This window comes from Populus nigra, chromosome 6 (genome assembly GCF_951802175.1).
Source record: "Populus nigra chromosome 6, ddPopNigr1.1, whole genome shotgun sequence".
NCBI classification, from domain to species: Eukaryota; Viridiplantae; Streptophyta; class Magnoliopsida; order Malpighiales; family Salicaceae; genus Populus; species Populus nigra.
The window spans coordinates 2,531,200-2,650,087 of record NC_084857.1 but is presented as its reverse complement, the minus strand read 5'-3'; the positions used below and the strand labels follow the sequence as shown (position 1 = coordinate 2,650,087).

The 118,888-nt window shown below is 35.4% G+C and overlaps 13 protein-coding genes and 1 non-coding gene across 20 annotated transcripts in view; 9 read left to right on the top strand and 5 right to left on the bottom strand.

Annotated features, from left to right (window-relative positions):
• Window positions 1-781: 781 nt before the first annotated feature.
• On the top strand, window positions 782-3,229 carry LOC133697773 (large ribosomal subunit protein uL29). The gene is made up of 4 exons (XM_062120536.1): window positions 782-912; window positions 1,015-1,150; window positions 1,893-2,049; window positions 2,893-3,229. Exons 1-4 carry the CDS (start codon window positions 909-911, stop codon window positions 2,965-2,967), a joined length of 372 nt encoding a protein of 123 aa, XP_061976520.1. The 5' UTR covers window positions 782-908; the 3' UTR covers window positions 2,968-3,229.
• A 9,504-nt stretch (window positions 3,230-12,733) lies between these two features.
• LOC133695778 (exocyst complex component EXO70H1-like) lies at window positions 12,734-14,940 on the top strand. Its single transcript, XM_062117721.1, has one exon. It carries the CDS (start codon window positions 12,789-12,791, stop codon window positions 14,664-14,666), a length of 1,878 nt encoding a protein of 625 aa, XP_061973705.1. The 5' UTR covers window positions 12,734-12,788; the 3' UTR covers window positions 14,667-14,940.
• Window positions 14,941-25,113: 10,173 nt separating this feature from the next.
• LOC133696985 (3-ketoacyl-CoA synthase 19-like) lies at window positions 25,114-27,487 on the top strand. The gene has a single exon (XM_062119297.1). It carries the CDS (start codon window positions 25,873-25,875, stop codon window positions 27,229-27,231), a length of 1,359 nt encoding a protein of 452 aa, XP_061975281.1. The 5' UTR covers window positions 25,114-25,872; the 3' UTR covers window positions 27,232-27,487.
• Window positions 27,488-33,627: 6,140 nt separating this feature from the next.
• LOC133695757 (ankyrin repeat-containing protein ITN1-like) lies at window positions 33,628-37,921 on the top strand. Of its 2 annotated transcripts, XR_009842528.1 has the most exons (5): window positions 33,628-33,875; window positions 34,444-34,941; window positions 35,783-36,192; window positions 36,486-37,738; window positions 37,838-37,921. XR_009842528.1 is itself a non-coding variant. In XM_062117699.1 (4 exons), exons 1-4 carry the CDS (start codon window positions 33,854-33,856, stop codon window positions 37,317-37,319), a joined length of 1,764 nt encoding a protein of 587 aa, XP_061973683.1. In that variant the 5' UTR covers window positions 33,628-33,853; the 3' UTR covers window positions 37,320-37,921. The 2 variants fall into 2 exon arrangements, 1 of the variants encoding a protein (XP_061973683.1); XM_062117699.1 differs by having other exon boundaries at window positions 36,486-37,921.
• A 4,821-nt stretch (window positions 37,922-42,742) lies between these two features.
• Window positions 42,743-44,229, bottom strand: LOC133695627 (probable membrane-associated kinase regulator 4). Its single transcript, XM_062117539.1, has one exon. It carries the CDS (start codon window positions 44,215-44,217, stop codon window positions 43,006-43,008), a length of 1,212 nt encoding a protein of 403 aa, XP_061973523.1. The 5' UTR covers window positions 44,218-44,229; the 3' UTR covers window positions 42,743-43,005.
• Window positions 44,230-47,986: 3,757 nt separating this feature from the next.
• LOC133697169 (uncharacterized) lies at window positions 47,987-56,566 on the bottom strand. The gene is made up of 18 exons (XM_062119572.1): window positions 56,194-56,566; window positions 55,826-56,053; window positions 55,634-55,729; window positions 55,175-55,227; window positions 54,765-54,861; window positions 54,366-54,439; window positions 53,575-53,692; window positions 52,910-53,020; window positions 51,921-51,997; window positions 51,407-51,473; window positions 50,548-50,613; window positions 50,219-50,326; window positions 49,967-50,097; window positions 49,746-49,812; window positions 49,532-49,599; window positions 49,356-49,449; window positions 48,696-48,766; window positions 47,987-48,585 (listed from the first exon to the last, which is right to left on the bottom strand). The coding sequence occupies exons 1-18, from the start codon at window positions 56,341-56,343 to the stop codon at window positions 48,210-48,212; spliced, it is 2,052 nt and encodes a 683-aa protein (XP_061975556.1). The 5' UTR covers window positions 56,344-56,566; the 3' UTR covers window positions 47,987-48,209.
• Window positions 56,567-65,435: 8,869 nt separating this feature from the next.
• On the top strand, window positions 65,436-67,855 carry LOC133697368 (chalcone--flavanone isomerase-like). The gene is made up of 4 exons (XM_062119851.1): window positions 65,436-65,593; window positions 65,724-65,882; window positions 67,101-67,324; window positions 67,464-67,855. The coding sequence occupies exons 1-4, from the start codon at window positions 65,488-65,490 to the stop codon at window positions 67,644-67,646; spliced, it is 672 nt and encodes a 223-aa protein (XP_061975835.1). The 5' UTR covers window positions 65,436-65,487; the 3' UTR covers window positions 67,647-67,855.
• Window positions 67,856-75,516: 7,661 nt separating this feature from the next.
• LOC133697367 (probable receptor-like protein kinase At5g59700) lies at window positions 75,517-79,025 on the top strand. The gene is made up of 2 exons (XM_062119850.1): window positions 75,517-75,850; window positions 75,944-79,025. The coding sequence occupies exon 2, from the start codon at window positions 76,236-76,238 to the stop codon at window positions 78,696-78,698; it is 2,463 nt and encodes an 820-aa protein (XP_061975834.1). The 5' UTR covers window positions 75,517-75,850; window positions 75,944-76,235; the 3' UTR covers window positions 78,699-79,025.
• A 1,163-nt stretch (window positions 79,026-80,188) lies between these two features.
• Window positions 80,189-85,906, top strand: LOC133697085 (protein RDM16-like). 2 transcript variants are annotated; one of them, XM_062119432.1, is made up of 7 exons: window positions 80,894-80,951; window positions 82,583-82,666; window positions 82,749-82,867; window positions 83,014-83,430; window positions 83,540-83,734; window positions 83,822-83,982; window positions 84,728-85,906. In XM_062119432.1, the coding sequence occupies exons 3-7, from the start codon at window positions 82,826-82,828 to the stop codon at window positions 85,599-85,601; spliced, it is 1,689 nt and encodes a 562-aa protein (XP_061975416.1). In that variant the 5' UTR covers window positions 80,894-80,951; window positions 82,583-82,666; window positions 82,749-82,825; the 3' UTR covers window positions 85,602-85,906. The 2 variants fall into 2 exon arrangements, with proteins under 2 accessions (XP_061975415.1, XP_061975416.1); XM_062119431.1 differs by having other exon boundaries at window positions 80,189-80,951; window positions 82,583-82,867.
• A 5,049-nt stretch (window positions 85,907-90,955) lies between these two features.
• LOC133697012 (ABC transporter G family member 6-like) lies at window positions 90,956-93,660 on the top strand. The gene has a single exon (XM_062119330.1). The coding sequence runs from the start codon at window positions 91,166-91,168 to the stop codon at window positions 93,449-93,451; it is 2,286 nt and encodes a 761-aa protein (XP_061975314.1). The 5' UTR covers window positions 90,956-91,165; the 3' UTR covers window positions 93,452-93,660.
• A 3,090-nt stretch (window positions 93,661-96,750) lies between these two features.
• LOC133698078 (U2 spliceosomal RNA) lies at window positions 96,751-96,946 on the bottom strand. Its single transcript, XR_009843002.1, has one exon. It is a non-coding gene; the product is annotated as a U2 spliceosomal RNA (small nuclear RNA).
• A 1,260-nt stretch (window positions 96,947-98,206) lies between these two features.
• On the top strand, window positions 98,207-98,983 carry LOC133696404 (uncharacterized). Its single transcript, XM_062118591.1, has one exon. The coding sequence runs from the start codon at window positions 98,305-98,307 to the stop codon at window positions 98,899-98,901; it is 597 nt and encodes a 198-aa protein (XP_061974575.1). The 5' UTR covers window positions 98,207-98,304; the 3' UTR covers window positions 98,902-98,983.
• Window positions 98,984-99,769: 786 nt separating this feature from the next.
• Window positions 99,770-110,418, bottom strand: LOC133696395 (SAC3 family protein A-like). Of its 3 annotated transcripts, XM_062118577.1 has the most exons (15): window positions 110,112-110,418; window positions 109,934-110,011; window positions 108,502-109,473; window positions 106,525-106,593; window positions 106,162-106,401; window positions 105,269-105,370; window positions 104,303-104,400; window positions 103,988-104,150; window positions 103,353-103,844; window positions 102,617-102,757; window positions 102,467-102,526; window positions 101,593-101,723; window positions 101,205-101,338; window positions 100,893-101,125; window positions 99,770-100,248 (listed from the first exon to the last, which is right to left on the bottom strand). In XM_062118577.1, exons 2-15 carry the CDS (start codon window positions 109,997-109,999, stop codon window positions 100,147-100,149), a joined length of 3,003 nt encoding a protein of 1,000 aa, XP_061974561.1. In that variant the 5' UTR covers window positions 110,000-110,011; window positions 110,112-110,418; the 3' UTR covers window positions 99,770-100,146. The 3 variants fall into 3 exon arrangements, with proteins under 3 accessions (XP_061974561.1, XP_061974559.1, XP_061974560.1); XM_062118575.1 differs by having other exon boundaries at window positions 106,162-106,593; XM_062118576.1 differs by having other exon boundaries at window positions 106,162-106,593; window positions 109,934-109,999.
• A 4,792-nt stretch (window positions 110,419-115,210) lies between these two features.
• LOC133697919 (uncharacterized) overlaps window positions 115,211-118,888 on the bottom strand; it is a 5,770-nt gene continuing 2,092 nt past the window's right edge. For 2 of the 3 annotated variants that reach the window (XM_062120746.1, XM_062120747.1), the window contains 2 exons: window positions 117,137-118,888; window positions 115,211-117,032 (listed from right to left, as the gene is read on the bottom strand). The exon at window positions 117,137-118,888 is cut by the window's right edge and continues 893 nt beyond it. In XM_062120746.1, the coding sequence (XP_061976730.1) occupies window positions 115,694-117,032; window positions 117,137-118,888 (3,091 nt within the window). In that variant the 3' untranslated portion in view covers window positions 115,211-115,693. The remainder of the gene's footprint in view (window positions 117,033-117,136) is intronic. The other variant, XM_062120748.1, reaches the window with a different exon arrangement.

Here is a 118,888-nt window from a genome sequence, read left to right as displayed (position 1 = left end):
TTCCGAATTGTTTTGATATACTAATATTAAAATTAATTTTTTAAAAATAAAAAAAATATTATTTTAATATATTTTTTTAAAAAATCATTTAAAAAAAATAGTATTCTAAGCACCCCTGAAATAATTCACATTATTGTATTGTATTGAAGCACTTAAATATATTTTTTTTCTCAGCAAGCTGGGCATTGGCTCGATTTCCTCTGTCGCTTCAAAGTTCCACGCGTTTTGCTTAGTGCTTGCACAACTTTGACAGTCCTCGTAAATTTTGTTTAGGTGGTGTGATTATTTTTTTTCCTAGATGATTTTTTATAGTGAATTAATCCGGCTGCCAGAAATAATTGTCTAGGCCCGAACATAAATGAAACTGGATCCTTCAATCATTACTGGGCTGGCCCGTAAAAGAGCATCCCAACTGAGATAAAAAAACAAGGCCCAATTGTACCGTGATCTTACATGAAGGCCCGCTGAGAAATTATTACCTGAACTATATAGCAAACTTTTTGTTAGAAAAATCTCTATTAAAAATGTCGTGGAAGAACTGAAGCGAGCATTGGTTATTGGATCGCAACCAGATCATTATTTATCTGGGCCTGCAAATACCTAGCTCAACTGAAAGTAAACTAAATCTCAGCCCAACATCAACATTATTTTAATTTAGGCCCATACTAATGGAATCACCGGTGGCCCACATCTAAAGAGATACTTTCCCAAGCTAGTGGGCAAACCCAGGCCCAAATACTATCGAGCCTAGCCCATTTCTAGCTCCCGCTATAAAATACTCCAAAACCCTTCATCTATTTAGGGTTTCCAGTTTGCACAACACAGGAGAGCCGCGCAGCCGTTGCAAGAGTGTGTGTGTGTGTGTGAGAGAGAGAGAGAGAGAGAGAGAGAGAGACAGAAGCGAAGCAATGGGTAACGATTTGAAAAAACATAGAATCAGTTGATTTTGCTTAGAGTTTTATTATTGCGTATTTCTATTTCTGATTTGTGGTTTTTGTGAATGATTTCAAACAGCAAGAATCAAGGTCCATGAGTTGAGACAGAAATCAAAGACAGATCTTTTGGCTCAGTTGAAGGATCTCAAAGCTGAGCTTGCTCTCCTTCGCGTTGCTAAGGTCACCGGTGGTGCTCCTAACAAGCTCTCCAAGATGTAAACGCTTACCATCCCTCCTATTTTGCCATTTTGTGTTTTCTTATTCACAAAAACTGATTGATTGACGGATTTAGTTACTTATTAAGTTTGATGGGCTCTTTCTTAGGTATTTATTTATGGTTTTACAAAGCGTTTCGTTTGCCCCTTTTATGCTATACTAGTGTGCTTTTTTAAAATTTATCTAGGCAGTATTTGCTGTCATTAGGGCTGCTTTCTGTTAAAAGAATTAAGTAGATAAATAAAATCGTTTGTTTTGTAAACCATTGAAGTGATTTCATCTACCCTGCATGTTTTGGGGATATGGATTTGCCATTGAAATTAATATATATAGCCTTGATTTTAAAATATCATTTTTGTTTACGAGGCAGTGTTTGGTTTATTGTGCACTTCCTTTTGGTTTATATAGCATCTTGATATTAAGGGCTATTAAGCTAAAAGACAACATGTTAATTAGTTTATATTCTTTTTTGAATTTGTTAAGAAATTTATACAGTATTTAATCATCTTTTTGGAACAGGTAACTCGTAAGTTTCATTCTCTTTGGAGTGATAAATGTTCGTTCAACTTTGGAACTGAACAATGCCTAGGTCTTATATAGTGAATGCACAATATCTTGTTGTTTTTTATCTACTCTTTGTTGGTTTTACTCATTGAATTTGTTTTTTTAATTGTTTTTTGTGGTTATGTTTTTATTTATATATTTTTTTGTGTTTGTGTTGTGTCTTGATGTTGGATGCAGCAAGGTTGTGAGGTTGTCGATTGCACAGGTCTTGACTGTGATTTCGCAGAAGCAGAAGGCTGTATTGAGGGAGGCTTACAAGAACAAGAAGTTTTTGCCTCTTGACCTGCGTCCCAAGAAGACCAGAGCTATCCGCCGGAGGCTTACCAAGCATCAAGTAATACTTTTTTTCTGATCTCTTCTCTATTATCTTGTGTTGGGTGCTGGGCTGGTTTTTTTTTTTTGCATGCTAGCTTTTGCTGTTGAACTATTTGTTTATGCCTGAAACATCAAAGCCTTGACAAGGTGTTGTGTTATAGATGTGTTTTTACAAGGCTATCCAGCCAAGTAGGTGACCTCTGTGTGTTGATTAGGAACTCGAGTTTAAAATGTTGATTTATTTACATACTATTATGTCTCTTTAAAGCATACCAGTTCTTGTACAAATCTTGTTTTTTAAGGGTGAAAAAAGCAGAATAGGGAATGATCTTGTTCCTCTAGGAGGGACCTTTTTGCAATTACTGGTATTTTATCTTGGTCTGGAATTGTAGGCAGTTTAGCTGTGTGTGGCATCGGTGCTTCATGTTAGCATGTGGTGATCATTTTTCCTTGTGATTGATAGAAAATGGATCTGTAATATACTGTCCACACTGGGAAGTTTGCAAATGATGCAATTTCTCTCCGGTTAATTTACAGTGTAGTAATGATGCTATAATTTTCAGTGCAATGTGATTTTTGTCAGGACTCCATTGCTGGTGCATATTTTTTCTTTTTATTCATATTTTTGTCAGTGGGATTGATTGTGTGTGATCAGGCAAAGCATTATGTTTTGTCAAATATGTTCTGATGTGAAAATGTTTTCATCTCTAAAAGTTCTGGACTTCAATAATTTCGGCAGAACATAATCATTGTTTATAATTAGAATGAAGTTTATGGAATCTGTTATTGGTCATCGTCTCTTACTTTTATGTCATGTATTTCTGCTGTCTTTCTTAACATTTTGATATGCTCGTTTATGCAGCAATCACTGAAGACTGAGCGCGAAAAGAAGAGAGAAATATACTTCCCAATGAGAAAGTATGCTATTAAGGTCTAGAGTGGCACCAATCACGTAGGCTATTTTGATATCTTTCCTGAACCTGTTTTGTTGACAAGTTTTGACTTTGATCGTCTTTGTGTCTTGTTTGTGAACTATTAATTTATGTTTAAAAACTTTGGGAAAGGGTGTATCTCACTCTAACCAAGATGCTAGATTTATATTGGAATAGTAGCTGAAGAGTATTTTTGTTCGTGTGTCTTGGAAGCCTCGCTGTGCAGTCGTGCAGTTCGAGATTTTTAATCGTTGCTGTTTGTATTTAGGATGTGGTCTCGCACTTTTTTTCTCCTCTACCATCTATGCTTGCGAAATTGCGAGAGCACTTATTTTAGTTCCTTGGTCGGAAGTCGGGATGGTGGGATTGTTGGTCTGGTTACTGACTTACTGTGCCCAGTTGGGGTTTGCTGTCACCGGGCCCAAGTTTTCATCAATAGTGAATTGGCAGTCTTTTTTTTAATAAAAAAAATAGTTCTCGATTGAATGTGCTTTGAAATATTTTTAAGTGAAAAGAAGTTGAATATCAGGTAAAATCCATTCTCTGGTTTTTTGATGCTTGAAGGTAACTAAAATCTGGATCATCTAATTAGATGACGTGTGTTGTTTGCTCCAATTGAACAATGTGAGAAGGGTTATGTGTCATCCACGTGTGGGTTTAGCCTTCCAGGTTCTACTTGTATAAAAAAAGATTGTTAAAACAAAAAAGAAAAACATGAACAGGGATAGGTTAGGGAGTTTTTAATTATAAAGATACAATATCTTTTCTTAATTAAGTGTTTTACGAATATTGTTTTAAATTTGTTAATTTGTTCGAGCGGTAAGTAATATTCCGACAGAGAGGAACGGAAGACGGGATGCGTTCAGTTCACATGCCATGGATAGTAAAATGACAAAACTATCCTTTACTGCTATTTTTATTAGAGTCAAGAGATGGCGGGGCGTGAAGGTTATTTATTCACCATAAGCTCGTCAAGCCCAAAATCAGCTATTTTGTAATTTCGCAGTAGCATCCTCTGTTATTTCCAGCCCATTTCCTTATCCACCTTCAATTAGAATCATGGAATATTCAAATAATTTTGTAATCTCTCCTCGCCCATTTACACTTCTATTTAATCCTTATCCACATTGTGAGATCGAAAGCTTCGTGGAAGGTTAAATTGTCATTTTCTACACACACACACACACTATTCCAATCACCCGTGTAATTTCTCGTCCCATTCCGTGAAACTAAGTGCAAAAAATCTACTTAGTGGCTCGAAGAATACATTCTAGTAGATAAGTGTAGTCTAATCTCCTCTAAATTCCATGCAGTCGTCTTCCTCTCGACGATTTCCATCTAACCCCGGTGCTATGGTTCATGCACCTGGTCTGCTGCAAAGACCACTCCATTTATTTTTTCTTCGTATGCCGACTAATCAATTCTAGTAGAAAGTGGAAGGCAACGGTAGTGGTGTAAAACTCGGTGGCAAGGTCGTCGCCTGGAATAAAAAAGAAACGTGGTATAGTATCAATCCTAGAAGCATCTGCTACCAGACTTCACTGCAGGGATTCCAGACCCGTCACAGACGAAACTACTAGAGCCGTCGCTCGCACTGAGTAAACAAGTCGCCCGTGATGCATTAATTAGAAGTAGACCACCATACTATTACTCTATTAGCTCTCTTAATAAATCATCTAGCAATTCATAAATCTCGTCTTTTCTGCACGAAATGGGCCAATCTTATAAATTAATATAATACATATAATATAAATAATTATTATTATAACTTTAAAATTAAAATTAGAGTTAATTCAAGGTAAGATCCGGATTGTAGGGTGGAAGGGTTGACTTGAGATGAACCAAATCAATATAATAATAAAAGTAGTTATTATTATAGTTTAAAACCTGATTTGAGGGTTGATCTGAGAAAAACTTTGGGTCACAGGTTGAGAGGGTTGACCCAAGTTTACTCGAGTCAATATAAAAATAAAAGTAATTGTTATTATAGTTTAAAAATTCAACTTGGAGGTCGATCAAAAACAAGACTCATGTCATGGGTTAGGAAGGTAAACATGACTTGAAAGTTAATGTATAGAAAAAAAAAAAAAAGGTTGTTATTGTAGTTTTAAAATCTAACTTGAGAGTTAAAGGGGATCAAGGCTCAAGTCAGGGTTCAGAGGGTCAACTCAAGTCAATGTATGGATAAAAATGGTTATAAATATATTTTTAAAACTCGACTTGAAAGTCAATCCAAGATAAGGTCTGAGATACAGATTAAGAGGGTTAACCCAAGTTGATCTATTTAAAAAAAAAAAAGTCAAAGCAACCTCATTTTGACCCTTGTTTTAACCCTGGTTTTTTATCGAGTTAGGTTGAGCAATCATTCCTCTATTTGTTTAAAATTGGATTGGTCCATGTTCTAGGTCAACTCACCAGTTTAGTTCAAGTTTTGTAACCAAGGTTATTATAATATTATTAATTTCAACACTCAATATAAACTAAAGTAGAAAAAATAAAATCTAATTATTTTTTAAAATATATGCTAATAATATATATTAAAAGTAAAATAAACCTTTTTATATTTTATTATGTTTTATTTATAATAATCGAACATGATATAAAAATAGTCATCACGTCTTGTATACTACTACCAAACATGATTTTCGTACTTTTTTTCTTATTTTTTTTTGTTTTAATTATCATTATCTCTTATATCCCGAGATTATAACTAAACACTACCGCCAACAAAAATTAAGCACCTAATATTCTAGTTCCTGGTATATAGTTTCGTAACTATAAATTTCTGAAATTCATAAACCGTGCTGGAAATTGAGGGTGTCAAATTGAATCACATTCAAAGTTATGATTATGAGATTGGCTACATAAAAATTTATAAGATGGATATATTAATTGAGACAAACGCTAGAACCAAAACATAGGATTTTGCTTTATCAGAAATCAGTTTCTTTGGCGTTTTACATTTTTTAAAACCATTTGCAAAAGATTCCATGAAATATCACATTTTCACATTATCAATCTTCTTCCGAATAGCGACATTTAAACATGTCACGTTTCAAAAGCACGATAACTTAACACGTAGCTTCACTGACAATCCTTTGACTAAATTAGTCGGTCGGTTGATTCAATTATATGAGTCGATCGACTGTTTCATATAAAAACCATAATTTTATGAATTTTTTCTTCCAAATATATTTTATAAGTGTCGATGATATAGTTAAACTTGTGATAACAAGTAATTTTAAGCAGTCATGTGGAAGTCTGCCACAATTAGATGAGGATCTGCTCCAGACAGATTACATAGATAGCCTAGCATATACATTTATAGACCAGTGAGACAGATCTAGACTCAAGAGAAGGTATGGTCAAAACAAACTAAAATGATGGCTCAAAAGAGCTATAACTTTTTATCTTATTATTGGACAATATTCAAATTTTTACAGGAATTTTCATAAATTTTTTTTAGTCAGATCTTTAGATTTAAAAAATATCACCCCAAGACTTGGTTTTAATAATTTTATAATTTTTCTTTTTATTTTCAATTCAGTCGACCGATTTAAATAACTATTATAAAATAGTCAATTAGTTATTCCTGAATTTAATTGATATCACAATTATAAATAAAGATATCAATGAAAATTTTATTGTGGTTTCAAACCATGATATTTAATTGTTGTCATATTTTAAAAAAAATATTTAATTAAATATTATTGTTAAGAATCGTGATATCCAAAAACTTTTTGCTGCTATTTTAATTTCTTATTTTTTTATGCTAATAGTCTAATTTATCATTTTAATCCAATCACCCGTGTAATTTCTCGTCCCATTCCGTGAAACCAAGTGCAAAAAATCTACTTAGTGGCTCGAAGAATATATTCTAGTAGATAAGTGTAGTCTAATCTCCTCTAAATTCCATGCAGTCGTCTTCCTCTTGACGATTTCCATCTAACCCTGGTGCTATGGTTCATGCACCTGGTCTGCTGTAAAGACCACTCCATTTATTCTTTCTTCGTATGCCGACTAATCAATTGCTAATTGTCTAATTTATCATTTTAATCTAAGCACTTACTTTATGGTAGTGCGCTTGAAATTCCCGTCGACGCAAAATATCACACAAGAAAATCACAAGATTAAGTAACAAATCAATTGAAAATCCCCTCGCTGCTTGTCCTTAATTAGTACCTTGACTTCTTCAACTCAAGCCAAAAACAAGATTTCCTTACTTAAACCCATAGTTATTAAACTCGGATAAGCCTGATAGGTCGATCCGGGAGCTGGACCGGTCCGAATTTGTTAAAAGACAGGTTGGCGCAACGACCCGGCCAGACCCGGGAGAAACCTAGACGAGACCAGATGTTTTTTTTTAAAAAATATGGGATTTGAAACCTATTAGTATATATACTTTATATTTTCAAGAAAAAAGTTTTGTTTTTTCAATGTGGGATAAAAAACTTTTTTGGTTTAAATACTTCAACTTAAAAGCTTAACATAATATCTTTTTAACATGGGATAAAAAACTTTTTAAAATATTCTTTTAAACTTCATTATTTACAATATATATAGCCTATATTTATATGGAATTTTTTTTAATTTTTTCATATAAAATATTAAAACTTTATTTTTTTTAATTTTTCCAGATTAATCCGGGTTGACTGGGTTGACTCATAAAACCCGGGACCCAGCCCCTTGACCGGGTCAGCCCCAGACCAGGTTTAACAAGTATGTTTAAAACAGGCGTAGATCCTTGAGCCATACGACGTTCAATGCCCAGGTAATATCATTTGAACAGTTCTTAACTTCAACAAAAGAAATCTTTTTTTTGTTTCCCTGACCGACCATTTCTAAGTTGATGAGTGATGACTAAGAGGTTTGATCAAGCCCAAAAAAGGGTTCTTGAGGATATGCTTAGCTCAGTCTCAATACTTTTATATAAAATTCGTGGAGTTAATAAATAAGCATAGAAGACATATGATCTAATTCAATGTCCTTTTGCATGCATAAACATTTCCTTGTTTCTTCAATAGATGACAGAAACCATAATTTCGTGTAAGAAAGTTGCTGTTGAATGCTTCGTATTTTACATGCTTGATACTGATTTTTATAGCACATCTTAATTTTTCTTTTAAAAAGAAAAGACAGAAAAGAAATTATATGCTTCTACCTCGAAAATATACAGTTCCCATCCCCCTACGATTATCTAACCTGCCGAGACAGGAAACCCTAGTAACGTAGTTTGCCACAATTTGTTTTTTAATTACAGTTTGGCGTGAGCTATCGTCTATTGCTTATCATATTCGATATGCTTATCCGAGGAGGGTTTATTCTCTTATCGAGGTCCAAGATAATGGCTTGTATTTGCTTGCTATGCAGAGACTCTGCTAGACTTTTTCACAAGCACCCAGCTTCTCACCGACCAATATTTAAATGTAGTTGCATTCCTCGCGTCAACTTCAAATGTGAGCACCTCAAGTTGCTGTTTTAGAGCGTGTTTTGCAGTGTAGTTGCGGGTGTTTTTTAAATAACTTTTTGTGTTGAAATACATGCCAATGATATTTTTTTATTTTTTAAAAATCATTTTTGACATCAACATATCAAAACGATCCAAAAAATACAAACCGCACTCAATTTTAATAAAAAAAAATTCAATTTTTTTGAAAACACAACCGCAACCGCGTTCCCAAACGCTGTCTTAGTCAACATCACTAGCTATCATTCATTATTGATCAGGGATATCCCTGGCTAAGCTAAAACCTGAAAATGAGTGAGGATTTAGTCCGTAAATATGAAAATAAATGAAATAGTTTTTCAGGAAAGAAATAAAAGAAAGAATAGTGTTACTAACTTATATGAAATTTCCGATGGGTGGGTACAATTCAATAATAGTATGATTAGATGCTCAGATCCATAATAATTCAATTGCTTTGTAGCACACCTCTTCAAATTAATATGTATAGTTTAGAAAGTATTTTTTTCATTCAAATTATTTAAATAATTTGATAAGAGGTGTCATATATAATTATTATTAGATCAATTAATTCTGAAAATTTCATTAATTAACTTAACTTAATTAATTCTGAAAATAATAATAAAAATCATTTATGTTATATAATGCCTCAATTTTGATTTTTTTTTCAAATCTTGCCTCCAACATTCAAATCGATTGATTTGGTGTCTCTTATACTAAAAATTACAACAAAACCTGTTACATATTTTAAGTATATAATTAAATTGCATTTTTCTTATATTTTTCTTGGTAATTTTTTTAAAACATCAAGTTGCACGTATTTTTACATCACTAAAAATGTATCGTAAATTTTCAATCATTTATATATCATTGTCCCCGTCATTCTCCGTTAATCTTCTTGTCTATTGGATAAATCTCTTCTTTTCGATAATTTTTCAATTCCTTTTCTTTGTTTTGAATTAAAAAAGAATTAGCCAATAAATTATATATAATTTTTATAATGAAACTCACATGTTTAAATATTTGGAGAAATTAAACGGTGAATTAGATAATTAGATAGTTATTATACTATGTAGTTGGCTTTGTAGAGACGAGGAAATGCTGCTGCTGCTGCACATTTTAATGGTATTAATCCTAATAATTGTAACCATTTAATTAATGGGCAAACAAAATCACAAGAATGAATAAGGATATAATACCTGAGAACAAAGTATAAATGACGATGCATTCATGCCAAGTTAGAAGTCTAAATGGCATGCTTTTGCACGAATTGGGCTCAGTACATATATATGTTTTAGCACATTTTAAACAAAATAAATAAATACCAATTTAATAAAAAATTATAATTATCAATCCACATCAGTTAATAAAATAAAATAAATTTCGGTATTTCCCTCGTTATTCAAATTTCTGTTTGAAAAAATCCCACCTATCAAGACAGGCAATAGATAATATGACGACCATGCATCTCCTTATCCACACTTATTTCAATTTACACAGAAATATGATTATTATATTTTTTTTTTGTTAGAAAGGATGAGTGTTTTATCAATATTTTTCATGAACCACATAAAATCTAGGAAGTCCCAAACCACAACATTAGGAGGAGTGTATGATTAATATTCATCGAATTAGAATACAAATTTCGTCAAACAATATTTCTGCGGCCACTAAGAGAGCCTCCCAACTTCCTTTCATTTTCATTCTAGATTCGACTCTCCATTCTCAAGCTCTGGTGTTGCTTGCGACAAGTGCATGTCTCCTTTTCAGCATATATATATATATATATATATATATATATATATATATATATATATATATATATATATATATATATATATATATATATTCTTTTCCATGTGCATAAATATGACTCGGTAAAAGCCCAAGAAATAGATCTTTCTGCACCTTATCCGGGGTCGTTAACCACCAAAACGCTCTACCATATGCCTCCAATAAATGGGTCTATATGGATGCCTGACTTGATATTTGGGATTCCAGAAAATCATTTTTATTTCCACGTGGATTACGAGTTAAAATTAAACTCTATAAAACAGATGAAAGCTTTCACCAGATAAAACAAAATTAGAAAATCTTATGGTTGCTGTAGATTAAGGTTGTTCATTATGGTTGAAACGAAATGATAACAGCCTTCCTGGTCCCTGCGCAGTTGACAAGGGGGAAAAAAACCAATATAGAAGCATCTGCCAAGACGCTGAAAAGACTAACATTGTACCAAACTCAACTAAATGCCATTAATTACTAATTGAATGTATGATTTTCGAATTAATTACAGGAGACGTGCAATATGTCTTGGAAATTCGAGATCCACTACTTAAAAAGTTTGGATTTTTCTATGCATTTAAATTAATGACATCTTACTCGAAGAAATTTCATGGTGCCGAGAGTAATTACTCATATTTATTTTTGTAAAAAAATAAATATAAAAACAAAAACAAAAAAAGAAAGGAAGACATTCCTATTTTTTTATGGATCCTTAGATTTGATTTTTAAAAAAATTTTCTATATTTTTTTAAAAGTAAATTAAAGAAATAACTACTCGTAGATACCCTGAATAAAGTTTTTCATTTCTCCCTTGAGATCTCAAAGAAGGTTTTGCGATGGAGCCTCCGTTGTTTACCTCGTAGAAATCTCTCCGTTTTTTTTTTTTTTTTGATAAGCAGAAAATTCTTAATTTCTAATTGACCCAAGAACCTCGAGCGATTTATCGAGCCCCAAGGGAATTTGGGAATTTGGGGCTTAAATTTATAGCTACTAGCTAAGTGGCTTTACTTAGATTGATAAACAAAATGTTAGCAAGAGTTTAAGGATTGGGAGTTGGGTTATGCAAGTCATGAACAATTCAGATGGGACAATATTCACAACAAGCACCATTGCCTTCATCACCGGGCACATTCCCGATGCCACGCTGGACACTTCCATAAAAGTGTCTTGGTCCACGACTTCTCTGTAGTGGCATAGTGGGGTTCCCATTCTTCTCCTTTTTTTTTTTTTATCTTTTTTTCCATTCTTATACAACACACGAGGTAGAAAGGGAATATAGAGCGTTCACAATGTGTGATCTCACCATTGAATTTTCAGAATAAAAATTATAGGACTTAAATTCATCTATTTATTTAGCAACTATAATTGAAAGTTAAGAGTCAGGAACAAGTATTTTACAGCTTATTCAGTCGAGTCAGGTCAAGTCTAGGTTTTGAAAACTAGCTAAATGAAATTAATGGGCTTTAGATTATAGGCAAGAATCAAGATCATGACATGCACGTCGTGGTTTTAAAGAATCAGTCTAAACCACTGAAATTAAAAGATTTTTAGAGTTTTCCTGGATGTTTCCACCTTCCGCCCTTTCTTCTCAACAAGCAATTAAAAAAAAAAATTAGTTTAGATTATTAGCTTAATGCTCTATCCGGAGAGTTAAAAGCGCTCGAAATCCTTTCGATAAATATCAAGTTCGAAAAACAAAATGGTTAGGTTGCTAGTGCAGCCTGGCTCCAATGCAAAAAAAAAAAAAAAAACAAAACAAAATCAAGTAATATTGAAGCTAGCATAGCCTGAATTACAATATCTTTTAAACATATTTTCCTCTAGAGAGATCAATAACAGAGTTCTTGGGTGGAGACTGGCCGGAGCCATAGAGTCTTCATCAGTCATTTGATACAAAGAAATCTTGATTGAAATGTAAAACCTTACGGGTGTGTGTGTTGCTCAAGCAATTAATGCTGGATTTTTCTTGTAACGATAGTCAATCCTCGGGTTCCAAGATTGGGTGGGCATGTCATGACTTTGCTTGGTAAATCCCTTGCTAGTATTTAATTTTCATAATTTTGCTTCCTACCTCCCATTTATGACGTTTTTTAATTTCATCATCCTCACGTAACTAACCATTCTACAAAATAAATAAATAACAAATAAAATCATCGCATAATTATCTAAAATTAAAAAAAAAAATACAGTGTAATTAAATGTATAAGGTCTTATTTAGTATTGAAATACAATTATTTAGTAATGTATTATTGTTTTAATATATTGATGTTAAAAATAAATTTTAAAAATTAAAAAAAACATTAATTTTATATATTTTCAAACAAAAACATTTTAAAAAATAATATTTATCACGTTATTTATTCTTAAATACTCCATTTCATCTAGACATCTTGCTGGGTCGGTCAATGATTTTTTGGTCAAACAATGCTAGAAAGCAACCTTCCTTGATTAGCAACTTTGCAGCTCCTTTCCTCTATATAACCCCGCTCCATATTAAACACTCAACTAAAATAACCAACAACTGCAAGCCTCCTGTTTCGTATATAATTAGTTTTGAGCGCACATTCACAGGGCTCAATGGCTCGGTCAGAAACTCCAAGGAGTATTGCAGCAAAAAGAGGGATGCTAGCCCGCCTTTTCTCATCCTCTACAACACTCTCCTTCTCCTCTTCACTTTCAACCCCTTCTACTCCTTCCACCCCTTCCTCCTCTACCCCCAACATGTTCTCCGAATCCGTGATGGAGGAAACTATAAAAAATGTTGAATCAATCATCACCAAATGGGATCCAAACTCTTCATCAATTACCAGAGTCACCTCTCTCTTCCATAGTAACAGAGAAGAAGCAGAAGATTTTCTCGAAAGTGTCAAAGACTTGCGTCGAGCAATGCATGCATTGGTCTCTGAACATTCGACCTCTGATAAGCTTTTGCTTGCCCAGAACCTCATGCAAATCGCCATGGCAAGACTTGAGAAGGAATTCTATCAGATACTGTCTGCAGCACGTGATCAAATAGACCCAGAGTCTATTTCAGCTCGATCGTCGGAGGGGTCGAGTAATCTTGAAGATGAGAATGAGCTTGGATCTGAAGAAGAGTTGAAAACAGCAGGTGAGTCAAACACTAACGTGGAGAGAGTCACAGCGCTAGCCATGTCATCAGACCTCAAATCTATAGCTGACTGTATGATAAGTTCTGGCTACAGCATTGAGTGTATCAAAATATACAAACTTATCAGAAAATCAATAGTGGATGAAGGATTGTATCTGCTCGGAATCGAAGAATTCAAGCCTTCTCAAATTCTCAAAATGAATTGGGAAGCTCTCGAGCATCAGATCAAGAACTGGCTGAATGCAGTAAAGATTGCCGCGAAAACACTCTTTAGTGGAGAAAAAGCTCTCTGTGATCATGTGTTTTCAGCATCTCAGACGATCAGGGAATCATGCTTCTCTGAGATAACAATAGGAGGACTAAATCTTTTCAGATTTCCTGAGCTTGTAGCTAAGTGCAAGAAATTGCCAGAGAGGATTTTCCCACTATTGGAGCTCTACGAAGCACTCTCTGATATCCGGCCAGATGTAGAATTGATATTTGACTCTGAATCAACCTCGAAGATTAAACAGCAGGCCGTTTCATCACTACATGGACTTGGCGAGTCAATCCGTGCCATTCTTTCCGACTTTGAATCAACAATTCAAAAGGACTCGTCAAAAACTCTAATCGTTGGTGGCGGGATTCACCCACTGACCCAAAAGGTTACGAGTTACATATCTTCACTTGCAGATTACAGCAGGATTCTCTCAGACATTGTTGCTGATTCTTCACCACCAAGGAATACAGCTTTCCCTGAAGCTTGCTTTGAGAGTCCAAACTATGATGCCAGTTCAACACCAGCAGTCTCAGTTCACCTAGCTTGGCTCATTTTAGTCCTTTTATGCAAGCTTGATAGAAAAGCAGAAGGGTACAAAGATATGTCATTGTCATACCTATTCCTAGCAAACAATCTTCAGTTTGTCCTTGATAAAGTTTGTACAACTCGCCTTTATGTGCTTCTCGGTGAGGATTGGGTGTTCAAGCTTGCCGAGAAGGTTATACAATATGCTTCCACCTATGAAACAATGGCATGGGGTAACGTCTTCTCATCTTTACCAGAGAAAAATTCTCCACTGCTGTCTCCTGAAGCAGCAAAGGAATGTTTTCAGAGGTTCAACGCAGCTTTTGAAGAAGCATATAAGAAACAAGCATCATGGGTTGTGCCGGATAGGAGGTTGAGGGATGAATTGAAGGTGTCAATTGCAAAAGAACTTATACCAGCATACAGAGAATTTTATGACACGCATAAGGTGATGTTGAGGAGGGTGAAGGATTTTGAGGTGTTTGTAAGGTTCGGCCCTGACGATCTTGGGAATTACCTCTCGGATTTGTTTCATGGAACTGCCATTTCAGGCAGCACCTGACCTCCTACACCGCGATAAGTCAATCTCCGTGAAACGATAGAACAATAAGGATGGTGATTTTCCATTTGCAGTTTCAAACAGTGGTTATACCAGTACAAGAGTTTTTTAGCTGAGAAAATATGGCTAAAAATTCAAAATTGGTGAAGCATATAAAAATATTTCGGCTTCAAATTTTTAAATATGTATTAAGGATTTAGATTAAGTTGAGAGTCAAAGAGCTCGTGAAAATATCATCAGCTTCAATATCAAAGCCAACTTGGTTTAAGTTTTAAAACGAGATTTTATACATTACATATTTGGTTTATATCTAAGATCAAGGACTTTGTAATTCAACATTACCTTTTTATGCTTTTGGGAACCAGGAAGTAACGCAATATGTAAAGAATTCTATTTGACATGGCACATCAGTTTCAGAAACGACCCTTGTCTGGAATAGATTTCATTCGGCATATAACAAGCCTGATGCATTCAACCATTGATGGTTTTTTCTCAGCTAAAAATAAAGGCTTGGGATATTGATTAAAAAATAAAGGAATATAAAGGACAATAGCATCGCATTACCTTTTTCTGTATAAAACTCCAGAGTCCTTTTCTTCTGTCCTGCTTCATAGTTCATGTATATTGCATTGAGAATAAACCTGATAAAACCACAGTAGAATGATACTACAATTTAGAAGCTGTGTATCTTGCTGCAAATCGATGTCCTAAATTCTAAATGCAAAACAACGCATATGCTTAATCACAACAAAGCACCATCATTTTCCCCCCCTACCTGGGCTTCTATGCCTGCGCAAACAGCATAAACTCTCCAATTCCTTGTATAATTGTTGTACCAGATGTAAGGACTATGGACACCACCTATCTCCATATTGGTGTGATATTGTCCACTTTGAGCCTAAGCTCTCATGGATTTGCTCTTGGATTATACCCAAAAGGCCTCACACCAATGGAGATATTTATCCATCCTTATATACCCATAATCCTTCCCATTTCTAGCCAATGTGGGACTTTGGTAGTATACCCAACAATCCTCCCCTCGAACAAAGGACCACCGAGCCTCCCCTCAAACCGATCATTCATCCATCCACTCTCTACCAACCAAGATTCTTCATTCTCTACTTCACCGTGTTTGGGTCAGGACACGTCCATGAAGCATCCGGAGAGCACTACCTGACTTGAGAGTTTTTTGCTCTTTCTAGGTCAACTCCTCTTCACCGTGTTGGGATCAGGACACGTCCATGAAGCATCTGGAGCACACCGCCTATCCAATACAGCTGATCCATGGATTACATCGTGATTGGGGGCCCACCACCTTTTGTTCGGCATTCCAAGGATTCATCCATCATGGCTAACTCCGGGGCCTAGCTCTGATACCACTTGTAAGGACTATGGACACCACCTATCTCCACATTGGTGTGATATTGTCCACTTTGGGCCTAAGCCCTCATGGATTTGCTCTTGGGTTATACCCAAAAGGCCTCACACCAATGGAGATATTTATCCATCCTTATATACTCATGATCCTTCCCATTTCTAGCCAATGTGGGACTTTGGTCGTATACCCAACAATCCTCCCCTAGAACAAAGGACCACCGAGCCTCCCCTCAAACCGATCATTCATCCATCCACTCTCTACCAACCAGGATTCTTCATTCTCTATTTCACCGTGTTGGGGTCAGGACACGTCCATGAAGCATCCGGAGAGCACTACCTGACTTGAGAGTTTTTTGCTCTTTCTAGGTCAACTCCTCTTCACCGTGTTGGGATCAGGACACGTCCATGAAGCATCTGGAGCACACCGCCTATCCAATACAGCTGATCCATGGATTACATCGTGATTGGGGGCCCACCACCTTTTGTTCGGCATTCCAAGGATTTATCCATCATGACTAACTCCGGGGCCTGGCTCTGATACCACTTGTAAGGACTATGGACACCACCTATCTCCACATTGGTGTGATATTGTCCACTTTGAGCCTAAGCCCTCATGGATTTGCTCTTGGGTTATACTCAAAAGGCCTCACACCAATGGAGATATTTATCCATCCTTATATACCCATGATCCTCCCCATTTCTAGTCAATGTGGGACTTTGATCGTATACCCAACACCAGAAACCTCAAACACAGCCCCGTATTGGTTCTTGTCTCCTGCAACCCTCACGTAAAATCCTGGACCATCATCTGAAAAAACAACAGAAACATAATAACATATATAGTTTGATCATTAAGGCTGTTAAGGAAGGATTAATTAATTGTTGATTGAAAAGGCAATTTTGAGAGGAGAAAGGACCAGCCAAGGTGGTGACAGAGTAGAGAGGACCGTGGAGGCCACCGATGGAGAACCGGCCAAACCCTTCTGCTCGACCGGCCAGGGCTCTCAAGCTGAAATCCATGTCAGCGTAAGGCAGCGAGGCCATTTGCCTTTTCTGTTAAACATCCATCTACAAACAATTTAGAATATACTTAGGTTTACAGTTGAAAGTTAGTTTCATAGCATGGAAAGCATTAAATATATAAATGTTTTTCATAATATAATTAAAACGTGGTTCTGACCGCTTAATCAAATCAAATCTTAATTCAGTTTTAAAAACAAAAACTATAAAGATTATTAAAGTGGTTAAGTAATAAAGCTAGGGAATAATATCATGAGTTGTCTCAAATAAAAATATTTTCCTCTTTCTCATGAAATTAAAATGTTTTTCTATAAAATATCATTATTCATAAGTTGGGTAATTTTTTTTAGCAATTTTCTACTTCAATATATATTTACACGGAAAAGGAGAAAATCTTTCTAAAAATTAATTTTCGCAAAGCAATCACATCTTTATTCAGAATTCTTATCAACAACCTTTAAAGTTTAAATAGACATCTCTGATAATTAATCTTCGTTTTATGAGCATATCCTGGCTGAAGGAACTGGGAAATTACTTTGGAAGCTCTACTGTAGATATGGGATTCAATTTCCATGCCGACCACACACATTAAAGAGCAACGCAATAAGCAATGGTTTCCATGCACGTGTGAAGTCATTCTCGTTCGTTTTCTACTTCCAAAAAATCTGCGGGCATGTGAAATTGTGAATGGTTTCCGTTCGCGGTGGGAAACGCCAGCCAACTTCTCCGGCCCGCATATATAAATATTTGGTCCTGTTCTAATGATCTTGCCCCGAATCAATGGATTCGGCCTAGACATTTATTGCTTACTCCGATTTTTTAAAAAGAAACATTGTGATTTTTATTTTTTGGGGAGAGATTGAATCCTTTTAATTTTATGTCTCAAAATACAAGTCTAGTAAAAAATAACAAATAACTATTTTGTTTGTACCATTTTCTCTTAATTAATTCAATAAATTTTCATTCGATCATATTTAATGGGAAATACAATAAAACTTGATGAAACTTCAAAACTTGTCTTAGTTTACGTGATAATAAAAAAATAAGCACGCATCTCTCTCCGTAGGACGCGCGGGTGCAGCAGTTGTTCAAGTCATGCAAGAATTCATTCGCTGTTGTTGCGAGTACAGAATATATCAAAAGGTCCAAATTGGTACCGAGGCAGAAAATTTAGTAAAATTGTTTTATGTAAAATAATAACTTCTGTTTGGAAAATAATTTTCTTTTTCAACGCTTGATTAAGTATAAAAACAACTTAAACATAATTACTTGACTAAATTTTCCTTAATAAAATCGAATATGAGGAAATGAAAAAAATAAATATATTACAGAAGCATATTTTACATAAACAAGCAGAAGCTCATTGTCTTAATGCCCAAGGTCAAATGATTTCTGCATGATGTTTTAAGTTGCAGATGCAGCTCTATGAACTTCTATCTCCGGCCCGCCATAACCTTTCACCATTCACCCAGTGGAGGCCAGGAAGTTGTGAGTGAGACTTATGTGACCTGATTTGGTCAGGAAAGACAAAAAGTGAACCGGGAAACCTAGCTACACTGGCTCGCGTTTATTATCTGTTGATACGTGGTGTTGCAATTTTTGGACTCCAGATCCTGCAGACTGGGGACACAAGCATTGCGGAGTTTAAGTGCTTTTTGGAAGACATTTCCTGAAACGTTTTGGGCCAGGTTCTAGGCCTTTCTTATTTTGCTTGAGTTGGAGTGGTGCTGGGCTGTTCTACTTGAGCCTTTTTCTATTGACAAGTAAGCCCACTTCATGGCTTTGCCTTTTTTCTTCTCTTTTTTTTAATGTTTCCCACTCCCCCCCGAGTAGGGGTGTTCAAAAAAACCGAAAAACCGATTAAACCGAGAAAACCGGAAAAAAAATAACCGAAAAAACCGAACCGTGAAAAAAAACCGATTAAACCGATTAAAATTTTGAAAAAACCGACCGGTTCGGTTCGGTTTCGGTTTTTTAAGTTTGGAACCGGAAAAACCGAACCGAACCGAACCGAAACCGAAAAAAAACCGGAAAAAACCGAGCCAAAACCGAGCCAAACCGAAAAAACCGAGCCAAAACCGAAAAAACCGAGCCAAAACCGAGCCAAACCGAGCCAAAACCAAGCCAAACCGAAAAAACCGAGCCAAACCGGTTTGAACCGGTTTTTGCTATAAAAAACCGAACCGAAACCGGTCGGTTTGAACCGATTTCGGTTCGGTTTCGGTTTTTTTTTAAAAAAAAAAAAATTTTGATTTGGTTACTTTTTTTGATAAAAACCGAACCGAACCGAACCGTGAACACCCCTACCCCCGAGGGACATAATTCTCCAACGAGTCGATGGTAAAGTAAGGTTTTAAGTTAATTTTCAATTTAGAAAAAAAAAAGTGTTAATATTTTAAATATTTTTTTAGTATTATATTTTTTTATTATTTGTGTTTAATAAAATAAATTAAAAAATATATAAACTAATAAATCAAAAAAATTATTAATATTGATTAAATATTAAATCAAAAATCTTATTTTCCTTATAAAAATAAATGATAGATCCAAGTATAAATATTTAACCCCAATTATTATTTTTATTGTCTTTATTTTATTTTAGAGGTTTAATTATAGTTGTTAAGAAGACACGATTTTTGTTTTTATAGATGTGTCATGCAATTATAATTTATGTATATAAAATATAAAAGGAAAAAATTAAAAATAAGTCATAATAATATCTTTAAGAAATTATAAAATTATAAAATAATTAAACATATTAATTTATATTCTAAAAATAGATGAACTATAAAAATTAAAGAGAAAATATTAATTTTAAATTTTAAATTAAACTGGCTGTAAGGTCCGTGAATTTAGGCAAACATAGAAAGTCATGTGGTGTGGCAAACAACCTATAATTTGTTGCATAATTTTTAAAGTGATTGAAAAATTAAAAATCATGTTTTAATACCTTAAAATTCATTTTCAACTTGTTTACAATTTAAAACACCTAAAAACATCATATCCATCTTAATAAACTTAACTACAACATAATTATTCTAAAAACTAAAATTAAATAAGTAAAATCTTTATAAATTCTAATTTATTTATTTTTTAACATATATAAAAAATACTAATACAACTAAAAAGAATAGAATTACAAATAAAAAAAATTTGATGACTAAGATATGCATCAGACACTATTCCTTGTTCCATATCTTCATATCTAATAATTGTAATTGCAATGTAATTTGTAATAGGATCTCTTGTCCCTTTCATTATTATTTTTTTTATTAATATTAATATCTGGACGAGTTTATATATACTTTAATTAATTTCATGAATAAAAAATTTTTTAATTATAAATTTTTTTAATAATCTTAAGAAAGTTCAAGCATGTAACTATTTAAATCTTGTATGTTTGTTGGAAAATATTTTTTTTAAAAAAATAAATTTTGATAAAATAAATTATTTTTTGATATTTGATAGTATAATAAAAAATAAATTGAAAAATATTTTTTAATGTTTGATTATGTTATAAAAAATAAATTAAAAAATAATTTTTTAATATTTTATTTTTTTCAAGTTTATTAATATAACGAGAAACAAATTTTACAAATTAAAAAGTTAAATATAAAAATAAAATTGAAAAAAATATAATTTTATAAATTATATCAAATAAAATAAATAATAATTAAAATAATAAAAATCAAATCTAAAAAATAAATTAAATTTAAAATAAAAAAATTAAAATAACAATAATTAATATTTTATAAATTATTTTAAATAATATAAATAACAATAATAAAATAAAAATCAAATAACTATTAAGACAAATACGTGGTTCATTTGCGCCCCTATGGGTCCCTCTCATTAATTTACCTCACACAAAATTACAAGGTTTTTTTTTTGTTACACGGTAAAAAAAATAAAATAACGCATTTGAAAATTTTCGTTAGGAATCTAGAATAGTTTCAAGAGTTGTAAATGGTATATGTGACTCACACGTATCTGGAACTCGCGTTTCTCATAAAGCATCTCCAACATCTCCATGAATGACCTTTCGGCCCTCTCCCCAAACCCAAAAACTTTGATTTTTCATATGGTGTAGGCGGATGAAACTGGTCGACGGCGGCGTGAGTTTGAGCTCTGCCTCCTCATCTCCTGCCGATGTGCTACAGTGTTCGGTTCGTGCCACATAGGTGTTTGTTGGTCGGTCTTCGTCGGTCGCTTTCCTCTTACGATTGAACGAGATTGGTGTTTGTTGCTAGATCGCTTTTCCTAGCCTATATCGACCTTCCTCCACACGTGAGATGCCTTTTTTTTTTGTTTTTAGTTGAAGAGAGGCTGCAACAGCTTACGGGTTTGATTTGGTCAGTACTGCTTGGTGGTGAAGAGAGAGGTTTGATGGGGACAAGGGAAGTTGATTCTGGCGGTGGGAAAAACTTTGGCTGAGAGGAGGAACATACGACAATGTGGTGGAGCATGGCCTAATTTGTGAAAGAAAAGAAAAAAATGGGGGTGGGTTTCGGGTGTCTATTAATGGTGGTGAGAAAAAATATATATAATCTGTGATATTTTTTTTCCTAAGAGGGGTGGCGGCTTGGTTGCAACGAGTGGTTGCTAATTATTTGGCAAATCAAAGTTTTTGAATCATGGGAGAGAGCTAAAAGGTCATCCATGGCGATGCTGGAGTGTTTTATGAGAAATATGAACCGCAGATTGATGATATCTGTGAATTACGACTCTTTACGTTACATTTTTTAATTATTTTTTCACCTGTAATATTTTACAAGATTTTTTTTTTCAATGTGCTAATCTATCGAAAGTCAGAACACTCCAAAATTGCAACTTGATCAACTGACAACCTCATTTATGGTTGATGTCCTTTCTGTCTAATATTAGGTAGCTGTCAATGTGATACTTAGAGACTTGTTTTATTACCAGCTCCTTGAGCTTACCATTCTTATCAACGTTTGACAGCTTTGCCCTCGGCATCTCTGATTCTAGAATGCAGTGCGACAGCCGACAAGTAAATACATACCAGTTTTCTGTAATTATTAATTATAATAATCTGGAAAATACTGCAATGCTTTCGAAGCTCTGATCAGTCGTTCAGAAATTTCAGTATTTTGATTTCATTTACTTTGAATATACTGTTGAGATCTTTCATGACTTTCATTTAAAAACTTAATTAGCCTTTATACCTTTAATTTTAGTTTTTACCTCCTTATACTAAAATATATTTAAAATTAAATATTTTTGTTACCTTTTTTAAAGCTTCTTTCCATAGTTTGCACACAGAGCAATAAAATGACATGAATGTCGTTAACATCGATATTTCTCAACGTAATTGATTTTTTTTTCTTGAAAAATTTGGTTTTAAATTTTGAAAATTAAAAAAATAAATTTAAGATTTAATAATATAATTATTTTAAATCTCCAGTAAAGAAATTTGATTTTAATTTGTTTAAGAAACTAGCAAGTAGCCTCAATATTATTGATTCTGTCTTAAAAAAAATATCAGAAGCCTTAAAATCTCTTCTTTGTTTTTTTTTCCCCTCTTAAAATCAAACTTTCTAGATGAAGAATTAAAACATGATATTAAATTTTATTCTTAAGATTCTTGTAGAAAAAAAAATTAAATTGATTAGCTGGGTAATTCAAGGTTACTGAAGTTGAGCGAATTTAATTCATCTAGTTGATTTTATATGCAAAATATATATGAAAATCTAAAAACATAAAAATCATTAAATTTAATTTAATTCAAACTAAAACATGATTTTAGTTGAATTTAATTCATTTTGTTCATGGCAAAACATAAAAATCTAGGGACATTTCCAAGTCTATACGTACGATTGTGATTAATGAAAGCTCGTGCTTCTCGTCAAGTTAATATAGGGTAGGTTATATATATCTGCTTGCATAATCTATCCCGTGGTGCTCCATATAGAACGTCGACATTCAAATCGAGTCTTAAATCCTTAACTAAAAGTCTGTCGAGACTCGAGAGCATTAAGTTTTTCCTCAACTCTCAACGGCCGGTGGAGGTGTTGATTGCCGATCTGTGCAGATTATTCTGTTTTTAAAAGAATTTTTTATTTTTTATTTTTTCTAAAAAATTAATAATTCTTTTAGTATTTTTAGATTATTTTGATTTCCTGTTATTAAAATTAATTTTTTTTTAAATAAAAAAAAATATTATTTTAATATATTTATAAATAAAAAATTTTTAAAAAATAACCGCATCATCGCATTTTAAAAGAATAAGGAATATCCGGAGCCTATATTGGATAGTATTAACTCGGATGGAAAAAAACACATTCTTACGCAGCAATAAGCATGGCTGAGCTCCATGATCTGCAACACATCTCCTTCAGAGCTTATTAAACCAGAATTATCCTTTTCATTGTCCGCTACCTGCGAAGCACGATAACAGCAACATCAGAAATGAAAAATTAGTTACTTTAATCTCAGGTTGAAAAATTACAAATGACTCATAATGATGTGTTGGAAAATAAAAACTGCATCCAAAGGGAAGAAGTCCTAAATAACGTGCTTGGGTATTAATGTTGTTTATGTGCCTATAAAATTCAATTAACATAAGCTCATATAATTATCATTATCTTGTTCATATTCAATAGCACCAAACAATTTAATTTTTACTTGCCAACAAACCTAGACTGTCCAGAGTCTAGTCAGGCTCGCGTTTATTCGTCGTTCTGTGGTGGTGAGCCGTGAGCTTTTTCCACTCTAGACCCTAGAGAGCCAAGCAATATTGTACAGGTCAAGTGATATTGTAAAGTTTGTACGAGACGTCTGTCCTGCTCATTTATTTCACACGAAATTGCAACTCGATCAAACTCATTTATTGTGCGAGTTGTTTCTAGCTAGAGAAAGGCTGGTGTCAATGGATGCGTAGAGATTCGTTTTAGTACAAGCGTCGAGCTTCCCATTCTAGCTTGTCAGAGACTGACAGCTTTGCACTGGCCAATCTATGAAGCTTGTGCAGCAAGTTGACATATAGCACCACGCCAGTTTTCTGTACCTCAAAAATTTTGGAAACTTCTGCAATGCTTTTGATGCTCTGAGCCAATGGAAATCTCGATGTTTTGGTTTCATTTATCAATTTAGTCTTCGGATTCAAGTGTCTCAAGTTCATGGCAGAACATAGAAAGTTTAAGATGTTTGCAAATCTGTACGGTTGTAGATATCTTGAGTAGGTCCTATTCCTGGTGTTTTGGTGTTTTATTGCCCGCGTCACAGCCAAGGTTCAAGCAGCAGCAGCAACAAACAAGCCGGACCTGTTGCTCCATATAGAACGTTGAGATTCAAACGTGTTAAATACTCAATACCAGCAGACTAGTTTAAGGAACTATAACATTACTATGAAATTTCTGCTGTAGCTATGGGATTATTTAATTTCCATGTTGATCCAGATAAATAAAGAACGATTTTAAAATATAAAAAAGTCTGCTCAGCCTTTTACTATGTAGTAAGACTTAATACGCGGATTGCTACAGTACAGATTTAATGCATTGTAGATTGTTATAGTGCACGGGGGCATAGTGGTTTTTTAACATGGCGATGGCATTACCAATTTGTTTGGAGATTGATCAGTCTCTTTAAATTTTTATTATGCGATGTAATTATTAATTTACCCTTTAAAAACAAAAATTATAACCTAGGGCAAAGGAGGGTTTTGGTTTTTTAATTTCTTTTAACAGTGTAGTTATTTAACTACTTTGACAATTTTATTTTTCTTGAAATTGAGTGTTTTTTAATCTCACTTTGCATTGTAAATCAAACTTGAAAGCAATTGAATATATATATATATATATATATATATATATATATAAAAAAACAGGAAAACAAAGTTGTTGACATATGTAATGGGAGGAGCTCGTGCATTTTAGGGGCTGCGTGTTAGCTCTTACAGCTCTCAAACACCACTTTTCACGATAATATTTAAAACAGTGTATCAAGTGTATCAAGAGCTTTTTATTTTCATGTGCTCGTGACGACGAAGGATATATGGTATGATGGTGGTGGACTTATTTCTCCTTTTTTTTTTTTCTCTTTCTTCTCTATCTGGCAAAGCACACAAGCTTCTTTTCATTTGTTTTATTATACAATGTGGTCCTCATAATTTTTATTTTTATTTATTTAGTTTTTTTTTGTAGTTTTTTTTTTTTGCCTATCATTTGATCTCATTTATTTTTTATATTAAAGTTAGTCCTCATTTGATTTTTATTTATTTTGTTTTTTATTTTTTGTAGGTTAGTTTTTTTTCTTTAATTTCATCCCTCATAATTTAATTTAATTTAGTTTTTATTTTAAATTTAATCATTATTTTTTAATTTATATTTATCTTATTTTTTCCATTCTTTTAATGCGCACACACCCCTCACATATATATGCTATAAGCGATTGCTTACATGCGCGTGTAAAATCCTTCTTATTCATTTTGCACTTTCAAAAGAAATCTGTGGGCATGTGAGATGGTGAATGGTTTCGGGTTGTCATCTTCAAGCCCATATACGTAGCAAGTCCTGTTCTATTGGCCTTGCCTCCATCAATGGCTCTGGCCTAGATATCTACACCTTCAATTTACAGCAAACAACAATCCATGGAGGTAGTTGAGAAAATTAAACTTCCAAGAATCCAAAATTTTGACTTCATCCCTATTGGATGAAAACTGCATCACCTAAAGCAAATGGACATGCATAGAACTTACATCACCTTCAAATTGTACTATAAAAGGACAGAGGTTCAACACTTCTGATACACACACACAACTTCTACTACTCTCTTCCTTCCAATAGGGCCAATCATGATACTCTGTACTCTCTTCTTCATTATTTTCTGCCTTTGTAAGTTGGTTTTCCTGAAAAGAGAATCCTGTTGCTACATGCTGGCTTACGAGTGCTATAAAGCTCCAGAGGATAGGAAGCTTGACACAGAAACTAGTGCAAAAATCGTCTTCAGAAATAAGAACCTGGGAATAGAAGAATACAAGTTTCTATTACAAACTATTGTTAATTCTGGCATTGGTGAAGGAACGTATGTCCCTAGAAACATTATCTCAGGCCAGGAAGATTCCTCAACTCTCAAAGTTTCCATTACGGAAATGGATGATCTCATCTTTGACACACTCGACAAGCTCTTTGCCAAAACAGGAATTTCTCCATCAGAAATTGACATACTTGTTGTCAATGTTTCTTTGTTCTCTCCTGCACCTTCTCTAGCAGCTCGCGTTGTTAATCGTTACAAGATGAGATCAGACGTTAAGACTTTCAACCTCTCTGGAATGGGATGCAGTGCAAGCGTTGTATCCATTGATCTTGTGCAGCACTTGTTCAAGTCATACAAAAATGCATTCGCTGTTGTTGTGAGTACAGAATCGATAGGTCCAAATTGGTACCAAGGCAAAGAAAAATCCATGATGCTCTCAAACTGTCTGTTCCGTTCAGGAGGTTGCTCGATGCTCTTCACAAACAACAGCGCTTTAAAACGTCAAGCCATCTTCAGATTGAAACATCTTGTACGAACGCATCTTGGCTCAAAAGACGAATCCTATGGATGCTGCACACAAACAGTAGATGACCTTGGCTATAAAGGTTTTCTCCTTACTAAAAGCCTTAAAAAATCTGCTGCTCAGGCTCTTGCTTTGAATCTCCGTGTCTTAGCACCTAAACTGTTACCAGTAAGTGAACTAATTCGCTATGTTTATGTATCTCTTCGAGAAAAGAAAACCAAAAGCACCAGTATTCAAGAAATGGGAGCAGGTTTGAATCTGAAGACTGGAGTAGACCATCTCTGTATACACCCGGGTGGAAGGGCAATTATTGATGAGGTTGGGAAAAGTTTAGGCCTTAGTAATTATGATCTTGAGCCAACTAGAATGGCACTTCATCGATTTGGCAATACATCAGCTGGTGGCCTTTGGTATGTTTTAGCCTACATGGAGGCCAAGCAGAGGCTTAAGAAAGGTAATAAAATACTAATGATCAGTCTCGGTGCAGGTTTCAAGTGCAACAACTGTGTGTGGGAGGTAATGAGGGACCTGGAGGATGTCAACGTTTGGAAAGACAGTATAGACCAATATCCTCCAGAAACCACAGTCAATCCATTCATCGAAAAGTATAGTTGGATCAATGAAGAATATCTCAGCTTTGTTAGATTTCACTAGATGCTAGTCCTGCCCAGATCTTTCCTTCTTTTGAACCATCCTGGCATGATTTCTATGTTTCTTTTCTTTATGATTTTGAGCAACAGTCGGTATCAGAATATCCTTTGTTTCTTTTAATACTGAACTGTAGCAGTTGGTGTGAAAGATTAATGTATCTTAGTATCTCAATGCCCACATTCGGTGCGGCATCAAATTTCTAGTTATTTCTGCATGGACTTGGTGTTTTTTATTGCAAACTCTCTCTGAATTTCTATTATGCCATCTTTTCTTATTTTGTTTTTCCTTTCCCTTTTGGTTAGAACTTTCAACTTCCTGTCATGCTAGATGGATCATTCTGGCCTTGTTGATGAGACAGGGCAAGTTTTTAACAAAAGCAAAATTAATTATGTTCACATCCTAGCTCGATAAGAGCATGGTTATATCCACCTAAACAATAGAGATTCATATCGATGTTGCTTAAATCATGGGATTAAGACACTGTTTTTTTTGCTAACTTATTAATCTCACCAGCTTGTTTGTGAAATTTATAGAGGCAGAGTGGTTCATATTTCTACATGGACCTTGTTTTTTTTTTTCACATGTGTAAGCTAGGCTTATAATTACTGCAATGTGACAGAATAGGGTGATGGAAATATGTTTTTTACCTTGCATGCTCACAACCTTAGAAGACTGAAGACATCGGCCTTGCTATCAATTCATCTCAGCATGCAGAAGCACCTGGTCATTAGAGAGAAGAATATTTACGAATAAATAATTGATCATAAATGGAAGCCAGTTTATTTTACAGGCCTACCGTAGCCATTGCAATATTTGAGAACTGTCGCCATTGCTTGCATTGCACATGTCTATCGTCAGCTATTACATACTGAGAAACAGAATTTCTATGTTTTCTTAGTTATCACTTGGCAACCATCAGTCCTGCTGTAAACTCACCACAGTTTATAGAAGGTTTTCAGGAATGGCATCTGGACCGTGCACGTTGCCATATTTACTGTGACCATCCAAAAAGTAAGTTGGAGTTTTTGTTTTTTTGTTTCTGGGCAATGATCATTGTTATCCTTAACCCTATTACTATATTTTTGGTACAAGAAAGATAACTAAAAATCTTGCTTCAATATTAACTAGCATCTCTAGGGCTGGAATACTGGCTTTGGCTAGCTGTTGTATGTTTATTATTTTGGTTTAAGGTAGAGTGATTTTTAAAAGAGTTTTTGTTTAAGAATATATTAAAATATATTTTTAAAATTTTAATATTAATATATTAAAATTTTTACAAAACACTAAAAAAATATTAATTTAATATTTTTTTAAAGTTAAGCATGACAAGTTGTATTAATTACAAAATAATAATAAATTAACCCATCAGTTGACAGATTAATTCAGTCGACATGTAATTCAAGTTTGAGCAGGATGATATAATTATTATTATTTTTTTATTTTAGTAATTTGAGGTGTTTGGACCAACTTATATGTACCATAACTAATTTTCAAATTCACTAAACATTTTATAAGTCTAATAAATAGGTAAAATATTAGAGGGATAATAGATATATATGCTGAAACTCAAATCCAAATAAAAAAGATAAAGAGAAAAGAAAACTTTGCCTCTGCTCTGCTGCTGTGCTAGAAGCCTCGGTGCGATATAACTATTATCTTAATTCGCATGGTAGCGACCATCGTTAAGCTCTCGATGTTTGTCCTTGCCATTAAGTCACCTTTAATTTCTGTCGTGGAAAGTGAAAATACTTGCTACCTGCTCAAAGGAAAAGGCATTGATTACGAGAGTACTACCTCTGATACACATTGAATTCACATTATAGAGCCACCTACCCGCGCAAAAACTTGACTTAATGCAAAATAAATTTGTCAGATGCGATGGATAGAAGGAAAGACGGGAAGGATAAAGTAGAGCGACAGAGTGAAGAAAGGACGCATGTTGGATGCCACTCGTCTATCCAGTTCTTACGCTCCTAGGCTAGAGAGAGTAAGAAAGTCTACGCCCACTGCATGCAGCACAGTATGGCTTCCAAATACTAGCTGCAATTTCATTTTGAGAAAATGTCTTCAATATATATATAACACCAGCTTGCATACCCATAATATACTGAGCAGTGATAATTGATCTCTGATAGGCAACAATCTTTTGGGAAAGTTTTAAGTTACATCTCTTTTCCTTCGTCAGTTGTTGCTTTCATCACTTTCTTCTAATATTTGCTGGCGCCTTTGCCTGTCAATAACACAATCATCACATTCAATTTCTTCTTTCTTCAGAAACACTAGCCATTACTGTCTTGTTAACCTGTCAATAGTTAATGCCAGCACATGCCGAACCGAAACTTAAGCTTACCATCATCTTAAAATTTCAAGCAACCCGTACCAGTATCAAAACAAAACACCATGGGGCAAAATCAGCGACATTCATTGATTTCACATAAGCAGCAGTATTCAAAAGCAACCAACCAGACAGGCAGGCCCATTGGAAACTCGCTTTGCCATATATATACACTACTGTACGTTGCATAAACAAACAAGATGGAGGAATATTTGCTAATTTGATATAGAGAAGAAGCATGAGGCTGGCATCTCTGTTTCAATAAAAGAGAGGACAGAAGCCATGATTGCACTCATGGAGCCATGTGTTAAGCATAGAGCAAACTTTTCTTTCACCTTTTACAAAAGATACAGTGGCAATATCTTCCAATATTTAAAGGTGGGGGTCATCTTGTGAAGGCCCCCATTAATTAAGTTGAATTTCGAGTTCCTCCATTATGGAGCCGGTTGCTGGACCAAAGTCGTGTCTGAGGTGAGACTTTACAGTTTAAGGTGTTCGGTAATGAAATAGTGATTTGTGCTTGGCCGATGCTATCAACTAGAAAATTTGTTTCAAGAATCAAAACCTGTCTTCGGCCAACAGAAACTCAAAAACAAACCCGTGGTTTCCAGAATCAAAACGTGATACCCTTTACTATTCACCCAGAGCTTGCATATTTAACGTATTTGTTGTCAGGAAAAAATTATCCACACTTGATGCATATGACTTATAAGTTCTCGGCTTCTTTTTTTTTTAATTTTGAGAATTGTTTTAACTCGATTTTTATAGTTTTGAGGATGTATTTTAATCTGGTAAACATAGAATTTCATTTACTTTTTAATATATCCGCTCTCTTTACCATCCTCACATTTTAGTCCCTGTGACAAAAAGTTTGAGGAATAAAGTCCCTTCATGTCAATTTCTTTTTAGAAAATTAATGGGAAGGCTACCCATATCCAAAAGCTATATTAGCAGTAAAGCGTTACCCTTTTCATACTCAGCCCATTACCATCTCTAATCTTCTTCTCGATCTAAGAAAATACCAAATTATATTTAAGAATATAAAGAGAAACCTGAAGAATAAGATTGAGAAATGTATATCATAAACTACCATATAAAAGGGATCATCAACCCACAACTCATTTAAATTATCATTTTCTTAGTAATTTTATCCGACTTAAACGTCATTAGAGGGATTCGATCACTCTTTCACCTCTAATCCTTGCTTGGGATTGCAAGTCTGAAAAAAATCAATCAACTTGATAATATCTCTGCCGTGAAGTAACTTGTACAGAAGGGTTAGTTTTTTGTGCTGTAAATCTTTAAGGTTATGAACTAAACACATTAAATAATAAATATAGCTGATTGCTTTAATAATGCTGATCAGTGCAGAGTCTCGCTTTTGAAAAAGGAGTAGGAGACAGGCAGACAGCGAATATGGCGTGAGCTGGACTGTACGGACAATAAAGAGGGTTCTTCTTTTGCATATCCTGATGAAGGTTATTTCCAGAAAAACAGATTTTTTTAGATAATTTAATTTTTTATATTCTTTAATTATTATAATGTTTTTTAGTTTTTTATTTAAAATGAATATTTTCCCTTGATTTATTTCTTATTATTAGCGTTCTTTAGTTTTTTCTATGTAAATAATTATAATAGCTTTTTGGTAAAAGAAAACAAAAAAAATTAAATTAAATATTTTAAGATTTTTCCTATATTTATAATGTTCTTGTTCTTTAGGGTTTTCAACGTCTGTAACAAACCTTTTATCCTTCCTCCACCTTCGTCACTTCCCCAACGTAACCGAGTAGTAGCAACTTTTGCATCACAAACCCGGAGAGGTTTCCTTGTTTGTCTTTCAAAAGTGGTGAAGGCCATTTAGCAACTGCAAAAGGCTATTGATTCTGGGTAGAAGCCAGGCATGCAGCTAGTTCTGTTTGGACCCTTTTACTTCAAGCTACGAACCCTCCCAGAACCTTAGAATAATGATTTAATGTAGCATTTCGTGGAGTAATTCCTTGATGAAAGGAGGAAGATTGCAAATTGCAGATAAACATGACCGGATCCTCTTCCATGGAGCAAGGAAGATTGAGAAGAAATGAGTGTAAGCGGAAACTTGAGAAAAGTAAAAGAGCATATCGTGTTTCTCCGTCTCGCGTCGAGAGGAGGCAATCTAAAGCCAGGTGGCCCCAGTCAACTGTTATTTCGAGCCCAACATACAGAAGGTCAAAGTTCACATCAGCTGCAGTAGTGAGCCCAGCTAAGTTAAAAGGCCGACATTGTATCTGTCATGAGCCTGTGGTGTGGAGGATTTAGAACTGGTAATGGATCCACTACTGCGGCTCCAAAGCTAAGGTTTTCGTATTAGGAAAGCAGTTGTAAGGGTCCAACCAGCCCACTTTCTAGCTATTTCACCGTGCTCTCTTAGATAATTTTGTTTTTCAACCAAAAAAAAATAATTTATATACACACACACACACAAGTTTTTTAAACATGTTTTTTACATCAAAATTTAAAAAAAATAAAAAATTTATGCATACATCTAATTAAATAAATTAAAAACTATTTACGCTAATAAATATAAAGAAAAAATCATTAATAACAAGTAAAAATTAAACTGAAAAAACCAAGAGATACATATGAATCAAGATATTTAAGGCATGTATCCAATTATGTTTATTAACTTTGTTTATTTAAATAAATTTTTTATATAATCAAACGATTACTCGTGCCAATAAAACAATATCTACCCAATAATAATGTTTTTTTTACTTTTTTTCGAAATATAACAAAATGAACATCTCATACCCATGTGTATTCAATTAATTTAATTAAAAATATATATTTTTTTAAAAAAGGTAATTTTTTATAAAAAAAACAAATAAAAAAACCTAGATAACCTAGGTTATTTAAAAAAATAATGAAGTATTGAATACAAGCAAATAAAAACAACAATAAAACTCAATTTCTAATTAAATAAATATTGAGAGATAAACCTAAAAAAACACAAGCTTGAAAAAAGAGGGAACCAAACCCGGACGAACATCTTAAACTTGAGTTAATTTCTAAAACTCGTAACCTCTGAGATCCTAAATTCATACTCGGTCAAGAAGCTTGATTACTAGCCATGGCTACCAATCCCTCCCACCGCCGATGTGAGGTATGTCATATTAAGAGTGATGATTGCTAATTTGTTACATGCGTTTTGGAGCGTCAGATGCAGATGTGGGCTCACGTTACCAGAAACAAAACCGTGAGGATAAAGCCCAAAACAGACAATATATGGCAAGTTAGGTCAAGTTGTTACATCCGGTATTAGAGCCGACCTCACTGGTTGTTCGATTGTGTCAAAGGGGTCGTTAGGCGGCTTAAAGGGGGTGAATTGTCATATCTCATATTGACAGGTGTGGGATTGGTAGCTGGTCTTATTAAGAGTTCTGGTTGCTAACTTGTCATATGAGTCTTGGGGCATCAGGCTCAGATGTGGGCTCGTGTCACCAGGAATAAAATCATAAAAGCAGTAAAGCCAAAAAAAAAAATATATGACAAGTTGGGCCAAAATGTTACAACATTACTACCCAAGCGCATCTTGATATGCAATATATTTTAACCATAATTATTTTACAATGCACTACAAAGTAAAATAAAATATTATAAATCACTGAATTATAATACCAATTGATGTAATCACTTATTATATGTCAAAACACTCATAAAACAAGAATATTATAGATATAAAAAAATTCTTAAAATATTTAATTTTATTTATTAATATATTTATTTTTCAAAATGTTATCACAACCTTTTATATAAAAAACTAGAAGACATTAATAACACTAAATAAAAAAATAAAATAAATTTTATCTTCAAATAATAAAAAAAATTAAAAAAATTATCACAGTAAAAAAAATACCATCAATTAGTTTGCTTGTGACAACCAAGCGATCACAAAAATCCAGTTTTCGTTTTTACATCTTCCTTCGTGGAAAGAATTCTTAGATGTCTGTATTTGGATTCGTTTTGTTTTTAAAAATATTAAATTAATATATTTTTTAATAATTCTCTAGCCTGCCCCAACTTTCGAATCGCATTATTGCCAAAACGCGAATGACAAGGACCTCCATTGCTAGCTTCCTAGTCATTACTCATCTTACTGCCTTCCTTCCACGAAATTTCCATCTTCACACTTTTTCTTGTTATATTTGACTAATCTTTTGTTATTACCATCTCTCACACAGCCAACGATTCTCTCGCTTCCTTCGAGCTTCTCTCTTTCATTCGCATGACCCTCTTCACTAGCTAGTTCTAACCATGGCTTCACCTATGGAAGAAGGTACTGTATCAATCTTTGCACACATCAATTTATATTTCTAGATTCTGTCCAATGATCAAGATCAAGTTCTCTTCATCTGCTTTCTTGCTTTTTTTTTTTCTCAGTTTGCTTCTATTGATGGTAGGAAAAAAGAGAGACATGTTTCGCAGCTAAATTCAGAAGTAAACATGACAAAGTTTTGATTTTATGTGATTTTCCCTCGAGACCAAAAAGACTTTTGAATTTCTCTCTGATCAATCCACTTTTTTGCTTTTTGATATACATTTTTTTTTTTCCAAGCAAGTCTAAATCTGCTTAGCTTCGAAGTAAGATGGAATTAGAAAAATTGTTTGCTAAATGCTAATAGATTCTTAGATCCTTGAATGTAGTAAATCATGTATCTTTACTACTGCCCCTATAAAGTTTTTCTCCATTTTTATTCGAGAACAACATTTCTTTCTACCTATTTTCACTTGAATCAAAGCTGAGTAAAAGAACAAATCTAATTGATGTATATCAAAATTTTGTAGTATTATTTTGATTTGGTATGATTTTTGTGATTATTTAATTGATGGGTATTTTTTTATAGGGAGGGAGAGGGATTTAGAGAAGGGATTAGTGCAACCACAACTAAACCAAAACGCTCTTGCCGAGCCATCACCAACACCATCGCCATCTTCAACATCAACTGCCCCAGCTCTAGTTTTATCGAATTCTGGCAAACGAATTGACCAAGCTGGGAAGAAGAAGTATGTAAAACAAGTCACTGGTCGTCACAATGATACCGAGCTCCATTTGGCAGCTCAGCGCGGCAATTTGGACGATGTGCAGCGGATTCTCAATGATATCTCAAAAATGATGGGAACTTCGAGTGGGGATGACTTTGATGCTGAGGTCGCAGAGATAAGGGCATCAGTGGTTAATGAAGTGAATGAATTGGGGGAGACTGCGCTGTTTACTGCTGCAGATAAAGGTCATCTTGAGGTGGTTAAGGAATTGCTGCAATATTCGAATAAGGAGGGCCTCACGAGGAAGAATAGGTCGGGGTATGATTCGTTGCATATTGCTGCCGTCCAAGGGCACCACGGTAATAATCTTCAGCTTTTAGCATTTTCTTGTTGCTCCTAGAAATTTGTAGATTTTGATCGTTTTTAATGAGATGTTGCTTAATGAGAGTATATTATCTCTTGATTATAGTTGAATGATTCTGATACCCTCATGCATTGGAGTTCTATAGTCACTTACATTAACCTTTCCACAAAACAATCTAATATATCTCAAGAAATCTGGCTTTTGGTTGTTGTTTTAAAACACTTTTAAACGGCTCTTTTACCTGTGGCTTATGATGATTATGAGTCTTTAGGTTCATGTTGAATTATGATTCTTCAATAAAGTAGATAAGGTAGCTTTCCGGCCTTCGATTGCCTTGAGAAAATACGAAGCAAACATGCTGAAGTCCTAGTAATTGAATCACCTGTGCTCAATTAGTGATGCTGCTAACATAATTTGTGGGTCATGAGCGTTACCAGTAATGCCTTTATTTCTAAAGTCACAGAAAACAGGAATATAATTAGAAAGATGATGAGTATCCATAGTGGCTTTCCCAGGGCTGTTTTCTGTAGAGGATGTCGTTTTGGTATTCCCTGGTTGCTTCTACAATCCTTTTGGAAACTTCCATTTCATGAATCATCTTCCTTTCACCTATTCCCAAAGAGTTGCTAGGACTGGTGTCAGTCATGTCTCATCTTTTAAATTGAAGATTGTTGGTCTTGGGGACAATGTTTTTTTATCTTGCTTCTATAAGAAGTTGCATAGTGAAATCTTAATTCACAAGAATTCTCATATAGGCTACCATGTTATGTTCTCACTATCAATATGCTTTATAAAATTCTAGGGAACACATGCTCACAAAAATTCTTTTATGTCAGCCATTGTCCAAGTGCTGCTGGATCATGACCCCAGTCTGAGCCAAACACATGGCCCATCGAATGCAACTCCTCTTGTATCTGCTGCTACAAGAGGGCATACTGCAGTAGTCATTGAATTGCTGTCAAAGGATGGTAGCTTATTGGAGATTTCTAGATCTAATGGGAAAAATGCGTTGCATTTAGCTGCCCGACAGGGACATGTAGATATTGTAAAAGCATTGCTTAGCAAAGATCCCCAGCTAGCACGGAGGACAGACAAGAAAGGGCAGACTGCTTTGCAGATGGCTGTAAAAGGGCAGAGTTGTGAGGTGGTGAAATTGCTTCTCGATGCAGATGCTGCGATTGTGATGCTTCCGGACAAGTTTGGCAACACAGCATTGCATGTAGCAACAAGGAAAAAGAGAGTAGAGGTGATAATTTTTAATCTTTCTCCCAAAACAAGAAGCAATATCTCAGTATCAAAATGCTTTTTCTATTTTTAATTTTGATCATGTTTTTTACAAATGTGCATCATGCTGGTGGGTTTTCCAGGTGTTATTCTTACTATGTTATAACACACACCCCACCTCCTGAGGTTCTGGCATCATATGGAGGCTCATTATTTTCCATCTCGTTGTTTAAAAACCCACCAAGAATCCTAAAATGTAATCAATCAGCTTTTAGTGGTTTAACTAACATCTCAGGTTTGATTCTTCTTTTCCAGATAGTGAATGAGTTGTTATCACTCCCAGACACCAATGTTAATGCTCTGACCAGAGATCACAAAACTGCCCTTGATTTAGCGGAAGAGCTTACCCTTTCTGAAGAATCATCAGATATAAAGGAGTGCCTTTCTCGCTATGGTGCTCTTAGAGCTAATGAACTCAACCAACCAAGGGATGAGTTGAGGAAAACTGTTACTCAAATTAAGAAAGATGTTCACACACAGCTGGAACAAACCAGAAGGACCAACAAGAATGTCCACAATATTTCAAAAGAGCTTAGAAAGTTACACCGTGAAGGGATCAACAATGCCACCAACTCTGTAACTGTGGTTGCAGTGCTATTTGCGACCGTTGCTTTTGCAGCTATCTTCACTGTACCTGGTGGTGATAAGGATAATGGAACGGCTGTGGTGGTGACCCATGCTTCTTTCAAAATCTTCTTCATATTTAATGCTATCGCTCTCTTCACGTCCTTGGCTGTTGTGGTGGTTCAAATTACTTTGGTCAGGGGTGAGACAAAAGCAGAGAGGCGAGTAGTGGAGGTGATTAACAAATTAATGTGGTTGGCTTCTGTGTGCACATCGGTGGCTTTTATGGCCTCCTCTTACATAGTGGTTGGCCGTAAACATGAATGGGCTGCAATGTTAATTACTATTGTTGGCGGTGTTATAATGGCTGGAGTTCTTGGAACCATGACTTATTATGTGGTGAAGTCCAAGAGGATTCGCTCAATGAGGAAAAAGGATAAGCATGCAAGGAGAAGTGGTTCCAGTTCGTGGCATCATAACTCAGAATTCTCTAATTCAGAAGTTGATCGGATTTTTGCCCTTTGACGTGTAAATCTGCAACTTTTGGCAACTGTACACTAGAAACATATGGGAGTTGAGAGCAAGTAACCAGAAGCCTCATGCTTGATAAAAAGCAGCTGTACTTTCAACAGTTACTTTGATGCATGTTGGCGGATGACTTCTTTCACGAGCCAAAGTTGTAGATGTCATGGACTGCAAAAATGAAATTCCAAGGCTGCTGCACTTCAATTAGCATCAGCATAAATAAAAAAAGAAGAAGCCACCCTTCCTTGCAACATTTTAGGGTGGGGGGACATTCCTACAGGGACAATTTCAATGCTTTGAGGACTGCTAATTATCCTATATGATCTTCCATCTGAGAGGCTAAGTTTTCATGGTGCTTGGAACACAACAATAACTGCAACTGGTCTGCAGATTATGGGATACTTCTGTTGCCCTCGAATGTAAAATTAAAACTAAGCTCCTTGCAAGATTTCAAGTTCAGTACATGGTTTGTATTAACTGACCCTTTCTGTGTGTTTCATTTCATCTGGTATTTTCAGGCCAGCTTCCCTTCACTGGGAAATGAGACGGCGAGACTTGTATTAAATTACTGTCCAATGCAATGTATTTATTTTAATGGCGCATCACATGTAACGGATAAGGTATCGTGGATTGAACGTTGCCGTGGAGGAGGATAATGCTCCGAGATGTCAATCAGGCTTAGGTTTGCTTGTCAGCCTAGTAGTTCTAGCTGTTCCTTGATGCAATGAAAGATCCATAGAGGGAAATAGACAAAAAGAAAGAGGATGGGAAAAAAGTATCTTTTTTTGGTTCTTTCTTTTTCGAAGCAAACAAACTAGTTGTCCAGAATGCACTTAACCTGGACCGGCGGCTATACATGTACATGTGTGAATGTGACAAGGCTGTTTGTTTCTTTTGTGTTTGCATCGTGTTTATCTCGAAAAAAATATATTAAATTAATATATATTTTTAAATATTTTTCAATGATCTTATCACACTAATATTAAAAATAAAAAAATAATTATTTCAATATATATATATATATATATATATATATTTTAAATTTAGCTTTTAAAAAACACAGCACACAAGAATTCTCTCAACCCGCACCGGCGGCTATACATATAAACGTGTGAATGTCACGTGTGAAAAGGGTCAAGAAGACGACTGGTGTGCAATGCAAAGAAACGAGAATAAATAATAGGAGGAGGAGGATATGATGCTCTCTGGCTGGAAAGAAGTAAAAATAATTGAAGAAACAGGAGAGATGCATCTCTAGCCAACCATCCATAATGTGATTGGTCATATCCAAAAATCTCACCAAAGAATATTTCATGCCTAATTATATATTTAAGCCTTAAATTGGATAATTAGGTTGTCGCTTTTATTTTAATCAATTGAACCAGACATCAACTCACCTCTAATTTAACTAATAATTAGGCTGCGAGGCAGAAACGGAGGTAATCTTTTATATTTACCAAGAAAATATAAATTTATACAATCAAAAAATTTATAAGGGATGGTGAATTGTTGTCCTATTTCTCATTTTAAATAATTACTTGGAAACATTAAAATTGTTATTATTTTATTTACTGGAAGTTAAAGGTTTAAATCTTATGAAAGATGAGATTAAATTAGGAATGAGGAAAAAAAATTCATTGCTTAGTGTGTAGTACATTTTAAAAATGATTTTTTTATAAAAAAATATATTAAAATATTTTTTTATTTTAAATATCAGCACATCATAATTATATAAAAAAAATTAAAAAAATAAATTTAATATTTTTTTAAATCAGTCATACTCTTCAAAAGTTTAAGATAATTCTTAGTTTTTTTTTTAAGAAAAGGCCCCATCTTCTATCTGTTGGGCCTATTAGCAGTAGCAATTGAGCAGTCGCTCTTTGGATTTAGGGAGCCTTTTGGGCAATTTTCTCCATCGACTCTTGAGGCTTGAGCCCATTAAAGTTAGAGAGAATTCTTGTTCTCTCAAAACAAAGCCCATTAATAAAACGGCGCGTTCAAAGTGGATTACGATTTATGATTGCGAGTGCACTTCTCAGATTGACGAAATTGCGCTTTGAAATCATTCAAAGTGGGAACTCATTTTAGGGTAGGATGAGCATTATTATTCATGCGTGTATTTTAGTTTTGCGTCAGTCTTTGATATGATTTATTTATTTTTTGTTTTTTATAATGATCAATGGTCATCATGCAAGAAATCAAGTGGTTAAACTTGTAATAAATTAAATGCTGCTGTACTGTGTTGCTGCATCATTTCTATAATGATCAACGATCATCAGATATCTTACTCACGCCTTAGTTAGATTGCAGTCTAAACACACTTCTTGATTTGTTTTCAGCAAGTAGTGGATCTTCACTTTAATGCTTGCTGATATGCTTCATTGCATGAGTGCAACGTGGTGATTCTTGTTGTCAGCCCTTTTCTGATCATTTTAATCTGCTTTTTTTTCCTGCTTTATGGCTCAGGAGATTGCTTCTAGCCTCTATTGACTGAAGGTGGCCATTAAGAATCCATAGTTGATGGTGCTCCCTTCCCAGATGAGTTACTGATCCTCTGAACATCTTCAAGAATATATTGTGGATTCTTCTCTTCCCCATATATATCTTCCATTCATATTTTCTTTCCCGTGCGTGGACATTCTCTCGTTCAAGAGTGAGGGACAATTATTGAAACTGTTCAGCACTGAGCAAAACGAAAGCCCTTGCGCTTCCTGTTTCGAGGCTGCTAGATGTGAAGAGTGCTTGATCAGTGAACTTACGAGGAGGGAATTTCCCTGTATTCTATGATCACTATTAGCATCACACTAGGTTCAAATGCAATCCTTTTCCGTTGCGTTGGTGTATTTCAAGATGTTGCCATTATAAACACCCCTACGAAGTAAAGTTTCTAGTTGCTTGAGCTTCATCTACTATCTTTTACCTGACTGCTAGTAAGCGTGCGTGCTCTTGCTCTGAGGTTATATATAATCTTTAAGAACAATTGCAAAAGGTCCTTCTAACTGGGCTGCTATATCATGTCTTCTTTCACTAAAAACAACGCAAACATTTCCCACTGTTGATTCTCGATTTCACACTTTCAGAATCCGTATCAGGTTTCACCAGAAAGTTTGTACTTTAACCCTGAATCATGGACCGCTATTCCGAAAGTGAGGCACGCAATTATGACATTGTGCGATAGAAAGATCGAGCGCATTTACATCTGAACCACCTACAAGTCTTTGATTTATAATTTCTGATCAAACAAACAGGCATGTGAACCGGCAGAGGTTAGTTTATTTCATATTTTATTGGGGCAATAGAAAAATATTTAGTACCAACTGAGTGACTTATTTAAGTGGTTTCCAGCAGGTATGTAAGGCAGCCAACCATTAACTTTCCTCGTAGAAAAACCTGAACTAGCCTTTCCAAAGCCTTCTATGGCTCTAATAGCGCCAAAATCCTGGCTGACATGTTCACTTAATTAGTTTAAGGTCAAGCACAGCCACTAAAAAACAATTAAAAGAAGGGAAACGAGCCACCTGAAGATTTCCTCTTTCTCGTATGGTTATAATATTTCTTTCCTCAACTTAATTAATAGGTTTGACATAAAAAAAAAAAACCCCGGGCATGTATAGGCATTATTTTAAATAATGGTCGTTATACAACGAAGTCATCGATCATTATATCGACCATTCCTCTACCGATGTATTCTTACATCTTATAGTTCCGACATATCACTTAACTCTGTTCATTTTCGACGCAAGAGCGTTTTATCAGGGAGCAATATAATATATTTGATGTCTTAGAAGGAATAATTATAATAAAAATAAAAATATAAAATAAATCTATTTTGATTCAATTTTAATGTTGTAGATTTTTATACTTTTAAAATAGAATTAATCATATATTTAATTTATTTTCATTGTTATGTCTTTTCAAGGCTTTTAATTATGTCTTGACACAATAACTAAACATTACTTAATAAATAATTTATAAAATTAATTTTTTACTAAATTTTGTAGTTATGTGGCCATGGTAATTTTACTTACTTAGAAGTCTTATTATTGTATATATTTAGCAAAACTATTAGAAAACTACGTATTATAAAAGTTTGTTAGAAATTGCTAATGAATTCGACCGCCACCATTATAAAAGTGTTATTGTTAGAAATTGCTAATGACTTCTAGCTTTGGCACCGTTTGTTCGAGCCGTGCTTTTCAATTTTTTTTGTTTTTATTTTTGAATAGTTGATATTAAAAATTAATTTTAAAAAATAATAAAAATATTATTTTAATATAATTTTAAATAAAAAATATTTTAAAAATTAATTTTTACAACGACAAACATTATCGAAATCCGTGATACACGGATGCAATCCCGATCACACCCCCTATATAAAACTGCGTGTACGGAGTCTGGCTACTATATCTTTTTCTACAACTAGTTTAACTTTTATGTATTTTGCTGGAAGAAACCACGCCTTTTTTTCCCATCAGGAATCGCTTTTCCTTGTTTACATATTAAATGCAGGTTGGTGTCTCTTAGTTGCTGCTAAGAGGCAGACAGATGGGGTTTTATATCCAAATCATGATTTAGATCTGTCACCCTATCATTGGCTTGGACACAATGATGTTCTATCTTCGCCTGGTCTGCATCAGCTTCCACCTTTCTGTGCTTTAGGTGTTTTCAAATGAATGCTTACAGAGCTGCTGACAAGTGAGACTCCTCTATACAAGCAAGGTCAAATTATTAGAGAAACTTAAGATGGTGAGAAGATCAATTCTCTTTTCTTTCTCATGTTGAAACTTAATGAAACAAAGGTGAATGTATTAATCTTCAAGAATCATGTTGAAAACCATGTCGACAATTTCCTGAATTGTTTCAGGACAGAGATTTTATTTCACGGACCATTGGCGTGTAATGACTTTTCACCTTTTCCATCGTGTTGGACTGCAATTTGTTTGTTTCTGCTAGATCTTTGTGATGTCCTTTCTCCTTCCTCTGTACTGAATTATTAAAACAGATAAAATATGTCGCCTAGATAGTTAAAATCTGACCCACATCATTCTCAGGTTGGCTAAGAGCCAAGTAAAGCCTAAACTTGGAAAATATCCTTATAATTGAAATCAGAATTCTCAAGTTCTCTTGAACTCCCCTGGAAACGGGAAACCTCTGGCAATGCTCTTTGAAACAGTTTGATACTTTATAGGAAGGGAGAATAAGCTTTATAAGATAAAACGATGTCTTTGATTTCTGCCTTGTTTTAATCTTTGGCATTTGCCTGAAAGCTGAATATTGCATTTCTGTTACTGATGTCTTAATTTCCCAAGGTTGAGTTTAGTTGGCTAATTGAAGCTGTTAAAGCATATGAATTGAAACAAAAGTACTGCAAATTTGAACATGTAAGATTGCAAGTTCCTGGAGTGCTTCCTGAATATCTCTGGTGAGTAAAAAGCTTTGGCATTCTTTTGATATATAAGTATCATATTCTTTAGCACTCGTTACAATATTTATCGGCGATCATTAAACCTTGGCTTCAAGGAAGAAAGCATTTATTAGACATTTTCATAAGCTACCGCAGGATGATCTGTTCTAGCAGTTAAAACACAGACTAGACATATGATCGATATAACAAAACCAGAGAAAGGAAAGCATTGGAAACAAAGTTATAATTTACGCTCTCTTTCTTTTTCTTTATAGGTAAAGATCAGCCTCTGCAAAGAACTGGTCTTTCTTGTTCGTCACATATGGAAATCCTGGAAGCTGATAATGCGAATAAATTGGCTTCATTTACAGTCTTCCTCGAATGGTGCAGCTGCTGGGACTGTTTGCAATGTGCAATTGCTCCTTGGATTGGGTTCTCAATCTCAGATTTTGCACTGCTGCTTCTCTTTAGAAAAGGCAACCGGTGAGCCCCGTTTGAACTAGTTGAGCTTGAAGACGATGATGACGAGTCAGATGATGACGAAGATGATAGAGACTTGTTTTTTGGATACCTTTTGATGGCCATGGAGAATGATCTCCTGTGGAGGCGACCGCTGCCGTCCTCAGTGATTTTTTGTATGTTCTGCATTGCAGTAGTTGACGTTTGGTATTTATCCTTCTGGATTTGTCCAAAAGGCGTCTTCTTTGATGGCCTCTCATATTTGTTCAAAGATTCTTTGGCTTTTGAAACTGTCACTTCATCTGCAACTTTTGTAGCCACTGTACATGAATCATCTGAGCAACTAGACTTACCAAACAAAGACCTGAAGTAAGCCCGGGATGCCTTCAGTTTTGAACCAAGCGAGGACTGTTTGATCAGCTTAAGCTTCTTGGTCCAAGACTTCTTTGGATTTTCATCCATGAAACCACCGATTTCACTTGAATACTCAAAGAAATACTCCTCTGGATTTAATTCTCTACTGACACAAAAAGACTCGGAAGGTGAAATATTGCAGGATTCAAATGGAGTACTGGTTGAAGTCGGTGTCGTGGCAGTTGTCATTAGTGGGGTGCTAAAGCATTCTTCAAATGTATCTTTTCTATGATCATATTCAGAGTTGGATTTTTCAAGGATTTTTTCAACCATTTGTAAACGTGGAGGAAGGTGAAGGGGAAGGAGCTTGCCTTTGTAGAAGAGCTCATCAGCTGGGGAAGTTGTGGTGTCTTTTTCTAGTGGAACTGTGGACATTTGGAACTCGAACTCTATCGGGAATGGAGGGGAGCTTATGGAGTGGCAAAGGAAGTTGGAGAATGAGCTTACTTCCAGATCAATGTAGTCATCATCATCATCATAGTCATATGATGTTATGAGGTCGTTCATGGCCATTTCTAGCAACTTGGAAGAGTTTTTCAAGGTAATCCGCAGGGTTGTATGTGTGGAGTGACTTGTGGGAGCTGAGTTTGGTGAGGGGGGGAGTGAAGGGAAGTGCACCATTTAAAAGAGCGAGATGATGATGCTTAAGAATCATGAAAAGTTCTGCACTGTAGACAATCGCCCGAATTTCGTATGCTTCCAAATATAAAATCCAAAATATAATGGAAGGTCCTCTAATGGTCCAGCACCGAACCATTTCTCTATTTCTTTTCTTTTTCCTTGAATTTATATATTCCGAGGCTCATTAATTCACTTTGCTCTTCATTATAGTATCTTAAGTAGGAGGTCTTGTCTTCTCTTCATTTTCCTTTAATAAAGTTGATTTTAGGAAGAGAATAATGGAGCTCGTTACCTAAAGAATTAGTCAAATCATGGTATATTGCTTGACAAAATTCTTGAGAAATATAAATTTAACGAGAACTTCTATAATTCACGAGACAATCTGAAAGGTTGCAACTCCCACCGAGGAGTTTATAAATGGCAACTCTCACTTCTCTACCTTTTTAACAATCTATCCTTAATTTGCTGAAATCCCAATTTAATTATGAAATGCAAAGGATATTGATTAACATTTCAAGGCTATTTTACCAGATTTTTTTTTATATAAAAAAAAATAAAAAATTGAAGTTTAGGCTTAGCATTGTGCCCTAAAGCATTAATTACTGCTCTGGTGATGACTCAGGTTCCTTGCAGGGCACGGTGGACATCTTGAACATTATTTATATGACAGTAATTTATTTTTTAAAATATTTTTTATTTAAAAATATATTAAAATAATATATTTTTTAAAATTTTAATATTAATATATCAAAATTATAAAATATTATAAAAATAATTTAAGATAAAAATAAATTTATTTTTTAAAAAAACATCACAACTGCATAAATAAACATACTAGAATGTGTTTGAGAGAGTGATTATAATTGCTTTCATTTAGAAAAGTATCAAAATAATATTTTTTTATTTTTTTAAAAATTATTTTTGATATCAGTACATTAAAATATCTAAAAATATAAAAATATTAATTTAAAATAAATAAAAAATTTAAAAAATTTAAAATTTTTAGAGATATTTTTAAAACATAATAATAATAATAATAATAATAGTACCGATTTTCTGGAGCAGAGCTAATTTAGTGATCCTAGGCACGCTGAAATAATCTTACAGCTCAAAGGGGTATTGACTAATGAATTTATAAATCTGTCAGACTGGTTAGAAATGATTTTTGAATTAACAGGTGATCAGTTGGATTGCTCAGAGACAAATAGTTTGATACTTTGATAGCTTCTTCTTTATTTATTTTTTCAATCACATTAAAAAAATATTTTATTAATTAAATAACTTTTACCTGAGCCCCACCTGCAATTATGTTTTAAATTTTATAAAATATAAAATAATGTGTTTTTTTAATTATTGAGATATATTATTTATTTTATATGTAAAAATTCATTTCACAGTACCACAGCAGTAATTGCTGTGGAAGCTAGCAGAAACACACGCTTTAATCTTCTTCCTTTCCTTTTCTTTTGATAATAATGATTAATAAGGTTGCTGATTCAATTAGAGAATCAGATTAGTATAATCACAGGAGCAAAAACAAATGGTGGAAAGCAGATGGAAGTGAATAAAATAGTAGGCATGCCCATGTGTGGGGAGTCGAGGGATAGAATCCCCACATCCCGATATATGGCTTTTTCTACTTTGTTAGAGAATTAATTACTCTTACTTGAGGGCATGCTGATGAAGATTATAATATCAGAGAGTTCTGCTGCTATCGATCTTCTGCTACACTCACCAAGCTCCTTTCAACCAAATTCGAATTCAAAAGCAGCCCATGTCTTATTATGCACTCGCATCGTATAATTAATTAATAATTCATCGGTTTCTCTTCCTTTCCTGTGCCCCATAACCATCCAAACAAACTTGTAAAAAAATCCTTTCTTGAGTAATATATAATAGTTAGAGCTAAGGAATCACTTTATACTTTACCTGGTTTTACTACTTTTACTGGATTCCTGGGTTTGTCTTTCCCTTTGTTTCTTGCTGGAAAATCTTCTTGTATAATGGATTGATATGTGTGCATCTTTTCTTTTCTTTTCATAATTCTTATAGCCATCAGTCAATAATCCCTAGTTCTCTTTTCTTTTCTTTCTTTTTTTGAGAATTACTCCCTAGTTTCTTTGGTTACATTTGAATTAATGACACGGGAGTAGAAGATTTCAAGAGAAATGATTTGGTGATCTCACCAAGAAAACAACAAATGATCCGACAGTTGATGGTGGAGAGAGGGGGATTATGGATGGATTGCCTGCAAAGCTCGAGACTTTTGTTTTGGCTTTTCCTTTCAGCACACTCCGCACAATCAAGATATTTATTTTTTTATTTATTTTCATCATGTGGGAATGAATTAATTAGGAGGAGATAATATTCTTGATTTCAATTTTATTATTTGCATTTTCCAACTCATATGTAAATCTCGAGTTGACAAGTTTTCTCTTGTGATTTAGCTCTTGAAAATAATTACCTTTTTATAAATTACGTTCAAAGTATATACATAATATAAGAGAACAAAAAAAAAAAAAAAACTACTTGGAAGATCGAAGGGGCATCATCACTTACTTTCAAGAACTCGAAAAAAAAAAGCTTGTTATATATATATTGCTGTCATGTTTTGAAACAAGCACAAAAAAACACATCTAACTACTAGATATCTTAGAGGTTGTTTCCAGTCTTTTTAGCAATGTTCAAGGTATCATCACGTGTATTGTCATGAGGAAGCTGTTGGCCTATGCAAATCCAACCAGAATGCTGGCCTACAAGGTTGAATTGGAATAATACATACACGAGTCATTTGAAGAATAATGGATAAACCCTCCTACATTTCGACTCAAATCGATTTTCTGCAACAAAATAACTGGCAGCGCTGATAAGTTAGGAACTCAGCTTGTACTCACAGGGAGAAATATGAAATGTTAAGTGGGAACATATCTGTTGACACCAAGCCAAATAATGCTGATTTTAACATGGCCAAGGAATACTGATGGCTGCACTTTGTACGAATGGCATCAGAACTCCCCTCCCTCCCCCTCTACGGTAGATATCACATCTCTGTTCATGGTCATTTTCTCTTGAATAATGAACTTGGATTCTGCAGGGACACCGAAAAGTACAGGCAAAGGATAGCCATAGATGTATCCATCTAAGTGACCCACCACCCAGAAAATCAGGATGCCAAGTTTATTTCATTGGTTCGACAATTGAAATGTAGAACCACTCTGTTTTCGATTAAATGGGTTCCATTTGCTGGGAATCCCACCGGCACAAACCAAAGTAGAAATTGCAACAGCTACTAAACAGTTGCTAGCAAACCCTTTTGGTAGTCGTTTTAGTGACTGCCTTTTTAAGAGATCTTAGGTGGAGGGAGGGGCTAGCGATCCACTAGCTTCTGTAATCGTGTGTTGAGAGCATAGGAGGCCTTGCGCAATGATGGTGCTCTCCAAAGATAAAACAAATTCCGACTACATATATGGAAACCTTTTGACAATACATGCAACAATCCCTTCAATTTTCCATAAATTCGCATCGAGAAAGATAGCAAAGCCCCCACATTCTCTGGTTTGTCCCAACATCCCTTTGCAAGTATGAAGGGTCACCTTTAAGATCGAATGATCCTCTCAACTTCAGAACACCCAGATAGCAATCACAATTAGGACGGGTTTGGCAAAAGGACAACGTAACTAGTGCACGACATGGTGGAGCCCTTCACCACTTCGCATGAGCGTGCACCTCCAGGACAGGTGAATATTGTTGGTCCGCAAGAGATTCAAACTTTAACATGCAAACAAATACTTCCATTAATTTGTTTCATCAGTTGCATTTTACAACGTGGACAATTTACAGAAGAATGAACAAATCGAAACTTTATCCAATGGAAGAAACAAGTTACACCGAAAAGCTTATGATCTAAAATTCAGCTTTTGGGGATATAGATGCATGCATTCACAGGCTTGCATGATTTAAATTTCAATACAAGGATCGCCATTTTCAGAGAGCTAGCTATTTGTTGCTGTATCACCGGATCTCAATTCCCTTTCAAGCTCATCAAACTCCCAGTCACCGATCTCCTCAGTTGAGTAGTCCCGAGCATCTTTCCCAAACTCTGACTCTAACTTTGCAAGTTCTGCTGCAGGGTCGAGCACCTCATCTGCCTCTACTGCAGGTGCTTTGGGATGCTCATCTATATTGGATTTAAGAGTAGTCGCATTCTGTGTTGAGATGTGGGATGGGCTTCCCAATGGCTTCTCAGATGTAGAATCAGCCTTCGGGGTCGGAATCTCCAATTCTAGATTTGGTCTCTCAATGGACTCGAATTCCACTCTCAACTTTTCAATATCATCAAATAGCTCTTTCACCGTAGTATCATCCTTCCTGGATAGAGCAGGCCAGGTATGACATTTTCAGGCGAATAATATGTTTTTCATCAAATAGTAACATGTAAATAACTGATGAAGAATTCAAGGAAAGGACCAGAATCCCACCTAGAACTTTCCCCTTTTTGAGCATAAAACTGCTCTCTCATGTTGTCCACTACACTGAAGGTGGTTATAATCTGGACAAGACAGCCAAACTAACATATCAATCTATGTCTGTGATGCTTTTGCCAGCTATGTACATGCAGGGAACACAACGAGGCATGATTTTTTAAGTTAAACAAATTGTTCGGCACAAAAAAGAAAAGGGAGAAATTCAATTCCAAAAAATTAAGGAGAAAAAAATAGAAAGAGGAAAAACTTTGGAAAATAATAAAGAAACTTGAAACTAGCAAGACAAGAAGTTATGGAACCAAAATATTCCTCAAGGCAGTATATACTGCATTAGAGTTTCTGCTTGACGTTTTCTGAAAGAGAGATTTTTACAAGAGTTTACATTGATAGCACATTATAAACAGTAAATGTGGATGACCAATAGAGTATACTTGTAAACTATACACATAAGCCAGCAATAATTATTTATGCAACCCACCTCAATCACAACACTTCATCCAAAAGCTGGTAGATTAATAAATGGTACTGTTAAAATAACCCCATGTTTAAGGAATCGTCTAACAAAAGGGGATCTTAACAGCAAGATAGCATTTTATACACGTTAAAGTAAAATACTATGAATAAATCAGTCATGTCAACAGCACGGAAATATACCTTTGCTTCATAATCCAAATATTCCTCCTCAAGATTTTTCCTCGGGTTTAATTCTTTAGAATCTTCATTATCTGTACTGGATGCCATCTCCAACCTGTATTATAAAAAAAAAAAATAAGCAAATGGGATAAAGGAAGAAACAATAAGCAACCTATTGGTGCAGCAAATTACATTACCCTCCACTTAAATTCTTTAGGTTTTCCACAAATTTCTCTATGCGGCTGATAGAAGGCTCCAACTCTTTCTGCATAGAACATACAAGTTACATCAGAACACGGAAGAATGGTAGTCACACAAGCACATGTGAGAGCGGGCGTGAGAGAAAAGAGCGAGTCACAGCCACAAGTTCAGTTTGTGGATAAACATTCTTCAAAAAGAATATCAATTTACCTTGTACTCAGAGAGAAGATGAACAGCCAACTTCACAAAATAGTCCTCGTGTCTCTCCAGCTCATCACTTGAAAGGGAAATAAGCAACGAGTAGCAATGATGTAAGTGATATGTGAGAAGATAGGGAATGCACTTTTCAATAGTGGAAAGTACAAAACCAACACACAGAAAACTACTAGCCATGGAAAGATGACATATGCAAGCCATAATGATATACATACTTGAGCTGCTTCTCCTTAGCTTCAGTGTGAGATTGCTGGAGAAGCCAAGTATCTTCCAGAAAATTGAGCCAAGTGCTGAGAACAGCTGCTTCTACCTTGCATGCAGCAATTGTTTTTGACACCTCATCTTCCTATATAACTCATGGAAAAAGATGCATCACGTGGCTGAATAATGAGTACCAAAGACCTTAAATTAAACAATTATATTTGCACCTAATTAGGTAGAAAGAAACCAGAGGAGAAAATCCAAACCTTTGTTTTCAAATGCTCAACTATCTGATTGTTAGCTTCATCAAACTGATCCCTCTCTTCCCTGGCATCATGAAGGCGTGCATTTGCAACAGCTAAGGAGGCATTGACCTATATGGTGTGGACCAGTCTTTAAATGTTTGTGATCAGTAAAGGGTAAATGAACAGGGAACTAGAAAAGGCATGAACTAAAAAGATATTGATGGTCAGTTGTCAATATACCCTCGTACTTCCAGCTTGAAAATCCAAACTTAATTTCGAAATTATGACAATGCACCCTTTGAACAAAGCAAAACGGGGGAGAGAGAGAGAGAGAGAGAGAGAGGTAAAACCATTTTCAATTCAGCTTCAAGTTTGTCCCTTTGTTTTTCAAGTGCTGATACCTCAGCTACTATTTCCTGGAAAGAAATCAAAGCAAGGAAGTCACAATAGCCCTCAAATCAAATACATTAGCTACATGTTTGTAGCATGCGTAGCATCCTATTTTCTACAATGCATAACCAAAGGTTAAGAAAAACACGGACCATGGATAAATATATACCCACTATGACAGTAAGTTTTGCATGGTATTTGCTTTAGATGAGAGCTATTAACTGATATGTAACCATGCAATGCTAAAAACAATATGAACTAAAGAAGAACTCTTGATAAGCCAATTAACTGAGCAGTCAATTAAGAAACAGGCAATCCTAAAAGGAAAATTTCCAAATACAGAGTGAATAAAAATCCACATGACCATGCAGACCATCACAGCATAAGATACCACTATCAAAAGAAGGTTTTCTACAGCTAGTTATATGAGCATACAAATGTTTATAGTATTATATCAAACAACAAAAAATTAAAGTAGCTTTTAAAGATAACTCATGGTATGATCAGTGTTGTCAGGAGGCACTCCAGGCGAGGCGAGGCCATAGCGCCTTTATTAGCCTCAGGCGATGAATTTCAATGAAGTGCTGCCTAGGCGAGCACCTCGTGAGTGGGCGTCAGGTGTTAAAGCGAGCACCTGATTGAAATACTTCTTTTTCTGTTGGATTTTTCTTCTTTTTTCTTTATCTTGCTTATGTTTTGACCTCTTTGTCCATTTTTTAATTTACAACAAGAATGGAAAGGATAACACTGCTTTCCCTTTATTTTGAGATCTAAAAATAACTGTGCACAACAAAGGCATTGGTATTGAAGCCACATTACCTTCTCCTTTTCATTTGCTTCATCAGCTTTGACAACACGAACTTTCAGCGCCTCTTCTTTTTGCAATCTGTGAATTGTGGGGATGGGGTAAGGATTATAAATTCTAAAAGTAATGACAGATTCAATGATATCTACATTCAAATACTGTAAGTCTATGAAGTGACTACCAAGAGGATCCCTAGTGTATGTCTTGTTTCTTGGTGTCTAAGGTTTTACAGTTCAAAAATCATCTTTACTTTTTACCAGAGAACTTCCCAAGCACAGAAAAGACAACATATTTTAAGTGAATCAAGGTAACAGTTTTAGTACGTTTTCCAAAGATATAATCATAATTTGAGCACGAATAATGACTTCTCAGCAGCTTGAGGAGAAGAGTGAAGTTCAGCCATCTCAACAGAATTTGTGAAGAAATTTAGTATGCAGTGAGATGGAATGCAAGGAGTCTAGAAATTTTAAGAGTACAAGGGCCCAGCCATTTTGTCTGCATAAATAATACTTCAGATTGACTTTATACCTGTGATCTATGATGCGCTTTTCACCTTTTGATGTAGAGCTAGCAAGAGATTCTGATAAGACCTTCAACTTGTCAACCTGCTCATATAAGCAAACAATTGTTGGTGACAGCTGGCACAGCTTTTAAGAGAACTTTTCAGACTGATATGATAAACAGAGATAAAGAGTTGGTAGTTGGCACCCAAAAAAGACGAAAGAAAAAAACACCTGTCATCACTAATGACACAATAGAAGTTAAGAAAATAGAAAGGGAGAAATATATTTGTATCAAAATTAAAACTAACAAATTCACAAATTATAGATACAAGGCCTGGAATGCAAGTCCTGGGTAGAATTATGTTAATCCAGTGTATGATGTGTGACAAGTAGATAGGTGTCATTTTAGTCGGTCCAAAAGTAAATGATTACAGGAATGAGAAGTGTTGATATGCTCATTATTAACAGCAAGTGGCCTATTGTTTTATCAAAGGCTACTCCAAATCAACATTTTGCTATTGTCATCAGCATCCTTAGTTTTGTAATTGAGATGCTTGAATTACCGCCATTTCTCTTTTCTTCTTTTACTCTCTTTTGATAGGCAACCATGAAACCTATGTGATGCTACCCCTTATCATTGCATATACTGTTAGTATTATTATTGCTCTTTTTGCTTCCCAAAGTTTCTTGTGCATAAAAATTTAAGCCTGCGAATATGTCTTTCACATCCCATATAGGAAATTATCTCCCTCCCTCAGGCACTCACTTATAAAATATTCTACCTGTCTGTTGTTTAGAAAACTGAAGCACACCAGCTCCAGCAGTGGATATCCATGCTAAAATGGACACTAGTCTCTATGTTGCATATGATAGCATAAAGACAACATGACAGAGAAACTTGGAGGGAAAACATGAGCTATCTAATAGATTATAAAAGCTGGAAAAAACAATCATGAAGCTAGGATTTCAGAAAAAGCATCTAGGACAAAACCCAACAGCATGAGTGTGGCATACCTTTTGAGCATGAATGTCAGGAGAGTCTCCCAAGTTCAAAGTTTTCTTTTTCAACAGAAGCCCTTCCAATCTGGAACAAATTCGAATTTGTGCAAGAGCTTCTTTCAGTGCCTACATAAACAGGAGTCAGATCTTTAGTTTACAGCTTTCTATGCAACAATTGGTTTCGAAACCATTTAATGCTTCCAGAACCCTATACAAATACCACCAAATGTCCAACAAGATTTTAAAGACAGTGAGCAGCAAAAAGGAAATCATAAAGGCAGTGATTTTTTAGTTCAAGGATTTCTAGGTAACTTATGTTTTATGGTAGACACTCATACAATTAATTATAGAGATTGTGTTGTTCAATTTTTTAGGAGTAAAAGATAGAAACCCAAGCAATCTTTTCCATGATGTCTTATTGCACAATTCACGCCTTTCCGGAAGAACCTCAACAACATGGTATGTGTATTGATAATGTACATCACAAATTGCACTGTTTTGAGTCTCTTTTTGTATTTCAGAGAAAAATCTGGAGTAGATTTGTACTGAACAAGGCATTAACATTGAATGTATCAAAAAGGAATCAAATAGGCACAAACCGGTTTCCTTGCATAAGATCAATGTTCATATTCCCATCACAGAAGAGTGATAAGATGAGATTGTCACGTGCTGAAGCTCACCTCTATAGTTGCTTTAGCCTTTTCATCGAACACCTTTTCCTGATCTTCACTTGATGGCTTCTGGGAATGCATAATTCCATCAAGTTTGTTCCTCAGAACCGTAGCTTCAGCATCTATTCTGTTGACATGAAAGATCAAAAAGGGCAAAGTAGAACTAATGAACAATCAGTCAACATCATAGCTTCATTTCATATGAATATCCATATCAGGTATAGTACCTTATGTATCAATATAGTGAAAAGTTTGCATAATGTATTACACAGGTGACAGCATGATAAGCCCTTACTGAAGAACAGGTTCTGGTACAAGTTTACAAACTAATAATCAGGTTCCTAGTCATTAAAACTTGGGACTGCCAACATAGAGGTCTCATTGTCAAACTTGTGGACTGTGGATCAGAATGCAGGGAAAGGAGAGGTTGACACGTCTACTAACTAAATTATTCAATAAGCATGCAAAATTAAAAAGGGGGGGGGGTGTTGACCAGCATTATACAGTATTTGTGGTTCTGAAGGTAGCGAATTGAAACTTTGTATCCATGTCAAAAGAGCCAGTTTACACATCTAGATGGAAAATTGTCAACTAAGTTTAAAGAGGTTCAAACTCAGTTGAAGAAGTTTTGTTCTAAATGCAAATTCCATCATCCTCCACAAATATACACATGGAACATCGGTAGAAGTTGCAGAAAAGCTGTAGTTGGCAGTCCAAACCAAAATGCAGAAAACAAGGACAAGAAAATAAAGCATGAAGAAACTAAATAGAAAAAGAAATAAGAACTTCTTGATGATAACCTTGCAAGATGGACATTAATTTTCAACCCTGTAATGGCATTTTGAGCAAACTGAAGCAATTCTTCCCGCTTCACCTGGAACCAGAAAGGGAAAAAAATTGCCAACCAAGAAATTTTCATATTGAAGCTAAAATATGGAATGGAAATTTCAAGCATGTATGCTGGATGCAGCTACAACAGTCAAAGCAATTCCTCCTGCGCACCTAATTATGTATTTTATACCAGACAACTTCCAAGATACGGAAAAATAGCCTTTTTCTTTTTCAAAAATCATTATTTAACAATAAGAAAGTCATTTCAATACTATAAGTTTAAACATGATTTTGCATGCCCAGACATGGTTGTTTTGCACAGCAATTTGCCTAAATTAGAATTCAATCTGTATTCTTCATGTCTTTACCAACACTTCATCTTGGTAGCTTGCAAAAGCAGAAGCCAGATCCTGTATACTGCTCACAACTGCATTATGAACTTCTTGTCCTCCAGTTAGACAGAGCCTGCAAGTAACCGGATTATTAAAAGGGATTCAGGCAGAATTCATGCTTGTCCCAAGTATTGATAGCGAGCACTATACTCTACCATTTACTAAATATCCAAAACAATGCAGAAGAACCCCAAAACAAAATGGGTGTATTCCCTTGCCAAATTAAAGCTGAAGTAATAAAAATTCCGTGAAGCCAAGAGCACTATATTTAGCTTGCATTGCCTTTAACAAGAAGAATTTTAGATTGGTCCCAGAGAGCCCCTAAAATATATGTGTGCTGGCATTTCAGACCTACATTTATGCGTTGAGCAGTCTAGCATACTCACTTAAACACCTCCAGCAGCAAAGAAATTTCTTCCTCATTTGGTGCTTCAAGAATCTGAATGAGAAGAAAATGATAATCTGAAGTTAAACTCCACAATCAGAAAGTACAAGAAAGAAAACATGAAAGTCTATCCAACTTGGCATATTTAAAACTCGTTTACTAATATGCCCTCAACTGTGTTCTAATTTGTGAAAAAATCTTAATTATAATCATGACATTATTGCCAATACTTGCTTACACCTGTGCCTTTTGTAAAAAAAAAAAAAAAAAGTACAGTCCTGAGAGCATTCACTAAGAACTACTTTTGCAAAGCATAACCATCAGCATTTACTACTCCGTAGGAGTAAGTTATGAAAGGAGGATACTGGTATCTCTATGTTTATCTTCCTCCACTGATTTCCAGTACTGACTACCTGTCTAAGCATGTCTATTCAGCTGGACTGAAATAACTTTACTGTACCATGGACGTTGTTATTCCTTCTAGAGCTTGACTTTGGAGAAAAACATCCCAGAAAGTCAACGGTTCACCCCCGACATCAGAATCATAATACAGAACCTGTCCATCAAATAAAAAATTAGACAAACAAGATCGAGAAGCCGGAACTTTTAGTAGTTCAGTTGTTTCAATCCACGCAAATATTTAACAGCTCACCACCGGCAGTGTGCGATTCCTTGGAATGCCCTTTGATTCATCAGGGCCAACATTTTGCTCGACGGATGTCTGTTTATCTTCAGACAAACCTCCTGATGGCTTATTGAATTGTTTAAGCACAACCAACCATCTTCTGAGCAACAAAACCCTCTCCAGGCCGCGACAGGAGATTGCAACCTCCTCTAATCTCTTAGCAGTTTGCTTAGCACTTTTATAATTCCTATTCCCCTGGAGGCAAAAACGAAAAACGGAACGAATAAAATAATTAAATGATATAGAAACTAAATGAAATTTTAAATAAAATCAAATGTATCCAATCAGATCAAAAACCCTAATCGCAACTAAAAGTCAAAGTTAAGAGGGATTACTATACGATCTTGCAAGATTTTGGCTCCTTCAGAGACGGCTTGACCAGCTTGGTGAACAACGGAGTCGGCGTAGTTTTTGACGGCTCGAGTCAGGTTGTTTTTGTTCCCTGCTTCCACTGCCTTGCTCACAGCAGATCTCAACCACGACATTTTCTCTTTCTTTCTTTTAATTTTTGAAGGGGGAAAAAAAACAAAAAATGCTTCCGAGGAACAAACAAAGGAGGGGTTAAAAAGAAGATTAAGAGGATAGCGTTGTCAGAGGAGGAGTGAAGATGGTTGAAACTGATTTTGCTGACGGTGTACTGTTGTGGGTTTTTGGGGTTGAGGAAGATGAGACGAGATTTGGCCGTGTGTCAAGCGTCTGGAAGTCATGATGAAGTGACGTCGTGCTGAGTGGTTTCTTAAATGGGGACCCACATCGACCTACCGGTCTATTTGCATGCTTGCTTGTATTGATTAATTGATAATTAGACATCATTCGTGTAAGATTTTTGGATAAACTTCTTTTTTTTTCTTAATATCTTCAAAGCAACTTATATATCAACAAAAACAAATTAACAATTTCGAAAACAACTCTATTTTATATTAAATAATTATGATTTTAAGTATATTACTCATGTTCAGACTATAAATATTTATGAAAAAAATCTTTCTCGACGCTTTCAAGATTTACCCATGCTTAATTTCTAACTTCATGGTAAAAAAGAAATAGTGTTTTGAGATTTTTTATTATTATTAATGTGGATGTTTGGGTCAGTTTATATGTACCTCGACTAATTTCATTGATCCTGAAATTAACGACGATGTAAGCTTTCAGTGACCATCATTTTAATAACCAAAAAGCTTGAATCTGAAAATATAAAAAAATTAAATTTTTTAATCTAAAACTGTTATAACTAAATTCTTTACTAGATAGTTTATTTCGAGATTTGATTTCATCAAGTAACGATTATGCTGTCACATTATCATGCGAGATTGGAGTCTTAAAAAACAAGGTAAGAATTTCTCTTACCTTTCTTTTCGCAAATGCATCAATTAATGTATAAATGACTCGGTTAAAACTAACCTTTATATTTAACCTTTAAAAAAAACATAAATATGTATGATGAACTTCTAGACGCAGTCAACACGGTTTGTTGTTATCCTATATATTAGCCTGGCTAGATATGTACTTTTGTTTGGCCATTCTCGTAAATTTTTTGAGGAGCTATTTATTTTTATCGGTGATTTTCAATATTTGAAAATAAACATAAATTTCTACGGTTTAGTTTTTGGTTTGAAATAATTAAATTAAATATTTTTTAACATAAAAAAATTTAAAAACTTAGTTTTCATGCTTGTTATTTTAATACGAATTGTAAATAACAATTTTGTGTTATAATAAGTTGTGCTTTTCAAATTAATATTTTTTAGATATTTTTAATAATTTTAATCTGTTAAAATCAATTTTTAAATATATATATATAATAATTTTATTATATTTTCAATTTAAAATAATTTACATTGTAATGTCAAACACGTCACGCGGGAGTTGAACAGAGCTGCATTCGAATTTGAAATCCTCGAAAACCAGACCAGGGACTTTCATAAAGCCGAGTGGGGGTACATGTGATGTGATTAAAAGAATTGGACCCGGGCTTGGCTAAATGGTCCAGAAACCGAGAAAGGATTGGATAAGGTCCGAGCCTTGAGGTTTGGATTGATTAGAATCCATGATATTTTGGTAGTCGAGAAAATATAAACAGGCAAAAAGAAAAGGAAAGGAAAAAAATTGGTTTTTGAGCTGATGTTGAATAAACTTTGTTGTATTCACAAAAGTCTCGATGTTTTTTTAATCAAAAGGGTTCTTCAGCTAAATAGCACTTTCAAAAAGATTTAAAGCTCCGGTACTAATATCATCCTCATTAAACAAAAAAGTTATATTAAGAATACATTCATGTAGAGCTTTGAAAACTAGGATTTGCAAGTGATGAGAACTAAAATTCAAAGGCACTTGGGAATAAAATTAATGTGTTAGATGATTGTTTGGTCTCTTAATTTAAGTAATCTGATTTATTTTTGGTAGTTAATTTATATGATGACTTGATATGAGAAACTCAGAAAGTTGGTAACTAATAGTAAGTTATGTCCGGTAGGCTAAGTGATCGGCCGTTGATACCTATTAAAAGTCTCATTTGATAGATGTTGGGACTCATCAACAATATAATCAATAATTTTTTAAAGAGAAATAATGCAAAGATATTATAAAAAAAGATCCTCTGAAAATATACATTTAGTAAAAAATAAAGATATTGTGAACTTTTGATTGAAATGATATATGATATATTTGTAGCTCTTTGTGATATTTTTAGTTATATGTTACTTAAAATAATATGTATTAAATCGGTATAAAAAATCAAGGAATCCATGTGGAATCCTAGAAAAATCCTTGGCAAAAGTTGGGCTTGGACCCATTTAAAGGTACGAAATGGATATAGGCATGTTAGTTACATCCAAAAATATTAGGCTCAAGACGCGCTCTCAAGTCTGAGCCCACAAGGTGCTGGGTGCGTACCCTACATGGACTCGGGCTTCTTGCTCGAGCCCATGTCCTATGAGGAGTTAAGCTTGGGTAGTAGCACGAGCTCGTATTTTTTGAGTGTTGAGATCAAGCTACCATACTCAAGTCTATTTTTCTAGGGCCTCTATTGTACTTTGGGTTCGTCATTCTAAGTCCAGACTTTGGATTTATTCAAAGGGAATTTTTTGTATCAATTCTGATGGTTTTTTTTTTGTTTTTTTTTATTTATTAGAATGTATCAGCAAGCAATACCTCGATCACAAACGTTGTGGGTTGGGACCAGTTCGACCACGGTTGAAGATATGGGAATTTACAAACTGAACCAATTCTTCCCGCGCACCTAAATACTAAACCCGAGTCCAATAAATATTTACATTGAAGCTAAAATATGTAATAGAAATTTCAAGCATGTATGCTGGATGCAGCTACAACAGTCAAAGCAATTCCTCCTGCGCACTAAATATGTATTTTATACCATACAACTTTCAAGATATGGAAAAATAGCATTTTTTTTCCCTTCAAAATTCATTATTTAACCATAAGAAAGTCACATCAATACTATAAGTTGAGCTTGGACACCGAGCCCAGGCTTTTTGGGTTTTTAGGCTTGGGTTATTATGTCCGAACTTATTTTTTGGACTTGATTGTACCGTGGACTTGAAATACTAAACCTTAGTCTAATAACAAACCATTTGGAAACGCGGTGAAAACCGTGTTTTCAAAAAATTTAATTGTTTTATTAAAATTTAATATAGTTTGTATATTTTGAATCATTTTAATATGCTGATATCAAAAATAATTTTTAAAAAATAAAAAAAATCATTGGCATGCATTTCAGCACGAAAAGTTATTTGAAAAGCAATCGCTACTACACTGCCAAACATACTCTAAATATTTTTTATTAGATTTATTTTAGAAAATTTTGTTTTTAGGCTTGGTTTTCATGCCCAAACCTATTATTTGGACTCCATTATATATTTTGGACTTGAAATACTAAACCTCAGCCAAATAAATATTTTTACTATATTTATTTTAAGAAAATATTTTAGATTTATTTAAAAGTTTTTTTTCAGTTTTTTTAGTTCCCAGCCTTGATCACAAGTTGTGTGAGCTAGATTGGAATCTGTTCGACCATGGTTGAAACACTAGCCCGGTTCAAGCCCATGCATTGCTTTTCGGTAAAGGGAGACAGACTATGTAACATCCCCCATTTCTAGGATAAAACCACAATCTCATGTCAATAAAAAAACATAGAAGTTAAATTATATATACACACACACACACACACACATATTCACGGTTTTCGTGTTAACATCTATCGAAAATTTCGACGGAGTCCCACGGTTTTCGTGTTAACATCTATCGAAAATTTCGACGGAGCCCCCCTATACCGGAAGGTCCCAATTTACCGACATGTAACATGTTTACACTTCTAACAGTTCGCATCTCATAACTTAATTCTCGACCCAATCAACCTGGGTTTCAATTCCACAATTATACTCACACCTATCGACCATATTATTTATGATATGCATGATATAACAAAAATATCATTATGGATGGATAATTTAAATAAATATAAATTCATAGACATGAAATATGGTTATATAAACTACAACGTTAAATTCATCCAATCAAGTTTAAACATTTATTATACAAATTAAGTTATACAACCATTTTCATGTTTATAAAATACAAGGGTATACTCCCTAGAACCTAGACTTCAAAAAGGAAACATAAGTTAGGATCTACTCCTGTCATGCATGCGATGATCCTGAAACAAAATACATATTATTGCGAGGTGAATATTTTCATAAATATAACAATATGAATATCTAATAATTTCAACAGGGCAACATGCATTCATATTTCATTTACTTCTCCCTTCTAGTTTTTTTTATTTAAAATCTCTTCCTTATTCAACTATTGATAATCGTTCCCTCTACCACTATCAACCTTCATTCTAGACATCAACGTGATTACTTTTGCTTATCACATTCCCGATACCAATTTCATTGGTATCGTCATCACCACCCCATAGGAGTCGATATAAGGCGATCCCTTTACCTGGAATCCTAACATACACTGAATGTATGCTGGCCATTCCATGGTGATCCCCCTACCCGGGATCCTAACATACACTGAATGTATGGTAGCCAATACGTGGAGATCCCCTTACCCGGGATCCTAACATACACTCAATGTATGCTAGACAATACATGGTGATCCCCTTACCCGGGATCCTAATATACACTTAATGTATGCTAGTTTATGCCTCAAATCACATTTCTCATATTTTCCTTTTCCAGTGATAATTTCATCACTTGGCAATTCACATAACAACTTTTCACCTTGAATACACATACATTCAGTAATTCACATTTCACATCAAAATATATTAAATCATGGAATTTAACTAGGAAGCATAGGTGTGAATCACCTACCTGCAATAGAAGCTCTACTCGTGCTCCCCTGCTGCTGCTGTTGTATCATGTTTGTGGTCCCTCCTACAAATCACAGGTTTATCTCATAAATTTTCCTCACTCAAGGATATGTTTTATAATAACCATATCAACAACCAATAAGTCTTTCTTTCAGTCATTTCTTAGTACTTTATGTTTTTCTCATTTCACTCATTATTACTGTCGTTCTTTGTCCAATCCTAGTTATCATTCCTTTCTTTATATTTGGACTTTCACTGTCCAACTGTTACTGCTTCATCTTTGAACTGTTACTGTCTGACCTCTCTTCAGATTTTTAACTATATCTGGAGTTATAGAACTCCGATTCAAGTGAAATTTTATGGGGTTGGAAAGCTAAGACATGAGGCTACAAGTTCTATGTTTTGGGAAGAACTCAGGTTTGCCTCTAAGGTAGTTAAAATTGCTCATTAACAAATGCTTGGATTGTTACTGTCCAACTGTTACTGTCCATTTTTGAACTGTTACTGTTTGACATCTTCTCAGATTTTTAACTATATATGGAGTTATAGAACTCCAATTCAAGCGAAATTTATGGCGTTAGAAAGGTAAGACATGAGGCTACAAGTTCTATGTTTTGGGAAGAACCTAGTTCTGCCTTTACGGTAGTCAAAATTACTCATTAACAAACACTTGGACTGTTATTGTCCAACTGTTACTGTCCATTTTTGAACTGTTACTGTCTGACCTCTTCTCATATTTTTAACTATATCTGGAGTTATAGAACTCCAATTCAAGCGAAATTTATAGCGTTGGAAAGGTAAGACATGAGGCTACAAGTTCTATGTTTGGGAAGAACCTAGTTCTGCCTTTAAGGTAGTTAAAATCGCTCATAAACAAACACTTGGACTGTTACTGTCCAATTGTTACTGTCTATTTTTGAATTGTTACCATCTGACCTCTCCTTAGATATTTAACTATATTTGGAGTTATAGAACCTCGATTCAAGCAAAATTTATGGTGTTGGAAAGGTAAGACATGAGGCTACAAGTTCTATGTTTTGGGAAGAACCCAGTTCTGCCTCTAAGATAATCAAAATCGCTCATTAACAAACGTTTGGACTGTTACTGTCCATTTTTGAACTGTTACTGTCTGACCTCTCCTCAGATTTTTAACTATATTTGGAGTTATAGAACTCCGATTCAAGCAAAATATGTGGCGTGGAAAAGGTAAGACATGAGGCTACAAGTTCTATATTTTGGAAAGAACCCAATTCTATTTCTAAAGGTAGTCAAAATCGCTCATTAACAGATGCTTGGACTGTTACTGTCCAACTGTTACTGTCCATTTTTGAACTGTTACTGTCTGACCTCTACTCAGATTTTTAACTATATCTAGAGTTATAGAACTCCAATTCAAGTGAAATTTATGGCGTTGAAAAGGTAAGACATGAGGCTACAAGTTCTATGTTTTGGGAAGAACCCAGTTCTGCTTCTAAGGTAGTCAAAATCGCTCATTAACAGATGCTTGGACTGTTATTGTCCAACTGTTACAGTCCATTTTTGAACTGTTACTGTCTGATTTTTGAACTGTTACTGTCTAGACATTGAACTGTTACTGTCCGACCTCTCTTCAGATTTTTAACTATATCTAGAGTTATAGAACTCCGTTGCAAGCAAGATTGGTCTCGTTGGAAAACTATGACATGGGGCTACAAGTCCTCTGAGGAAGGAGAACCCAGTTCTGCCCCTAAGATAGTTATAATTGCTCATCAAAAATCAGACTTACTGCTCTACAGGGTCTGTCATAACCCAGTCTCGGTTGATAACCCATAACTGGAGTTCTACAACTCTAAATTGAGCAAGACCAATTTCCTTAGTTAGCTAACATCCAAAACTATAATTTCTATGAAGGACACTGGTTCTCCCTCATCCTCCTATCCGAAATCTTACTGAAAGTCAGGAGACGAGTCTGTCCAGATTCGTCACCCCCCTTCCCTTCACACATAAATTTCCCAAACTATATTTTCTGGGTAAATTATCATGGTTTCACGTCCCCAAATCACATTCCACACATGAATTAACTTAATTTTTACAACAAATACTTTTCCCCTAAATTTAAGTCTAAAAACCCTAATCTATAATTCACATCAAGGCATCAATTCCTTATCGAATTTAAAATGACTTATAAGATCATGTTTAGAACACCTTACCCGGTACGAATTAAGGTTTTGATCTTCAACCAATTGAAGATTTTCAACTTCCTCCTTTCTTATCTAATGATAGTCAGCCCTCCATCTTCTCTTCTTGTTCAATTTCCTTGTTAATCACTTGCCCACAAGTGTTTATTCCATCTATAAACCCTTAATCTTGGATGGGTTCTTGAAATTTTGGTGTTTCTTTCTTGATTTGTAGAAATAGATACCAAAACTCCCTCTCTTCTTTCTTCACGATAGTTGCAGATCTATTTTTGGTAAGAAGAGTAGTATTTATGCTCTATAATTATTCTTATTTGCATTTAGACCCCATTTTCTTTAAATGTATTCGTTTTGCCCCCACTTCTTTTTAGTTTATCTTATTTTCTTTAATTTACTCCCTCCCTCAACATTTTCGGGTTGATTTATATTGTCTCTAAATATTTCGTCCATAAACTTATATCCAAAAATTTCTAAATTCCTGTTTTTATTTAACCATATGCATGAATTTCTTCACTTTTATTTCTCATGTAGTTAGTTTGCAATCTAAGCAACCTGTATTTTTCCCCGGGGTTTACAAACTAAGGGTGAACAAAAAAACTGAAAAAATTAAGAAAACCAAAAAAAATAATAAAAAAATCAAACCGTGAAAAAAAACCGATTAAAATTTTGAAAAAAAAACCGGTTTGGTTCGATTTTATAAGTTTGAAATTAAAAAAACAAACCAAACCAAACTAAAAAACCAGAAAAAACTGAGTCAAACCAAAAAACCGAGCTAAAATGAAAAAACCGAGTCAAATCGGTTTGAACCGGTTTTTGTCCAAACAAAGCCGAACCGAAACTGGTCGATTTGAACTGGTTTCGGTTTTAAAAAAAAATTCAGTTTGGTTTTTTTTATATAAAACCAAACCGAATAAAAAATGATCACTCCTGAAACAAACACTGGATGTTTTCTGCTCCTCCTCCTCTTTGTTTTTATCAATAAAACTATCCATGTGCAAGTGAGGGCAGTTACAGTGTTAAAGAGTCGAATTAGCCTACCCTTCTCCCTCCTCCCACTGCATAGCTAAAAAAAAAAAAACAAACAGATAATAGTATGCAACCTTCACACAACAACTTATGCACAAATAACTAGTTTCGGTAACCACATATCGAATTAAAATTTGAACTACCACATTCCACACAGAATTTCACTAAATTTGTGTCTCATATAGCTACATATATTGTTTTTTTTTCATTATTTATTTAAATTATAGGTAAGTTTGTTCTCCATATTATTATCTTAAATTGAATTTGATAAATAAAACCCTAATCTTTTTTTTACATAGATACTGTATCAATAAATAAAACCCTAATCTTTTTTTTACATAGATACTGTATCAATGGTTTTTGTAAAGCTTATTTGAATAGATATAAGTGGTTTGTTTTTACATTTTAAATTTAAAAAAAATTATTTTTTTTATATTTTTACTTTAAAATAATATTTTTAAATTATTTTGATGTATTAAGATCAAAATTAATTTTTTTAAATTAAAAAATATTATTTTAATATATTTTTAAATAAAAAATACATTTTAAAAAACAGTTAACCCCACACTACACTCTCATATAGCTGTGATAAATCCATGTAATAAATCCAGAATAAAAATCTTTGTCGGTCTTTCTCCCCAAACTGTACGAGAAAGCTGGACCTATAGGAAGCTAATCCAATGCCACCAGAGCCTATATGGGAAGCCCAGGAGAAATACTCTTAATTCAAGTCGGAAAGGCTCCCCATTGTCTGGGCTCTGTACCAACCATCCTCCCATTAATGCTCACCAATCTAGGCATTGACTATAAAGCTCTTTTCGCGCATTTTTGTACATCTACTCTTCCATCTCCAGTTTTCAAAGGCCGGACCTGACTGGATTGGCTGGCACCGCGTGCCTCCACGTGCATCTACCACAACGGCGAGACCACCTGTCCCCTTCAACGGCCACCAGCTACTAATTATTAAAATCAACTGTGACTCTAAATAACCCCTATACATCTTCAAATTCACGAACTTACCCCACCCACCAACTCCCTATAAAACTACTCGTTTGAAAGCTGTCAGACACAGCTGACGCAAAACAAAAACAATGACTCCTGCAGTACCTCTCTCCGAAATTCAAATCGAGAATGTCACGTTCCCGCCGGCGGTGAAACCTCCGGCTTCAAACAACACTCTCTTCCTCGGTGGTGCAGGTGCTTGATTAATCCACACACCCGTTGCTTATGCTAATCAATATCATGTAATCAGTACAGAGGTTTTTTTTTAATTTATTATTACCAACTTGGTTTCTTTATTTCTATTGCTTTGTGCTAACGTGAGCAGGGGTTAGAGGATTAGAGATTGAAGGCAAGTTCATAAAGTTCACGGCTATAGGAGTGTACTTGGAGGATAAGTCCTTGGAGTCACTTGCTGCTAAATGGAAGGGCAAGATTGCCAAGGAGTTGGCGGATTCCGTCGAGTTCTTTAGAGATATTGTTAGAGGTAAGTACTTATGTTCTGTCTTAGACGGGATTTCGGCTAAATCTTCGGTTACTTTGTTACAACACGGCAATTTTGATCAGTCAGGCGTCTTTCGGAGTGTCCTCAGGACGTTCTTAAAGTATTTTTTTAAAAAAATATATTAAAATATTATTTTTAAAATTTTTAATTTCTTTTACATCAGACATTAAAACTATTAAAAATATAAAATAAATTAATTAAAAACTCAAAAAGTTTAAAAAATAAGTGAACCACAATGCACTGCCAACCAATACCTTGACATTGCGTTTGACTAACGCATTTGCAACAATTATTGCGTCCGTAATGAGTATAGTTACTGAGACAGAGATATTTAGTCTGGGGGTTCCCGGGGGCATGTTTGGGACCTCAAAATTTAATTTTTTTTTTATATTTTTATATCGATTTAATATATGATATATAAATAATTTAAAAAAATTTAAAAAATACTTTAAACTGAGGGTTGCAGCCTGTTTATTACAAAACTAAAAAAAGAAATGATAATTATTTTTATTTTTTTATTAAAATTGTTTTGTTAAATAAAACGATATCACATGATTGATGGTTTAATGTATTCTATTTTTATTATTATATCATTAAATGTAATAAAATTCATGATTCGTGAATTTAAAACATTTTCATCTAACAAATGACATATCATTTAATAAAAAAAATACTTTTGTAAAAAAAATTAAATATCCCTGACGTTGGCCTAATTTAAAGTAATAAAAACGTTAGGAATCTCCTTTTCCACGCCTTTGCTCGACCGGCTAGGTCCATCTATTAGGTTTTAATTGGCAATTACGTCTAGCTAATAATTCATTTGTCTTGCCTGCAAATAGTTATCGAGGTGTGTGGATTAAATACGGAATTTAAGTTCAATCATCAAAGCTTTGCATCAAATAATTTCATGTTTGGGTTACTACCATGATTGGATTTTTACTTCGTGCATTAACATGGTGAAAAAGTAAATAAAAATTACACTACTATATCTGTTAGTAATTTAAATTCAAATTTAAATTACTGTGAAAACGAGGAGTTTCATTGAAATCTCTAAATATGGAAAATGTTTAGAGATTTTGCAATTATGCAAGAGCACGAGTATTGGATCTTTCTTGGTCTGAGTTTCTAGTCAATTCATAGCATTGCTGATTATGCATTTTATCTAAAAATCTAAGTATATTTCCTTATACCATATTCAAGGTCCCTTTGAGAAATTCATGCGGGTGACGATGATATTGCCATTAACGGGCCTCCAATATTCGGAGAAGGTTGCGGAGAATTGTGCTAACATTTGGAAATCTTTGGGAATTTACACCGATGCAGAAGCCAAAGCCATTGAGAAATTTCGAGAGGTCTTCAAGGAAGAAACCTTCCCCCCTGGCTCCTCTATTCTTTTCACACTATCACCCCATGGATCATTAGCTGTAAGTGTATCATGTTAATTTTTGTTGAGAATTTTTATCATAGTGTAGTGGATACTCGCACGTGTTTGCTGGAAAGCTCTTTAATGAAACTCGGCGCTCGTAACTGATATTTCGTATTATTCACCCTCTCTAATTACAGATTAGCTTCTCAAAAGATGGGTCTGTACCAGAAATCGAGAATGCAGTGATAGAGAATAAGCTACTTTCAGAGGCTGTGCTAGAGTCAATGATTGGCAAGCACGGTGTGTCTCCTGCAGCAAAACAAAGTTTGGCTACAACATTATCAGAATTGCTGAAAGAAAGTAATGAAAATGGGAACTGAGGCATAGCTGTTTTTAGGAAAACCTTGTTGTTACTATCATAAATAAAGGTTGATTGCCGATGAGCTTGAAGCTCAACCGGCATTCATGCTCGTTTTTTATGAGATTTCAGGCTCAAGCTTTTCCATTGTAACAATAAAGTACTGTAACGTTTCGCAGCTTCTGTAACTTCCTTCTATCTTTTCCGAGGTGGTGTGATTTTTCTTTGTTATATCTGTCTGCTAAGTAGCTGTTTGGTCGGACAAAAGCTTGCCTACTCATCTCCTAGGATGTATACTCGTTGATAAAATATTATTGACGAATGACAATATCCAAAGGTCTTAATTAGTTGTAGATCCGAAAAATCAAGAATTGTTTGTAGATTACAAGGTTTAGCTAGAAGTTATTTAACACCACGTCTCCCTGTCAACTCCCACCATATTGGCAAAGAACATAAACTCTGCATCTTTGTATAATCGCCCTCTTCTATGTTCATGGGTAAAATTTTGTGGATTCTTTTGGTTTTCACGGTCCTTCAATTGCAGAATGCTGCTTCTCAGGGTAACTTCCAATGCTATAATTTCTTAAGAAAAAACCTTCAATCTATTTTATTTTTTTTACATAATTAGTATTTGATTGACTCAGACGTCGTTTACATCAACCATCTTATATTATTTTGTGCTTTAAATTAAAATAAAGTCTATGAACGAACAGATTTGCTGTAAATGCCATGAAACTTCAGTTAATGGATTATCAGATTCCCTGGACCATGTTGGATGGTGGATCGACTGTGGCAGTGGAGTCACCCGAGTTGATCCCAACATGACCACGTGGGACACGGATGAAGACTTCACTCGATCAGGCATCAACAAACGTGTCCTGGATCAGCAGCCACTGAGATGAACACTCTCCGAGTCTTCCCTGATCAGACGGACCAAAATTGTTATACATTTCCCCCGACCATGTTTCTGCACAAAACTCTACGATACGTGATCCGAGCCGGGTTCTTCTATGGCAACTATGATGGACTCTCAAATCCTCCAACATTTGATCTTCATCTAAACGGCGGAAAATGGTCTACGGTTAATACAGCTTCGAGAAGTGGGCCCATTTATCACGAGATTGTGTACAGTTTACAGAAATCAGCGGTTCTTACAGTGTGCTTGGTGCAGACAAGAGATGGGGAGGTCCCTTTTATCTCTGCCTTGGAGTTTATGCCACTGCCAGATGTTCTGTACCCACACTTGGAGCCTAATATCTCATTCTCTCTTCTGGAGTCTGGAGAGCCAACTCGGGTGGCGGCGAGGTCAGGTATGTAGTTTTCTTGCTTTTTATTTTTGATACAAAGGGATAGATAATTAAAGCAGAGCTAAGGCCTCGATAAGGTAGTTTTCTTGTTATTATCAGCCTATTCTGGCATTGAAAATAAAAAAATATAATAAAAAAATCAAAGAAGTCTATAACTAGCTTGACAAAATTATAAAACTCTGATTAAAACTTCAATAGTTTATTACTGCGTACAAACATGTGTATTAGCTTTTCCACGTAACAAATCATTTACAATGGTGTATATTTTCTATTCACAATACTACTGTAAATCGGACTTTATACACACAAGAGCATCTACCATTCTCTTTTATTATTATTATTAAATTAACAATCTTTTTCATTTTTTTTTATTAATATGAATGTTTGGGTTAGCTTGCACATACCTTGACTAATCCCACAGGTCCTGAAATTAACGACCATATAAACCTCTAGTGGTCATTATATTAGCAACCACATGATTGAAACCTGAAACTTTAAGAAAAATAAATTTTTTAATCTTAAATTTTTATTATTGAATTACCTACTAGTTACTTGCATTCCTTTTATATTCTGTCTATTGATGTCAAATATATTGGAATTCAGACGACACTTTAATAATAATAATAATAATAATAATAATTTATCTTATTGTAGAGAAAAAGTTTAAGAAAAATACTCTCAGATTTCATTATTAAATACATTGAAGATTTCAAATGAAGATGATTAAAAATAAAACAGTCTAATTTAAAATATAAAAGATTTAATAAAAAAATATTTTTTTATGTTATTTTAGAGTAAAAGTTCAAGGAAAATACTCTCAAATTCTATTATTAAATACATTAAAGATTTCAAACGGAGATGATTAAAAGTAAAACAACCTAATTTAAAATATAAAAAATTTAATAAAAAATATTTTTTTATGTTATTGCATAGTAAAAGTTAAAGGAAAATACTCTCAAATTTCATTATTAAATACATTGAAGATTTCAAACGGAGATGATTAAAAGTAAAACAACCTAATTTAAAATATAAAATATTTAATAATTTTATTATTTTATTATTAAATCTTTTATATTTTAAATTAGGTTGTTTTACTTTTAATCATTCCGTTTGAAATCTTCAATGTATTTAATAATAAAATATATTTTTTTATGTTATTGTAGAGTAAAAGTTAAATGAAAATACTCTCAAATTTCAGCCTTATTTATTTAGAGGAAATTTTTTTATTAGAAACCATTATCCTCACTTTTTTATATTTGATAAACATATGAAAAATAAGTCAAAAAAATTTAAATTTTGGTCAAATAAAAAATAATGCTTGAAATTTTTTTTCTTTTTTTTCCCTTAAAGAACACCTTTTTCTTTTACTTTCAAGAAAACAATCTCTCCTCTTTCTCTCTCTTAATTAGTTTCATCGGAACTATTTTTAAAAAAACATTTTTGTGTGGCTATTGTAAATTTCTCTCTCAAATCTTTTTATTCCAACAAAAATTATTTTGAGCGTTTATAAGTGAAAAAAATATTATTTTTACTTAAAAAATATTTCACAATATTATATATCTATAATATTACATTTAAAATATTTATATTACATATATACAGTTATATTTTATAAATTAAGTTATATATAAATATATAATATAATAAAAAAAAATACATCATTATACTTTTTAGATCTTATTCTTTTATTGTAAATGATTAAATATCTATATTAAATATTCTATACATGTTAGATAAAATTTTTTAAAAATAAAATATTAAAACATCAAGAAGTTATTTTATAGCTTATTATTAAAAGTAAAACAACCCAATTTAAAATATAAAAAAATCATTTTATTCAAAATTTTAAATTATCATGCAAGGTTTTAAGTTTTATCAAGATAAAAGTTTTATAGACTTAAAATTTATATAAATTCACAAATTTAAACCTATGATAATTTAGTTAATAATATTGTGATACCTAATTAAAAAAAATTATTTCAATTTAAAAATTAAGCTATCAAATAAAATTTAAAGACATTATTTAAAAAAGTATTGTTTGTGTGGAACGCAGGTACGCGGGCCTTATCACAGATGAAATTCTACAACAGAATATGGACACGTGGAGTCATTCCGTCAAACTGTATTCAAGTCAGTATCTTGTCCAGCGGTGAACAAAAAATTAAAAAACCATTAAATTAAAAAAATAAAAAATAATTGAAAAAATCAAATTGTAAAAAAGACCGAATTAAAATTTTTAAAAAATCGACAGTTTGGTTTGATTTTAATTTTACAAGCCTGAAATCAAAAAACAAACCGAACCCAAACCAGAAAAAAACCGAGCTAAATCAGAAAAACTAAGCCAAACAAAAAAAACTGAGTCAAACTAGTTTGAACCAGGTTTTATTTTAAAAAATCAAACTAAACCAAAACAGATTAGTTTGAACCAATTTTAATTTTTTAAAATAATTTCAATTTAATTATTTTTTTATAAAAACCAAATCAAACCAAAAATAATCACCTGCCTTGCCAGATTCTAACATTATCGGTGTAGGAAAAGACCCTCCTGTTCCAGTGTTGCGAGAGTCCATTGTATCGAATACTTCTGATCCAATTACCTTGACCGTTGATCTTCCAACGGCGACCCCACAATCTGCTCATTTTGCATTTTACTTTACGGAATTGGCAACAGGCCCTTGTTAAATGACACGAGGATCATTGATATTAACATTGACAGTCAGATGATGCAGACAGTGAAAGCAGAGATGAACAAATGCAAGGTGGTCACATTGATTGTTTCGGCCCCCGCGATAAATATCACACTTGCTGCCTTTGAGTCGTGTACCTTGCCACCGATGATCACCGCCGTTGAAGTGTTCGGTAAGAATGATCTTGCGCCAGTTCAAGGAAAGGATAATAGCGCTAATGAACAGAAACATTTGTCTTTATCACACTTCCTTCTGATTAGTGTCCTGTGCCTGTCTCCTTTATAGCATGAGAGACGCGATTGATGTGATCTGATTTTGAAAATTTGCAGGGCACTTTATTTTAGATTCATTCGTTTCACTTTCAGTACAGAACATGGAAATTGTTTTTTAAAAAATAGAGTAATATTGCAGTTTTTTTTTATAAAAAAAATAGAATCATAAAAATGAAAACAAGAATTTCCCAGTCAAGTATAATATTTATGTATGGATTTATACGAGTTTGTAAACCATATTTTTTATATACATGAACACTTTTTAGCAATCTAAAATATTAGAATTATATTTAGTTCGTGTTAAAGATTTGATTTTTATTATGAATTCAATATAAAAACTCTCTCTTTTTTTAGTGGATAATATAACTTTTAAAAATGGTATTTTTAAATTTAAATAAGACATTAAAGCAGTTATTATAAGCTGTGATTTTGATTTTCTATGGCAATTAGCTGTAATCTTGATGTATTTATTTTTTAAAAGAAAAAACATATTCATTCTCAATAAAATGAACACCTTTTTTTATTTTCTCATTAAAAAAACTAAAAAAATGAATTAAAGATGAAGAAAATGAATTTTCTACCGGTAAACACACCCTCGATTCTGCTGTGAAATTGATACGTGGCGCGCTTGACATTGCTTTTGTAAGATATAAAATATTGTGTGTGTATATCTATATATGCTCTCTGTTTCTCTTGCCTACATTTTGATTTAATACGAGAGGATTGCTTCGGTAGCCGAGAAGATTTTATCATTTTCCTCGAAATATTTTCTTTTTAAATACACTAGATCGACATGAGAGGTGTATTTTTTAAATTATAATCTTAATTAATATATAATTTTTTTTAAAAAAAAAACTAACAGATAGTTTAAAGTCCACTGGACTTCTCCACCAGAAAAATATATATATATTAAGATTTAACTCCGAGTTGAGAATTGATATCTCGAGAACACAATTTCTCTCGAATCCAAAACAAATTCCAAAGTGCAGGCTGGATTAATAGCATGTGTTGTATGACCAAGAAGGCTATCAACTCCGAAGTGTATTGTATGAATAAGCAAGCAATAAGTTCAAATCATATGAAATATAAACGTTGGAAGCGACTAATTGCGAATTCTCTTGTTTGAAAAAAGATGGCTCGCTTCCAGAGCACAAGTATTTTTATGACAAGACCTGAAAAATAAAATGCTTCATACTCAACATCCAGCTCACTTGACTTTATTAAAGTAAAAGCAGATCTTGATATGATTTCCAAACCAACGGTGGATAATCCAGTGGTGGATACTTCATCCCATGCGCCCTGTTTGCTTCTGATTTCCGCCATCTGCGCATTGTGCTGGCTGCTGTAGAGAACGCGTTTACACGTCTTGTAACGACAAAGAAGGGGACAAGAGCATTATGTAAAGTCTCATTTGATTTTATATATAAAAAAAACCCTTGACTGATTATATTCTCTCCGCCAGCCATTTTCACGAAGCTTCTACCTCTTCCTCGCTCTTTCATTAATTAATCAATTAATTAATTGAAGGACATAGTTTTTATTTTTATTTGAAAAATAGAGTGGTGTAGATTGAAAAAATATTTGGAAAAAAATATTATTTTAAAGACAACTGTCTTTAGTTGTGTTTAAATATTATTTTTGTGGGCACTCGTTGTTACCAGTAGTGGTTATGTAGTCATGTTTTAAGATGTATTTTAAAAAATAATTAACTTGAACAAGAGTTAATTTGAAATTTAGAAAAAGAGATAAGATAAGGTGATATGATATAGTAACAAAGAGAAATGAAAGAAGAAAAAAAAAATAATGGATCACCGATGATACATCAAGATTTTATTTTTAACATACCTAGTATTATTAAATTTTTTTTGATGAGATGATTATAACAACATCTTAGAAGACCACCAAATAAAAATCGTAACTGATTTTGAGATTTATTGATAGTTAATTATGAATTTAATTGATGATATTTTAATATATTGTTATAATTATTTTGTTATATCAAATATGTAAAAACATAATTTTGATATGCTCTAAATAACTTATTCTTTCTTATTATTTTCTCTTTCATGTAACATCACCGTATCTCCTCTTCATCTCGTATTAAATCTCATTTGTTGAGCTCTTGATCTTTATAAAATTTAGAATTAACTTTCATACTTGCTAATTAGTGTGTTTAAATTTTTTTGTGTGTTTAATCCGCTATTACTAGCAGTTGTTGTTTAGTCATGTGTTTAAGATGCATGTCTTTTGTAAATTATTTAACCCAAACAAGAGTTAACTTGAAATTTCATGAATATCTAATGAGATTTAAAATCTAATGTCAAAGAAAGAGCGATAAGATAAGATAATAAGGTAAAAAAAAAATTGAGGAAAATAAATAAATAAATAAATAATGAGTCACTAGTAACATATCGAGATTTCGTTATCAACACACCCAGTACTATTATAAAGATTTTGATGGGATGATTATAACAACATCTTAAAAAATCACCAGACAAGATCTTAATTGGTTATAAGTTTTGTTAATGGTTAATTATGAACTCGTTTGATGATCTCTTAATGTGTTGTTATAATCTCAAAAACTTTTTAACAATATTAAACATATAAAAACAAAGCTCTCATATACTCTCAATCATTTTTTTTTTATTTCTTCTCTCATACCAAATCATCTTATCTTTTTTTCATTTCAAATTGAATCTTATTTATTGAGCCATTGATATTTATAAAATTTGAGATTAACTTTTATAATTGTTAATTAATTTGTATGGCAAATGATTTTTCAAGTAACTGCGGTTACAAACAACAGCTGTTTTCAAATGTTATTTTTAGAAGCAGTTATATTAAGATTATACTACTTTTCTAATATTTTTTTTAACCCGTGTTAGTTTTTAATTTTTTTTATTAAATCGCGCGAGAATGATAAAAGACCCGAAGTAACAAAACCAGGGACTTCTCGTGCTCAGCCTTCACCTACGACTAACCAATACACATGTCAACCCACGAGAAATATTAACATACCATTTCTTATTCTTTTGACATGCTTGAACTGCAAAATACAACTGTGGCAACTCAAACCTTAAAAGCCGATCATCTTAGGTACAACATACAGGGAAGAAAATTGTTTTGAAATTGATTGAAGCTCTGGACAAAGAAAAGGACCATGATAGAAAATGGGGTTTCACAAAAAACATTATTCTCCTCTCAAAGATCCCAGGGTTTTTTTCTAGCCGTTTCATACACTAAAACTAAACTTCTTTCTCCCAAGTTCTTTTATTCATATTCGGATTAGTCTTTTTAATTGAATTGTTTTCAACTCTTCATCAAATTCGAATCCAGATACTATTAAAATCTTCATTGCTGTCTAATTACCGAAAAATGTTATTCCACAGAGACAGGGCAAGAACCCGAAACCAGCGTTGCTAACATCGGATAATGATATTCTTGTACCATACTAATGTTTCAGTGATTATGAGCCCAGAGCTGGAATCACAGTCTAATCTAACGTGCAAATCCGCCACACTGTCTCTGTCACTCAAGAAATATGTTGTGATACATGTACACTATCAGAACCTAAAAGTACAATTACCTTTTATCCATTCACTCGGAGAAGCGCAACCAATCCATCCACTAACATTAGCTGTCTTCCTCATTTCTCCTTTTATACATCTTGTCTACTTCTTCCAACCACTCTAACTCTCTCACCCACTCTATCAACTTTTCTTTTAGTTCTTTTTTCCTTCTTTCCTTTTAGTTCTATGAATTTGTCAAAACGAACGTTTGCTAAATGAAAAAACAAACGTTTCTTTTTGGGCTGCGTTCAAATTAGTTAAATGATGCTGAACTGCAACGTGTTGCTGCATAACATGTCACCTCTGTTTACAAGTTGAGGAAGCCAATTATATGACTGGGGATTTTTGTAGCTTTTCAAGTATCTGGTTTGGTGTTTGTTAAATCTCGAAGGTGACCAATTTGTCCACTCTGTTCCATTCTTGATTTTGTTTTTCTTTTTTATCATCCGGGCCTTGTTAATATTTTGAGGAGGTAATTATCCAGGTATCAAACAACATCCCTGTCACACTTTTGTTCCTGTAATCGTCCCAGGTTTGTCACTTCTGTTTTCAATTCTTTCACGATCAGCATTAAAGTGTCAGCTTTGGTTGTGATATTGGAACCTTTTCTTTTCTTTCCCATTCCTGTTTCTATAATAGTCTCAGTTCTGCCATTTTTGTTATTTTCATCTCAGCTTTGACTGTTCTTTTGTTACCAATCCAGCTTCAAAAGTTCTATTGAGTTTGTTAATCTGATTTTTTCTCCAAGTTCTTATCTTTCTCCGTGGTTCTTAATCATGGTGAATATCTACAGTTGTGAATTGCTCATCTTGATTGGTTCAATTCTGTGTCTAGTATGTGTTTCATTAGAATATGTTCCCGAAGATAACTATTTGATAGATTGTGGATCCTCTACAAATAGTTCAGTAGGGGATCGTGTATTTGTAGCTGATCAATCCTATTCCGATGTCCTTTCAACCCCACACAGTATTTCTGCCAATACGAGTTCAGATTCCACCTCTTCAACATATGATTCTGCTCTTTATCAAACTGCAAAAATATTCAATGAGAGCTCTCATTACACCTTTCCAATCAAGAAACCCGGGCGACACTGGATCCGCCTCCATTTCTTTCCCTTTGTGTATAGAAACTACAATTTGAGCATGGCAAAGTTCTCCGTCTCTGCTCAAAACTTCACACTTATTAAAGAATATCGGTTAGAGTCTCCTCCCATTGTGAAGGAATACTCTGTCAATGTAACGTCTGGCAATCTCGTTCTCACCTTTACTCCCTCTGTCAATTCATTTGCCTTTATTAATGCATTAGAAGTTTTTTCACTCCCTGACGAGCTGATTCCTGCGGGTGCTAGGACCATTAGTAGTATCCAAGGTAACTACAAAAATCTGTGGAAGCAAGCATTAGAGACAGTCGAGAGGGTTAATATGGGCAACCAAACCGTGTTTCCCCAAAATGATACCTTGTGGCGACTTTGGGTTTCTGATAATGAATATCTGATACATAATAATCTAGTAACGTTCGTGTCTAATGTCACAGCGGTCAATTTCACTGGAGGAGGGCCGACTGAGAATATTGCTCCCTCTTTGGTCTATGGAACTGCTACTAGATTGAACTCAGACTCTGATCCTAATATCAATGCCAATGTGACATGGCTTTTTGATGTTGATCCTGGTTTTGAGTATCTGGTTCGTTTCCACTTTTGTGATATATTAAGCATTCCTCATCCTAAGCTGTACTTCAATGTGTATATTGGTTCTTGGCTAGTTTATCAAAATCTTGATCTTCTCAAACTCACATTCTCCTTGGGTGCTCCGTATTTTATGGACGTCATCACCAGAGCAAGTGACACTCGACTGTTAAATGTAAGTGTTGGCCCTTCTAATGTAGGTATCCCTTACCCAAATGCCATTCTTAATGGGCTGGAGATCATGAAAATAAGCAATTCCGAGGATAGCCTCGATGTCTTAGACTCTATATCCTCAAGAAGTTCGGAGGTGAAAGTCATTATTGTTGTAGGCTTGACCGTTGGATTGTTTCTCGTTGTTGTTTTGGCTTTTGTTCTGTTTCTGCTGTGTCGAAGAAGGAAATTAGACCACGCTGACCCCTTGAAATCAGAAGGCCATTTTCCCACGAGTGGAGGAGGTAACAATCGATACTTCAACGGTGCTAACATCTTTTCCACCTCAAAATTCGGGTACCGCTTCCCTTTCATGGTTATCCAAGAAGCTACAGATAACTTCACTGAGAGTTTGGTTCTTGGGGTTGGTGGCTTTGGAAAGGTTTACAGAGGAGTTCTGAGAGATGAGACAATGGTGGCAGTGAAGAGGGGAACTTCACAATCACAAGGCATTGCAGAATTCCGGACTGAGATTGAAATGTTATCTCAGTTCCGGCACCGGCATCTGGTCTCTTTGATTGGATACTGTGATGAAAGGGATGAGATGATCATAATATATGAGTTCATGGAAAATGGGACTCTGAAGGACCATCTGTATGGCTCAAATCATCCCAGCCTGAGCTGGAGACAGAGGCTTGAGATATGCACTGGAGCAGCTAAAGGACTTCACTATCTCCATACTGGCTCTACAAGGGCTATCATTCACCGCGATGTCAAGTCTGCAAACATACTACTAGATGAGAATTTCATGGCCAAGGTTGCTGATTTTGGGCTTTCTAAGACTGGTCCTGAAATAGATCAGTCGCATGTTAGCACAGCAGTCAAGGGAAGCTTCGGATATCTCGATCCAGAGTACTTGATAAGGCAGCAACTGACGGAGAAATCAGATGTTTACTCATTTGGAGTCGTCATGTTTGAAGTTGTTTGTGGGAGACCCGTTATCGATCCATCAGTTTCAAGAGAAAGGGTTAACTTAGTTGACTGGGCATTGAAGTCTATAAGGGGAGGAAAATTGGAGGAAATTGTAGACCCTCGTCTTGAAGGTCAAATTAAGCCAGATTCATTGAAGAAGTTTGTTGAGATAGCTGAGAAGTGCTTGGCAGAGTGTGGTGTTGATAGACCTTCAATGGGAGATGTCTTGTGGAATCTGGAGTGTTCTCTCCAACTCCAGGGTAATGAAGAGAGATCAAGCAACAATTGTCAGATTCCGACACAATTTAATCGTGGAAATAACTTTGAGACCAGAGTATCCGCTAGAGAATTCAGCCTGGGAGGCGGAGATGACCTTGATGGTGTTTCAATGAGTAAAGTCTTTGCCCAAATGGTTAGAGAGGAAATGAGGTAGACTGCAGGGAAGCCATGGACTCGAACCTGTAGAAAAAAGGATCCATTTCTTGCAGAAAGTCAGGCTTAGAAGAATATACCGTACAGGAAGTGTGGATTAAAACCTGTTGCAAGTAGACTGGTACATTTTTGAAAATCAAGTAGCTTGATTTTGTATGTTGTCAAGGGAGTAAATGCATAGCGCATTCCATTATTCCACCTGTGTCTTTGATTTCATTACTCTCTCTTTCTTGGATGTTGAATGTTCTTCATTGACCGAGGGCTTTCTCTCATGATTTGTAATAATCTTGTTTTCTACACCAATTTAGTGCTTGATCTCTTGCTTCCAGTTTCCACTTCTCACGCAATATATATCATTGTCATCTCTGTTTTGCTTTCTGCTGTGCTTGGTAGTTGATTATCCTCTTATACTTTCAAGCTTGATAGCAAGAAAGAAAAAGAGATGCTCAGGTGCTGAATAGTGAATCACAGAGCTAAACTAGCCATGACAAAAAAAAAAAAAAAAACTTGAATTAAAAAGAAGGACGATGTAGCATGCATGAATGACAACTTGGAAGGGAGAAAGGTTGCATGCTTGGCCATGGACTGCGATGGGAGTTTATTTGCTGCTTATGAACAGTAATTTTCTCTGCTTGCACGAAGGGAAACATCTTCTGTCACTTAAATTTCTGGAATAACCTGCTTTAGTTATGCACAATTAGCAGGTAGATTGATAGTCGGTCCACTGAGCTTGTATGGGTCAAGCTAACACTGCAGAGAAGAGTTTCAGGATTTATTTTGCTTGTTTTTTTTAAAATTAATTTTAATTTTGATATATTAATATCAAAAATAAAATTTAAAAAATAAAAAAATTATTATTTTAATATATTTATAAATAAAATATATTTTAAAAAAAATACTCAAAAAGATAATATGCTTAAAATCTTAGAAATCATTTGCGAACGCGGTGCAAACTATATTTAAAAAAACTCAATTTTTTTTGCTAAAATTTAATATGGTTTATATGTTTTGGATCATTTTAATGTGTTAATGTCAAAAATAATTTTTTTAAAAATAAAAAAAGATTATTGGTATGTATTTCGATATAAAAAATTATTTAAAAAGCAACCACTACCATACTGCCAAACATAATCTTAAAAAACAAAATGATTACTTTTGTAAATAAGGCAGAAAACGAGTTTCCCTTGCTATTTTAAATATGATTGTTTTAAAAATATTTTTTTTAATTTTAAATTATTTTAATAGATTGATGTTAAAAGTAAATTTTTAAAAATAAAAAAATATTATTTTAATATATTTTTAAAAATATTTCAAAAAACTGCCATAATAACTAACAATGAGAATATATATAAATTGCTAAGAGGAAATGTTAACTTTTGATTTTTAAATTTACAAATTTATCCCCTCATCATTTTCCAGTACAAATACCCTTTCTCCAATTCTCCACCGCCTGAATTCAACAATAAATCCTTAAATAAAATCAAATAAATAAACAATACAAATACCATAATCCTAGCCGTTCTTTCATTACCCTCACGATTATCTCACCCTCTCTTTATCCTTAAACTAGAGAAAAATAGAGTGAGATAAAGAGAGCAACAAAACCAGATAACAGTTAACAAAACCCTAGACTACTATGGATCGCTCCTCCAAGCGCACACGTGACGACCGTGACCGTGACCGTGACCACCACAAACACCGATCACGAGACGATAAGCACCGAGACTCCTCCGATTCTCACCACCACCGATCAGAGAGAGAATCTCACCATCGCGACCATCACAAATCATCTAGGCGCGATGATACTAAGCGCGAAAGATCTCGCGAGCGAGAAGAGAGTGTAGATAGGCGAGAGAGATCTCACGATCACAAATCATCTTCCTCATCGAGGCGTGAGGACAGAGAGAGATCGTATGATGCGAGAGAGGAGAGAGAAGGGAGTAGAGAGAGAAAGCGCGAGAAGAGAGAGAGAGAGATTGAAGAGGAGGATTATTTTGAGAGAAAGAAGAGAAAAGAGAGAGGAGGGAGTGAAGATAGGGTTGTTGTTGACAAGGAGAAGAGGAGTAGAAGAAGATTTGGCGAAAAAGTGAAAGAAGAGGATAATAGTATTGATACCAATAATAATGGTAATAGTTTTGAGAATGTGAAGAGTGTGGATTTGAGTGAGGTTAGAGTGAAGGAGGAAGTGAATGGTCAGCCAACTGGTGGCGGCAGTGGCAGCACCACAGAAAACGGTGGTGTTTCGACTGCAAATGTAAGTTTTCTTCCTGGCTATATTTTTATTTTTCGTGCCTGCTTTGGGTATTCTTTTCCATTGTGTTTGTTTGCTGTTTTGTGGTTTGATTAAGTGTACATGTTTGGCTTGGATAATTGGATTAATGTAATATATTAAGAATAGAGGACGGTGTTATGTTCTCTATGTTCTCTTATCTTTGGTTTAATTAGTTGTAACATGGGCTGTTTGGATTAGATGGTGGGATAACGAGGGGTAGTTTGGTGGGGAGATGGGAGTTGTGGTTCTTCACCGAATTTGATGCTGTGTGTGCCTATTACAATTTACAACTAGAAGCTATTTTATTTCTTGTGTTACATCTCGTAGTGTTCATGGTTGTTCAAATGGGACTGTTATTGTGTGTTTCCATGTGTGTAATTTGAGAATGGAGTTGGTATAGTGGATAATTTGTTGTTTTTAAATCTAAAATGACTAGTCGCTGTGCTTTACTAGAAATAGAAAATTGAGCAATGATTTGGATCAGGTTGATAATTAGATTTTCAAGTTTAATTTTAGTGGTTCTATGTGCAAAACAGAGGTAAATTTTAGTGCCATGTGATGGAAGATATATAGTGTTTGTGGCATAAGTGATTTGCCAAGCAGTGTTCTTAGGGTGTGTTTGTTTTTGTGGTTGTATTTGCTTATCAAAGTTCTTTTCAAACTGTTTGTTGCCGGAAAAAAGCATTAAATTGATGCTTTTAGGTGCTTTTTGATGGTTTTGATGAGCTGATGTCAAAAAAGAATATTTTTTTTGGAAAAATCATCATTTTGATGCATTTTCAATTGGAAAACACTTTTAAAAAGTACCATGGAATACACTCTTAAATACTTATATTTTTTAATTAGCATTTTCTTAAGGTTTTTTGCGGAAGGACTCACTTTTGTTCCTCTTTTGGCCTCGTTCACTTGCTCAATTGTTCGTACTGCTTGGCACTCTGCCTTGCAAGCATGCTGCTGTGTGCACATGGACTATCTGGTTTCATCAGTTTTCTAATAGTAATAAGAACCTTTTGAACTGTATTTTGAGATTCCAAATCATTGGTTTGCTTACATAAAGGTTGATTAAAAGTCCTCTCTTTAACAAGAAATGGCAATTTCCCTTTCGTGCTAGAACTGCTTTCCCATCAATCTAGATGTAGGTAGAAGATAACGTTCTTTATCTTTCTATTTTTGTGAAGACCTGCTTTCACTTCCTATTTTTATGCAATGAATATTTGGTTGGCTGTAGAAGGATGTGTCCTGTGAATCTTGCATTTAAATTGTTCAACTTTTAACTGTTCCCTGTGTAAGGTGATTGGTGTCTGATATTTACGTTTGTGCCTAATTATACGTGTTTGGATTCTGTATAATGTACAAGTACAAAACGCATGCATAGAATCTAGGGTGTTATAGAAGTTATGCTTCTTGAAAGTGTATTTTCCCAGAGCCATCTTAAATTTTATTTACATGGTGTGGCTTTTGCATGATGTTTTCATTTGATTATAAGCCTATTATCTTTTCAAAGCTTTTCATTTGTTGCCCCCCCAATCTCTACTTTTAAATGGTCTTCTTAAGGTGCTCCGATTATCAAGCCTGTATGCTGACATATGAAGTTAATTGTTCCATACCTGCAGGGTTCTACTCTGGCAACTTTCACCAAGACACCAAGCAATTTGCCTGAGACCTCTGTGACCCCTGTCCACCCCCTTCCTACCAAGGTATCTTCAATTTCAAACACAAATGAAAATAAGGGAGTTAGTATTGCCAGATCTCATGAGGTTCCTGGAAAATCTAGTACAGATGGGACAACTTCAGCTGCTGGGAAAAGTGGAAATCTATCACTTGATGCTTTAGCGAAAGCTAAGAAAGCCTTACAAATGCAGAAGGAACTGTCAGAGAAGCTGAAGAAGCTACCCCTGGTAAGTTCCCATCATGGAATTTCTATGACATTCTTGCATGTGCTGTTGTTTCCCTATATCTCTTTGTCATGTCCAAATATTTATACACCCTCTTTCTTTCTGCGATTCCAGTACATATTGACTGTTTCTGTTCTTTGCTCTTGTAGTCGAGTAAGGGTAATAAAAGTTCAGGTGGTGGCTTACAAGGTCCATTGTCATCAGCAACCATTACTACTGCTGTTTCAGTAGAGGCAATGCCAAGTTCATCCACCTCATCTACTAGTACTATGGTGTCTGTAAAGCCACCTGCAACTGGCATGGCACCTCCGCCTGATATTACTAGCATGCCCAATTATGAAGCTGTTAAACGTGCCCAGGAACTCGCTGCTAAAATGGGATTTCGCCAGGACCCTGAGTTTGCTCCTCTTATAAACTTTTTCCCTGGTCAGTTGCCGGCAGAAGTCTCTGCGCTGCAGAAACCTTCCAAGGCCCCTGTTCTTCGTGTGGATGCACTTGGTAGGGAAATAGATGAACATGGAAATGTGGTGAACGTGACTAAACCAAACAACCTCAGCACCCTAAAGGTTGGGTAATCTCTATAAGACTGGTCTTTTTATTATCTTTTTGTTAGACCTGTGATATTTAAATAGTGATTGTGTAGGGCTGTAATGTGATACATTTGGATTTTTTCAGGTCAACATCAACAAGCAGAAAAAGGAAGCATTCCAGATTCTTAAACCTGAATTGGATGTGGATCCTGAATCAAATCCTTATTTTGATGCAAAAATGGGAATTAATAAGAATAAATTCTTGAGACCCAAACGGATGACTTTCCAGTTTGTAGAGGAAGGCAAGTGGTTAAAAGAAGCTGAAATAATGAAACTGAGGGTACTTCTTGCAAACTCTGCACCTTTTTGCTGTCATTGCTATTTTCATTGTGTGCGTGTATTTATAGTTTTTATTTGCTTTACTCAGAATCAATTTGGAGAAGAAAGAGAAAAGGATATGAAGGCAAGGCAAGCATTACATGCGAAGGCAAAGGCCGCTCCTGATATAAATCCTAATTTGATAGAGGTATCAGAGCGAGTTACAACCAAAGCAAAGCCTAAGGATCCAATTCCTGATATCGAGTGGTGGTAAGTTTACATTTACTTCTCTTTATATAATATGATTCTTCTCAATAACAACACTTGTTGTTGCTTTGTTGCAGAATTGGTTCCACATTGTACACTTGAATTTGAGCCTGAATGATCTAACTGGAATGATTGTTTGCTAATTCTCATTTTAGGAACAAGTGCTTGTCACTGGAAATGCTCTATTTCAAAAAAAATCTTTATTTGATCCTTCTTTGTACGTGCTGTATAAGGATGGCTAGGGATTGATGACCTGTTTTTTCGTTGCAACTGCTTGAGTAGATTCTAAGATTCTGTAATGTCTGAGGTTCAGCAATGACTGAATCTTAAAGTCGTGTTCTACTTATTCAGAGAGTTGATCAGAGTAGCTTTTTAACCAGGGTTGTGCCAAACTTTGAATCCTGTTCTGATTCCTTTAAGCTACTTTTCCCAGTGGTTTATCCTGGCTATTGCATGATCAATGAGTCCCACAACCTAGTTAAAAACAGTCTCTGAGCAAAAAAATAGGTCTAGTACATCCTAAGCTCCTTAGTCTACATTCTTGGGGTTTCCTTCTTTTGAAGCCCAAGAAGGGTTTCATGTGTATGTCTGGCTGTTTGTGAATACCTCAAATTAGAATAATTACAGATAGTGGGAGAACTTTTGTTTTGGTTATTCTATGTACTTTAGCTTTTCTTCTTATTCTCATATCGGTCATTCTTGTCTTAGTTGGAAAGGAATTAATCTGTTTGTGGTTGCTTAATTTCAGGGATGTACCTCTGTTGACTAGTGGGACTTATGGTGAGGATGTTGATGATCTCACGACCCAGCGTAGATTGAAAATGGAGAAAATTACTATCTATGTAGAGCACCCGCGTCCAATTGAGCCCCCGGCTGAGCCAGCTCCTCCCCCACCTCAACCTTTGAAGCTAACTAAGAAGGAGCAGAAGAAGCTCCGTACACAGCGTCGCCTTGCTCGGGAAAAAGATAGACAGGAGATGATTAGACAAGGCTTGATTGAACCTCCAAAACCAAAGGTTAAGATGAGCAATCTAATGAAAGTTCTTGGCTCTGAAGCAACACAAGATCCAACTAGACTTGAAAAGGAAATTCGTACTGCAGCTGCTGAACGTGAACAAGCACATATTGATCGTAATACTGCACGTAAGCTCACTCCTGCTGAGCGTCGTGAAAAGAAGGAGAGAAAGCTCTTTGATGACCCAAATACTGTGGAAACTATTGTTTCTATTTACAGAATCAACGATCTTTCAGACAAGAAAACTCGCTTCAAAGTTGATGTCAATGCTCACGAGAATCGCTTGACTGGATGCACGGTGATTACAGAGGGAATTTGTGTGGTGGTTGTTGAAGGGGGGAGCAAATCCATCAAAAGATACGGAAAACTAATGCTTAGGCGTATAAACTGGGCTGAAGCTGTAAATGAGGATGAAGGAGGTGACAATGACGAGAAACCTATGAACAAATGTGTGCTAGTGTGGCAAGGTAGTGTTGCCAAACCTAACTTCCACAGGTTTTCTTTGCATGAGTGTGTGACTGAAGCTGCAGCCCGAAAATATTTTGCTGATGCTGGTGTTGCTCACTATTGGGATCTTGCTGTCAATTTCTCCGATGATCAAATGTGAGAGGCTGCTTTGAAGAAAGAGTGTTTTTAGGTCATTACTGATCTTTGTCAAAGTCTAGCTACTTCAATTTGCGGCTAAGAGTTCTGAGATAACTTTGATGCAATTTTTCACCTATATGTGGCTTTCAGATCATTGAAAGTAGATCTATTGCTTTAAGATACGTGTTGATTTAAATCCCATGTCTCTGAACCGTTCTGTCCATGGGGTTAGGCAGAAAAATGCTTGAAAGCTTCGAATTTTAAATGTAGATGCTATTGTCAGATTGAATAGCTAAAGGAGTATTCTGATGGTTGATCTTTCAACAAGGCAGTGTGGCAACTACTAGGTTTGTCTGGATATCTAATTGAATTGTCAGATAACAGTTACATGTTGCTTTAAGATAGACTAATCTCGAGTTTTGCTAATGCCCAATTACAGCATGCTTACTGATGATGTTGGGAATTGCAGCGGCCTGTGCATGCAGAAAGTGGCAAGTACATTTAATATGTAATGTTTAGGGATCGGCATTTGTTGATGCAGCTGTTAAGGCTGTCAGTCAACAATGTTAATAAAATCACGCTGCCGCCTTTCCGAGAGGTACTCGAAACGTACTTGTGAATTAAGGATGAAGACGTCCAAGCTCTTGCTGTCCATAAATGGGATGTTGGGAGACATTACTGCATTCAGCTTCTTGCTATTTCTTGGCACATCCCCTATCGCCTGAGCATTTATAGCAATTTTTGGAAGGGAGGCTTCTTGTGCCGCCGGACCCTGCCATCATTTATTTCAATAATTTCATCTAACAAAATTGAATTTCCTGACTAAAGACGAGCATATCTTCAACAACAATCATTTTTTCATCTCATAATTGAGGATTACGTGAACTGGAGGTGCACCGGCATCGGGCAACTATATTTAAACTGACCTCCTAAAAGCGCTAATATGGGAGCATAGAACGAAGAAAATGGTAATCGGGCTTTGTTTTTTCTCTCCCGTGGGATGGAATCTTTTCCTTCACGGACCGCGACTGAGCTCACATTCAGTTTAGTTAGTTAAAGGCATGTTATTGACATCGGATTACAAGACTAGGAGATTCATAAGAATTTACTTCTATGTTATTAGATAAAAGGTTTTAGAGAATAGTTGTAAAATTCAAAATTAGTATTGTTTACTGCAAATTAATTTTCAAAATGTTTTTTACTCATAAATATAAAAAAATAAAAGTAATATTTTTTTATTTTTTAAAATTTATCTTTAAGCATTAAAAAAACAATTAATATCAAGAAAAAATAATCAAAACGGTTATAATTGCCTCAAGTTAAGTTTCTTGATTAATTAATTGGAGGGAGCAAATGGGCACCTTAATGTTACTATTTGGGCCTAAAAAAGTACTAAACAGTAGTCAACGAATCCTATTGACTAAGGTAAACCACGTGTACGTGTTGAAATGGACAGATTACCCTGGAGCATAGAAAAAGTTTTAGGTAAAGTATGAAGAGAAGAGTTTCACTTTTGCTCCAGAAGATTAAGAACATGCAGCTTGATGAAGACGGGTAGCAAAACAACCTGCAGGCCTTCTTCCTCTTTCGAAGGTTGACTTTGGAGTTTGCTGTGACAAAAAAAAAAAAAAAACAGTTGAGAAATGAGCCCCATGCCCTTGCACATGCCTGTTCGCTTTATGCCCATGTTTTATTTTGACTAGGGAGATTTCTCACAGCTTTATTTGTAGGTGCGGGTTAGCTTGAAATTTGGTGAGTGACGGTAGCCTATCTACATTGAACCACCGAGTGTCTTGTGTGTACCAAAAATATAATGCATTTTTGTGAACTTGTTGCTTCCACTCCTTCTCCGTTCCCTTTTTGAGATATTGTAAGCATGCTAGTGGGCACTTCATGGCTAACAAGACCACCTTTGTTTTATTATTATTTAATTTTGAGTTGTGGAAATTGTCCTTAATTTGTACTTGCGATAGGCCATGATCGTATATATGTGCCTTCTTTTCCCATTTCATATATTTTCCCTTTTTCTTGAATTGGTTGAGCTAAATGGCTTAAATATTCAACAAGCTCCCATTCGTTGGAGGAGCCCATATCTGGTCCATGTTGCTTGTAATTTAAAATTCCATTCTGAGCTACCTAGATAGAGTGTTAGAAGCATGCATGCCTCTTTATGCACATCGACTAGTTCTTGAGAGAGATTTGATTAATTTGTGGTTTACTGTCTTTATTCAATTTCATGGCAACGCCAATAATATTCTCTGAGTTTCCATTGAAGGTTTTCGTGTGTAATGAACAGCTAACTTCGCATCCATAGTCGGTGGTTTAAAGCTGTAAAATTACTATAAGTTGCCATGTTTAGAGATTAATAATAGGCTCGGGATAGCTTTAATTACATTATCTAAACTCGAATGGCTCCGTTTTGGTTCAGGAAGCAAGCAGGAAGACTTGGTTAGATTGTTAGCTGTAGGATCTCATAAAGGGGTGCCAACTTAGCTACTTCTCCCTTTTGTGCTTGCAGCCATTGTCGTCTTCTTTGAGGTACGAAAAGTAAATAATACATCCAATTGTGTGTTCCAAAATTCGTTATTTGCTCGAATTGTTAATTCATTTGCGGACCCACTAGTAAGGAGTCTAATAACTGATTTTGTTTCAAACAACCGTGCAAATCTAAAAGTTAACTACACAAGCCCACGCTACTGGCACATAAATTCACAAAACTTTGCTTTTAATTTTTATAAGTAGAATGGAGATGATAAAATTTAAATTTATAAGTAGAGGGAAGATTTCAAGAATAATTTTATGTTATTTTTTAATATATATTTTAAATAAAAATTATTTAAATCTAAAATTTATACAGATTCATATCATTTTATATTTTTAGTTTTTATTAAATAAAATAAAAATGATGAGATTTGAACTCATAATTATTTAATTATAAAATTTTAATTTTATATCAAAAAATTATTTCAATCTAATAACTTAAAATATTATAAAATAAATTTAAAATATAATTTATATAATTCTTTAAACTTTTTCATTTTAGCACGGAAGCCGCCGAACACTAGCTAAGCAAGCAACGCAACATCTAGGCCAGTACTGGTGGAGTAATGAACGCTATGATTTTTATTCTGTTCACCCTGCGCGGATTAAAATGTTAAGATGAAAAGTGGATATATTTGTCCCTAAAGATTTGCATGATTCTCAATTGGGTCCATCAATCACTGCCCAATTAAATCACCATTATATATGATATGACAACAAATCGAATCGTTTTGAGACAGATGGGTCATCCTTTTTTTTTCTTTTTCTTTTTTCTCCCGAGTGTTTCTAAGGTAATAACTTTTTTTTAAAAAGGGTTAATTAATTGGATAATGTTCAATGGACAGGAAATTAAGTTTTTTTATTGGGAATTGTTTTAAATCGATGACCTAATTTAGATTGGGGCAGTACTTGACGGGTCCTCTGTCCAAAAGTTATTAATATATTCAAAGAAAGTAATTTGAAATTTCATGTCAGGGTAAGAAGTAATTTTCAGTTTCGAAGGCTGGAAAACGTGGAGAGCAGCAGAAAACGAGACTTTCTCATGCAACCTGCAGCCTTCGACATGCTTGACGAGGCCTTGGGTTCTGGAAAAGATAGAATCAATTCGGGGGCACGAGATAGCTTACATGCATGTGAAGAAATATACATCCCGAACCCTCCAGCATGGTACAGCCAAGTTATTTTCGAACTTTTGACAAGTTCGGCTCCACATCTTAATTATATTTATGGTGTTCAACCATTTATTGAGTGATTGTTTGGCTGTATGGTAGTTTATTTTTTTTATTTTTAACTATAGAAAAAAATTATTTAATTAGTTAAATTATTTATTTTTTATATCGAGTTCCACACATTATCAATATCCAAGCACAAAGACCAGCCTTATAAGAGGAGGATGTATGTTTGTAGAAACTAAAATAATCTATTTTATATTCATGAAGATTTATTTTTTATTTATTTTAAATGCAAAAATATATTTTAAAAAACTATATTTAAAAAACTGCAACTAAAAATATTTTCTTAAATGTGTTTTTTTAAAATTATAATTATAAAAACTACCACAATATCAGATACATATTTAGGCTCCCAACCTTCATGTGTAGGAATGATAATTTAATCCGAATCCGGTAGACACCGACCTGATCTGAATGAATGGGTATTTTTTGAACTTGATTGATAGTTAAGTGAGATCCGAAGTCCGCATAAACCTAACCTGGAATATATATTTATATTATGTAAATATACTTGTAGAATATTTAGGTTTTTTTAATATAATATGATATATATACATACTTTAATATTGACATGAAATATATATATATATATATATATATATATATATATATATATATATATATCATTTTATCATTTAATAAATATATACATACTTTATATATATTATTTTATTTTTTATTGATTAATAAATAATAAATAATAATTAATAAATATTCAATATCTGAAACTCTATAAATAGTTTATTAATACTTAAACGTTTTACTCGATAAATAATAAATAAATTATGATTATATATTGCCATTCCAAATGGTGCGTGTGTAGAAAATTAATTACCTAAACATTTCAAGTAAAAATTTATGAAATCAGTTGCATGCAGACCACACAAACAGTATCAAGCTACATTCATATGTTTCTTTTGAATAATCGTGTATATATATTTTCTCTAATATTTGAATTAAACTAAATTTGTAAATAAAATAAAATTAAAGTGTTTGATTCAATAGCCAACCAATCACTAAATCCCCTAATTAATCGGTATTTCAACGTAACAGCCGAGTCAACTCGTTATTTTCGGGCTCACCATAGAAGCAGGTTTCTTCATCAACCAGATGCATCGGGTCGGAATTAACTAGTTTCTCGGTCTAACCAGACAGACCAAGTCAGATTCAGATCATAATAGCACCGCAGAGGAGGCGATAGAAGTTACCATACATCTTACCTGTTTACTTGGACTCCAACTCTGCTTACGCAAACAGTAGATCAACACCCAACCTACTTTTAATTAAACCCTAAATACAAACACCACCAACGAAACCCATTTTGCCACATGTCAACTCCCAGCAACCTTAAGCACCCACGTGTCATGTCCCATTCCCCCGAAGAAAAGAAGACGTATAGGCAACTGATTAGGAGATTTAGGTCACCTTTCTCTCACCACCTCCCGCCTCCTCTTCACACAGTTAAATGACACCACTTAAACATAATTAAACTTGTAAACTTAATTAACACAGTAATTACCCACACACTTTCCCTTTTGCAATTCAATTCAAATCATTATATATAGAAGAAATCACAAAACTCTAAAACAGAGACGCATCTAAAACAACCAGAACTTCTCATTTTGCTCCTCCTTTCCTTCTAAAACCCCCTAACCAAACACCACCTCCACCGCCACTGCCACTGGAAACCACAACCACAATCACGTTTCCTCTGCTTTAACCGGCGTTACCTCTCAACAGGAGTGCCGCATGCAATCTAACCGTTATCCTCACCCTCTCTAAAGATCTTCACTTCTCTTGCTTCTGAATCAGAATGTCCCGGGTTGTAGCAGAAAATTACTCGCCTAGTCGAGATTCTTTTACAGTTCCGTTTTACACAATGGACTTCACTAATAACCACCTCCAGCCACCATTATCCGCCTCATCTGCCTCCGGGGCCTCGCCGACTCTGGGACAGATGCTAAAACGCGTCGGAGATGTCAGCCGTGAAGCCACCGGAGATGGAAGCGAGACCCCGGTGCACCAAGTCCTCGAGCTTGGAAGCACGAATCTTGAGGTTCCGCGATCGATTCCATTCGTTCTCTCCTTCAACAAACTCACTTACAGCGTCAAAGTTCGCCGTAAATTTAAATTTCCGGCTATCCTCCCCAGCAGGAATATCCACCGCCTCGGCGCCGCCACTGATACCGATCCTGTCGGAGGCGAAAGCCTCTTCACCACTACAAAGACTCTCCTGAATGATATCTCCGGCGAGGCACGTGATGGCGAGATTCTGGCTGTATTGGGCGCGAGTGGATCCGGAAAATCAACACTCATTGACGCCCTCGCGAATCGAATCGCGAAAGGAAGCTTGAAAGGCACGAAGACGCTAAACGGTGAGGTTTTGGAGTCTAGAATGTTGAAGGTGATATCAGCTTACGTCATGCAAGACGATTTGCTATTTCCAATGCTAACAGTAGAAGAAACACTAATGTTCGCGGCGGAGTTTCGATTGCCAAGGAGTTTGTCTAAATCGAAAAAGCGGCTGCGCGTGCAAGCACTAATTGAACAGTTAGGGCTTAAAAACGCGGCAAAAACCGTTATTGGTGATGAAGGCCATCGAGGTGTAAGTGGAGGAGAACGACGTCGTGTCTCAATTGGGATTGATATAATTCACGATCCAATTATCCTTTTTCTTGACGAGCCAACGTCCGGTTTGGATTCAACAAGTGCGTTTATGGTGGTGAAAGTTTTGCAAAGGATAGCACAGAGCGGGAGTATTGTGATTATGTCAGTGCACCAGCCAAGTTATCGAATTCTTGGGTTGTTAGACCGGTTGATATTTTTATCGCGTGGACAAACTGTTTATAGTGGTTCACCGATGAATTTACCGGTTTACTTCTCGGACTTCGGGCATCCGATACCAGAGAATGAGAACCGGACGGAGTTTGCTTTGGATTTGATTAGAGAGCTTGAAGGGTCACCAGGAGGGACTAGGAGTTTGGTGGAGTTTAATAAATCATGGCAGGATCTGAAGCATTCAAGAAATGGAGGGAGTGAACCGGACCGGGGTGGGTTGTCACTTAAAGAAGCTATTAGTGCTTCCATTTCTAAAGGGAAGTTGGTGTCTGGTGCTACTAATAATGATGCTATAAGTCCAAATTCAATGGTGCCCACTTTTGCAAATTCAGTTTTGATAGAAATGGCAGTGTTGTCGAAAAGGTCGTTCTTAAATTCACGAAGAATGCCGGAATTGTTCGGGATTCGATTGGGTGCTGTCATGGTTACTGGGTTTATTTTAGCTACGATGTTTTGGCAGCTTGACAATTCACCAAAAGGAGTGCAAGAGCGATTAGGGTTTTTCGCTTTTGCCATGTCGACAACTTTCTACACTTGTGCTGATGCTCTTCCAGTTTTTCTTCAAGAAAGGTATATTTTCATGAGAGAAACTGCGTATAATGCTTATAGAAGATCATCTTATGTGTTATCTCATGGGCTTGTTGTTTTACCATCGTTGATTTTCTTGTCGTTGGCATTTTCTGCGACGACGTTTTGGGCTGTTGGGCTAGATGGTGGTCTTTCAGGGTTCTTGTTTTACTTTTTGATAATCTTTGCTTCATTTTGGGCTGGAAGTTCATTCGTGACATTTCTGTCTGGTGTGGTGCCTCATGTCATGCTTGGTTATACCATAGTTGTGGCTATTTTGGCATACTTCCTGCTTTTCAGTGGGTTCTTTATCAATCGTGATCGAATCCCTGCCTACTGGATATGGTTTCACTACTTGTCACTGGTGAAATACCCTTATGAAGCTGTTTTGCTAAATGAATTTCAAGATCCAGCCAAGTGTTTTGTGAGGGGTGTTCAGATTTTCGACCAAAGTCCACTTGGGGAAGTATCCACATCACTGAAACTTCAACTGCTGGAATCAATGAGCAATACACTGGGAACAAAGATCACTAGCTCCACATGCTTGACTACTGGGGCCGACATATTGCAGCAACAAGGGATTACAGATTTGAGCAAGTGGAATTGCCTGTGGGTCACCGTGGCGTGGGGGTTCCTGTTTAGGATTCTCTTTTACATATCTTTGTTGTTTGGAAGCAAGAACAAGAGAAGGTGATGAGGCCCGAGGGTAATCTTTAGATGGTGGGTACAAGGGTCGTGTTTGGCGGGAGGATCATATTTTGTGTGTGTGTTTTTTTTTCCTGAATTTGTACTGTTGGAATTACTCGACCGTTGGAGCCTTCTGGTGTAAAACTGCTACATATAATAGTTCAATATTAATGCTCATTTAGATTAAAAAAAAACAGTACTCTTATATTCAATTCCTTAATTCAGTTTTCATAATCTAGGGGGAGTGGCTGTTGCTTTCCACAAGTCTTTTGTGACTGTTAATTATTATATTTTAGTTAGTGCTGGTAAGGTAGTGTTAGGAGGAGAGACAACCTAACTAGCAGTACACTTGTGTGTGTGATTGTTAAAGACTTGAAAATCCAATTCTTAAGTTTTGTATTTAATTTCATCAGGCAAGGATTAGTGATATATGGTATGAACTTGGTCCCCGAGCCATAGCTGTGAAGGTTCAAAAGGGGCTTGCGTACAGAAATACATAAAAGAGGGTATGGATTTATATTAGTATAATAGCTTGAGAGTTCATTAAAACTAATTAAGTTGCCTTAAAGTAGGTTTTATCATTTCCTTAATTACATTAGATATATTACATAGACTCCTTTCTTTTCATCTACTAACTTGAGAACGTGTTTAATTATGATCAACATCCCAGCATCTACTTAGACTATTATATTTTCAGAAAAGATCAGATTATCTCAGATCAAGTCGTTCGTTTCAGATGGGATGTTTGATGTGTCATATATATATGCCTATTCACATGGATGAAGCCTGAAGGTTTTCAGGGCGGCCGGTTACCTAAGAAACCGAGTTGCTGGCCAGTTTGAGTACTGTAGTCATGGGACGATAAACATGATTCTCCCGAGCCCTTTTTCTAGGTTGGTGGCCTAGTTAATCCTCTGCTTTTGACACAAAATAATCATGGGAACGAAACAATCGCAGGAAATTCGGGGACTACAAGTTTGCCTCTCTGTGTTATTTTTATAAACAGTAGAAAATCATTTGCTGCCACTTCAGTTTCCTCTTCCATTCGTCTATCTTTTTCCCAGGGGTTAGTTGTGTATGAAGTAATCTTAATAATGTTTTCAGCAACACATATGGCAGTATACCCAACAAAGGAATATTGAAAGCTTTCACAAGGCCGACCCGTCAAGAGGAGTGCCTTAGCATTATGGGTAAGGTACCCTAAACCATAAACACCCACCTGAAAGGCTGTATCTTTTGGTATGGTTCATTAATTTTGCACTCCTGGCAAAGGGAGTGGGTTCGGTTGCAAAGAGCAGGCATTAAGTATTAACGCTTGCATGCGAGCATTAAATGCTAAAGCTTACGAAAATCAATATATATATATGGTTGCCAATTGGTATTCCCTTTTGGTTGGCATACGAACATACATGTATGTTAGAGGATCCTTCTGCACAGCTTGGAGATCACAAGTGCAATAAATTAGCCCATTACTCGAATTCTAACAACCAGACTTGGTAGGGTTTATCTCTTTTGGCATGGCAACTGCTTTCTTCCTCTGTGGTGACGCGCTTCCGGTGTTCCTCCAAGAAAGGAATATTTTCATGAGAGAAACTGCTCATAGCACATACAGAAGATCATCGTATGTGATAATACTCACGCACTTGTTTCACTACCGTCTTTGTTTTGCTCGGCATTCGCGCTCTCTGTGACTACATTTTGGGCTGTATAGAGGTCTTCCAGGATTCTTGTTTTACTTTTTGATGAGCTCTGCTGCGTTTTGGGCTGAAAGTTCTGTCTTGACATTTATATCCGGGTTGTGGCTATATTTTGATCGATATATACTATATTAAATAATTATTTTAATTTAATAATTTAAATTATTAAATGAGATTTAAAATATTTTTATATTATTCTCTAACACTAATACTTATAAAAGATAAAAGTTAAGTTATGTTCTTTGGACACCTATATTGTTAATTGTTATTGTATTCAATTCATTATTCCTATATTATTAATTAGGTACTAATATATTTGCAAGTTCTTATCATTTAAATACTCGCCCCCACACAAATATATAAGCAAGTGTCTGCCGACGTGCATAGTATTACGCCATGCATTTGCATATTCAAAATTAACATGAGCCCGGGGATAAGCAATATTGAGCTGGATCCTAATATTTGATTTTTTTTTCAATATTCCTCACAATATTAGAAAATCTTATCTGATATAATCAAATAAGAAAATTGTCAGTTATTCAGCATGAATCGATTCTGGGCTTCAACAATGATTGGAATTCTAGGTGTCAACAATGAATGGAGGTGTAATCCACGCCAATAGCGCAACGGAGGCAACGCTCAAGGACCCCCATTAGTAATCTACCGTGATTAGCACCCACCAAAAAATATTAACATGATAACATATGGGCCTAAGGCCCATATATCATGAAAGGTGAGTGGAAAATTGGGGCTTCAATTAGACTTTATACGTGCAGCTTCCAATGCTCCTTGTTTGAGCGATGTGGGATTCGTATCCCCTTTGTTCATTGGTTCTCTTTCTTGTCTCTACTCTTGCTGTTCTTTCCAAGTCTGGTTTGTTGCTTTCGCCAATTGAGGCGTTAATTTGACTATTAAAATATTGCCCGTCTCCCCCCCCCCCCCCAATATCTCAGCATCACAATTCTGTTTTTATCTATATTTTAGAGTAAATGAGATTTCAAATGCGATATTTTGTAAGTAATTCTTTCGGAACCTTGATAATAATCAATATGATATTTACAAGGTTTCCTCCTTTTAATGAAAGTCAATAAAATCCAGAGAGAACATCTCCTCATTCATAGGATTTAAGTACCCGAAATCAGAATCTAAGCCGAAGTGAACCTTTCCTTCATAGTTTTGGAAAGGCAAGCAACGAAGTCAGGCCTTTATCATTGTATAAATACTCAATCTAGCTTTCAGTTGCTTCTACTATTGCGATTGCTTCACATTGGTCTCATTGGATATAAGAATTAAGAACTACAGTATACAGTTTCATTTCTTGTCTGTTGGAGTTCCACTCAGGTGGCCAATGTTAAAACTTTTTTCACCAATTAAGAAAAAAAAATGAAGGATTAAGAAAATAAATAATTATTTTATTAATTAATATTTACTTAATTACATTCTTGATAAAAGCGTCTACAACTAAATTTCCTTTAAAAATAACCAGGCACCTTTAACATCTCTCGCAATTTAGACAGAATTAAAACTCGGTCCTTTCATCGGGAAACCCACGAGTTGTTGACATGGGACATACACTTGGTATGACCTTCGGAACCCTTTGACTCGACTTGGAGGGTGCGCCTGGCCCTTGCAATAGTGCAACGCATGGGCGACGCGTGAAGATCCCAGTAGCAAGCTACTGCGGTGGATCCTCCCCTTTAAAAAATTAATTTAATATCGTGTGGACCTATGGCCCACGTATCAGATATTAAACTGATAAGAACAGATACTACACTTGATCTTAGCCAAAAGGCCGAGAAAGGTATGAATTGTACAGTCTCTTCAATTGCGTTTTATAGGTGCAGCTCCCAACATTATCTTCTGCTTTATCGATGTGGGATGTAAGCGCCTATCCTCCTGTTCTGCTGCATGCGTTCGTATAAAAAAATAGTATAATTGCACAAGAGATGTGATCTGGCTTCGGTATTGATCACTTTGATAGATTGCTTTTCAGCCCAGATAAATTAAAATATGTGGAACTGTACACTATATATATATATATATATATATAGGGCCATATAAATTATATAAAAAAATTAAAAGGTGTGGGGGAAAATACAGTGAATATCTAATTTTTTTTTATTTTTTATTTTTTAATTATATTTTTTTTAATTTCATCCATCATTTTTTTAGAAATTTTGTTTTGTTTTTTTAATTTATATTTTATAAAAATAATCTCATGATCATAATAACGAGTTTTAAATGTTGGTTTTAGTTTGTTAGGTCCTGATTTATTTTTAATTTTTTTATTTAATATTTTTTTTAAAATTAACCTTTGTATTTTTTTTCCACTTTTCTTGAAAGCTGCTTCAATGGGGATATTATTCTATTCAAATTTAGAAGAAAGAAACTTGAATTAAATACTTAAGAGCATGACGGTGTACCACATTAGACCAATAAATACAATAAGTAGATGAAATTATGTAAAATAATCATATCGTGAGACAGGGATCGCTAAAAGTTTATCCATATATCTCACATTTATTGGCCTAATCTATGAATAACATGATATACCAAGTCTATCTGACAATTTATCTTTTACGTATAATTTTTTAAATGATACAGCTCATAAATATTGTTCAATAACAATTTCTTTCACTGTTTCAAGTTCTAAGATCACTCCTATTATTGATGTAGATGCCAGCAGTAGCTCGACACCTTGCTTAATATACTCATCTCGGTAGATGAAATAATGTTTTCTCACTCACATAACAATGAGAGTCCATGATAGTTCAATGGAAGAATACTACCCCAGGAGTACCTAATAATTCCCCCACTCACTCTGCTATGGCCGGGTTAGAATTTTATCATGGGCCCAAGTCCTATCTGTAGTTTAAATCTAGAACTGGGCCGATATTACCCCAATATCAATCACATTGAACTTTTTAGTAAGTCCATTTAAATACATTTGTGAGAGTGGTAGGCCCATCCACATGAAAGAATTTTACAATGACAAAACTACCCATTAATAAAATACACGTAGCCCTCACTGCGCCAATCGCTAACTAACAACTCCCGCCACAAAAAAGAAGAAAAGAAATACCTGACAGGCGGAGAGTTTTTGTGCCTTATCCAAACAAAATAACACGCACTAAAAGAGAACAACTTCACCAGAAATCTAACAATGGCTACACTACCATCTTCACCCTCTCTGCAACTCTCAGCAACGGCAGCAGCAACTCATTTCCCTTCCCCACGCGCCGCATTCCCGATCAGATCCCACGTGCCCAAACACTCCTTCACCACCCGTGCGACCACAGATGACAACAAACCAGGCACAACCCAAGAACCCGATTCCAAACCCGGGTCCGAATCTGATGATCAATTCGAGAGCCGCTTGTCCCAGGTTCGACTTCGATACCGAAGCGGGACCGGCAAGAAAGCAGAGCTCCGGAAAGCTAAGAAAGGGAAATCCTCATCTGGGTCAGGGTCAGGAATGTACCTTCCTCCAGTTCCTTTAAAAGAATCGGTTTCTGGTGGGTTAAAAGTGGAACTCGGGTTTAGCCCGTATAGTGAACGGGTTAACGGGAGGATCGCAATTCTGGGGTTATCAGCTTTGTTATTAGTAGAGCTTGCAACGGGTAAAAGTGTAATTAACTATCACACACCAGCAATTGTGTTGATTCAGGTTTATTTTGTAACCGCGGTTACTGCTTTGTATGTCAAGTACGAGAAGGAGAAAGTTAGCATCTGGCCTGAATCCGCCCCTAGTAAGGATTGAATAAATGAGTAGTTTGTAAACGAAAACAAAAATTAATGTTTTAACACTCGTTTTGTAATACTAGTTCGTTGTTTTGGAGCCATATTTAGGTTTTTATTTGTGACATTGTTAAGGTTGGTTGTGGTAATACGCTTGTTTAAATTTGTTTCATCTGTTCGTCAAATGAAAAGACATATCGGCAAGATCGGGAGGAATGCTGCCAGAAAGATTAACCGACATCTGGCATATTTTAGGACCTTAAAGTAAGGAAGTCTAGTATCAGATTTCTTAGGTGCTTTTGGATCCATTGTTTTTATTACGAGTAATAGTGACAATTAACAAAGAATAGGGCCATAAACCCAGGCAATCAGATTCAAGTAACCTCCACCACAACATGCATCCTGAAGATTCCCTTCTAAAATTATCTTCCTAATGCTTCTAGTGGTCTTTCACTGTGTTTTCTGCAAGGATTTTCGCACATCCCGTAAACGTTTTTCTTATTCCGTTTTGAACATGAAAAATTTTGACCGGTTGTCTCGGCCGAACAATGATCATTAGAGAGTAATCCGATGATTGATATTGTTATGCAAAGTAACTTTTTAATTGAAAATAAATTAAAATAATATTTTTTATTTTTAATATTAGCACATCAAAACCATTAAAAAATACATAAAAAAACATTAATTTAATAGATTTAAAGTAAATCACAATTTTAAAATATATCTAGAAACCAAAGCTACCGCAATCAAATCCGATGCTTTTCAACTGTAGAAGTGGCCTTCCCTAAACCTGAGATTCAGTCCGTCACTCTCTAAAATTCACCTCACAGAAGCAGCAAATCAAGCAACAATTGCATGTTAATGCTCAAAAAATCATTAACTTCCATTAATACAACACACAACAAAACTCATGTTTCTTATTTCCTTCCTCTTCGAGTATTTTTAACATGCCATGTCTTTCTTCCCCAATAAAGAATGAATCATTGTTACAGAAAGCAAACAATCTAGTCACAAGTTATCGTGCCAGCTCAGAGCTCTAAGCAACCCTAGGCAAATCATTTCTAAGGGGAATTTGTGCGCCCTATTTCATCGTCTGTTCCAACTCTATACACCAATGATCTACCCTCTCTAATGTTACAGCCAACCTCCACAGGCTTGAACTAAACTCCTCGGCCCAGATAATACCCCGCGTTCCTGGTTGTACGAATATATTGTTGAGGGCGGCACAAGTTTTTCCTTACTATGTTATCAATGTAAATCACCTTGGCTACAAGGATGTCCGTGTCAGAAAATCATTAACAGCCAGGTTAGCGTCTCCATGGGCCACAGCATCTTCAGGTTCTGGCATATATAGACTGGAAGATGAAGCCTGCACATCAAGCACCCAACATTAAGTCATAATGAAACCAAAAATACATAAAACAAGCATCCATAAGCTTGTGAGTAATGCTTCGTATAATGAATTCAGCACGAATGCAAACAATGGCATTGGTGGTAATTTAATGCAACTTTTTGGCCATTTATTTTGCGTGTTCTGTTGAATTCGTTTAAAAAATTTTGTTATACAAAACATTAGTCTAAGCTTGTATTGTGTTTGGTTCATTTAGTTGCAAACTAGAGACAGCTAAACAGAAAAAAATGCAAAGGGAATGCACTGGATTATTTTTTTAGGGTAAATTTCATAATATTACTTGGAGAATAATGAGATTACAGTTTAAAAAATAGCAGTCTGCAATGCTGTGATGTAATAGGGTTCCAGATAGGTTCCATTGATCCAGAAGGGTTCCATTGATGCAGATCAAGACCTAATCTATTCCTACAAATGGCTCCCAGACAGAGTAGAAATATGGCATTGCTTAAACCCAAGGGAATCCTGGAATTTAACTGTTTTTCCACTGGAAAAGGGATGGAAATCCAGTAGCATCTAAGGCTCAGTGCCGTGCCATAGCAATACTTAGGCACAAAGTAAGTGTTATATGTTCTTGTGAAAATTTATAGTTAAATTGAAGATACCTTTGTATCAAGCTGCATCTCTCCATTGTTATCTGTGGTAAGGCAAGCACCGTGGGCCTTCATCCATTCCACACACTCCTCTAATCCTGACCCATCTGAGTCCTTCTCATCATTCCCATCACTCGCACTAGAAAAGCCCAGAACCTGTGCAATGTAGGAAACTGGTATTGTAGGGCGATATGACCAGGACATGCAACTCACAGCCTTGTACCGCATCTTTTCAACATAGAGATCTGTGAGAGGACAAACATTCTTGTCAATAATGGATTGCCAAAGTGAAATTTCAAAAAGAGGAGAGTTTCTAATGCCCACCCATAAGGCAAGTGTTCAAGTTAGGCGCCTCCTTATAAAGTCTGAAGAACATTACATAGTTTCCTGAAGTGACAGCTGCACGAACTGCAAGAGCATGTTTAACAGCTTTATCCTTCTTTGTTCCCTCGGTTAATCTGGAAAATCAAAACAGTAGTGTTAAATTGTACCAAAATCATTTTGTATCATAACAAATGAATGCTGACTGATCTACACTGATTATCCTAGGAGTCAGCAGGTGAAAATTAAACCTTGCATGCACTTTACACATTAAAAACCCAAAGTATGCAACAAAAAACGTAGAGCATCAGTGTAATCAAACTCTAATACAGCAAATGCCCAACATCGAGCATCAGCATAACCAAACTCTAAATGAGTGAATGTCACTAACCTTGACATCGATGATACAAGATCTCTATTGTTATTCGAGTGCAATATAACACACAGTAAGTTATAAGCTGCAAACTCCATATGACGTCCTTCAATTCCTTCAGCATAGAGGGTTTTCAACTGGGATTGACACTGAAACAAAATAGAGAGAGAGAAAAATTATAAGCAGCTACAATAATCACAATCATCATATTCTATAAATAATTTATCACAGTATTGGAGAGGCAACTGCTTCATTGATTCTGATATCTTTCTGTTTTTTGAAATTTGAATTTCAAGCAATGAAATACACATTACTTCAGATTCAAACTCCAATAAAGCACAAGCTTCTACAATGTAGGAAACTTGACATGCACTGGCAAGAAAGAAAGCACTAATACATGGATACCATGTCAGAGTAGAAGTTCCAAAACAATACTTGTAACCGAGAATAAATTAAGGCGAAGGAGTATGAATATGTCCACAATGGTACATTACATTGATGATGACAGAACATGTACAACAAAAAGCTGCATGCTAGATAAAAGCTTTAAGGCTCCATTTTCCTACGAGTTTTCAAATCATCCAGCCACAACTAACGTGACTAAACATCATTTTTCCAGCTACAGAATTTTTATGGCCTCAGATATAATGCATCAGCACAATTATTAGCATGCAGACTGTTCTGCCAGGTGCAATGTCTTATTGGAAATGGTTCAACTGATTACTCAGAATAAGAATGTGTGAATGGAAAATCACTTCTAGTCGCAGGAAGAAAAACCTGGATGAATGAGCAATGCAACAAATCTTCAAAAGGAGTTTGACTAAAGTCCAGCCAACACAATGAACTAGAGAAAAATAACATGGTTTATGGTCATGTTAATAGCCCCACCAACCTGATTATACTCGGGCAAGTCCCCTGCTTCCAGTGCTAATCGAGCATGCGTTTCATACACCTGAATATACACAACAACAAAACTAAATAGACTCAAAACAAAAGAACAAGAAATTTTCATGTCGCATGGTAAAACAGGTATCACACACACCTTAACTGTCAGCTGATTCTGTATTCGTTGTACAGTTAGATCTTGACGAATAGATTTTAATTGATCGCATTTATAAAGGTAGTTCTTTTGAGAATTCTGAACCATAAGCAGAGCCTTTTCTAGCACTTCTTCTGGTCTCACCTGCAAAGCAGTACAGATTCAGACCAAACAAATCACATTATATATTTGTGTATAACTCATCTTTTGCTTGGGAAGTGAGAGGAAAATAAATGAAAGGAAAATGTGAGAAAAGTCTTCCAATTAGGAAATAAGATGGGGAGAAGTAGCATCTCATGAAAAAAAAAGTAACAGCAGCAAAGTAATCCACCCAAAACACCAAACTTAAATTTCCAATTTTACCCTTGATTTTGAATTTAAAACAGCATCTCATAAATAAAGGGAAGTAAATGGCAGAAAAATTAAATTTCTAATTTTAACCTTGATTTTGAATTTAAAGTAGCATCTTATGAAAAAAAAAGTAAACAGCAGCATTCCCACCCAAAACACCAAAAAAAAAAAACTCCTTCCTTTTCTTGTTACCAAACATGGGAAAATAAATTTTCTCCCTTTCATCCGTCCTATTGTCCTCTCTTCCAAAAAAAAGAGATCAAAATATTTTCCTCATCTATTGTCTTTTCCATTATTTTCCTTCCTCTCTAAAAATAATTAAAAGTCAACTTTTGTTCATTTATGGATGCAAAAGGATAAAAATGACATTAAGATGTTAGATAGTTACAGTGGAGGGATCAGGTGCAGAAGTAAGGCGCAGATAACGTTTCTCGATTTCTTGGCAGGTACCCTTGACAGTTAGTGCATCCCAATCAATGTCTTCAACAGCTTTGCTTCCACTGTCATCAAAGCTTTTGCTAAGCATCGATGCACTCGCCCGCCGACTGTACAAGTTCCCAGCACCAGTATTTTTTGGTTTGAAATAATTAACTTCAGTTTGATATCCTTGTCCCTTTTCAAATCTCTTAGAGCGACTCTCACGTCTCTTTTTTTCCTCTGGTGTATTGGCAATTGATATTGCACTAGAATAATAAGCAGTTAAACCTTGCTCCTTATCACTGTCACTTGATGCATCGTTATAAGCAGCATCCAAACCATCAGCAAGATGTTGCCTCTTAACTGGCCTCTGATTATTTTTGCTTGGACGTTTCTGCTCCGATAAAGAAAACTTCACATTATTCACAGCATTCTCCTTGCTCTCAGAATTCGCACTAGGAGCCTGTATAGTTAAACAGGTTAATAAATGATCTAAACAAGATGCAGAGAGCACTTCCAAACTCAAAATACAGGAGCCAACAATGACTCCCAAGAAATTAATACGTAATGAGAGGAGGGAGAAAGGATGAGAGCAACAAGATATACCTTTCTGTCCCAACCACCATATTTTACAATATCATTACTGGTGGAAACAGATTTGTCTACTGATTTCTCTTCTGGTAAAGGCTCCCACCTACTTTTAGATCGTCTGCTTGGACTCCTTTTATACTTCGGTACTGAAGAAACAGGAGTGGAATATTGTGAACTCCTGCAAACATAAAAGTTCAACAAATGTTTATTGTTGGATTCAAAGAAATTTTATATCCACCTATAGTTGCTAAAAGGTCAAATATAAGCTAGATTACAAGAATTATTTGAGCCATGATAGTAAGAGGAGAGAGCAGCTGAAAGGTTACATACTCCACATTGACAGCCTCAGAATTTGGTATTGCAAAAAGAGGCTCCGCATCCCAGTCTAGAGTGTTAAGTGTACCATTGGCAGTTGCCTTCGTGATGATCTGTAAAAAAAGGAGAAAAAAACTTGATATACATGCTATCAAAAATCAGAACAAATTAACATAAGTGAAACCATGGCAATTTAAAAAACTCCAGGAACACCATGTTACTAAATCTCAATAAGAAAGAAGACCATACAGAACATGATGTAACAGAGAATTTTCAGCAGATATAGCCTCAAAGAGCTTAGAGATCAAATCCTGTGGCGCCTTTCTGAATTTGGATGATTAGAACAAAACTAAACTGAACAAACAATTGACAAAGATGCAAGGTAATTGGCAGAAATAGTTTAAGACTTCGGGAGTTAGTTGCAGAGACTCCCAAAATAGTGTATCAGACTTCATACCAGAGTCTTAGATGGATAAGAAAAGGCACCTACATTTAGTTTCACTATTCCAAATTCTTATGAGTTCTTTATATTTACTAGATTTTAGTGATTTCTTTGAATCTCTTGCCACTATCTCACTTATCACAACACTCATCAGCCAAGACATGGGCAGATCATAGAAGAAGAGGCAGCCCACTAAAATATGAAAATTCTATCAAATTTCTACCTTGCAACAAGATGTAGCCACTCTAGTTCATCTTAATATATCAATTCTAAGATACAGTTTTAGCATCAAGAATGATAACTTCTTTGTTGCTGCCCATATGCATTAAATAACATATTTTTAGACCATGTTAAACAGGATGTTGACAATCTATTTGTTACATGTCAGAACAAATGGATTCTAGAAGTTATAATCAATTCCAAGCTTAAAACCATGCAAAAGGGGAAAAAATAAAGCGAAAAAAGGAAAATGTGCATATGATGTTGCACGCTTTGAAGGCAACAAATGATGCCAGAATAGCTTATAGACTGCAACTCACCTCCTTCATGATAGCCTGACAAGCTATCCTTTGTGTGTCATCTTTACAGAGATCGAAAGCCCTTTCAACATAATGACACAGTGACTTAGGGAACATTCCAGGCTGCAAGAAGCAAGAAAGTTATTAATGCTGCATAAAAACAAAATTCAGCTGATATTTTTAATGAAACAGTGAAAGATAAAAGACAATTTGTGAAAAAAGAAAACTTTCTTGTAAGAGTTCCTCTTTTTTTCTTCTTTTTTTTTGGGATAAGCAAAACCTCATCTAAGGAACACCGATGTGGTACAATCCAGAAGTTGGAAATTGTCCGCTCCCCTAATCCCCCCAAAAAATAATTAATAAAAAAAAATCTGTCACCACCTACAGAAAAAAAAAAAACCTTAAACAACATCAAAATATGATTAGAGCAATTAAGGCAGGAATTTTTCTGTTATCTGTATAGAAGCATATAGCCATATACCACTCCAACCGCACAACCCCCTCTTCAATCAACCCTACTCATCTACAACTTCAGGTCAAAAACCACCCATCACTTCTTTCTCATCAATGCTGCTTGCATAGATATTCAAAGATTCTTTTTAAACATAACATCTATGAATACAGCCCAACCTTTTCACATAACCTAAGTCTTTAGCTTTGAAACAACAAAAGAATTGGTAAAACCCTCCACACTAAGTTACATGCTATCAAAACAAAAGGGATCTGCAAATCTTCTAACATCTAGAATACCAGGGTCATAATTTGAAATTGTTCTGTCAAAAAGAACTAGAGATTTAAAAGTAAATTAAAACAACTTTAGACTTTGAAAGACTTTTTGGTGGGTACCTCAAAGACAAATTATGTGTGGAAACATTAACTTTTAGAAGGACAAGTTGATAAGAAACCAATATCACCTTAAGCATGGAAATAGTTGTGTCATTGGACAACACTTTGTTGTTTGGCTTTGGCATCGACACACTAATATAAGCAGGTTTTGCTGCTGCATTGGTCACAGAGCCATCCTTATCGGTTTTTGATAAGCCCAAAGCTAAATTTGAAGCAATTCTAGGATTTGTTGGAATCTGCATCATGTTTACCCTTCGAGTATCTAAAGATGGAGCATTTGGCAGAGGTGATTGATAACTCTGGGTCACCTGATGAGCAGCAGGAAATTGTGAATTAGGACCTTGATGAGCAGTCTGTTGTTGTTCCTGAAAATTATCATATGAAGCTTTTGAATCAAGAGAATATTGAAAGTGTGGTTGCGTAGGACTAGCATGGTGAATTTGAAAACTTGGAGCCCCTTGTTTCCAGCCATCATGAGCACTACTGATAGTTGCACTGGTCTGACAAGAAAACCAGAAAAGACAACATTAACTTGAGTAACTAAGCTTTTGTTGTGAAATGATTAACTAATCCAGCACAATTAATACATGTAATATGCTGCAAACCCCAACAAAGTCAAACGAGGATCTCACATATATATTGCAGCTATAATCACAAAACTGGACAAGCAATTGAGGATCAAACATTAAAACATTTTCGAGAAATAGAACACATATATAGAAATGAGCCACAGTAAATCCCAATAAAATCAAATGAGGATCTCATGTATAGTTAAATATGCTGCAAACCCCAACAAAGTCAAATGAGGATCTCACATATATATATTGGAACTATAATCCCAAATCTGGACAAGCAATTGGGGATCAAACATTAAAACATTCTCGAGAATGAGAAGGAACACATATATAGAAACGAGCCACATAGTAACAAGAGCTGTAACATGTCTGGACAAGTAATCTCTAGCAGATGCATCATATTGACAAATTAAAAGCATCCGTGCTATTATTGATAGGAAATAATATCAGAATCAATTAAGCATATGATTACAGTCCAGAAACCAGTTATGAATCCTTATCACAATCATAGTATCATGTTATGACAGAAACCTGAAAATACCTTTTCCTTTAATACCCATGCCTTGTGAATTAACATCAACTTTGGACATAATTTTAAAATACATATTTTAAATTGAGAAAAGTAAAAAAAAACACCATAGAATAACAAAACTCTACAAGTCTTTCCTGTTTTAAGATGATGCATATGAATTATGATGCGGCTAGACTGGTGGACATTTTCTAGACATCTGTTTTTTTTCTCTCTCAAATAATTGTGGCACGTTAACTATTGATGTATTTAAAGAAACTGATGAAGAGAGAGCTTGAAAGTATTATGAAAGTGAAATTTGCAGTTCCTGAAAATATCACAATCGCAGTATCATGTTATGACAGAATCCTGAAAGAATCTGTCACAAAAATGTTTTCCTGCACCTTCTGAATTAACACCAAATCAGGACATAATTTTAAAATACATATTTTAAATTGAGGAAAAAAAAAACATAGAATAATGAAACTTCACAAGTCTCTTGCAGTTCAGCATCCCTTAAAACTCCAGTCTCTCGCAATTCAGCATCCCTTAAAACCCCAACATTTCTCAAGAATGACAAATTTCACTTTCATAAAACTTTCATGCTCTCTTTTCACCAGTTTCTTTAAAAACATCAAAAGATAACATGCTGCAGTTATTTGCGGGGAGAGAGAAAAGACAGATGTCTAGAACATGTCCACCAGTCCACATCACATGCATCATCTTAAAACAGAAGAATCTTAATTATGCACGTATCATTTTACATTACAAGGGAAGCAATAGTTGTGTTTGAATAGAGCACTTTAAAACTTTTTTTCCAGCCCACTCTGTAATTTGAGAACCTACAGGAGGCTTTTCTTTAAATATTCAAGTGGAAAAATCATCCTATTGGTTCATAAACAAATTTAAATAACATAAATTGATCGTGCCAAGGATGGGGTATGCATAGATCACAAGATCACCAAACAGATGTTAAATGTGACCTTACCCACAAGACAACAATTCTCATGCAACAACAGCATCCTGAATACTCAAATATCAGATTCTAATCAAATCAAACCCAGGAAATTATAAACCAACCCCTCCCTGATATTCTTCAATCTAGTCCATGGTCCCTTATCTCAAGGACCCCCTCCCCACCCACCAGGCAGGACCTCAGATCACAATTTCAATAATAGAAAAGTAATTAAGCTTAAGCAAAGAAAAGGTCAAATCAAAAGCTGATCATGAAATAATGGTAGGAGTAAGGAGAAAAATAAGAACAGGGACATGCATAGATATCTTCATGGTAGCAATTTGCTCTTGCTAGCTCCGAGATAATGTACCTGCAAAGAAGGCAAATCAGAAGACGCAGATTCAGTCCTCTGAGATGTCGGGGTGAAAGATGAGGGAGGCTGGGTGCTGGAAGTAGGATACACACCAGACACGGCACTTCCCTGGTTAGATGTGCTAGCAGCAGACAGGTGTTCTGTCCCGGGAGCACAAATAACTTCTGTTTGACTGTAATAATCAGCCCATTGCTTGTAGTGCTGCTCGTTGTTCATTGATGTTGAAGCTGCAGTACCGGAACTATAAGCACTTGTTGTATCTGGAGCATAGGTTGAATACTGTTGAGATGTATAATTTGCATAATTGGGATCGTTCCACAAGGTAGTCTGATTATTGTATCCACTGCTTGGGTAACCTCCAGCTGTCTGATAATCACCAGGATTGTAGTAAGTGGTTGAATAACTTGTTGTCCCAGTATATGACCCTGTATTCTGAAATGAGGAAAGAGGCTGATAAGGAGCACCTGTGTTTTGATATGCTCCTACAGTCGACGAGTAAGAATGGCTAGGTTGTTGCTGCTGAGAGTATGAATGGCTAGGTTGCTGCTGCTGAGAGTATGAATGGCTAGGTTGCTGCTGAGAGTATGAATGGTTTGGTTGTTGCTGAGAGTATGAATGGTTGGTTTGCTGCTGATAACCATTATTATAGTAACTTGTTGAATATCCAGTGCTTCCATAACCATATGGATCTGTAGGGTTGTATGCTGCATAACTACTGTAATCTTGTTGCACTACATTAGTTGTTCCTTGAGTCGATGAACTAGAAAGGGATGTCGTGCTCAAACTATCTTGAGCATTTCTTGCAGGCTGCTGTGTTTGCTGATCATGGTGATAACTGGAATTTGAAAGGATTCCATTCTCTGTGGAGTGATTATCCACTCTATGCGTGGTCCATGGTGCAGTTTCAGATCCATTAACTGAGGGAATATAAGATTTCTTCCCTTGGTTCGCATCAACAACATATCGACCCTAAAACAGCAGCAAATAAAAATTAATAAATTATGCTCTGACAAAGACGTCATAAATCACAAATTTTACAAGAATCATCGAAACACACCAGTTTGGAACTTTGAACTAAACTAGCCTTCCATACACACAATCATATCAACATCAGGATCGCATGTACACTTTTGTTCAATCTTCTACTAATGTGCTACTAAAAAACAAAGATTAACAAAAAACTCCCAACTGACACTAAATTTCCTCTAAACAACATGGTAACGCTAAACCTAATTCATTGGAATAAATATAATTTACTCTGGTCCACCATTAACAATAATTCATATCAAATAAGTTTAAAAATTAACTCAAAAATTTGCCAGTAATATTTATCAATTTAATACAAAAAAAAGTCAAATCAACGTCGGACATTACTTCGTTAAGTATAAACTAAAGCTAATGCCAGAGAATCCAAATCTGTGAAACTTACCTCGCGTGAATTAGGGTCCACCGAAGCTATGGTTTGCGCATTGACTCCTTGATTCATCACCATCATCTACTCAGCATCCTAAATTAAACGTATTAGGATCAAATTAAGCTTGAAAAACAAAATTTAGAATTCCACAAAACCCTAATTTAGTAACAGTAAATTAAGAGAATAATCTAACCTTCGATAGATTAACACAAAGAAAGCGATTGAAGAGATAGAGAAAGCGAGAGGGAAGTAACAGAAAATCAATTGAGATCAGCAGAATCAAAAATAGCAAAACAAAAAATTAATTCTGTATGTGTAAATATTACAACAAAAATTAGTAGGAGAAAAAAACGTTCGATAAGTTGGATATAGGAGGAGATAAAAAGAATTATATATATATATTAGAGAGGGACTGGGAGAGAGGCGGATTCAAGTAAGGAGGTGTCAAGGCCGTGTTTGGGTCCGTGCGTAATGTAGTTGATGGCGGTACAGGAAGTTATAATCCTTTTGGATTTTCTGAGGTTAAGTCGGATTATAATTTATTTATTGCTATGTCCCCCCCCCCCCCCCCCCCCCCATTTTTTAATTTTTATTTGAGAGAATAATTAGTGTAGGTAGAGTGTGGTTGTGATTGTTTTTTAAAATATTTTTTATTTAAAAATATAATAAAATAATATTTTTTATTTTTAAAAAATTATTTTTGATATCAATGTATTAAAATGATATGAAAATACCAAAAAAAAATATTAATTTTAAGTAAAAGAAAAAAATTTAAATTTTTTTAAAATGTTTTTTTTAAAAAAAACAAGATGGATTTTAAGCATTTATTTTGTGTATTGCCTTTTGTGTACGGATAACAACATGCTGCACTATTTTATGCATTTATCTATGTTAAGACACCTTTTTTCCTTCTTCTTTTTTTATTTTTTTATTTTAAATATATCAATTTTGATGTTTTCAAGATATAAAAATCAGTGTATTACAGTTTACAACAATATCACACGCTTGTGTGATATTTGATCGAAATAGATACATAAGAGCAATCAAATTTATGCACGTGGATCTCTATATATTATGAGAAATTATTATATATTTCAAATTGTATTCTTTCCCTCCTAAAATAATTTAATAGGATTTATTGTAATAATTATTCATCAACACCACTTCCTCACAGGAGTAGAAGTTTTCGAATGCTGAAAAGCTTTCCATTTCAAGAATTCAATTGAATTATTCAGCACAAACAACAGAGGAAGCTGAGAGAGAATGGAGGGCAGGGACTCTAATCGAACAACGCGTGCGGACTGCGGAGGTTAATAATCGAGAGCACACGTTTCGGCCATGATCTGACCAAATCCTACCGAGCACGAAGCCCAGGCCTACTCGAGGCCCATAAAGGGGGTTCGAGATGGCCCATTAGCAAATCCACTCGAAAATGTTGCTTTCCTGTACTCTCTTGGACTTTTAGCCAGGGAATATAAATTATAGAAATCACACAGCCAACTACGGCACCGGTGTTTCTCGCTCGAAAAAAGATATCATGCATACAGAATAGTAACAGGAATCATCTTTAAGATATATTGTAATGATGCTACTACACATTGTGCTCCTTTTCAACTTACTTTCATTACCCTTTGTGTTCCTATGTTAGAGAATAATACAAATCATATCATGCGATCTCACCTAACAGCTTAAGTTATTGGGTTGAGATGATTCTTTAATTTGGTATCAGAGCCTTGATTACCAAGTGGTCATGAGTTCGAATCTCACCATCTCTATTTATTTGATAAAAATTAAGCACAAGGTAATGTGGACATGTGTAAGTTTCAAGCCTAAAAGACTTTCACTTGAGGGGGTGTGTTATAAAATAATACAAATCATATCCTAAGACCTCACCTAACAGCTTAAGCTATTAGGTTGAGATGGTTCTTTAATTTCCTGTTCTTGGATGCAAAGCCGGGAACTTAGGATTTCGTACCTAGAAATTCAAAGCCATTAACTAGTTAAATACTTTTGCATTTATAAATTGTTACAAGTTGACATTTCTTGACTGGTATGCTCCCACAACGTTGTATCAGAAACTCAAGTGATTGATTTATCTTTCTACTACTATCACTATGATTATATTTTTCTTTTGCCTCGTCGATTTACTTCATCTGGGCACTCTAGCGACAACATTGTTGCACTCAGGAGTTAGGCAGGTGGGTGTTACGATCCTAATCTACTACTGGGGAAGTCTGGTTAAAGATATGGTTTATTTACTAGTCTTTTATTATCATTTACTTGGTTTTTTGTTTGAGATAGTCAATAATGTTGCTGTTGCTAATTCCTTAAAAGCAGGAGTCAAAATAACTAGTTTGTTAAGTAACAAACTATAAGTACAAGTAGGAGTAAACTAAGAAAGTAACTCCTTTAATTTTCTGTATTTAAATCCTTGTTTTAAATGAAATAATATCAAATAAAAAATATTCAAGAAAAGACCATTATGTTTTGAAGGCCAAGTTATTCTCAAAGTAGCTTATATTCTCTTATCTTTATTTAGTTGCCAGCTCAAGCTAAGGTATATAACAGTGTTTCTTAACTTCTGGCATTTATATTAAAAGCACAGTATCACTGAGACGTAGGATGATAAGTTTACACACGTCTAAGTTTTAGAAAGTGTCTCGAGAAAATGGGAGAGTTTTCTTTTGTTAAATTGGAATGGCACCAACCGGTGGCGTTGGAGCATTATTCCATTGTTATATAAATTGCCCTGAAACCGAATGCGAATCGTTTACCAATTGCATGCAATGGTACGGCAAAGCAACAAAAGTCGCAACACAACCACACAAGACTCTTATGGTTGGGGTAAGCAACGTCCAAAGTTTGAAAAATAATAATGCAAAAACTGAAGATTCCTGCCACACGCCACTCCTAGCTAACAGTCGAGGAAAATTTTCAACCCATTAGTTTTGGTTTATTGGCGTCAAAAGAGTTCAAAAGAAGGAACGAGTGAAACTTCATAAACCTTCGTCAAGTCTGAACGTGTACGTAAGTTAAGAATTGTCTAAACACGCCTTAATCAGGTCACTGGTTTTAGAGTCAGCCCTACAGAATTCTAAATTGGAAGAAACCGCGGACTCCCCAAGAGCCCTGGAGAAAGGAGCATTGTAATGCGTTCCCCTGGGCAGCAGTGGTTGACGCCTTTAAAGAAAACCACCCAATCAGTCTCAAGACGCTACAATTGCTGGCTCTGGCCTATAAAATACAAGAATACAGATGATACGGGGAAATAGGGATGATTACAGTACACGCACACAATTTTTTTTTTATTGCGTACAGGAACTTTAGTTCTTTTTGTTTGACTCGGGACTTTTTCTAAATATTTTCGGGGGGTAAATGGTACGCGGGTTACCCGACCCTTTCATGGAACTTTCCCTTCCAAATTACTGTTACAAAGCAATTTACAAAAATTAAATAGAAAATAATTGATTAGCTGTTTTGTAAAGGTATGTATACTTGATTGAGAAAACATTAAAAATTGGTGAAATTATCCTCAGGGAAATATAACCAATGCTGTGTTTCGTGACAGCAGCTTTCCCTGGTAGAGTCCATCACTGGCATTCTTTTAAGAAATCGCCAGACAGGACTTAAACATTCAGGATAAATGGGCGGAAAATGCTTGGTCCAACCATTAAGAACGGGCACAAATTCTAATATTTGTCATACAAGTTGTTGACGTGCAGAAGATTCAACTTCTATCGAGCAGGCAACAAACTTTTGTTTTGCCAGCAGATGTCAAGGTTGCAACTGTGCAATTCTGAGATTCAGAGTCAATCTCTATTCTCATCTTCATGGCTCTTGCCAACATCATTGCCCCCTACACTAAGTCATGGTTTCCTGACAGTGATTCTGTTTGCACAGTGACAATCCAAATAAAAAGTCACGGGAAAAAGAATTGAAGAAATCACCAAGGCTGCTAGCAAAAAGCATTCCTCTTTTGGTAGCTGACACAGATTCTCCACAAATATTTCCTGCCCTTTAAAAAAAAAAATCATCTATTGGAAATAGAGATGGTCAAATTTCGAAAAGTCCAGCTTTCAATCCACATCATATTGCCCAAAAGTGATGGTTAACAAATACCAAATCATGGTCCCCCAACATCCATGATCCATACTCGTCTTGACTCTTCATTATACTGTTTAATAAGAGCTTCCTGGTGCTAAAACTCAACATTCTTATTCTGCTTAATATTAATATATTATTTTATCATTGTTAAAAAAGAACAGAAAAGATGACAAAGGTGATGTCAGTGCGATCACGAGACCTGATTCTACCTGGTTGCCGATCCTCAAGGACCAATTAATCTACATCGGGTAAAGGTGTGTGTTCAATCAAGGGAACAGCCTTACCTGAGGTTTTGCACCACCACCTTCAGAACCACAAACCCCCGTGTCCTGTACCCACATTCAACATATGTTCTAAAAAACTCACCGTACTTTGTTTCAGTAATCATGCAGTAGTAGATACCACACCACAAGCAGTGTATCGCAGGAGTGCAGTGGCTGAATCACCCTATTCAGTGTAAACAATGAAATAGATTATCCCCAGCATTCCTAGGTAGCTGTTTTCTCGAAAAGAACAGATAAAGCTACCAGTAACACAGTAAGCCAACATCCAACATAGCAGTCATTTGCTGCCTTCCAAAGAGAACCACGAAATCACAACCCCGAAAGCTAAGATTCCCAGATACGCTCCCTTTCAAGCAAAGGCCTAATAGGAGGTGGTAGTTTAATCTAATCCACTGAAGACAAGACATCAGGGCAGAACTCAATGGTTGGCAAATGCATGAGAGATTAGACAGGCCACCAACATGGCCTACTCAAGTAACAAATAAAAGCACAGCTATGAAAGCCTACTCCAAGTAGCTAGCTAGTATTCACCCGCTGTCTCTTGAAAGCATTCAAGACTTCCTATGAGAAAAATGACAAAGCTTAACCAAAGTTCAGTCAAACTTGAGCCCGTAAGATTACTTGCAGCACAATAAACCATGAACTCTGCAAAGTCTAAGATTCCAACAGTTGAATTACCTCAGTCCACCAGACATTTCAGCTTCCAACAGTTGATACTGTTGAGTTAAAAGCAATTGCACGCCTGAAAATTTCTCTATTCATTAAAGTAGATCGCAACAAATAGTACTTTCTAAAAACTTGAGCACTGTGCAGTAACTGTACCAGATGGCTGCACAAATTTGGTAACATGATTGGAATATTCGTATTTGGGCAACATAACAAAGGGAATGTGAAGCAAAGCAAAGAACAGAAAGTTACTGATTTTATTAAAGCTTCTTTGATGGCTTCAGAATCAGACCAAGTTCCAACAACGCCTTGCTGCATACCTACTCCAACCCACCAAGCATAATCAGCATGCCAAGCTGAAAATACTTTTGAGAAACTTGGGCATCCACTGGAGAATATGCGAACACTGATTTTAACTGCAATGATCCCGCCCAAACATAAAGTGCAGCCAAAATTATGACACTATAAAACTTGCTAAGGTGAAAAACGAAAAGTGGCCTAACATCCAGAATTTGAGAACAAGAAACCAGTGGATAGAGTTCTGAAAGAGACAAGCTATGTACATGACAGAACAGTCATCTGATGGCTAATAGTATCAGTGTTAAATGAAGGTGGCATCTGACATTTATCAATCCAGCTGTGTAAGTAACCACAAGCAATTCTGCCTCTAGTCTCCTATATAATCTAAAATAACAAGCCCTGGGCCCTGGTCTATTGACCATTAAAACCTTTTCCTCTTCATTCGTGAAATATCATCAAACCCATCATCACACAACACATGACCACCATGCCTGTAATTTCCTGCCCGCTCTTCAATGCTTCTGGGTCTTCTGGGTGCATTTCCAGGACAGTTCTTAATCCGTCCATCAAACTCTCTTTCCCTCAAATTAGCTCTCTCATGGAACTCTGGATCATCTTCTGGAAAGAACCTAAGAGGTCTAGGGCCATCCACTGGATTAAGACGAAAATTTTCACCGTCAGCACCGTTAAAAGGCTTAAATGTCCTGACAGGTCCCCGCCTCTCACTAAACCTTCTTCTATCTTCGACATTTCCATCACCACCAAGCTCTTGAAATCGGCCAGAGTGCATGGGGCCTCCAAAGAACTCATCTCCATCCCTCCTTTCTCGAAGATCTGTAATACCAAATCTCCTACCGTTTCTGAGCAAAACCCTTCCTGTTTGGTCCCTATTAGAGATGATAGACCTTGGATGGCCGTGATCACGACCAAGATCCATTTCCCTTGTATCATTAGGTCGAGATAAGAATGGTGGGGAACCATTCCTCCTGACAACCATTTCCCTGGGAAAACCAGGATGGTCAGGTGATCTGACCCTCCCTATCCTGTAAATTGGTGATCTCCGACTAGAAAATTCTGAGGTTGCACCAAACCCATCTGGAGATCTTCTTCTGGCAGATGACCATGGACAAGGAGAACGAGATCTAATTGGAGATTTTGAACGGATTTGGGGAGGAGTCCTTCTCTGAACAGATGAATAGTTCCTAGTCCCTTGGACAAAATGACCATCTAACCCTTCATATGAAGGTCGGGGACGTGTAAATGCCTGATCTGTACCATCATCAGGGAATCCCCTCATGTTCTCAGCATGCCTTACTCCAGTAACTTCAGAACCATCTTCCCCAACATTTCGAGGAACTCTATGCAGCATTTGAGTGCCCCGAGCAGCGGGTCCATATCTCCCTCTAGGAGACCGCCTCCTTGAGGGTACATGGCGGAAAACTGGTGTCTCATCATCCAATAATTTTCTCCCTCCCCGAGCAGTACCTACAAATGCACCATCCGGTCCAATATTATAATTAACAGAAGAATCTGCCTCGCCAACAGCAGAAGCATATTTATGTCTGCGAACAGCAAAATCTGATGAACCATAAAATTCTGAAGCATAGTTACGTTCAGAATCCCTGTCACCACGTAGAGTGTCAATCCGACTGGACATCCTCCCTCTACCACGGACAAAATTCATTCTAGAGTTTCTGGGAAAATGCTCTTGATGCCTCTCTCTTGAGAATCTGCGAGGGCCATCAATATAATTTTCATCCCTGAGATAAATCGCCATGGAAGAAAATCAGACAATAATACATATACTAGACTGTCAAAGAAAATATGGAACATAAGGGAGACAAATAAAATAACAAATAATCACCTCCCTCGGGGATGCAATTTACCACCCTCAAGCAGCACATCAGGTAATCTTTCTCGATGTAATGGCAAAGTCCTGCCTGATATAGATCTTGTCTTGCCAGGAGATGATGAATTAGAAGCTCGAGACAAGTTAATAATCCTACTCCGGCCACTGCTGACGTCCTTAGCCATATCACGACCATTTAAAGATGCTTCTACCTCAGGCAACTCATTCTTTTCCACATCAATTATTTTAATGTTCTTGTCTGAACCTTGCTCAATAGAAACTAAAGTTTCTTGACCTCCAGTAATGTCTTGTCCAGGTGACAAATCTGCCCCCTGGCCCATCAGATCATCTTTCTGTCCAGATGTGTCGGGTGATTTTCTTTGAATGATTGTGGTGGCCCTCTCTTGATCTTCCCCACAAGATGGAATCTCAACTGTTGATGATTTTTTCATAATAGCATTACCAGCATCTTCAGTGGTTGTAGTGATACATTCTTTCACAGTATCTTCATTGTTTTCAGAAACTTTTATTTTACAGTCATTTTCCTCAACATGGGATGAAATATGATGATCATCACCAGCAAGTTCAGAGTTTACCTTTTCATGCTCAGAATTACCACAATTACCATGACCAACATCTTTTCCCTGAAATTTCTGACACCCTGTCACAGCCTGCAGGTGCAGATCTCGAACCTCACCATCTTCATACTCATGTTCTCGATGCTCTTCTTCAATATCCATAGCCATAGAATGACCGTCAGACTCATAGCCAGAGCCATACGTATCTTCTTCTAGCATATCACCAGACAAGTTGATCTTTTCCTCATCAGTTACTGAACCCTCACCATTTCCATGTGAACGTGCAGGGACTTCCTCTGTAAAATTCAGTTCGCACTGCTCAGGAATATCCACATTTCTGCCCTCGGTAATTGCAGTATCTATCATAACAGAAGCATTTAATTCATTGCCACTGTGACCCACAGGTATACAAACCATTGCTGAAGAAACCTGCCCAGCACTTTCACATGCTTCCTTTACAATCTCCTTCCTAAGAAGCACACCTTCAGCACATGTGGTATGCTCTAAACATTCTGACGCATTGCCACTTATAGACAAACCTGTTGAACAAGTAGGTTTTGCTAAGATATCTTGACCTTCCCTCGCCCAGTCATTTGTTGAACAGGAAGCTTCTCCAGTATCCTGACCTTGCAGCACTTGTTTACTAGTCGAGCAAGGAGCTTGCCCTCCAGTATCCTGGCCTTGCAGCACTTGTTTACTAGTCGAGCAAGGAGCTTGCCCTCCAGTATCCTGGCCTTGTAGCACTTGTTTATCAGGTTGGATTGACACCCCCTCTATCATCCTGGGAATTTCTGGTTTACCATCAGGAAATGGTTCGGGTTTTATGAAACCCTGACCAGCTAATTTCAGAGAGACAAAAGCTGAGGACTTTGAGGTTTCTGGACTACCCTTCTCAACCAACTCACGCTTCACAAAAAAATCACATTGATTGACTTTAGCTCCTCTAAGATCATGTTTGAGGCTCCCATCAAAAGGTTCTGATTTTATGGTCCTAGAGCTATCCATGGTTGCATTGCCTGCTGACAACAAGACACCAGGCAAGCTAGTATTAGGAATAACCCGGCTTTCTTTGTTAGCAGAAGAGCTGGAAGATTCCTTGCTTAAGTTAATTGAAGGAAATGATGCACTGAGACGTAGATGAAGAGAATCCTCAGAAGTACACTCCTTGGCACACTCTGAGAATGTTTGG

What these genes read in the sequence shown, in the direction of transcription:
- LOC133697773 (XM_062120536.1), top strand. An exon ending in CCTAACAAGCTCTCCAAGAT is followed by an intron (nt 1,151 to 1,892) that starts GTAAACGCTTAC and finishes TGTTGGATGCAG; the next exon opens with CAAGGTTGTGAGGTTGTCGA. An exon ending in GGAGGCTTACCAAGCATCAA is followed by an intron (nt 2,050 to 2,892) that starts GTAATACTTTTT and finishes TCGTTTATGCAG; the next exon opens with CAATCACTGAAGACTGAGCG.
- LOC133695778 (XM_062117721.1), top strand. Translation starts at nt 12,789, where the DNA reads ATGGCTCGGTCAGAAACTCCAAGGAGTATTGCAGCAAAAAGAGGGATG.
- LOC133696985 (XM_062119297.1), top strand. Translation starts at nt 25,873, where the DNA reads ATGATACTCTGTACTCTCTTCTTCATTATTTTCTGCCTTTGTAAGTTG.
- LOC133695757 (XM_062117699.1), top strand. Translation starts at nt 33,854, where the DNA reads ATGGCTTCACCTATGGAAGAAG. An exon ending in GGCTTCACCTATGGAAGAAG is followed by an intron (nt 33,876 to 34,443) that starts GTACTGTATCAA and finishes ATTTTTTTATAG; the next exon opens with GGAGGGAGAGGGATTTAGAG. An exon ending in CAAGGAAAAAGAGAGTAGAG is followed by an intron (nt 36,193 to 36,485) that starts GTGATAATTTTT and finishes CTTCTTTTCCAG; the next exon opens with ATAGTGAATGAGTTGTTATC.
- LOC133695627 (XM_062117539.1), bottom strand. Translation starts at nt 44,217, where the DNA reads ATGGTGCACTTCCCTTCACTCCCCCCCTCACCAAACTCAGCTCCCACA.
- LOC133697169 (XM_062119572.1), bottom strand. Translation starts at nt 56,343, where the DNA reads ATGTCGTGGTTGAGATCTGCTGTGAGCAAGGCAGTGGAAGCAGGGAAC. An exon ending in AAGCGCATCATAGATCACAG is followed by an intron (nt 51,474 to 51,920) that starts GTATAAAGTCAA and finishes CACAATTCACAG; the next exon opens with ATTGCAAAAAGAAGAGGCGC. An exon ending in ATTTGGATTATGAAGCAAAG is followed by an intron (nt 48,767 to 49,355) that starts GTATATTTCCGT and finishes TGTCTTGTCCAG; the next exon opens with ATTATAACCACCTTCAGTGT.
- LOC133697368 (XM_062119851.1), top strand. Translation starts at nt 65,488, where the DNA reads ATGACTCCTGCAGTACCTCTCTCCGAAATTCAAATCGAGAATGTCACG. An exon ending in TCTCTTCCTCGGTGGTGCAG is followed by an intron (nt 65,594 to 65,723) that starts GTGCTTGATTAA and finishes TAACGTGAGCAG; the next exon opens with GGGTTAGAGGATTAGAGATT. An exon ending in CTTTAGAGATATTGTTAGAG is followed by an intron (nt 65,883 to 67,100) that starts GTAAGTACTTAT and finishes ACCATATTCAAG; the next exon opens with GTCCCTTTGAGAAATTCATG.
- LOC133697367 (XM_062119850.1), top strand. Translation starts at nt 76,236, where the DNA reads ATGGTGAATATCTACAGTTGTGAATTGCTCATCTTGATTGGTTCAATT.
- LOC133697085 (XM_062119431.1), top strand. Translation starts at nt 80,334, where the DNA reads ATGGATCGCTCCTCCAAGCGCACACGTGACGACCGTGACCGTGACCGT. An exon ending in GTGGTGTTTCGACTGCAAAT is followed by an intron (nt 80,952 to 82,582) that starts GTAAGTTTTCTT and finishes CCATACCTGCAG; the next exon opens with GGTTCTACTCTGGCAACTTT. An exon ending in ATTCCTGATATCGAGTGGTG is followed by an intron (nt 83,983 to 84,727) that starts GTAAGTTTACAT and finishes GCTTAATTTCAG; the next exon opens with GGATGTACCTCTGTTGACTA.
- LOC133697012 (XM_062119330.1), top strand. Translation starts at nt 91,166, where the DNA reads ATGTCCCGGGTTGTAGCAGAAAATTACTCGCCTAGTCGAGATTCTTTT.
- LOC133696404 (XM_062118591.1), top strand. Translation starts at nt 98,305, where the DNA reads ATGGCTACACTACCATCTTCACCCTCTCTGCAACTCTCAGCAACGGCA.
- LOC133696395 (XM_062118575.1), bottom strand. Translation starts at nt 109,999, where the DNA reads ATGATGGTGATGAATCAAGGAGTCAATGCGCAAACCATAGCTTCGGTG. An exon ending in ATGGTGGTTGGGACAGAAAG is followed by an intron (nt 103,845 to 103,987) that starts GTATATCTTGTT and finishes TTAACTATACAG; the next exon opens with GCTCCTAGTGCGAATTCTGA. An exon ending in CTGCACCTGATCCCTCCACT is followed by an intron (nt 102,758 to 103,352) that starts GTAACTATCTAA and finishes ACTGCTTTGCAG; the next exon opens with GTGAGACCAGAAGAAGTGCT.